The sequence below is a fragment of the Lampetra fluviatilis genome, chromosome 2 (assembly GCF_964198595.1).
Source record: "Lampetra fluviatilis chromosome 2, kcLamFluv1.1, whole genome shotgun sequence".
NCBI classification, from domain to species: Eukaryota; Metazoa; Chordata; class Hyperoartia; order Petromyzontiformes; family Petromyzontidae; genus Lampetra; species Lampetra fluviatilis.
Genome location: NC_136276.1, coordinates 33,137,807 through 33,279,876, shown reverse-complemented (window position 1 = coordinate 33,279,876; position 142,070 = coordinate 33,137,807). Strand labels below are relative to the sequence as shown.

General features: G+C 49.3%; 7 protein-coding genes across 8 annotated transcripts in view; 3 read left to right on the top strand and 4 right to left on the bottom strand.

Annotated features, from left to right (window-relative positions):
* LOC144947026 (epiplakin-like) overlaps positions 1-23,489 on the bottom strand; it is a 23,863-nt gene extending 374 nt beyond the window's left edge. The window contains exons 1-6 of the mRNA XM_078876169.1: positions 23,470-23,489; positions 22,774-22,864; positions 21,498-21,664; positions 18,169-18,284; positions 15,644-15,717; positions 1-13,892 (exon numbers count right to left, since the gene is read on the bottom strand). The exon at positions 1-13,892 is cut by the window's left edge and continues 374 nt beyond it. Of these exons, the coding sequence (XP_078732295.1) occupies positions 252-13,892; positions 15,644-15,717; positions 18,169-18,284; positions 21,498-21,664; positions 22,774-22,864; positions 23,470-23,489 (14,109 nt within the window). The 3' untranslated portion in view covers positions 1-251. The remainder of the gene's footprint in view (positions 13,893-15,643; positions 15,718-18,168; positions 18,285-21,497; positions 21,665-22,773; positions 22,865-23,469) is intronic.
* Positions 23,490-25,959: 2,470 nt separating this feature from the next.
* Positions 25,960-57,299, bottom strand: LOC144947022 (spectrin beta chain, erythrocytic-like). Its single transcript, XM_078876156.1, has 5 exons — positions 57,221-57,299; positions 31,334-31,395; positions 28,169-28,258; positions 27,369-27,446; positions 25,960-26,094 (listed from the first exon to the last, which is right to left on the bottom strand). Exons 1-5 carry the CDS (start codon positions 57,294-57,296, stop codon positions 25,960-25,962), a joined length of 441 nt encoding a protein of 146 aa, XP_078732282.1. The 5' UTR covers positions 57,297-57,299.
* A 3,022-nt stretch (positions 57,300-60,321) lies between these two features.
* On the bottom strand, positions 60,322-66,902 carry LOC144938520 (uncharacterized). Its single transcript, XM_078866413.1, has 4 exons — positions 66,453-66,902; positions 64,267-64,333; positions 63,569-63,658; positions 60,322-61,822 (listed from the first exon to the last, which is right to left on the bottom strand). The coding sequence occupies exons 1-4, from the start codon at positions 66,801-66,803 to the stop codon at positions 61,647-61,649; spliced, it is 684 nt and encodes a 227-aa protein (XP_078722539.1). The 5' UTR covers positions 66,804-66,902; the 3' UTR covers positions 60,322-61,646.
* A 23,150-nt stretch (positions 66,903-90,052) lies between these two features.
* On the top strand, positions 90,053-96,079 carry C2H8orf76 (chromosome 2 C8orf76 homolog). Its single transcript, XM_078874613.1, has 6 exons — positions 90,053-90,233; positions 90,383-90,487; positions 92,150-92,293; positions 93,771-94,342; positions 94,792-94,924; positions 95,265-96,079. The coding sequence occupies exons 1-6, from the start codon at positions 90,129-90,131 to the stop codon at positions 95,460-95,462; spliced, it is 1,257 nt and encodes a 418-aa protein (XP_078730739.1). The 5' UTR covers positions 90,053-90,128; the 3' UTR covers positions 95,463-96,079.
* A 121-nt stretch (positions 96,080-96,200) lies between these two features.
* On the bottom strand, positions 96,201-103,231 carry LDAH (lipid droplet associated hydrolase). Its single transcript, XM_078874624.1, has 7 exons — positions 103,132-103,231; positions 100,673-100,866; positions 99,759-99,875; positions 99,090-99,271; positions 98,418-98,670; positions 98,135-98,217; positions 96,201-97,247 (listed from the first exon to the last, which is right to left on the bottom strand). Exons 1-7 carry the CDS (start codon positions 103,188-103,190, stop codon positions 97,062-97,064), a joined length of 1,074 nt encoding a protein of 357 aa, XP_078730750.1. The 5' UTR covers positions 103,191-103,231; the 3' UTR covers positions 96,201-97,061.
* Positions 103,232-105,151: 1,920 nt separating this feature from the next.
* LOC144945931 (extracellular signal-regulated kinase 2-like) lies at positions 105,152-121,175 on the top strand. Of its 2 annotated transcripts, none has more exons than XM_078874601.1 (14): positions 105,152-105,939; positions 108,098-108,196; positions 108,331-108,360; positions 108,464-108,554; positions 108,754-108,884; positions 109,266-109,429; positions 110,258-110,397; positions 110,504-110,558; positions 110,794-110,928; positions 112,968-113,073; positions 114,315-114,894; positions 115,673-115,806; positions 116,384-116,548; positions 119,575-121,175. In XM_078874601.1, exons 1-14 carry the CDS (start codon positions 105,874-105,876, stop codon positions 119,755-119,757), a joined length of 2,079 nt encoding a protein of 692 aa, XP_078730727.1. In that variant the 5' UTR covers positions 105,152-105,873; the 3' UTR covers positions 119,758-121,175. The 2 variants fall into 2 exon arrangements, with proteins under 2 accessions (XP_078730727.1, XP_078730718.1); XM_078874592.1 differs by having other exon boundaries at positions 119,569-121,175.
* A 16,326-nt stretch (positions 121,176-137,501) lies between these two features.
* On the top strand, positions 137,502-141,328 carry LOC144938514 (endothelin-1-like). Its single transcript, XM_078866401.1, has 4 exons — positions 137,502-137,813; positions 138,764-138,950; positions 139,368-139,541; positions 139,999-141,328. The coding sequence occupies exons 1-4, from the start codon at positions 137,750-137,752 to the stop codon at positions 140,120-140,122; spliced, it is 549 nt and encodes a 182-aa protein (XP_078722527.1). The 5' UTR covers positions 137,502-137,749; the 3' UTR covers positions 140,123-141,328.
* The last annotated feature ends 742 nt before the right edge of the window (positions 141,329-142,070 follow it).

Below are 142,070 nucleotides of genomic sequence, written 5' to 3'. Positions count from 1 at the left end.
CACAGGGCAATACCAGCCTCAAGTTCTAAATGCTTTAATTCTTCTACTTAACGTTTTATACATACAGAATGTGTACCATGAGTGGACCAAATAATTTGTCTTCGTAGAGTGCAAATGCAAAATTTGACAGAAAGTGTCCTCCTATTCACTGATTGTGTGTCATACCCCCTGAATGCGATCACGACTTTGTTGTTTGCATATTTGTATTGGTTTTGTTTTCTCAGTCCCCCATGGGCCACTTTGACCAAATCCTACTGAGCATTTAACGCAGCGGAGAGTTTGTCCGCGAATTCGAAGATGGAAATCGCGCCAGAGTTGTACTTCTCCACCAACGCGCCCTTGATTTTATCCTCGGCCAGTGCTTTCGAAACGTCATAGCATTTCCCCGATTTCTTGTCGACCAACGTAGAGTAGGTGGTGCCATCTGGAAGCGTCACCTTCCTCTCCTCCCATGCACATTCGTCTGCTGAAAGCTTGAGATACTGCTCTTTGCCCAAGAGGCCTTTTTCATATGCCTCGTAGACACTCATCTCCTTGCCGACGTCAGGATCAATAATGATTTTGCGTTTCTGTACGACCGTGGACGTTTGCTTGCTCTGTCTCAGCACAAAGAGGTAAAGCCCCGTGTCGGGGTCTGTGATGCAGCGTTTCATTAAGTCCAGGTAAGTGACCTTCTCTCCAGTGTTTGGATCAAAGAAGCCCTTGGTGAATTCTTTTCCTTCAACCAAGGTTTTGTTCATCTCCTCGTCAAACAGCCCTCGGCTGTAGGCAACATTCGTTGGGAGGCGATGGCTTGCCTGCGGATCGATGATGCCACCTGTGGCGATCTGAGCCTCAAGCAGATGAATTCCGTGGTCTTTTGACACAACGCCTTTCTTCATGGCTTGGAACAGTGACAGGACGCCCCCCGAGTGGGGGTCCTTGTAACCGGTAACAGCACACTCCGCTGCGAGAAGCTGATCACGCGATTCCTTTTGGACAACACCTTTTTCGACAGCCTCGTGGACCGTGAGCTTTTCATTGCTTACAGGGTTCATAATGAACCCAGTCGCCGCCTGTGCTTCCAGTAAGGCCATGCCGCTCTCCGGCTTGAGCATTCTTCTCTGGATGGCGTTACTGACTGACACCTTCTCTTTGGTTTTCTCCAGGTAAAGCCCTGCAATGCTGCTAGTGCCTTCAAGGTACCTCTTTACCAGCCGGGTAACTTCTTGGATAGACGTTCGTCCATCGGCCAACTGATTTGCAACTTCGTCGTCTAATACCTGTGACTCGACAAGTTGTGCGACGCTAACTTGACGGCGGAAACCTCGGCACCAAAGGTTCTTCTTTGCCTCGGTCCGTTCCTTGGCTTCAATAATCTTAGTCACAATAGCAACCACATCCGCAAGTGATATTTTACCAGATTTGTAATCATCAATGAGTTTCTCTCTCGTTTCTGCGTCTATAAAATCACTGTCAAATATGTCTTTCAGAGAAACATTTTTACCGGCAAATCTTCCAAAAGTCATGTTTATTTTTTCATTATAAAGTATATCTAGGACCTGAGATTCTATGATGATGAATCTTTCCTCATTAGAACTTACGGAAGACTCCACCAAAAATGGATCATTCTCCGAGGAAGAGCCACCAGCATATTTTTCCACAGTTTCTGTCTTCTGGATGATCATTTCTTTCGATGTTTTCGAATCTTTGGGGTTAACACCATTAAACTCTTTAATAGGAAGCAAGCATAGACCTGTGTCAGGGTCGGTGATGCAGCGCCGCTTAAGATCTAAATATGTGAGGTTCTCCTGAGTGTTTGGATCAAAGAAACCTTTAGTGTCATCATTGGGGTCGGACAATATTTGGTTCATCTCCTCATCAAACAGTCCTCGGCTGTAGGCCACTTCCACTGGAAGACGATGGCTGGCCTCTGGGTCGATGATGCCGCCTGTGGCGATTTGAGCTTCCAGTAGGCGAATGCCGTGGTCTTTCAAGATGAGGCCCTTCTTCATAGCTTGGAAGAGTGAGATTGTTTCTTTAGAGTATGGATCTGTGTACCCAGTGACAGCTCGCTCTGCTGAAAGGAGTTTGTCTTTGTAATCCCATCCCACTACTTTGTGTTCCACGGCCTCATCCACTGACAGCTTCAGGTTGTTGATGGGATCAACAATGAATCCTGTAGCTGCCTGCGCTTCCAGCAAAACCAAACTGGTTCCTGGCCTCAAAAATCCTTTCTTCAAGGCATTGTATATGGACATTTTTTCCTTTGCTGCTTCAATGTAAACTCCGGCAATAGCAGTCGATCCCCCAAGGTAGTTTTGTATCGAACGCCTAACTTCTTCCTCTGATTTTAGGCCTTGCATCAACTGCTGTACCGTTTGACTGTCCAAGAGTTTTGATTTGACCAGTTCTTCTACAGACACTGGCTTTCGCAGCCCCTTAAATGAAATGCTTCTACTCTTTTCACTTTGCTTCTGTCGTTCAATTATTTCAGTAATTATGATCATTAGTTTCTCAAATGAAATTTTTCCAGATCTGAAGTCGTCTAGTAGTTGCTTTTTCGTGGCTTCATCAATGAGATCTGTTTCAAATAACTCTTTTAGTGACAGCTTCTTTCCAGAGAACTTCCCAAAGGATATTTCAAAGTATGAATTTTTAAGTTTGTTCCAAATTTCAACTTCTGTAAGTGTGGTCGTAGTGGTCGTTGTAATTGTTGTAGAAATGCTTCTACTCTTTTCACTTTGCTTTTGTCGCTCAATAATTTCAGTAATTATGATCATTAGTTTCTCAAATGAAATTTTGCCAGATCTAAAGTCGTCTAGTAGTTGCTTTTTCGTGGCTTCATCAATGAGATCTGTTTCAAATATCTCTTTTAGTGACATCTTCTTTCCAGAGAACTTCCCAAAGGATATTTCAATATATGAATTTTGAAGTTTGTTCCAAATTTCTACTTCTGTAAGTGTGGTCGTAGTGGTCGTTGTAATTGTTGTAGTTTGGGACGATGTTCCAATCTGAGCACTCTGAACAGTCTTTGATTCAACTATTTTTGGAACATCACCTGAACTGATGTTCCCAAACTTGGTTCGTTTTTCCTTCAGAGATAGCAAGCATAGACCTGTGTCAGGGTCAATGATGCAGCGCTGCTTGAGATCTAAATATGTGAGGTTCTCTTCAGTGTTTGGATCAAAAAAGCCCTTGGTGTCATCACTGGGGTCGGCCAATATTTGGTTCATTTCCTCATCAAAAAGTCCTCTGCTGTAGGCCACTTCCACTGGAAGACGGTGGCTGGCTTGCGGATCGATGATGCCCCCTGTGGCGATTTGAGCTTCCAGGAGGCGGATGCCGTGGTCTTTCAAGATGAGGCCCTTCTTCATAGCCTGGAAGAGTGAGAGTGTTTCTTTAGAGTACGGATCAGTGTACCCAGTGACAGCTCGCTCTGCTGAAAGGAGTTTGTCTTTGTAATCCCATCCCACTACTTTCTGTTCTACCGCTTCATCCACTGACAGTTTCAAGTTGTTGATGGGATCAACAATGAACCCTGTAGCTGCCTGTGCTTCTAGCAAAACCAAGCTGGTTCCTGGCCTCAAATAACCCTTCTTCAAGGCATTGTATATGGACATTTTTTCTTTGGTTGCTTCAATGTATAGGCCAGCAATAGCAGTTGATCCTTCTAGATAGTTTAGGATAGAACTTCCCACTTCATCCTGAGTTTTCTCACCATCATCCAGTTGTTGGACGGTTTTCATGTCCACAATTTTTGACTTGAACAGCTCATCCAATGTCACCTGTTTTCGTAGTCCTTTAAATTTCATGTTTTTCATTTTTTCACTCATTCTATCTGTCTCAATTATTTCAATTATCATGATGAGCAAAATCTCCTGAGAAATCTTTCCAGTTTTATAATCATTTATTAATTTCTCTTTCCTTTCTTTGTCAACCAGATCAGTCTCAAATATTTCCAGTAAAGACATTTTTCTGTTGGCAAATTTTCCACTCTTGATCGTAACCGTTGACTTTGTGAACGTGTCCAACATTTCACTTTCCTGGACAATACGTGGGACCCCACTTGATACCACTTCAGATTTCTCCATCTTAAGATTTACACCATTATTGGATTTATTTTTTCCTTGACTGTCAGTCTGCACGTTCTCACTGGTGACAATGAGTGTCTTTGTTTTTGAGTTCTTGTCTATAATTGGCAGCAAACACAGTCCAGTCTCTGGTTCGGTGATGCAGCGATTCTTGAGGTCTAAATACGTGAGGTTCTCCTGAGTGTTTGGATCAAAGAAACCTTTAGTGTCATCATTGGGGTCGGACAATATTTCGTTCATCTCCTCATCAAACAGTCCTCGGCTGTAGGCCACTTCCACTGGAAGACGATGGCTGGCCTGCGGGTCAATGATGCCACCTGTGGCGATTTGAGCTTCCAGGAGCCGGATGCCATGGTCTTTCAAGATGAGTTCCTTCTTCATGGCCTGGAACAGTGAGAGTGTTTCTTTAGAGTATGGATCTGTGTACCCAGTGACAGCTCGCTCTGCTGAAAGGAGTTTGTCTTTGTAATCCCATCCCACTACTTTCTGTTCCACTGCCTCATCCACTGACAGCTTCAGGTTGTTGATGGGATCAACAATGAATCCTGTAGCTGCCTGCGCTTCCAGCAAAATCAAACTGGTTCCTGGCCTCAAAAATCCCTTCTTCAAGGCATTGTATATGGACATTTTTTCCTTTGCTGCTTCAATGTAGATTCCGGCAATAGCAGTCGATCCGCCAAGGTAGTTTTGTATCGAACGCCTAACTTCTTCCTCTGATTTTAGGCCTTGCATCAACTGCTCTACGGTTTTACTGTCCAAGAGTTTTGATTTGACCAGTTCTTCTACAGACACTGGCTTTCGCAGCCCCTTAAATGAAATGCTTCTACTCTTTTCACTTTGCTTCTGTCGTTCAATTATTTCCGTAATTATGAACATTAGTTTCTCAAATGAAATTTTTCCAGATCTGAAGTCGTCTAGTAGTTGCTTTTTCGTGGCTTCATCAATGAGATCTGTTTCAAATAACTCTTTTAGTGACATCTTCTTTCCAGAGAACTTCCCAAAGGATATTTCAATGTATGAATTTTTAAGTTTGTTCCAAATTTCTGCTTCTGTAAGTGTGGTCGTAATGGTCGTTGTAATTGTTGTAGAAATGCTTCTACTCTTTTCACTTTGCTTCTGTCGCTCAATTATTTCAGTAATTATGATCATTAGTTTCTCAAATGAAATTTTTCCAGATCTAAAGTCGTCTAGTAGTTGCTTTTTCGTGGCTTCATCAATGAGATCTGTTTCAAATATCTCTTTTAGTGACATCTTCTTTCCAGAGAACTTCCCAAAGGATATTTCAATATATGAATTTTGAAGTTTGTTCCAAATTTCTACTTCTGTAAGTGTGGTCGTGGTGGTCGTTGTAATTGTTGTAGTTTGGGACGATGTTCCAATCTGAGCACTCTGAACAGTCTTTGATTCAACTATTTTTGGAACATCACCTGAACTGATGTTCCCAAACTTGGTTCGTTTTTCCTTCAGAGATAGCAAGCATAGACCTGTGTCAGGGTCAATGATGCAGCGCTGCTTGAGATCTAAATATGTGAGGTTCTCTTCAGTGTTTGGATCAAAAAAGCCCTTGGTGTCATCACTGGGGTCGGCCAATATTTGGTTCATTTCCTCATCAAAAAGTCCTCTGCTGTAGGCCACTTCCACTGGAAGACGGTGGCTGGCTTGCGGATCGATGATGCCCCCTGTGGCGATTTGAGCTTCCAGGAGGCGGATGCCGTGGTCTTTCAAGATGAGGCCCTTCTTCATAGCCTGGAAGAGTGAGAGTGTTTCTTTAGAGTACGGATCAGTGTACCCAGTGACAGCTCGCTCTGCTGAAAGGAGTTTGTCTTTGTAATCCCATCCCACTACTTTCTGTTCTACCGCTTCATCCACTGACAGTTTCAAGTTGTTGATGGGATCAACAATGAACCCTGTAGCTGCCTGTGCTTCTAGCAAAACCAAGCTGGTTCCTGGCCTCAAATAACCCTTCTTCAAGGCATTGTATATGGACATTTTTTCTTTGGTTGCTTCAATGTATAGGCCAGCAATAGCAGTTGATCCTTCTAGATAGTTTAGGATAGAACTTCCCACTTCATCCTGAGTTTTCTCACCATCATCCAGTTGTTGAACGGTTTTCATGTCCACAATTTTTGACTTGAACAGCTCATCCAATGTCACCTGCTTTCGTAGTCCTTTAAATTTCATGTTTTTCATTTTTTCACTCATTCTATCTGTCTCAATTATTTCAATTATCATGATGAGCAAAATCTCCTGAGAAATCTTTCCAGTTTTATAATCATTTATTAATTTCTCTTTCCTTTCTTTGTCAACCAGATCAGTCTCAAATATTTCCAGTAAAGACATTTTTCTGTTGGCAAATTTTCCACTCTTGATCGTAACCGTTGACTTTGTGAACGTGTCCAACATTTCACTTTCCTGGACAATACGTGGGACCCCACTTGATACCAATTCAGATTTCTCCATCTTAAGATCTACACCATTATTGGATTTATTTTTTCCTTGACTGTCAGTCTGCACGTTCTCACTGGTGACAATGAGTGTCTTTGTTTTTGAGTTCTTGTCTATAATTGGCAGCAAACACAGTCCAGTCTCTGGTTCGGTGATGCAGCGATTCTTGAGGTCTAAATACGTGAGGTTCTCCTGAGTGTTTGGATCAAAGAAACCTTTAGTGTCATCATTGGGGTCGGACAATATTTCGTTCATCTCCTCATCAAACAGTCCTCGGCTGTAGGCCACTTCCACTGGAAGACGATGGCTGGCCTGCGGGTCAATGATGCCACCTGTGGCGATTTGAGCTTCCAGGAGCCGGATGCCATGGTCTTTCAAGATGAGTTCCTTCTTCATGGCCTGGAACAGTGAGAGTGTTTCTTTAGAGTATGGATCTGTGTACCCAGTGACAGCTCGCTCTGCTGAAAGGAGTTTGTCTTTGTAATCCCATCCCACTACTTTCTGTTCCACTGCCTCATCCACTGACAGCTTCAGGTTGTTGATGGGATCAACAATGAATCCTGTAGCTGCCTGCGCTTCCAGCAAAATCAAACTGGTTCCTGGCCTCAAAAATCCCTTCTTCAAGGCATTGTATATGGACATTTTTTCCTTTGCTGCTTCAATGTAGATTCCGGCAATAGCAGTCGATCCGCCAAGGTAGTTTTGTATCGAACGCCTAACTTCTTCCTCTGATTTTAGGCCTTGCATCAACTGCTCTACGGTTTTACTGTCCAAGAGTTTTGATTTGACCAGTTCTTCTACAGACACTGGCTTTCGCAGCCCCTTAAATGAAATGCTTCTACTCTTTTCACTTTGCTTCTGTCGTTCAATTATTTCAGTAATTATGATCATTAGTTTCTCAAATGAAATTTTTCCAGATCTGAAGTCGTCTAGTAGTTGCTTTTTCGTGGCTTCATCAATGAGATCTGTTTCAAATAACTCTTTTAGTGACAGCTTCTTTCCAGAGAACTTCCCAAAGGATATTTCAATGTATGAATTTTTAAGTTTGTTCCAAATTTCTACTTCAGTAAGTGTGGTCGTGGTGGTCGTTGTAATTGTTGTAGAAATGCTTCCACTCTTTTCACTTTGCTTCTGTCGCTCAATTATTTCAGTAATTATGATCATTAGTTTCTCAAATGAAATTTTTCCAGATCTAAAGTCGTCTAGTAGTTGCTTTTTCGTGGCTTCATCAATGAGATCTGTTTCAAATATCTCTTTTAGTGACATCTTCTTTCCAGAGAACTTCCCAAAGGATATTTCAATATATGAATTTTGAAGTTTGTTCCAAATTTCTACTTCTGTAAGTGTGGCCGTAGTGGTCGTTGTAATTGTTGTAGTTTGGGACGATGTTCCAATCTGAGCACTCTGAACAGTCTTTGATTCAACTATTTTTGGAACATCACCTGAACTGATGTTCCCAAACTTGGTTCGTTTTTCCTTCAGAGATAGCAAGCATAGACCTGTGTCAGGGTCAATGATGCAGCGCTGCTTGAGATCTAAATATGTGAGGTTCTCTTCAGTGTTTGGATCAAAAAAGCCCTTGGTGTCATCACTGGGGTCGGCCAATATTTGGTTCATTTCCTCATCAAAAAGTCCTCTGCTGTAGGCCACTTCCACTGGAAGACGGTGGCTGGCTTGCGGATCGATGATGCCCCCTGTGGCGATTTGAGCTTCCAGGAGGCGGATGCCGTGGTCTTTCAAAATGAGGCCCTTCTTCATAGCCTGGAAGAGTGAGAGTGTTTCTTTAGAGTACGGATCAGTGTACCCAGTGACAGCTCGCTCTGCTGAAAGGAGTTTGTCTTTGTAATCCCATCCCACTACTTTCTGTTCTACCGCTTCATCCACTGACAGTTTCAAGTTGTTGATGGGATCAACAATGAACCCTGTAGCTGCCTGTGCTTCTAGCAAAACCAAGCTGGTTCCTGGCCTCAAATAACCCTTCTTCAAGGCATTGTATATGGACATTTTTTCTTTGGTTGCTTCAATGTATAGGCCAGCAATAGCAGTTGATCCTTCTAGATAGTTTAGGATAGAACTTCCCACTTCATCCTGAGTCTTCTCACCATCATCCAGTTGTTGAACGGTTTTCATGTCCACAATTTTTGACTTGAAAAGCTCATCCAATGTCACCTGCTTTCGTAGTCCTTTAAATTTCATGTTTTTCATTTTTTCACTCATTCTATCTGTCTCAATTATTTCAATTATCATGATGAGCAAAATCTCCTGAGAAATCTTTCCAGTTTTATAATCATTTATTAATTTCTCTTTCCTTTCTTTGTCAACCAGATCAGTCTCAAATATTTCCAGTAAAGACATTTTTCTGTTGGCATATTTTCCACTCTTGATCGTAACCGTTGACTTTGTGAACGTGTCTAACATTTCACTTTCCTGGACAATACGTGGGACCCCACTTGATACCAATTCAGATTTCTCCATCTTAAGATCTACACCATTATTGGATTTATTTTTTCCTTGACTGTCAGTCTGCACGTTCTCACTGGTGACAATGAGTGTCTTTGTTTTTGAGTTCTTGTCTATAATTGGCAGCAAACACAGTCCAGTCTCTGGTTCGGTGATGCAGCGATTCTTGAGGTCTAAATACGTGAGGTTCTCCTGAGTGTTTGGATCAAAGAAACCTTTAGTGTCATCATTGGGGTCGGACAATGTTTCGTTCATCTCCTCATCAAACAGTCCTCGGCTGTAGGCCACTTCCACTGGAAGACGATGGCTGGCCTGCGGGTCAATGATGCCACCTGTGGCGATTTGAGCTTCCAGGAGCCGGATGCCATGGTCTTTCAAGATGAGTTCCTTCTTCATGGCCTGGAACAGTGAGAGTGTTTCTTTAGAGTATGGATCTGTGTACCCAGTGACAGCTCGCTCTGCTGAAAGGAGTTTGTCTTTGTAATCCCATCCCACTACTTTCTGTTCCACTGCCTCATCCACTGACAGCTTCAGGTTGTTGATGGGATCAACAATGAATCCTGTAGCTGCCTGCGCTTCCAGCAAAATCAAACTGGTTCCTGGCCTCAAAAATCCCTTCTTCAAGGCATTGTATATGGACATTTTTTCCTTTGCTGCTTCAATGTAGATTCCGGCAATAGCAGTCGATCCGCCAAGGTAGTTTTGTATCGAAAGCCTAACTTCTTCCTCTGATTTTAGGCCTTGCATCAACTGCTCTACGGTTTTACTGTCCAAGAGTTTTGATTTGACCAGTTCTTCTACAGACACTGGCTTTCGCAGCCCCTTAAATGAAATGCTTCTACTCTTTTCACTTTGCTTCTGTCGTTCAATTATTTCCGTAATTATGAACATTAGTTTCTCAAATGAAATTTTTCCAGATCTGAAGTCGTCTAGTAGTTGCTTTTTCGTGGCTTCATCAATGAGATCTGTTTCAAATAACTCTTTTAGTGACAGCTTCTTTCCAGAGAACTTCCCAAAGGATATTTCAATATATGAATTTTGAAGTTTGTTCCAAATTTCTACTTCTGTAAGTGTGGTCGTAGTGGTCGTTGTAATTGTTGTAGAAATGCTTCTACTCATTTCACTTTGCTTCTGTCGCTCAATAATTTCAGTAATTATGATCATTAGTTTCTCAAATGCAATTTTTCCAGATCTAAAGTCGTCTAGTAGTTGCTTTTTCGTGGCTTCATCAATGAGATCTGTTTCAAATATCTCTTTTAGTGACATCTTCTTTCCAGAGAACTTCCCAAAGGATATTTCAATATATGAATTTTGAAGTTTGTTCCAAATTTCTACTTCTGTAAGTGTGGTCGTTGTGGTCGTTGTAATTGTTGTAGTTTGGGACGATGTTCCAATCTGAGCACTCTGAACAGTCTTTGATTCAACTATTTTTGGAACATCACCTGAACTGATGTTCCCAAACTTGGTTCGTTTTTCCTTCAGAGATAGCAAGCATAGACCTGTGTCAGGGTCAATGATGCAGCGCTGCTTGAGATCTAAATATGTGAGGTTCTCTTCAGTGTTTGGATCAAAAAAGCCCTTGGTGTCATCACTGGGGTCGGCCAATATTTGGTTCATTTCCTCATCAAACAGTCCTCTGCTGTAGGCCACTTCCACTGGAAGACGATGGCTGGCTTGCGGATCGATGATGCCCCCTGTGGCGATTTGAGCTTCTAGGAGGCGGATGCCGTGGTCTTTCAAGATGAGGCCCTTCTTCATAGCCTGGAAGAGTGAGAGTGTTTCTTTAGAGTACGGATCAGTGTACCCAGTGACAGCTCGCTCTGCTGAAAGGAGTTTGTCTTTGTAATCCCATCCCACTACTTTCTGTTCTACCGCTTCATCCACTGACAGTTTCAAGTTGTTGATGGGATCAACAATGAACCCTGTAGCTGCCTGTGCTTCTAGTAAAACCAAGCTGGTTCCTGGCCTCAAATAACCCTTCTTCAAGGCATTGTATATGGACATTTTTTCTTTGGTTGCTTCAATGTATAGGCCAGCAATAGCAGTTGATCCTTCTAGATAGTTTAGGATAGAACTTCCCACTTCATCCTGAGTTTTCTCACCATCATCCAGTTGTTGGACGGTTTTCATGTCCACAATTTTTGACTTGAACAGCTCATCCAATGTCACCTGCTTTCGTAGTCCTTTAAATTTCATGTTTTTCATTTTTTCACTCATTCTATCTGTCTCAATTATTTCAATTATCATGATGAGCAAAATCTCCTGAGAAATCTTTCCAGTTTTATAATCATTTATTAATTTCTCTTTCCTTTCTTTATCAACCAGATCAGTCTCAAATATTTCCAGTAAAGACATTTTTCTGTTGGCAAATTTTCCACTCTTGATCGTAACCGTTGACTTTGTGAACGTGTCCAACATTTCACTTTCCTGGACAATACGTGGGACCCCACTTGAAACCACCTCAGATTTCTCCATCTTAAGATCTACACCATTATTGGATTTATTTTTTCCTTGACTATCAGTCTGCACGTTTTCACTGGTGACAATGAGTGTCTTTGTTTTTGAGTTCTTGTCTTTAATTGGCAGCAAACACAGTCCAGTCTCTGGTTCGGTGATGCAGCGATTCTTGAGGTCTAAATACGTGAGGTTCTCCTGAGTGTTTGGATCAAAGAAACCTTTAGTGTCATCATTGGGGTCGGACAATATTTGGTTCATCTCCTCATCAAACAGTCCTCGGCTGTAGGCCACTTCCACTGGAAGACGATGGCTGGCCTGCGGGTCAATGATGCCACCTGTGGCGATTTGAGCTTCCAGGAGCCGGATCCCATGGTCTTTTAAGATGAGTTCCTTTTTCATGGCTTGGAAGAGTGAGATTGTTTCTTTAGAGTACGGATCAGTGTACCCAGTGACAGCTCGCTCTGCTGAAAGGAGTTTGTCTTTGTAATCCCATCCCACTACATTCTGTTCCACTGCCTCATCCACTGACAGTTTAAAGTTGTTGATGGGATCAACAATGAACCCTGTAGCTGCCTGCGCTTCGAGCAAAACCAAGCTGGTTCCTGGCCTCAAATAACCCTTCTTCAAGGCATTGTATATGGACATTTTTTCTTTGGTTGCTTCAATGTACACTCCAGCAATAGCCGTCGATCCGCCAAGATAGGTTTGTATTGACCGCCTAACTTCTTCCTCTGATTTTAAGCCTTGCATCAACTGGTCTACCGTTTTACTGTCCAAGAGTTTTGATTTGACTAGTTCTTCTAGAGACACTGGCTTCCGCAGCCCCTTAAATGAAATGTTTCTACCCTTTTCACTTTGCTTCTGTCGCTCAATTATTTCAGTAATTATGATCATTAGTTTCTCAAATGAAATTTTGCCAGATCTGAAGTCGTCTAGTAGTTGCTTTTTCGTGGCTTCATCAATGAGATCTGTTTCAAATATCTCTTTTAGTGACAGCTTCTTTCCAGAGAACTTCCCAAAGGATATTTCAATATATGAATTTTGAAGTTTGTTCCAAATTTCTGCTTCTGTAAGTGTGGTCGTAGTGGTCGTTGTAATTGTTGTAGAAATGCTTCTACTCTTTTCACTTTGCTTCTGTCGCTCAATTATTTCAGTAATTGTGATCATTAGTTTCTCAAATGAAATTTTGCCAGATCTGAAGTTGTCTAGTAGTTGCCTTTTCGTGACTTCATCAATGAGATCTGTTTCAAATAACTCTTTAATTGACAACCTCTTTCCAGAAAACTTCCCAAAGGTTATGTCAATATATGCATTTTGAAGTTTTTTCCAAACTTCCTCTTCTGTTAACGTGATTGTAGTTATTTTTATCGTTGTGGTATGGGAAGAAGTTTCGATCTGGGCACTTTGAACAATGTTTGATTGGATTAGTTTCAGACCATCACCTGAACTGACAATCCCAAACTTGTTACCTTTTTCCTTCAAAGGTAGCAAGCATAAACCTGTGTCAGGGTCAGTGATGCAACGTTGCATCAATTCTAAATAAGTGAGGTTCTCTTCAGTGTTTGGATCAAAAAAGCCCTTGGTGTCGTCACTGGGGTCAGCCAATATTTGGTTCATCTCCTCATCAAACAGTCCTCGGCTGTAGGCCACTTCCACTGGAAGACGATGGCTGGCCTGTGGGTCGATGATTCCACCTGTGGCGATTTGAGCTTCCAAGAGGCGGATTCCATGGCTCTTAAGTATTAGATCTTTATCCATCGCTTGGAACAGGGAAATAGTTTTCTTAGTAACCGGGTCCGTGTATCCTGTCACCGCACGCTCTGCAGACAAAAGCTTATCCTTAAAATCGTACCCTACGAGCCCCTTGTCCACGGCATCCTCCACAGACATCTTGAGGTCATTCACTGGGTCTATCAAGAAGCCAGTGGCAGCTTGTGCCTCCAAGAGTTCCAGAGTGGTCCCTGGGCGTAACATTCTTTTCACCATGGCTTTGTAAAGTGGAATCTTTTCTTGGGTTTTTTCGATGTACAGCCCAGCAATGCTCTTAGAACTTCCTAAGTAGCGGTCGATGGTTTTGGTGATTTCAGAAACGGATTTTGAGCCTTCAACAACCTCGTTCGCTGTTTTGTCGTCCACAATGTGCGAGTCGACAAGAAGCTTGAGAGACACCTCTCGCCTAAGGCCTCTGAACTTGACATTTTCTCTCTGCTTCATCTGCACGTTCGTCAAGACGGCTTGAGACATCTTATCGAGTGTCAGCTTTCCCAGCCGGAATTCCTCAATGAGTTTGCGTCTGTCGTCTTCACTGAAATATTCCGAGTGGAGCAGATCCCACAGGGACTTGGGTTCCGCTTTGGAACCCACGTTCTGTTTTGTGTTCTTTAAAATAACTTCAATTTCTGACAAGCTGAGTCCTTTGGTACTTGCACTTTTTGCAGCCTCTTCCTCTTTGATTTTCTGCAAATACATCACAAAACACATTATTAACCTGTTTGCTTGCCATACTAAGTACCTCGTTCAGCTGACTCCACTGTCTCGCTCTCGGTGTGAAAACACCTTTTGGAGATGACCCAATACTAATTAACCCTGGTGAACTATTATTTACTACTATTTTATTTACCAGATGAAGCCCACTGAGTTGGCGACATATTTTAGCTTAATGGAGTGGCTTATCACGTAGAAATTTATGGCAACCAAATGATCTAAACGCACGTTTCTAAATGTGGAGGGAAAAACCGGGGACCGAACCCACGACCTTCTGTATACCAGGTGAGGGAGATAACATCTCGCCACCGCGGCACATTCTGACTTTCAAGGAGTGGAAGTTACAAAAGTTACATGTTTTTTAACAGGACCCTGCGGGGTGGGCTGGTAGGAACGAATAACCAAAGAATATAAACATAATGTATTATTACACTTGTTAAGCCAGGAAAGCCCCACTGAGTCAAAAGGTTTTTGTAGGGTCCTGCCAAGTGTTTGCAGTAGGGGTCGATGTTGATACACGGACGGACGGACGGACGGACGATATAATCTATTGGTGGTCTGGTCCACTTCGTTCCTACCAGTATTATCCATGTGCTGTATACAGGGTTATCCATTTATACATTCCCCACTTATTGTTTCATGATCCTCTTACTCTCTTCCCAACAGGTGATTGAATAGTGTGAAAGCAACAGCTCTATATGTTACAGGGGAACAGAGCAGTTATATGACGGCATGGATGAAGATTCACAGATCGGTGGTTTACACAAGTCTCACAAATAAAAAATAGCAATAACTTTGACGTACGTGTAATGAAATGATGTAAGCAAACCGGGCTGATGAGGTTAGACAAAGTGGATCGGGAAAGTATCAAAGGATCGAATAAGTGGACGTCATGCAGAGGATTTGAATACAATTTTAGTTTTTGTAAACTATTAACTATTTTTATTTTAACAAGTCAAGCCCACTGAGCTATACAGCTCTTTTTCAGAAGTGACTTGGCCGCAAATCATAGCTCAACAAAGTGGGTTTATCATCGTGTGGATATTTATAGCAGCCAAATACTCTAAACCAGTGGTTCTTAACTTGTACTGTAGCCTAGACCCCTTTGGTTCTCAATTGTAAAAAAAATAAACGTATAATGTTAATAAATACGTAGGTTTTAGGAAACAAAGCTGTGGCACTTATGTGCCCATGATTCATTTGTGTTTTCGATTATTTACCTTCTCAAAAATTCTGGTTTGTCTCGCACTCCCAGAAAGGGCATCTCGCACCCTCAGGGGATTCGTGCACCCAATTTAAGAACCACTGTTCTAAACGCATATTGATTCTAAATGTGGAGGGGAAAAACTGGAAGACCCGGATAAAAATCCACTTGACCACAGAGAAAGACACGCAAACTACGAATATGCAGGCGTCAAGAGTTGGGATCAAACCTACGACCTCCTGTGTACCAGGCGAGGTAGTGAACATCTCCTAGCCACTGTGATGATGATGAGAGAGAGAGACGCAGACTCCAAATATACAGCAGGCGTCAGGGTCGGGATCGAACCCACGACCTCCTGTATACCAGGCGAGGTAGTTAACATCTCACCACCGCGTTGCCCCGCATCACCAGTATTTTAGTGGGTCATCTATATTAATGGATTACCCCATATTTCCCACTGCAGCTATCTGTTATGAGATACACTTTATAAATCACAGCCAGAGGGTGACAGGTTGCATACCTTCTGGAAGCCTGTGTAGAGCAAGGAGACGTAAGTCATAATTGACTTCGAATCCGGCGTTGGGACATCGACATCTAAAACATGCAAGATAGCTCTGAATTAGAACTGAAAATTAATTTAAAAAAACACCAGTCACTTATACGATGCAGAATAATTTACGTCATACGAAAAGAGACAACATCTTGTCGGCTGTATAAACGTCACGGGTTTTCTTTGTTATTCATTACCATCTATCTTACTCATTATCACATCACCGTCAGTTGTAATGTTTCACCCATGGTCCACTCTGGAACACCTGGAGGCCTTCCTAAGTTGTCAGAGACAATCGATCCATCTCCTGCACATGAATCGATGTGATTGCTCCATTTCCATGGTGGTCATCCTCTCGGGAACATTTCCTCCTTTGGCTACCGCTCCGTCAGCAGTCCTGTCATTGGCCATCATCCCTTCGAGCGATGGGTCCTGCCCAAGCGCACTTACTACTTTTCTTCGCTGTCAATATGTCTTTAAATTGCATTTATGTGCTCCTCTTTTTTACTCGAAGTCTATTCCCACCGTAGATCTTTTGTTTCTTTGCACGCTGTTCAGATTTTGATCTACGGTGTTGGTCAGAGTCCATGTTTCTGATCCCATGTCACAGCAGGTAACATTCACGAATTCATAGTTTTCTACTTGAGGCATATGAGTATATATATATGTTGCTGGCGAATTTTTCCAAAATTCTTTCGCCAGCCTCGTGACTTCATACATTTTGAAGCGGTCAGCAAATTTCAGTATGTAGACATATTCTGTTGTGTTCGGTTGTGTTCCTTCAAAGAGTTCCTCTTTTCAACAAACCTGTTGCTCGTGAATTATTACTAATTTCTCTCGTTTTCCTGCAGATGATTTTCATCGGTTGTTAAAACTAACTGTTACTGTAAATAGTGAGTTGATTAATCCTCCACACGTTCAATGACACCACAATGAGATAGATTAAAGTGCATTCGATGACGGAGCAGTCAAATGTGAGATGATTCATCTTCTTTCCATTTACCTTCATATTTTTCTTTCTCCAATCTAATTTTCATAAAATAGATATTGTATAGTTGGTATGCATAGCAATTGCATCTTTTGTATCGTGATACTGTGAACACGTACTGTGTTTTATACTTGAGTTAAATTAAGGGCAATGCCTTTATTCCATTGTGCGTTTAACCTTAAGCACTGATACTGTCCACGCCACATGCTAAGTTGATGCACACTACCTGCCTGGGAGGGAGATGGTAGCCTTCATGCGGTCCATCTGTTAAGAGTGACCTATTGTCTACCTAACTAATACCATCACCGTGGCCACGGGATCTAGGTATCATCATCATCATCATCGATCTTCAGTTACGTGTAAAAGACCTGCCTGGCATGGACATGTGTGAGCATGTGTGTGAACATGCATTGCCAGTAGCGTAGCATGGTTCATGTGGGCGCAGATCTACGTCCCTGCCAGATGTCTTTAGACCCAGAACTACTTTGTAGACCTCCTTGGCCAGTACCAAAATATAATAATAGGGGTTTTCCCCTTTTTTTTATGGCAACAAAACTGCATATATTATCAGAGTGTGTGTTTTGTTTGCATTTTGACCACAAGTATTGTGGTTAATGCACACATGATTCCTTGTAAAAAGGTTTCAGTTTTGTTGCCATAAAAAAGGGGAAAACCCCTATTATTATACTTTGTAGTTCCCCGCTTCCGATGCATGACTTTTGATTGGCGTTCCTTCAGCTGTCTGGCTGCATCGTAATGGAACGATCTACGCGTAAACATCAGAGGAGCAGATACTTTTCATAAATATATATGAAACACCTCTTTCGGGCATCTGTAATTTGGTACAAATACACGAGGAAAGCTGGGTATCCGCTTCTAATGTGTGTTTCTTAAATTGTATTACCCCGGTTTTCATGATGAAGCATCGATAGTATTTGGTGATGCTCCATTGGCAGCGGAGCACAAAGCACAATGAACAAAACAATAATTCAACACATTCGTCAATAACACAGCGGCCGAACCAGGAACCCTGTATAATTGGCGATGTTTCGGGCAATGTCCCTTCCTCATAGCAAGCAGGACCATTGCCTGAAAACTCAATGTGTTGAGTATTCTAGTTTGTTAATGATATACATAAAGACATATATGTATAGGTGTTTTTATGGAATATTGCCTGCGATACATTGCTCTGTTACTTTGAAACGAAATGTCTTACGTTTTGTATATTCTACATATTGGGCATTCATGTCAATCGAATTTCATCTAAAGCATGCCGATGCACCTTTATTGATGTGCAGTGCGCTGTATGAATAAAGATCGATTGCTTGACCGGTGGCTAAGTAATTAAATAGGGACCCCTCCTGTCTGATTCGCCACCCTCCCCATGGCCCGGCTCGTGGGGCCCCTCCAGCTCGCGCTCCCCGGCGCAGTCGCACCGCCTGCGCGACTCGAGAGAGAACCACACTGGTACCGCCGCCGCCGCCGTGTTTAGATGCCATGCGCTTACCTTCCACGTCGAGGATTCTGGGTACGCCCAAGTGCTGCTCTGCCTGGGAGAAGGCGAACTCCAGCCTCTCGTGAACGTTCCTCCGAGACAGCTGATCGAGGTCCACGGCCTTTGGCCTGAGAACGAAACACGAAGGTCGAATGCCGCGTTTCCACGGCCACTGGGTGCTGAGCCGAGCCACGGCCAGGCCATTGTTAGGCATGGCCCCGCACGGAACCCGTTTCCTGGACCCAACGCTTCAAGAGCCACGTGGGCCCCCAAGTCCTTGGTCCCATCAGCCCCTCCAAGAACAAAAAAAGATGATCCCAATCTCTTTGTCAACCTACTGCTGGAGTCCTTCCGATGCTGTTTTGGCCATGGCGGGGATGTTGACAATAACTTCCCACATTAAACAGTCAGTTTCACTCACTAGTTTCCGCTCATCTTCTTGGTTCTTTCGGTAAAGTCACGTAGAAGGGAAGTAATAAAATAATAAAAATAAAACATAATAAAACAGAGACTCTGTCGCCTCGACGGACCTGGTTTTCACCTGAGGACGGCTGCTTGCGTTGTGGCCGAAACGTCGTGAGAATAATTTTATTATGTTTTATTTTTATTATTTTATTACTTCCCTTCTACGTGACTTTACCGAAAGAACCAAGAAGATGAATCCCTGCAGTCATGAAAGCTTTAAATCAAAATTTAGTTTCCGCTCCTCACTCAAAACTCACTTATTTTCCCTAGCTCCTCCCACGACCCCTTTAATCTCCCCCTCATAACCACCCCCGTTACTGTTCCCTCTTCATATTCTCATTATACAGCTCTCACTCATTCTCAATTCATTCAATCCGTTTATCACTGAGTTCACGCATCGTCACAGATTCACAGATTCGCCCCCATTGCTTCCACTCATCTATTTCATTCACCTCATCTCCGCTGTGGCATTTATATGCGCCGTCGTTAATTATTTGTAAAGCGCCTTAGTTAAGACGCTAAATAAATTACTTTAAGGTAATATAATACTGGTTAGTGTGCGTTGACAAAGGGTGAGCCCAGGACCGGATGCAGATATCACACGCCACCGAAATTAGCCATGGCTAAGAATCAAACTCAGGTTACTGGGTTCACAGTAGGTTAGTTAAAGGGGTGTGCTAGGCCAAGTACTCCAATCTAAAACATTTTTTTTACACTTTTTTGGTAAAAAAAACATAACACGGAAGTTGACCTAAGTAGGAGACGCCAATGATCATGAATCTCTCTCTTCCATGTTGACCCCGTGATGTCACCACTGGTTTTTCAGGGCGACCCAGGTAAGCAGTTCCTTTAAGGAAGTGAACCATCATGTGGCCGAGTTTGGACTGGCTTGGCCAGGTTAGGCTACTGTGGGATGCCAGGCTGAGCACATTGGCCCGGTTCATGAACTGAGCCGGTCTGCTTCGCATTGAGTGTGAGAACGTAGCAAATGTGGCTTCCACACCAAACTGATCATGGGTTTGAACTCATTGTCGGTTTACAGTCACTGGCGTAAAAATGCCACAATTCATTGCCTGAGTCAACTTAACAATTGTGTAATTTAATTATAAACGAGGCAATTTATCACTATCGGACAGCCACTGTTGCTTTCTACAATGGAGAATTCGTTTTATTGACCCCCCCCCACATTGCTATAATGGGCTGAGTTGACTCAAGCCCAGACTTTGATCACGCATTGTTCATATTTAAGGCCATGTGCTCCAACCTTTGCGTATATTTTCGATAGAAAGGCCAAGCAATGTGTAATTTTCCATTCAATGGAGCAATTTCATGAATTACTGTACTCTATAAAAAAAAGTTAACCCATTACCTCCACAGGAATTATGCTCGCGACGTTTAAGAAACTAATGTTTTAATTTGTCATAATGCCGTCATCTTTTGAAGCATCATCAGCATGACCTCATCAGCATGATCGTCGCGAACATCGGAGTAAAGTCCATTGCTGAATCCCCTGTAATCCGTTATCACATCGGTCGCTGTGCCAAGCAAAAATCACAGCAGACATCATCACGAGGCTGGGCGCTGCAATTCCCCCCAACAACCACAGCCTCGCGGCAATCTTCAGAAAAAATTACGAGTTTGTTTCCCAGTCATGGCCGAGTTCAGTGCCGAGTGATATCCGGACCAGTTCCTGCCCCACTCCCCCTCCACGCAGTCCTTCCATAACCGGCACTCCACCACGGCAACAGAGGCCAGTGCAGCATAATCTATATATATATTTTTTAAAATAACAATATTTTATTTATTTGACAAAGTAAGGGCCACTGGGCTATACAGCTCTTTTTTAGAAGTGACCTGGCCACAAATGTCACGTGGAAATTTATAGCAGCCAAATACTCAAAACGCGTGACATCGATTCCAAATATGGAGGGAAAAACCGGAGGATCCGGGAAAAATGCAGGTGGCCACGGGGAAAACATACAAACTGCAAATATACAGCAGGCGTCAGGGTCGGGTTCGAACCCATGACCTCCTGTATACCAGGCGAGGTAGTTAACATCTCGCCACCATGGCCCCAAGAAAAATTATTGGAGCAGACATCTATTAAGACTGGCACATCAGTGCTGACGTTCACACACCACACTGCGGTTTACATTTAAGGTTGAGTCAACCTAGGGGATGCCAAGAATCGGTTCGGATATTCGCCACTTACGTTAGCCGTGGTCGGGTATTTAACTCAGTTTTCCTCGTTCGTAGCGCAATGCACGAACCACTGCTAGCACGAGACAACCCCGACCACAAACACGCCACTTCACGATCGCTACAACAAACAAACGACATTACCAATGCACCACCAGGACGACAAATACCACTGCCACAAACACGAGAAATTCACTGTCACTAGAATCTGCGTGTGTGGCATGCATGCCCTGCGTGTGCAACGTGCATGCTCTAGGGACGCAACGTTCATGCCCTGTGGGCATAGCGTGCATGCCCCGAGAGCACAGTGTGTATGCCCCGGGGGCATAGCGTGCGTGCCCCGAGGGCATAGCGTGCATGTGCTGGGGGTATAGCGTACATGCCCCGAGGGCATAGCATGCATGTGCTGTGGGCATAGCGTGCATGCCCCGGGTGCACAGTGTGTATGCCCTGGGGGCATAGCGTGCATGCCCCGAGGGCATAGCGTGCATGTGCTGTGGGTGTAGCGTGCATGCCCCGAGGGCATAGCGTGCATGTGCTGTAGGCATAGCGTGCATGCCCCGGGTGCACAGTGTGTATGCCCTGGGGGTATAGCGTGCATGCCCCGAGGGCATAGCATGCATGCCCCGGGGGCGCAGCGCGTGTGTGCCCTGTGTGTTGCCCGCGCGGTCACTCACAGGTGCGAGCGCAGGAGGGCGCAGAACACGCGTCCGTCGCGCCACGAGCTCGTGAAGTCGTTGCACACGAGCCCCGGGGTGCCCGCGATGGCGCCGCGCACCCACAGCAGCAGTTTGTCTTCGGCACGGAGCGCCGTGTGCTCCTCGCCCACACTCACGTCCGGCACCTGCGTGGCGCCGCACACAAAGATGCCCCGACCAGTGCCGGATTAGCCTAGCAGCAAAAGTAGCTACATATGTTGTAGTAGCTACGGGCCCCGCACTGTCAAGGGCACCGCGCTAAATGCTTTCAAGCTATCAATTCCGGTTCAGTGATTCTGCACTTGCTCTATTACTAGAGTACTATACTGCCTTCAACTTTTATGAACGACTGGGCGTTTAAGGTTAGCGATTTGTCGTATTATCTGGCTTCATGGTAAATGAAAAAATACAATTACTTTACAATTAATATTTACGTGTTTTTATTTTATTTAGAGCCCCTTTATAGCATATGCTACAGGCCCCGCACTAGCTTGATCTGGCACTGCCCCCGACCCCCGTCTTAATGGACTGTTGGGGCAGATGGTTGTCAGCGAGTAGCAAACTTGTGAAGGCCCGCGCGACACATGCGAGCGGGTGGGTGGTCATTAATAAGATCGGGCGCCTACACCTCCCCAGTGGCGACGTTGACGCACCACACCGGTCGTCATTTGAGGCTGCGTCGACCTCGTGGAGGCGCAGGACCGGTTCAGATGTTCATCACCGGCACTGGCCGTGAGCGGTAATCTAACTCGAATCGGTGGGTTCATAGGGCAGCGCGCTCACCGCTACACTACCGCTCCCCAATGCGCACGCACAAACAAACGCTCACCAACCCAGCCTCACCCATTCCTGCTCATCTCAAACCCGCCACCCACCAGCCCTCAACCGCTCGCACAGTCTCACCGCTCGTCTCAAACTCACCGACAAAGCCTCACAGGCTCAGCCCGGGACAGGGCTAGCCACTACTCATCTCAAAACCTTACCGCCGGCTCTCCCCAGCCCCACGCCGCTCAACTCAGCCTCACCGCTCTCACAGCCTCAACGTCGACGAGTGACAGCGACACCAAGCCCAACCTTTGATCGACACGAACTCTTTCACCAACACCCCCCCCCCACACCCCCAAATAACCCGTGTTGGCTCGGTGCCGTTCACTCATTAACCTCGTTTGTTAGCTTTTACACAGATTCCCTTTATTGCCGCCACAATCTACAGCCAAAGAAAACCGCTTCGTCGATTGCGTCGCCGACTGAGCACACTGCCGGCCGCCGCCGCCGCCGCTTCCGTGGCCCGGTGGGACCGGCCGGCGAAGCCCCCTCGGACGGACCAGGCGTCAACGTGCGTTTGTCTCAAGGGCACCGAGGCGTCAGCGATTGCGTCTCAATAGACGCCGACAAGGGGCGAGCGCAGCCACGCGAGCGATCTCGCAGGCTCGCCACCACCGCCACCACCACCACCACGCGGGCCCTTGCTGTGTGAGCGCGTGTGCCACATGTGGGAAGCTAAGCAGGATTTTTTTTTGGGAGCCTGGATAGTGCCTGGATAGGGCTTGGGTGGGTGGCCGCCATATACACAAACGGGTTGTCCCCGGCCGCTGTGGGGCTGGCTACGTGGTGGGCAGCAGAGGACGATTGCGGCGACATCAACTGTGGCACCGTACCGTACTTACACGCTCCGCTGTCTTCACCAACTGTGGCTCAGCAGGCTGGTGAAGGGCAGTCGAATAATATACCCTGTCCGGGATGAGGGGAGGCCCTCATCCAGCAGTGGATTGGTAAAGGTATGTGAGCTCGCTCAGGCATCTCAAATTGACGTTAATTCCCGGACAAGATCGGGCGACGTTCGGCTGTCACTGAGAGCCCTTTTAATACTTTCCCAAATGAGAAAAGGGAGAGGTTGGGGCATGAGTGCCAGGGAGATTAAAGATGAGCTAAGTGAGAGTGAAATGCTTACCTCCACACGGAGGTGGTCATGGAGCACTGCAGACGCTGTGTCTGTGTGTGTGGATGTAAATGCGATGTGTGGATGTAAATGCCATCCAGCCTTCATGGCCGTGGTGGTGAAATGTTATCTCCCTTGCCTAGTACGCAGGAGGCCGTGGGTTTGTTTCCGACCCTGACGCCTGTATATATAGAGTTTGCATATTCTCCCCGTGGTCGTGTGGATTTTTCTCCGGGACCCCTGGATTTTCTTACATGCGTTTCGATTATTTGGCTGCTATAAACTTCCACGTGATAAGCCACTTCGTTGAGCTATCATTTGCAGCGAGATCGCTTCTAAAAGAGCTGTTTAGCTCAGTGGACCTTGCCTGGTAAAAAAAATAGTTTCGTTTTTATTTTACTCGCTAACAGCACTTCTCTCCCAAACGTCTGTCAAAGCTACACGGGGACATCTCCGTCTGTTGAAAATGATATGTTTGGCCAGAAGCCAATAAACCCCAGACATGTCTAACTGTTTTCTTTTTACCCCACAAAATTGAAAGGGGGAAGAATAAAGATGCCATTCTCTTTAGGTTTGTTTGCCGACATCTGCTTGCCACACCCAGGCCCAGCTTCAACACCGCATCAATGCTATGACAGCCGCGGCACAAATGGACAAAATTACCTGGCTGGGGATGGGTGGAAAGAAATAAAAACCCCGAAGAGATTTTTTTTTTTTACAAAACCGCAAAAAACTGGCCACCCTGGGATGGGCTTCCACGCCTCCTTTGCTGCGACATTTCACTGGGTTGACAGAATGAACCTTCCCACACTGACGCACTCTCTCCCCGCCTTCACCATCACAGGTTCCTTCAAGAGTGTGTTCTGTGTGTGTGTGTAAGATCTACCCGAGTTCGATTGCCGCTCACGGCCAGCACAGCTGAGATTTTTCTTCTGGGCCTCTCCTAGGTCGACTCAGACTAAATTGAGAGTACACGGTGCGGTCTGTAAACGTCACCACTAGGGAGATGAAGGCGGCCAGGCGTGGTGCTGGACACCCAGCCGCCCCCCGTGTGTCGTGCCGGGCTGCATCGGTGCTCGTGAACAGCACTTGCCCCAAGAGTCTGTTAAGGCTATAGGGGTGGAGGGATCTTTGCCTCTGTCCTATAATAACATACATAGCGACGGGGTGGAACCGTGGCGCGGTGGTTAGCTCACGGCGCTGTGAAGCCGGCGATCCGAGTTTGCTTCCCAGTTATGGCCGAGTTCAGTGTCAGTTCCTGCCCCACTCCCCCTCCAAGCAGTCCTTCCATAACCGGCCCTCCACCACGGCAACAGAGGCCAGTGCAGCAGAATCTAAATATATATTTAAAATAACAATATTTTTTTTATTTGACAAAGTAAGGCCCACTGGGCTTTCCAGCTCTTTTTCAGAAGTGACCTGGCCACAAATGATAGCTCAACAAAGTGGCTTGTCACGTGGAAATTTATAGAAGCCAAATACTCGACGCGCACATTTATTTTAAACGTGGAGGGGAAAACTAGGAGACCCCGAGAAATACCCACGTGACCACGGGGAGAGAGACATGCAAACTCCAAATATACAAGCGTCAAGGTCGGGTTCGAACTCATGCTCTCCTGTATACCAGGCGAGGGAGATAACATCTTCCCACTGTGGCACCCCTATTGTTGTACTGCACAGTACAGTACTCCTATGCTCCCACACCTTCACCAACCTGTAGGTAAACAACTGCCAAGACTACCACGGTGTGGGGAGGCCTTCATCCAGCAGTGGATTGAACCGAGGGTCTGTATGTGATGCTTTATTTATTTGCATGTAATCGATCACGACGGAGTGGCTGACTTTCTAGACTGGGTTGGAGAGATTAAATTTGGCACAAATACAGTATAGCTGAAGGATCTAGTCAAAGCTGGTTAAACATGAAAACCACATTTTTATTTAAAAATAAAGTTTCGCCCCACCAACATTACAGACGTGAACGAGTGTTTGCTGCCTTCAGGCAAGCGCTGATCGCCCCCATAGTGTCACAGCCCTCTCCGGCTACCGATTACGAAGCAAAAGGTTTGCACCTGGTTCATGCATGAAGTCACACAGCTTGAGTTGCTGTGTGCAGCAGTGCAAGGTGCAGTAGCAGCGAGCGGCAGGCCCCTTGCACTCCGTTACTGAATTACTGGCGCCCATGCAATGGGTAAATACGCTCGCGTATACTGCCGAGGTCGGGTGTACGCGTTCGCGTATTGCCTGGAAAGGGCGCTATATACATTCTAAATAGGATAGGATCGACTGCCTGGAGGCGCGTGTGGATTCCCTTGAGCCGTGTGTTGCCTACTTAGAGTCGTGTGTGGACTGCCTTGGGCCAGGACCGGTGGACTGTCTGCGTCGTGTGCCGTTTCAGTCATTGGAACTCGGGTGATGCAACGCTCATTTGGCCATTGGCCGAATAAATGTGCCAACGTTGGGCCCGTGGTTGGTAACTGTTGGACCAAAGTTAGCCCCAACGTTTTACTTCGGATTACAGGTGAGGGCAATGCAGCCGGAGCTCACCTGGAAGTGACCAATGATGGTCCAGATGAGGCCCAGGATGAGCTTGGGGTTTCCGTCCACGATGTCATCACTGCGGATGTTCACCAGCTTCACCTGCGGAGCAGCCACGAGCATCATTTACCAGGTGCCACACTCTGCTGATGAAGACTCCGAGAAGTGGAAGCCAGTCCAGGGGTTTGCCTGTTGCTACAAACGCCACTGGGAGGACATTGTTCCAGGCCGATGGATTTGAACGGCACTTGGTTTTTTGTTGTTGACAAGAAAGCTCTGTATCATGGGACCTCCTTTGCCAGTACCAAAATATACTAATAGGGTTTTTCCCCTTTTTTTCTGGCAACAAAACTGACACCTTTTTGCAAGGAATCATGTTTACATTAACCACAATACTTGCAGTCAAATGCAAACAAAAAACAATACTCTGATAATTTATGCATTGTCCTTGAAACTGATTGGTCCACACCAGAGACAGCTTTCGTGCGCCTTTTGGCGTCATCTGGTCGAACACCATATGAGACTAGGCTCTAAAGAAAACCCTCTCTGGTGTGGACCAATCAGTTTCAAGGACAATGCATAAATGATCAGAGTATTGTTTTTTGTTTGCATTTTGACTGCAAGTATTGTGGTTAATGTAAACATGATTCCTTGCAAAAGGTGTCAGTTTTGTTGCCAAAAAAAAGGGGGAAAAACCCTATTAGAGAAGGATCTGTGTTTATTGTAGTTGTTTACGATTATGGAGGTATGTATGTTGAACTTCTTTCCCACTGTACATAGCCAACCGTGCTAATCTGAGGTGCGGGATTAATACTTTATTCAGCACTTCATTTCAGCCGGGTCGGATCTGTCCAAATCGGCAACGCGGAAATTATTTCCGCTCCCAGCACACCAAAGCCAGTTTATAGTTTGCTTGTGATCGATTGATTGACACAATTAGCCTTAAGCTGTTTTACAAGATGGACCACGCAGAGGGCCTTAGTGAAAAAAGGGAAGTTACACCGGCGAAAAAACCACAATGTTGCAGACACCGAGTAACGAACTCGATCGAGGGAAAACAACAACATCCCTCAAGTCACGCACCACTCAAGCAACACTTGACAGCAGGGCCAACACGGAAATATATAACAGCAACTCGCGTGGGCGGCTCGCTAACCACGCGCGCAAGAAAAAGGACATCTTAAAATCAAGGAAGGAATTTGAAAAGGCCAGGCAAGTTATGGTTGTGGCTACGAGGCACGTGTCTGCTTCAGTCTTCCAGCGACACAGAATATATTAACCCTGGATTTGTTATTATTATGATGATTCTATGTTTCAAGCGTCAAGGTACCTGTAGCGTGCGTTTGTGTGGAGTTCGGAGCGGGCGGCGCACTCACGTTTTGATTGCGCAGGAATTCCAGAGCGAACTGCACATTCTGGCGCTTGTGGAAAGCCATGCTGCCCTTCTCTCGCGGCTGCACACGCACGCGGAGAGGGGGTCACGCGTTAGCGGCGGCGTCACACTAACAGTGGGGGTCACGCACGTGGAGAGGGGGTCACGCGTTAGCGGTGGGGTCACACTAACATTGGGGGTCACGCACGCGGAGAGGGGGTCACGCGTTAGCGGCGGCGTCACACTAACAGTGGGGGTCACGCACGTGGAGAGGGGGTCACGCGTTAGCGGTGGGGTCACACATACATTGGGGGTCACGCACGTGGAGAGGGGGTCACGCGTTAGCGGTGGGGTCACACATACATTGGGGGTCACGCACGCGGAGAGGGGGTCACGCGTTAGCGGCGGCGTCACACTAACAGTGGGGGTCACGCACGTGGAGAGGGGGTCACGTGTTAGCGGTGGGGTCGCACTAACATTGGGGGTCACGCATGCGGAGAGGGGGTCACTCGTTAGCGGTGGGGTCACTCTAACATTGGGGGTCAAGCACGCGGACAGGGGGTCACTCGTTAGGCCGAGTCGCGCTAACAGTGGGGCTCACTGATCGGTGGGGTCGCAAATTAGTTCACGGCTCGGCGGCCACCCGAATAGACACGCGGCCACGACCCAGTGTGCACGACGCCATGTGAGTTAGCTGCCGTGCCATGCATGCACGTTGGTTCTATCACACCGTACGCAGCCAGCCGTGCTAATCGGAGGTGCGGGTGTGCTGGCTTTGTGTGCATTGTGCATTCGTGCGGTCACCAGCTTCTCTCCGGAGAGGACCTCCAGCAGGGAGATGAGGTTGTGTCCATCTCGCAGGTCCTCAAAGAGGTCGGAGATTTTAGCGTTCACCTGCAGGGGGAGAGAAAGAAGGAACTTTCGTACGGAATAACAACAACAAAAATGATAATAATTTAAACTCGTAATGCGCCGCCTCTGCACAGCATCAGCTCGCTCTCGGAGAGAGAGAGAGCGACTCGTGTTATGTACGTATGCTGAACTTCTTTCGCACCGTATGTAGCCAACTAATCGGAGGTATGGAGGAAGGACAACAAACTAAACACACACAAAAGTAGTTTTGAAGAATTGACTCAGTGGTGCGAGGAGGAACCACGAACAAACGGGAAAGGCGATCCTCTATATGTAAAGGTGTTTGCAAATGAACGAGTGTTTATGTGTGGGAAGAAACTGGGCTGCCCAGAGAAAACCCACACATGTGAGGGAGGGGGGGTGGTGGGGGCAGGCACCACTCTATCCCACAAAGCTTGGAACAGGTGGAGCTTAATCCACCACACTTGCTGGACCGCCTTCGGGCAAGCCAGAGTATGGAGTGCCCGACGTTTACGATCCGCGAGGGAGGGAAGCATGTGCCCAAATGACCCGGGAGGTACACGGACTCGTCAGAGATTGTGGAAGCTAGGCAGGGTTTAGCCTAGACGGTGCGGGCATGGGTTAAGGCCCGTGCCAGGCATGCCGGCACGTTGCAGGCGGTTTACGCGGTTGAGCCACGACACGACGTGGTTAAGCAGTCAGCAGAAGGCAGTGCAGCAAATTGTATTGTTGTTGTGGTGTACTTCTAAGCTCCCACCTGACCATCATGGATGAAGTATGGTCAAAACAGCCAACCCCCCCCCGCCCCACGACACGGTGCGAGGAAAGCATGATAATGCGAGCGACACATCTGCTATTCACATCGAGTTCAGCAGGAGGGGGCTCCAAACACCCCACCCATACATCTTGGCAGTGGGGGAAAAGCAATATACACCCACCCCCACCCCATATAGCCTTCATGGCTACTCCACATTTGATCCATTGACTACGCCACATAGGTCCACTGGTCTCTCTAATAATGTGCAGTGAAGAAGGGTTGTTGCCCGAAACGTCACCTATTAATTCTTGTTTTCGTGTTAAGGTCACAGTGTTATTAATGATGTGTTACTTTTATTAATGTCATGCATGCCTGCGTACCACTGCCAACGCAGCAGCAGCAGCAACAAGTATCACCAACCATCTGTCATTGCTCGGCGTGTGGATTGAGCGCCGTGGTTTGCAAGGGATGGATGTGTTGGGATGTTCGCAAGGGGTGGATGTGTTGGGATGTTTGCAAGGGATGGATGTGTTGGGATGTTCGCAAGGGATGGATGTGTTGGGATGTTCGCAAGGGGTGGATGTGTTGGGATGTTTGCAAGGGATGGATGTGTTGGGATGTTTGCAAGGGATGGATGTGTTGGGATTTTCGCAAGGGATGGATGTGTTGGGATGTTCGCAAGGGATGGATGTGTTGGGATGTTCGCAAGGGATGGATGTGTTAGGATGTTCGCAAGGGATGGATGTGTTGGGATGTTCGCAAGGGATGGATGTGTTGGGATGTTCGCAAGGGATGGATGTGTTGGGATGTTCGCAAGGGATGGATGTGTTGGGATGTTCGCAAGGGATGCATGTGTTGGGATGTTCGCAAGGGATGGATGTGTTGGGATGTTCGCAAGGGATGGATGTGTTGGGATGTTCGCAAGGGATGGATGTGTTGGGATGTTCGCAAGGGATGGATGTGTTCATGGGGGAGACGGGCATCTTTGCGCGTTCTGCTTCGTACGTTTTTGGGGGGGTTGGGGGGGGTGTGAGCCGTCTCGACCGTGCGTCGCGTCGTCTGCCGCCGTCACGTCTGTCTGGGAGTTGGGTTAAGGGTGTGGGGGGAGTGAAGTCTCTGGCTCGTCGTAATCACGGCAGACGCGACCCTGCCCATGTCAGCCGAACGCGCGCCACGCCCAATGTCAATCCGCCCTTGGCATCTTTGCCCACGTTGCACCGCCACCACCGCCAAGACAAAGATCCCCCGTGTAGCCTTAACAGACGGTGGGGTCAAGTGCTGTTAGCGAGTAGCACCTATGAAGGCCGGCACGGCACACGAGGGGGTGGGTGGCCAGAACCACGCCCGACCGCCTTTGTCTCCCTAGTGGCGATGTTTACACACCGCACCGGGTACTCATTTGAGGCTGAGTCGAACTAGGGAGAGGCTCAGGACCGAGTCCTGGTCAGTCGGCGTGGTTGGGTTGCGTCTGGTTGTCATTTTTTTCATGGATGCGGTTCCATTATTCGAGTCACAGTTTTTTTTTGTATTTGCAACAACGGAATGATTAAACCACGCCAGGTGGATCGTCAGGCAGCTCAGAGAGGCTCGCTCCTGGATCTGTCGGTTGCGAGTTCACATCCTGCTTGGGTGGGTTATCACACCAACCCACAACTTTCACATTACAATAGAATCAGGTAAAATGTTCCATGAAAAAAATATAGCAAGATGAGCAACGATAATCGTCGTACGACAACGATATGCAATTTGTACTTCGAGTATTTACGTTTAGTGATTTGCTTACTCCAATCGTGTTGTTTGTATTGTTTGTTGTTGCAACTTTCTGACCCACCCCTTACTGGACATGTGTGAAAAAGAGCTTCATAGCTCATCGGATTTCTCCGGGATAAAAAAAATATTCTGATATATAGATGTTGATAGAGCTAAACGGATGATTCTATCATCGTATATCGTAGTATCGGCGTATTGCGGCCACTACATAGAGTGCGTGGCGGTGGTGGTGGTGATGATGGTGGTGGTGATGGATGGGGAGTGGGGAGCGGTCGTGTAGTGGTTGCGCTACGAAACCCGGAGACCCGAATTCGACTCTCGCTCACGGCCAACATCGGTGACGATTATCTGAACCGGCCATAGGCCTCCCCTAGGTCGACTCAGCCTCAAATGAGTACCTGGTGCGGCGGTGTGTAAACAACGCCACTAGGGAGACAAAGGCGGTCGGGCGTGGTATTGACCATCCTCATCGTGTGCCTTTCCGGCCTTCATAGGTGCTCGCTAACAGCACTTGCCCCCAACAGTGTGCTAAGGTGATGGGGTGGGGGAGCCGTTGCGGCGGGGAGTACCTTCTGCAGGTGATTGTTCACCCACTTGGTGAAGGTCTTCTTCTGGACGCGCTCGCGCTCATCTGCAAACAGACAACAAGAACAACAACAACAAAATAAATACAAAGGCGCGGGTTGACGCAGGGGAAATGCTTGCGCGTGTGTTTGCTCGGTTGTCTGAACTTGTCAAGGCGATACGGGGCGCGGGGTGCGAGCGGTCTCTGTCTGTGCGCGTGTCGGGGGTGCGGCAGCGTTGCGGTTAGCACGCTGCGCTGCAAACCCGGCCGGCCGAGTCCGACTCACGGTGACGATAAACACATTGTCCTGCGGAGGGAGCTGGTAGGAACGTTGGGTTGCTCGGTCAATGGCCAGGGTCAACGGCGGCGTGGTGTATTCCGCAAATATGCCCGACTGTGAGGGCGGGCACAAGCCGGCGTGAGTAGGTTAAACGTTGAGTTTTATAAGGGCACCGCGGGGTGACCAGCCCCTCCCCACCCAGCCCCACCCCTCCCACCCCCCACCCAGCCCCACCCTCTCCACCCAGCCCCACCCTCCCTACGCAGCCCATCCCCACCCTCCCCTCCCCACCCAGCCCCTCCCTCCCCACCCAGCCCCTCCCTGCACGACGGACGGACACAATAATCCCCTGTGGGCTGGTGGAACCAGTGTGTTCCTACCAGTATTATCTGAACCTACGTCGACTCAGCCTGACATGAGTACAGCCTGACGTGCGGTGTGTGTGTGTATAAAGCATCAGCACCGGGGAGACAAAGGCGGCCGGGCGTGATGCTGTGTCACCGGCTTTCATAAGTGCTCGCTAACATCACAGTCTGCTAAAAGGCTACGTGTGGGATCCTTGTCTTTGTACAAACCCCTCCATGTGTTTTCTTAACCAACGATGAAGGGGAAGGTTGATGACACAACGCAGATGTTTCTGTGAGCGCTCACACACACCACCCACCGCCAAGCTCACCCACCCCCACGCTCACCCACCCCCACGCTCACCCACCACAACCCTCACCCACCACCACGCTCACCCACGCTCACCCACCCGCCCCCACGCTCACATTTCCATTCTCGCTGCTCGGGGCATTTGTTGAGGCGCGAAAGTCGGAAGTGTCAAAGGAGGTAATAGTTGGCAGCATCACGCCCGGCCGCCTTTGTATCTCCAGTGCGGAGAGTGGTTTGTTTTTGTTTAACACCGCACCAGGTACTCATTTAAGGTTGAGTCGACCTCGGGTCACCGGTTTCGTAGCGCGGTGCGCCAATAAGCCACCGCTCCCAAACGAACACACCCACACACCCACACACACTCACGTACTGTATTGACATTCACACTGACATGCACAGACAAAGATCCCCCGTATAGCCTTAACAGACTGGAGGGCCAAGTGCTGTGAGCGAGCACCTATGAAGGCCAGCACTGCACACGAGGGGGTGGGTGGCCAACACCACGCCCGGTCGCCTTTGCCTCTCCAGCGGCGATGTTTATATACCGCACCAGATACTCATTTGAGGCTGAGTCGGCCTAGGGGAGGCCCAGGACCGGTTCAGATATAATCGTCACCGGTGTTGGCCGTGAGCGGGAATCGAACTCGGGTCGCCGGGTTCGTAGCGCAGCGTAGCGCTAACCACTACACTATCGCTTACCACTGTATACGCATCTTGCCACGGTGGCGAGATGTTAACTACCTCGCCTGGTATACATGAGGTTCGGGGGTTCGCTGCCGATCTTGACGCCTGCTCTATATTTGGAGTTTGCGCGTCTGTCTCTCCGTGGTCGCGTGTATTTTTCTCCGGGTCCTCCGGTTTTCCCCTCCACATTTAGAATCATGCGTTTAGAGTGTTTTGGCTGCTGTACATCTCCATATGATGCGCCGCTTCCTGGAGGCATTATCTGTGGCCAGGTCGTTTCTGACAAAGAGCTATGATAGCTCAGTGGGCTTTACCCGATTAAAAAATAGAATAGTTTAGTTTAACTTGTGACCCCCATTTCATTCTCTAAAACTTAATATTTTAAGTTGAGAGTATTTCGCTGCTACTCGAAGTTTCCACACGATGATAAGCCACTTTGTTGAGCTATCATTTGTGGCCAGGTCTCTTCTGAAAATGAACTTCAATCGCTCAGTAGGCTTCACCTGGTAAAATAAAATAACATTTGTTTATAGTTTCGTTTATAGCATCGGCGTCTTGCGGTGCGATTGTCACCGTGTGGAGTTTTCTTGTCGGTATTGTGTTTGTGTACCAATGCCAGCGGCAGCAAGCAAGCAGCAACCGCGCATCACCGGATTATAATTCGTTCCGAATGGGTAACGTGACCCCATGCAATGATGCCGACAGGACAATCTGGATTGGATTGGGGGGGGGGGAACAAATGTAACGCAATTGAAGAAAGTACTGCAAGACAACCAATTTGCACGTAGTCACAGCCGGTAAACGTGGGCGAATCGATGATTTGCCCGTTGATTGATTGATTGGTGTCGTTAGTTGAATTCATCAATGTACAAGGTGCTTCAAAAAAACGTTAACGCTTCTGAGAATTTGCAACAATGCCGATAGTCCTATCTAAGTGTTAAAAACATGTTGAAGCACCCTGTCTTTCGATCCGCCTGCATGTACACACCTGCTGTATATCCACTGCTGGATGAGAGCCTCCCCCCACCAACTCCTCCGCCCTGCGGGTCGTGACTTTTGACCACCGCGTTGGTGAAGGCGAGCAGCATAGAACGTGGCAGCATAGAAGTGTAATAAACGACTTCCACGACACGTTGACACTTGCGTCCTTTCTTTATTAGTTATGACTGCACGGCTCCACACTCTCTTTATATGTCACCCTCTCTCTCTCGCCGCATGCACGAGCTCTCTGCTCCGTCGTTCCCACGCGGCTTCCCTCGTCTCTCGCTTCCCCGCGCACCGCTGGTCGACGGCTTCGCTCGCAGCTGCCACGTGGTCGGTGGCTGACGAGATGGCGGAGATGCAGTCCGGACCCAGGCGTCCACACCAAACCCCAAGTCCTCCTCCTGCCTCTCCTTATATCCTCCTTGGCGGAGCGAAGCCCCGCCTCTAACCACGCCCCCTTCAGAACCTTCTCGATGGTTCCCGCATGAACTTTGGCCCATGTCGAACCCGTAACCCTGATTGGCTATGACCGATGCGGCAATGCTTATGCAGCCCTCCGTATGTCGGTGTGCTCTCTCATTACAGAAGTACTCTGTGTGATGGTCGCAACGCAGTCCCGAAGCAGCCCCGTTGTATGTGTAATGCGGGCGTAAGCGACCTTCCGGATGTGACGTCACGGGGGGTGGAGTCATGTGACGTGGGGGGAAGGTTCGGGGCTTTAAGCGGGTAAACCGGAAGGGGAAGTCAGTCGGGGTGTGAGCGGAAAAGAGTGAGGCCACGGGGGCGAGTGTGGAGAGGGGGGGCGCCGACGGCCATCGGGAGCCAACCCCGAAGATAAGAGGAAGCTGCGGAGTGGTGTGCAGCTGCAGAGGAGACAGCCAGGAGGGCTGGGTGTTAGAGGCAGCGGTGTGGCTGCCAGGAGGAGCTGCAGAGAGAGAGAGAGAGAGGGGGCTGCTTGTTAGAGGCAGCGGTGTGGCTGCCAGGAGGAGCTGCGGAGAGAGAGAGAGAGAGCAAGAAGCCGTCAGAGCTGCGGAGGGAGAAGAGCAGCAGCGAGTACAGCCAAGGGGGGGCTGTGGGAGAGAAACAGCAGCGGAGCTGCTGTTGTGGATCGGGCCGACATTGGAGTCAGCACCGTGGAGAAGCTACAGAGTAAAGACAGCCGTGTGGGTGTACAGCACGAACCGAATAATAAAGGACACTGAGCCAGACATCGGGGTCCAGTCGTTTATTACACTGGTGTCGGAAGTGCAACGGCATGTCGAAACAAGTGAGGAAGAAAGTTAATCCGGCGCCTGCATCGGCTTCTTCGTCTGACGACGACGAACTCCCTCCAACCACGGATCCTGTTGGGGTGGTGGAGGAGAGCCCGGCTGAGGCGACCACGGGAACGGGAGTGGAGGATGTTGGCGCGGTGGCGGGTCCGTCGACATCATCAGACGCGGATCAACGATGGCAAGCGATGGCGGTACAACTGGAGGCACTTAAGGACGTCCTGGCGCATCTATGCCATCTCGTCGCGCCAGGGACGATGGATGATGCAAGTGGTGCTCCGCGGGCCGCCACGTTGCCTGTCCTGCCGCCGCCATTGCCCACGCGGCAAGAGGCCGCCATTTTGCGCGCTCCGTGGCGCCAAACCGCCATCTTGGCCACGCCGCGGGCCGACGCCATTTTGAATTTGCCATCACAACCACCACCATTGGAAGACGGCGGGAAGAGGAGTCGGAGTCGCCACCTTACAACGGTTAAAGAATTTTCCGTCGGTGGGGACTGGAGCGCGTTCGCCTGCCGCTTCTTGGCGGCGGTACGCACAGCAAGATGGACCGATGCGGAGGCTTTGGAGGTGTTGCCGACTCTCCTGGACGACGAATCTGTCCGATTCTTCCGTTCCATAACGACCGATAAGAAGGCAACTTTATGTGGTGTTTTTCAAGAAATGGCCGATGCTTATGAGCCACCAGATGATGCGCATCGGCGATTCGCTCAACGACAACGAGCACCAGAGGAGTCGCCCGTGGCGTTCAGGGGTGCGGTGCTGGAGCTGGCCATGGCAGCTTATCCTGAGACGCCACAGGACCTGCTCGAGCCTCTCATATTAGGGAAAATGTTGGAGCTGTCTCGGGATCTAGGGATCCCCATGCCTGTGTGTGGGCATGAGAAGCTAACTTCCCGGACGGCTGCTAAGTGTCTCGATGCGCAATTCAACCTCCGTCGCTGGAAACAAGTGACGGCGTGGACGGGGGGGCCCGTCAAAGAAGGGGATGCGCTGGGGTGGATCCCTGCGCAGGCCGTCTATGTTCCGGATGACCGGGGCCCTCAACAACTGACGGCTGCCTCCGCTCCATGGACGGGACGCGGCGGGCCGAGACCGCGCGCGGTGCTACCAGAACGGGGCCGTCAGGAGGCGAGGCCTGCGCTTCGGCGCAACGAGGCCGAATGTTTCCGCTGCGGGCGTAGGGGCCACTACGCCAGAGACTGCTGGGCCCGCTTCCCGGCTCCGCCGCAGCAGGAGGCCTCGGCACCGGTCAAGTCGGCTAAAGATCCTCCGAAACGGGCATGTCGGCACGCACCAGACACTCGGCAAGGCTTTCCACCTCACCCACCACCTGTGTTGCGCGATCCTATTGTTGTTGTTAAAGAAAGGCCATCGACGGGGCCTTGTCATTCAGTTACGCAGTGGCGCAAATTGGCACGGAGAGTTGTCGCGGCCGCCACGGGTTCGTCCACTGTACCGGGGTCCATACAAGGTGTGGACGTGCGCATTTTGGTCGACTCGGGGGCGTCTGCGACTATTATATCGGATGTCATTTTCCATCTGTTGGGCATTCCGTCGGGGGCTGTGCGTCCGGTTTATGGGTCGTGCGTCGCTGCGAACGGGGGTAGCATGGGCATCGTGGGTCAGGTGGATGCTAAGATATCTATTGGGGATGTGTCGGCCTCGGGTGTTGTGTTGATATCGAGATCTTTGGCGGTTCCTTGTTTGTTAGGCACCGATTTTTTGGCTAAGATGCCCATTTTGATCAAAATCAATGAGAATTGTATTGAACTGCCGGGGGGCCGTCAAATCTCGTTTCTGCCGTCGCCCTGGGGGCGACCTGCTTCGGCCGTACAAGTGCAGGCGCTGTCCGTCGCATCTGTGGACATCCCACCTGGTACACAGATGCTTATACCCTTGCGGTATCGGAAGCCCCTGCCTGATCGGCTAGGAGCAGTAGGGGTCTTGTTGTCACCGTCCGCCACGATAACAACCGGGTTGGCGTTAGTGGGGGCACAGACCATCGTCCGGCCGGATCAATTACCGTTTTTACAGGTGCTTAATGCGGGGGGAGAAAACGTCCGTGTCCCGGCCGGTACGGTTGTGGCACATGCCACTACGGCGTTTGCGACCCATGATTGTCCACATAGCCGGGGAGTTGTTGCTGGGGTTTCCGAGCCAAGGAGTTCGGATGATCGTTGGGTTGCTCATTTATGTGACGAAAATTCTTCCCTGTCCATGGAGCAACGTGGTGCGCTGCGTAAATTGTTGTTGACGTATTCCGATGTGTTCAGCTCCGATGATTTGGATTTGGGCCGCACTTCCTTGCTTTACCATCACATTGAGACGGGCGATGCTGCCCCTATTCGATTAAATTCGCATCGGATGAGTCCTGCGGAGCGAGAACACGTACGGGGGGCAGTGGAAGACATGTTGGCTGCGGACATTATATCGCCATCTAACAGCCCATGGGGCGCTCCAGTCGTCTTGGTTAAGAAGAAGGATGGCAAATTGCGATTTTGTGTTGATTTCCGCAAATTGAATAAGATATCGGTGGCAGATGCGTACCCCCTGCCGCGTATGGATGACTCCCTCGACGCATTGTCGGGGGCTAAGTTCTTTTCCACACTGGACCTCTCTTCGGGATTTTGGCAGCTTCCCCTTGACGAGTCCTCACGGGAGAAAACCGCATTCCGTACGCCGCAGGGGTTATTTCAATTCAACTGTCTCCCGATGGGATTGAATGCGGCCCCTGCTACATTTCAAAGATTGATGGAGCTCGTTTTGACGGGGTTGCAGTGGGAGACATGTCTTATATATTTGGACGATATCATTGTCTTCAGCCGCACATTCGATGAACATTTGACGCGGCTGGAGACAGTGTTCACGAGGATGCGTTTTGCCAAATTGAAATTCAAACCAAAGAAATGTCACCTACTGCAACGGTCCGTCCGCTATTTGGGGCACATTGTGAGCGCTGAGGGAGTGTCCACGGATCCGGAAAAGACGGCGTGCGTCCGGGATTGGCCGACTCCGGCCACCGTGGGGGATGTTCGGCGGTTTTTGGGATTTGCCTCGTATTACCGAAGATTCGTGCCGGGTTTTGCGACGATTGCGAGGCCTTTGCATCTCCTTACGGGTAAAGGACGGAAGTTTGTTTGGGGACAGCCGGAGGAGGCGGCCTTTCGGAGTCTGCGTGATCTATTGGCCACGGCCCCAACATTGGATTATCCCGATTTCGATCACCCATTCATTCTTGATACGGACGCGAGTGACACAGGTATTGGGGCGGTGTTATCACAGTCTAAAGGGGGTGTAGAGCGTGTCGTGGCGTATGGTAGCCGAGTCTTGTCTCCTGCGGAAACCCGCTACTGTGTCACTCGCAGAGAACTATTGGCGGTTGTTTTTTTCCTACGCCAATTTCGACCATACCTCTACGGTCGTTCTTTTATTGTGCGTACGGATCATGCGGCCTTGCAATATGCCCTTAAAATTGACCAGCCATCCGGACAGTTGGCACGTTGGTTGGACACGCTACAGGAATTTTCCTTCCAAATTCAACATCGGAAGGGAGTGCGCCATGCGAACGCTGACGCACTTTCCAGATTACCGCGGCGCGCCCCTTGTAAATGTGAGTCGGGGACGCATAGGTGTTCGCCGATTCCAAACCCCCCTCAGCCGCTCACGTTGGCCGTCGAGAAGTCGGACACTCCGATGGAACCGGGACCGGCTGACGGGGTTTTGAATCTGCCGCGGTCTGTCTGGATCCGGGAACAGATGATGGATGAGTCATTGGTGTCCTTGCGGAAGCGGTCTGCTAAGGACAATGGGAGTCCGAGTACGGCTGTGGGGCCGCAAACCACTCTCCGAGATGGTCTGCTTATGTGGCGGGAGGGGTTCCAGGAACGTTGGCGCCTGGTGGTACCAACGTCCTTGCGGTTCGAGTTGATTAGAACCCTCCATTGTGACACTCTCTTACATTTAGGGGTGCAGAAGACCTTGTTGACGTTGCAACGTCATTATTTTTGGCACGGCATGGCAACAGATGTCGTAGGGCACGTGCGCGCGTGCCCTGCGTGTGCACAACGTAAGCCGCCGAAACATCCTTACGTGCCGCCTCTCCAGTCGATTCAGGTGTCTCGAGTCAATGAATTGGTGGCACTGGACATATTGGGACCTTTTCCACCATCGGCGAGGGGTAATAAATATTTGCTGGTAGGGGTTGAGTACCTCTCCCGTTGGCCGATGGCCTGGCCGTTGCCCGATCAGTCGGCCGCGGCCATTACCGACGCCTTTTTGTTTGGATATATTATGGATAAGGGGGCGCCTGAGAGACTCCTCACGGACCAGGGCAGGAATTTCTCTTCTAAATTATTGGCGGAAGTGTGCGCGGGCCTTGGGACTAAGAAAGTACGGACATCCCCATACCATCCGCAGACGGATGGTATGGTTGAACGGCTGAACAGGACATTGTCTGCCATGCTTTGCCATACCGTGAGTGAACAACAATCAGATTGGGATCTGCACATCCCCGGGGTGCTTTCGGCGTACAGGATGACGCCTCATGCGGCTACAGGATATTCGCCGTTTTACCTTATGTATGGTCGGGAAAACGTGCCGCCGGTGGATGTGCAATTGGGAACTGGGGTGAAGGGACCTCGGAAACCACTTCCTGAATACATTCAGGACACGGTTCGCCGAGTCACGGAGGCGCGGGAGAATGCCCGCGTGGCTACGGCCAAAGCCCAGGCCCGGAACGAGCGATATGCGCGACGGTCTGAGGGGGAGTGCCCTTGGAAGGTTGGGGACCTAGCCTGGCTTCATTGTCCACAGGTACGTCCGGGGACCTCGCCGAAATTGCACAAACCCTGGCATGGTCCCGTACGCCTCATTGCGGTTCCCAACCCACAGACAGCACGCGTCCAGATTGGGTCTCGTCGCTGGGTTGTGCATACGTCGCGCTTGAAACCATATGTTGCTCCCTTACATGATGCGTCATCCCCCAATGTTGCCTTGCCGGGGTCTGTTGCTGCTGACTCTCCCCTGCCTGCGTCCATTGATTTTGCTAGAGCGCCTGTCGTACCTGTTCCAGACAGGCCGGCCGTGACATTGCGGGGGACGAGGGGCCCTGCTCGGAGGACGCCTGCCAGGTCTGCGGGACCTTCGAGCCCTGCAGCCCTTCCGACCCAGCTGCGGGCACGGTCACAGGACAAGCCCAAGACTAACTCTTTAGAGACACGGGACGGCGGTGGACTTCCAGCTGCGACAGGGGGATTACCCCCTGTCGTTCCTCGACTTTCATCGCGTTCCCGTTCTGCGAGTGGGCCGCCGACCGTCCGGGACGGGCCGGCGACCCGCACACGTTCCAAATCGCTTACGTTTCGTTGAGTGTTGTTGTCTTGTTATTTTCTTCTTACAATTGTATTTATTGCATGCTTTTTGTACGTTCGTTGATGTTAATTGCGTTGTTGTTGTTGTTCTTGCTGTTACATTGTATGCTTAGTGTCCTTTAGGGGGGGAAGCTCGGTTCGCCGCATTACGATTTGCTATTGGTCAGCCGAGGTCGGCTGGGATTTTTCTACGGGGGAGGGTGGTGTAATGCGGGCGTAAGCGACCTTCCGGATGTGACGTCACGGGGGGTGGAGTCATGTGACGTGGGGGGAAGGTTCGGGGCTTTAAGCGGGTAAACCGGAAGGGGAAGTCAGTCGGGGTGTGAGCGGAAAAGAGTGAGGCCACGGGGGCGAGTGTGGAGAGGGGGGGCGCCGACGGCCATCGGGAGCCAACCCCGAAGATAAGAGGAAGCTGCGGAGTGGTGTGCAGCTGCAGAGGAGACAGCCAGGAGGGCTGGGTGTTAGAGGCAGCGGTGTGGCTGCCAGGAGGAGCTGCAGAGAGAGAGAGAGGGGGCTGCTTGTTAGAGGCAGCGGTGTGGCTGCCAGGAGGAGCTGCGGAGAGAGAGAGAGAGAGCAAGAAGCCGTCAGAGCTGCGGAGGGAGAAGAGCAGCAGCGAGTACAGCCAAGGGGGGGCTTTGGGAGAGAAACAGCAGCGGAGCTGCTGTTGTGGATCGGGCCGACATTGGAGTCAGCACCGTGGAGAAGCTACAGAGTAAAGACAGCCGTGTGGGTGTACAGCACGAACCGAATAATAAAGGACACTGAGCCAGACATCGGGGTCCAGTCGTTTATTACATATGCAATGATCGTGGTGGGGGTCACCCAACCCAAAGGACAACTGATACTCAAAGGTTTTTTCGGCAAAGTCACGTAGGTAAAAAATTATAATAATAAAATAATAGTAAATGAAAATAACTAAATTAAATCACGACGTTTCGGAGGCAACTCAAGTCTCCGTCTTCAGGTGGGACCGTCACAGCCAAATTTACTGTATCAAGTGAAGGGGAATCCAAGAGACAAGATCCTTAATTCTAGATTTGAAGCTTTCATGACTGCAAAGATTCATATTCTTAGGTTTTTTCGGTTAAGTCACGTAAGTAAAACATCAAAATAAAAATAAAATAAAAAATCACGACGTTTCCGAGGCAACACAAGTCTCCGTCATCAGGTGGGACCGTCACAGCCGAATTAGCTGCATCAAGTGAAGCAATGATTCAAGATGTAATCCCTTATAAGCAAGTTGAAGGGAGGTGGAGAGGGGGGGAGAGCTTATCAGACTGTGGTAGCCAATGAATGGAAACGTATCGGGAGGGAGGAGGAGCGGTGATCAAAGACTGCACGTAGTGCTCAACACAATGAATGAACACGTGTCCTCCTCCCTCCCGACACGTGTCCATTCGTTGTGTTGAGCACTACGTGCAGTCTTTGATCACCGCTCCTCCTCCCTCCCGATACGTTTCCATTCATTGGCTACCACAGTCTGATAAGCTCTCCCCCCCTCTCCACCTCCCTTCAACTTGCTTATAAGGGATTACATCTTGAATCATTGCTTCACTTGATGCAGCTAATTCGGCTGTGACGGTCCCACCTGATGACGGAGACTTGTGTTGCCTCCAAAACGTCGTGATTTTTTATTTTATTTTTATTTTGATGTTTTACTTACGTGACTTAACCGAAAAAACCTAAGAATAGACAAGATCCTATATACTGGTTAAGGGGAGGGGGGAGGAGCTTATCTAAATGTGGCAGTCAGGGACTGGGAGGGGGTGGGCGGGGCTAGAGGGGAAGGTGGGCGGGGCTAGAAGGGAATGTGGGCGGGGCTAGATGGGGAGGTGGGCGGGGCTAGAGGGGAAGGTTGGCGAGGCTAGAAGGAAAGGTGGGCGGGGCTAGAAGGGGAAGGTGGGCGGGGCTAGAGGGAAAGGTACAGCTGTTCAGCACCTCCGCAAGAATTACAGCCGGTGTTGGCTTCCAAAACCAAAAAAAAATAGCAGCATTGTTAAACGCTGGGGATGTCAACAACTCGGTAAAATAGACTAGTACCTGTCAAATAAGATGGTACAAATATGCGCAGTTAAATATTTGTTACATGGTTAATAACATCTTTCCAATGATTGCTCAATTTGTACCCATCATCAGTCACGAAAACTTCAAATCTAGAATTTACTGACACTCAAACCCGCTGAGCTTGCTCGGTCTCACGAGATCCAGCGAATTCCCGTCGATTTGGTCACAAGCAGACGCCGCATAACTTTGTGCGATTATCATCGTTGTCGATCAAGAGCTGCTCACTCAAAGGTCTCCCAGTACGCTGATAACAACAAAAACACACACGTTCTTCAATAACAGTGGCCTTAAAAGGAAATGTCTACATGGTTGCCTAAAATCCATGCCACGTCGGATTATATTTATTTTAACAAATCACATAGGGCTATTTTCTTTAGTTTAACAAATGTTAAAAGTGACTGCCATTAACATTAAAACGCATGATGGCTTTTCTGAGGGATGAAAATACAATATATCTGTCAGGGTAAACCACATTATTAACGTCTTCAGCAACTGATCGATGCACACTGCCAAATTTAACACACATGCCAAACTAATAGAACTCGTTCGTCTTAAGTAACATTTTCTTAACATAGTTTTAATTTCATCTGAAAAGGAAGAGTAAAAATAGATGTTAATGATAATAGATAGATGATTAACTTAAGCAAAAATAAAATAAAATCCAGTGTTAAATGAAATAACCCTGTGTCCTGACTTTTCGACCACCCTTTACAATAGGCGACGTTTCAAGCAATGGCCCTTCTTCACAGCAGACAGATTGTGTCTCGTTTTTGGCTAACGGCGCTTTTTCATCGCATCCTGAGTGATGAAGAAGGACCATTGCCTGAAACGTCGCCTATTTTATATTTATATTTTCCCCTTTTAAGGCCACGCAGTGTTCTTGACGAATGTGTTTGAGTAGTAACTACTCTTTGGTTCTTTCGGAAAAGTCACGGAGAAAATGTTTTAATTAAATAAAAATAGAATACGACGTTTTGATTGCAACACAACCAACCATCATCAGGTACAAATGAATGAAAAAACAAACACAGTAAACTTGGAAATATAATGCAATACAACACAGAGTCGGCCAACACAACAGTCAATACCCCACCTGGTTGATTACGTTCTTCCAAAGATTGCTAAATTTGAGAGAGAGAGACAAAACATAGACACGAAGACACACACAGACAGACACACAAGCAGAGAGAGACTCACACAGAGCCACACAGAGAGAGACACACACATAGGCACACAAGCTTTGAATATAGTTTGTTTGAGTAGTTTTTTTGTTAATTGTGCACCACTGCCAATGTAGCAGAAGCAGCAGCAGCATCGCCGAATCGCGGACGCCACAGTGGCTGGGAGATGTTATTTCCCTTGCCAGGTATACAGGAGGTCGTGAGTTCGATCCCGACACTGACACCTTTATATTTGGAGTTTGCATGCTCTCCTCGAGGTCGCTTGTATTCTCTCCGGGTCCTCTGGTTTCCATTTTTACATTTATAAGAAACACGCGTTTCGATTGTTTGGCTGCTACAAATGTCCACGTGATAAGCCACTTCGTTGTGCTATCAATACCTCAGTGGGATTTACCTGGTAAATAAAATCGTTTAAATTTTGATGTAAAGCTTTCGTGACTGCAGGGATTCATCTTCTTGGTTCTTTCGGTAAAGTCACGTAGAAGGGAAATAATAAAAAATATACAAATACAGTAAAACATAATAAAATGCAATTCTCACGACGTTCCGGCCACAATGCAAGCAGCCGTCCTCAGGTGAAGAACAGCGCTGTCAGAAAGACAGCGTCCGACGCTGTCTTCACCTGAGGACGGCTGCTTGCGTTGTGGCCAACACGTCGTGAGAATTGCATTTTATTATGTTATATTTTTATTATTTCCCTTCTACGTGACTTTACCGAAAGAACCAAGAAGATAAAATCGTTTAGTTTTTAGTTTACTCGCTAACAGCACTTGCCACCAAACGTCTGTTAAGGCAATACGGGGGGGATATTTCTTGCCAATGGTATGTGTGGCCAGTAGCCAAACACGTGCGCTTAGAGGATTTGGCTGCGATAAATGTCTACGTGATGAGAAGCCACTTGGCTGAGCTATCGTTTGTGGCCAGGTCGCTTCTTAAAAAGAGCGACATAGCTCAGTGGGCCTTACCTCGTAAAATAAAACTTAGCGGTTAGTCAGTTTAACACGTAGGCTTTCGCGAACAATATCATCCATAAGAGGTTTTTTTTTAGGTTAGATCGCGTAAATCTTTAAATGTGTCATTAAACCCGCCACCACCCGACACAGCCAACTAGTAAGGGTTGTCATGTAAACAGAACGTGGCCAATTCGTCACGAGTACAGCACGCCGGTGTGTTGGAGAGCCAAGCCACAATATTTACAATCCGAGTATCAGACGACAGCCAGATTTTAACGACACATTAATTAAAAAAAAAACCTCTATTATGAAAAATAAAATGTCAATGGTTTTAATTCGTCTCTTCCATTTGACTTAAGGGAAGTTCGCTGGGCTGCACGGTCCGTGCTGGTTTTTAAAATCATTTATATTAAGTTCGCTTGCTTGCTTAGGACCGTGCAAATCTTTCGGTCGTTTTTTAACCCACTTCCCGTGATCCAATCGAGCTGACATTTTGCACACAGACTCGTTGTGCGTGACAATGCATTTTCGTGAAAAAATGTTTCCAAAATGTTACACTGTTTAGGGAAAATAATTTAAATATTTAATTACCAATTGTTTAATGCTGCCAGACAATCATCTGACCCATAGGTGGCAGCCATCTCAAGCCAGAGGACGAGAGGACTCTAGCCGCCCCGATGCCACGCATATGAAGGATTTATAGTGAAAAACTTTGTTTTTACGGGTTTACTTGTTTCTCTTCCAGTTCACGCATCCGCATTCTCAGAATCCGCATCTGATTTGGTGTTTGGACACAAAAGGATTCTGAATCTGACTGACGTGTTTTTCTATCCCCCCCCCCATCGCGGAGGAGTTTTCAGAACCAAGGTTGCATTCCTGGCATTCTTGTCACTAGCCTCCCCCTCGTCGCGCATGAGCAAACCAGAATGCCCCCTTGATTGTCTCTGTTTGCAGCCAGATTGTACCGATACGACTGCCCAGTGGCCTCGCTATCGAGCACGCAGGCGGTACAACTGCACTGGAGCACCCCACGCGCTGAAGGGGGCCATGATGAGATGGAGTGGTGGGGGGGAGGGACAGCCTTCCCCCCCACCACCCCCCAAATCATTCCTCGCACCAGGAGCTATACCAGCCATGCAACTCAGCTCACTTGGTTAAGTGTCTGCATGCAGTGTGTGCACTATTTATGCAATGGGTATGTATAATGTACGTCTGTATGCTACGTATGTGATGTAAGTACATCTTGTGTGTGTGTATATATGGTGTGTCTGTGTATAGACTATAGGGTATCGATGTGGAGTGTGTATGATGTGTTAATATTACGTGTCAATTGCAGTTGCGTAGCTGTGGAGTGTGCAGGCGATGCAACTGCAAAACTTGCTCTGGTGGCTAGACCCTAAAGAAGGCAGTCTGTGGTGGAGACCAAGCAGGTTCAAAGACAATGTATACATTACCAGGGCATCTTCTTGGTTCTTTCGGTATAGTCACGTAGAAGGGAAATAATAAAAAATAAAACATAATAAAATACAATTCTCACGACGTTTCGACGCTGTCTTTCCGACAGCCCTGTTCTTCACCTGAGGACGGCTGCTTGCGTTGTGGCCGAAACGTCGTGAGAATTGTATTTTATGATGTTTTATTTTTATTCTTTTATTATTTCCCTTCTACGTGACTTTACCGAAAGAACCAAGAAGATGAATCTCTGCAGTCACGAAAGCTTTAAATCGAAATTTACCAGGGCATCTTTTTTGTTGTTTGGATGTTCAGCACAAGTAAGTGTGGTTGATGCAGACATGATTCCTCGCGAAACGGTTCCTGTTTGGTGTTTGAACATCTCAACACTTTGATTTAAAGCTTTAGGGACTGCAGCAATCCATACTCGTTGGTTCTTTCGGTAAAGTCTACTTCAGCAATTTTTTCTTGCTGTGGTTGTCGCACCTGATGACGATTGTTTGTGTTGCCATCGAAACGTCGTGATCTATTATTTCTCTACCTACGTGACTTTACCGAAAGTACCGAATATTATCTCAACACCTGTTTTATTGCCAGAAAGGGTAAACAACATTCTTATACTTTGATACTGGCAAACAAAGGTCCCATATAAAACTGATACTTTTTTTTATTTTACCAGGTAAGGTCCACTGAACTATATAGCTAATTTTCAAAAGCGACCTGACCACAAATGATAGCTCAACGAAGTGGTTTATCATCATGTGGAAATGTACAGCAGCCAAATACTCTAAACGCGTGTTTCTAAATGTGGAGGTAAACACCATAGGACCCTGAGAAATATCCACGCGACCACGAAGAGAGACACGCAAACTCCAAATATGCAGCAGGCATCAGGGTCGGGATCGAACCCACGACCTCCCGTATACCAGGCGAGGTAGTTAACATCTCCTAGCCACCGTGATGATGATGATGATGAGAGAGAGAGAGAAAGACACGCAAACTCCAAATATGCAGCAGGCGGCAGGGTCGGGATCGAACCCACGACCTCTCGTATACCAGGCGAGGTAGTTAACATCTCCTAGCCACCGTGATGATGATGATGAGAGAGAGAGAGAAAGACACGCAAACTCCAAATATGCAGCAGGCGTCAGGGCCAGGATCGAACCCACGACCTCCCGTATACCAGGCGAGGTAGTTAACATCTCCTAGCCACCGTGATGATCATGTGAGAGAGAAAGACACGAAAACTCCAAATAATCAGCAGGCGTCAAGGTCAGGATCGAACCCACGACCTCCCGTATAACAGGCGAGATAAATTTCGATTTAAAGCTTTCGTGACTGCAGCTTCTTGGTTCTTTCGTTTTATGTTTTATTTTATTATTTTATTATTTCCCTTCTACGTCACTTTACCGAAAGAACTAAGAAGATGAATCCATGCGAGATAGTTAACATCTCACCACCGTCCGGTCACCAATTACTGTCCAATAAAAAAAATAAACCCATCACATCAAATGTGGCATTTAATTTTACTTGCAGCTCGGTAACGTTTCAAGTCTCGTTTGGTTGACCTGGGTTGAACGGGGCATTATTTGGAGCGAGTATGCAATACGTGGCCCCTAGTGTGGACAAAGATGCCTTAATTCTAGATTTGAAGCTTTCGTGACTGCAAGGATTCATATTCTTAGGTTTTTTCGGTAAAGTCACGTAGGTAAAAATTTTAAATTAATAAAATAAAAATAAAAATCACGACGTTTCGGAGGCAACACAAGCTTCCGTCTTCAGGTGGAACCGTCACAGCACGATTGCTGTATCAAGTAAGAGAAATTCCAAGAAAACCGTCCTTGTATATATACTGGTTGAGGGTGGGAGGAGCCAAGGCAGGCACCTGGATATTATTATTATTGCGAAGTTGGTGGGTCGTGATTTTTATTTTATTTTTTATTTTGCTTTTATTAATTTAAATGTTTTACCTACGTGACTTTAACGAAAAAACCTAAGAATATGACAAAGAGGACATCAGAAGCGATTTCACAAGTCGTTCCGTGACGTCATCTTCTTCCACGGACCTTCTGATACTGGGCGATGCGCCGCGAGCGACGGAGCTGCGACGAGCGCGCCGCATGTCGTCAACTCGCGACGTGACACCGACAGAACACTTCGAATGTAATTGGAAAGAAAGAAAAACCTCCGAAGGGTTGTGAGCAGCGACAATGTAGTGCATGCGACGCGATTTCTAGACAGCAAAAGGGCAAAATCGTGACCCAGGGTGTGGTCCTCCCATCATGCCGTGCGTGTGATGACATGACATTGCCACGTGTATGAGGCACACACTCATTGTTATCGACCAGCCACTCAGAGACGAAATCAGCAAGAAGCTGGACTGTCGAACTAATCAAGGAGCTCAACGCATTCGTCAATAACACCGCAGCCTTAATAGGAAACAAAATCAAATCTATAGGAGGCAACGTGTTGATCAACAGCTGTTCTTCACAACGTGCTATGAAGTCGGGCCACTGCTTGTTCGCCCACTGCCAAAGCAAAAGCAGCATCACCAATCCCATGCGTTTGATTAATCAAGCAACGATTATTCCACCGAGTGTCGGTTCGAACACCCGACGAATCGGATATCGCGAAAATACTTGGGAAAAAATCATGTCTGATCTCCGTTCCCACGGGTGCCGCTGGACGGGAGGTGATGGAAGAGGCCTGTAAGGGGCCCCAATGCATTTTGAAGGGGGTTATCGACCACAATAGGGGAGTCAAGTAAATTTCGATTTAAAGCTTTCGTGACTGCAGGGATTCATCTTCTTGGTTCTTTCGGTAAAGTCACGTAGAAGGGAAATAATAAAATAATTAAAATAAAACATGATAAAATACAATTCTCACGACGTTTCGGCCACAACGCAAGCAGCCGTCCTCAGGTGAAGAACAGGTCTGTCGGAAAGACAGCGTCTGAATGTTTAATTATTATTTTATTATTTCCCTTCTACGTGACTTTACCGAAAGAATCAAGAAGATGAGTCAATTATAATTTGTAGGAAATTATCGTCCCAGCTCTCGGTCACATGATGTTCGGCAACAGCTCGCCCGCTCTCAGTATTGCTGCTCTCAGAGATATTGATAACTGTAAAAAAAGAAAAATTTCTTTGGATCTTTTGGTAATGTCACGTATGTAGGTTTTTTTGTTATTTTATTTCAACCTATCTACGTGACTTTACCGAAAGACCCAACGAATATGAATTCCTTCAGTCACGACAGCTTGCAGTCAAGATTTATATATGTACATCAATTGTTCTCATTGTTGCAGCAAAGGAACTCGCGCTGCCAGACGCAAATGCAGCCCAATGCTCCGAGGCTAAACGCATCAGTGCGCTGACGTTTCTTGTTAACTTTTATTTTAAATACGTTTTAAAAGCCATGTAAAATACCTTTGAATGTTGTATATCCGCAGCATGGTTAGGTGGAGATAAAGTCAAATCTAAAAGGGTAGATTTGGCCCAAGGCAGACACACCCCGCCTCCTGCCCCGGGTAGGAATGCACGTGTGTGTGGGAGTTGTGTGTGAGGGGAGCGGTGGTGAGCGCACTGCGCTACGAACCTGGCCACCCGAGTTCCATTCCCGATCACGACCAACACCGGTGATGATTATTTTAACCGGTCCTGGGCCACCCCTATGTCGACTCAGCCTCAAACGAGTACCTCGTGCGATTTGCAAATATTGCCACTGGGGAGACAAAGGCGGCTGGGCGTGGTGCTGGCCACCCATCCCCTCGTGCGGCGTTCCGGCCTTCATAGCTGCTCGCTAACAGCACTTGCCCCAACAGTCTGTACAAGGCTATCTAGAGGATCTTTGTCTTTGAGAGTCGGTACGCGCTGCGCTAGGAACCTGGCGACCAGAATTCGATTCCCGATCACGACCTACAACAGTGGTGAATATTTGAATCGGTCCTGCCCACCACCCCCCTCCCCCCCTGAGGTCGGTGTGTAAACATCAGCGCTGGGGATACAAAGGCGACAAGGACGTGGCGCTGGCCACACATCACCCCGTCGTGTGCCGTGCCGACCTAAATAGACGCTCACTTAATTGCACGTCCCAGCAGTCTGTTTACGCCCTCACGGGGAATCCGTGGGAACACCGTGAGCGTGAGGGGCAGTGGGGACGCGCCCAGAGATTAGGATCAGATAATTTCAGACATTCTCGTAGAATTACGTAACACCCACCCCTACCTCCCACACCTAATCCACGAACGTACATCTAACCCACCACCCACACGCCATCCACTCCTCACCCGCACCTAGCCCACCACCCATCACCCAAACTCAGCGCTCACGTCTCACCCACCACTCACCCACTACTCAACCACACAAAAACGAATTCCTCGAAAAACACAGTAGTGGCCTTGAAAGAAAGAAACTCAAGGGGTTTCGTTTCAGACAATTGCTCTTCTACATTTGATAGGAATAGAGAGGCCAGCAGAGAGAAAGAGTTGGAGATTACGCATTAACACCATGGGACCTTTAAAAAAATATCTTATCTGACGACCAGTTTTTAAATAAGCGTATTAAAGCTAGTTACCCAATAAGACTCGCTTGGTCAAATCACTACGCGGACGACCCCAAACCCGCCCGCCCCCCAATAATCGTGAATTATAACAGTGGCTGCGAATAACCCACGTGTTAAGTTATTTCTGTGTGAATGAAAGTCGTCATTGGTCAACGACAAACTCTGCTCAAGTAACAACAAAGAAAGCAGAAGGCACTTGGTGATTGCACCCATGATGATTACGCAGCATCTAAAGAGCATTTAAAACATACGTGCGCAATCTTGGGAAACGGCCGTCATAATTATCGTGATCATCCGTCATCATCCATCATCATCCGTAGTCGTCGTTGCGCCTTGAGCGTGGGCGCTTGTCACTGCTGTCTTTAAGCTAATGGCCACGAACACGAGATCAGAGGTGGCGCAAGATAGCGATGGGGACGGCGATTTAAACTGACAGATTGCCTTTTGCACACAACCCAGGGTAACAGCCCTCCGGCGGTGTGAACGGTGGTTATAGCGTGGTGGTTTGCGCGACGCGACTTTGACTTCCGCCAAAGGCTGACATCGGCGCCGAGTTATATCTGTGCTCTTATCCGGATCGGCACGACGCACGGACGACGCGGATACCCGACGCGATAAGGTGATGCCCAAGTGGTGAATCAGAAAGTCTCTGCACCCTCCCGTGCGCGCCCTCTGGCCACGATCGCCAAACCAAGGAGCGTAGAACGTCGCACTGCCAAAAAAAAGTTGCACGCGAAGACGGCGAGCGAGTAGTTCCTGTGTCTGCAATTCAGCAACAAATCAAGCAGGCAATACGTGCCTCCTTCCCGTAGGTGTCCCTTCAAGTAAAGAGTAAAACAAATTATTTTCTACAGATCCTGGAGGCCACACGGCTGTCTGGGGCATCGCGGTGACGATATGCAACCCGCTTCGCCTGGTACAGAGGAGATTCGTGGGTTCGACCCCGACCTGACGACGTCTGTATAAGTTGGAGTTTGCATGTTCTTGCCCGTGCTCGCGTGGAATTTTTTTCTCTCCAGGTCCTCCGATTGTTTCCCTCCACATTTAAAATCAATGTGCGTGTCGAATATTTGGCTGCTATAAATGTCCACGTGATAAGCCACTTCGTCCAGCTATCATGTGTGGCCAGGTCGCTTCTGGAAACGAGTTGCGTAGCTCAGTGGGCCTTACCTGGTAAAATAAATAAAAAAAACTAGTTTCGTATTTTATTAGTTTACTCTGGGAGTGTACATTATAGGCGACGTTGCTTGTGAAATCACTGACACGTGGCTAATGGAATACGTGCAAAATACTTTTACTTGGAGGGACAGATAAGGGAAGGAGGTTAATTATTGTCTAATTCTAGATTTGAAGCTTTCGTGACTGCAAGGATTCATATTCTTAGGTTTTTTCGGTAAAGTCACGTAGGTAAAACATTAAAATTAATAAAAGTAAAATAAAATAAAAATCACGACGTTTCGGAGGCAACACAAGCTTCCGTCTTCAGGTGGAACCGTCACAGCCACGACAGCTGTATCAAGTAAATGAGAGATTACAAGAGCTACCACTCACCTTACCATATTAATAAAAAGTGTGCCGTACTTGGCCCTTCCCCCTCTCCAACCATTATATATACGGAGTGGTAGCTCTTGTAATCTCTCATTTACTTGATACAGCTGTCGTGGCTGTGACGGTTCCACCTGAAGACGGAAGCTTGTGTTGCCTCCGAAACGTCGTGATTTTTATTTTATTTTACTTTCATTAATTTTTATGTTTTACCTACGTGACTTTACCGAAAAAACCTAAGAATAATTATTGTCTACTTTTGTATTTCGTTGTTTATCTTCTCGACAACGACGTTAGTGGTTAGTCTGTGCACAGTTAATGGGAGGTCGAGAATGGGGACAGTGGCAGAGAGGTGAACTTTCTCAGAATCAGAACCTTTATTTACACTGGAGGAATCCGATGTGCTATTGAGCTCTTTTTCACATACGCCCAGTAGCGTAGTCTAATTTCCATATAATTTAAATATGTGATAGCATTACTGCTGTCAACTTGTAACCGGTATACAAACAGCCCACATCAAAGCAACGCATCACTTGTACCTGAAGAACATTAGTCCAGTCGTTCCGTGACTTGAATGTCATTACACACATTTATGTCACCGGCCCCGGTGGGAGGAGCAGGATGGGAGGGGGGGTAAAGAGGGTGGTGAGGAGGGGTAGGTTCTAGATTTGAAGCTTTCGTGACTGCAAGGATTCATATTCTTAGGTTTTTTCGGTAAAGTCACGTAGGTAAAAAATTAAAATTAATAAAAGTAAAATAAAATAATAAAAATCACGACGTTTCGATTGCAACACAAGCAATCATCATCATTACCTACGTGACTTTACCGAAAAAACCTAAGAATAGGAGGGGTAGGGTTTGAGGAGGCGAGGGTGAGGGGGAGCGAAGGCGGGGGGGGGGGTTGACAGTGCTGTCATCATAATCTTCATATCTGAAATATGTCATCACGTAACCTTCCCGTCAAGAATGTACTGATGGTGATGACAATGATGTCAGACTGGCACGAGGCTGCTGCCTGGGGTTCCTAATAAGGCGCTGTGGTGGTGAGGGGGCACTGGGAGTTGGTGGGGGGCACTGGGAGTTGGTGGGGGGCACTGAGAGGTTGGTGGGGGGGGGGCTGCAGATCGCAACACAGACACTGGCACAAAAGGCCAGTAGCAGCAGTTCGACAGGCAACTGCAGATCTGTCTCGCCCGGTATAGTTTACTGCTCACTGCCGCAAAGTCTGCCTGGTACAATGCACGCTACAGACGTGAGCAACACAGCTCAGACACAACGCGCTGAAAGGGGCTGGGAGTTTCTGAAATGCGGACGAACCGGACTATGGGCAACTCCGCCTCTGCAGCAGAGCTCCACGGTGAGGCTCCACAGTACGACTCGATAGCAGAGCTCCACGGTGGAGCGCCACAGTACGACTCGATAGCAGAGCTCCAAGGTGGAGCTCCACAGTACGACTCGATAGCAGAGCTCCAAGGTGGAGCTCCACAGTACAACTCGATAGCAGAGCTCCATGGTGGAGCTCCAGAGTACAACTCGATAGCAGAGCCCCACGGTGGAGCTCCACAGTACCACTCGATAGCAGAGCTCTAAGGTGGAGCTCCACAGTATGACTCGATAGCAGAGCTCTACGTTGGAGCTCCACAGTACAACTCGATAGCCCCACGGCGGAGCTCCACAGTACCACTCGATAGCACAGCCCCACGGGTGAGCTCCACGGTGGAGCTCCACAGCACGCCTCGATAGCGGAGCTCCACAGCGGAGCTCCACAGCAGAGCTCCACAGCAGAGCTCCACAGCAGAGCTCCACAGCAGAGCTCCATAGCTCGTCCGGCCTCTGCCTGTGAAGTCCCTTTCGATCACCGCGAACGCAGAACAACCTCGCCCGCGGTGATCGAGCGGGTCTCCAGAGTTGACCCCTTGGCCCCTGACCTCAACGCTCAACCACAAAAGCCCCAAGTTCGACCCCAGGCCGCCACGTCTGGCGTCACCCCATTGAGGCCGTACAGCATCCCAGCTTCTCACGCGGTCTCTACGAGTGGAGAGACTATGGGCGGAGCGGTGGAGGGCTGCCATGGGGGGGGGGGGGGGGCATGACGCATGTCCCTGTCGAAGTCAGTTGTAATGATGATGAAAACGCAGCACGTTGTGAGCGCATCATTGATAAATGAGAGGGACAACAAATGAAAAAATCACCCTCCCCTCGTTAAATAAATCACTGACGTGACACGCCCCCCCCACTCCCTGTTCTCTGTGAGCAGTGGGAATAGTCAAGTAGTGAGAATTCTAGATTTGAAGCTTTTGTGACTGCAAGGATTCATACTCTTAGGTTTTTTAGGTAAAGTCACGTAGGTAAAAAAAATGAAAATTAAATAAAATCACGACGTTTCGGGCGCAACACAAGCGTCCTTCTTCAGGTGGGGACAACGTAGCGAAAGCACAACCGCTTAAGTGTGTCACAGCCAACTCCGAGAAACACTTAAGCGGTTTTGCTTTCGCTACGTTGTCTCCACCTGAAGGACGCTTGTGTTGCGCCCGAAACGTCGTGATTTAATTTAGTTTTCATTTATTTGATTTATTTTTTACCTACGTGACTTTACCGAAAAACCCAAAAAGTAAGTAGTGAGAATGATCAAGTAGTGAGAAGAGTCAAGCAGTGAGAAGAGTCAAGCACACCTCACATCCCTCACCTACACCTCACATCCCTCCCCCAGCACAGTCGGTGAAGGCGAGAGAGCTGCAGGCGAGTCTAGGCTGCAAGCAGTGGCGGTATGAATGTGTCATTCTTCACGTTCCTATTCTGTGCTGACCTCATTCTACCCCCCCCCCTCCCCGTACGAGCCGCGACCTCTCGACCTCGCCCCAGGGCAGTGCATTGATGTGTTGGTGACAGACGGAGATGTCACAGCGGTAGTAACAAGAGGCATGGAGATATCCTAGGCATGGCACGTGGAGCATGCGATAACAGATGGCGGGTGGCCGTGGGTGTGTCCACGTCTTCTCGGCGGTTGGTTTAACTGGTCACGAACACCGCACAGACACACAATGGTGTCCCGTGTAGTCTTGGCAGACTGTCGGAACAAGTGTTGTGAGCGAGCAGCTTTTGAAAGCCGGCACGGGACACGAGGTGGTGTTGTTTTGGCGAACACCACGCTCGGCCTCCCCAGTGCCGATAATTACGCACCACACTAGGTACTCATTTAAGTCTGAGTCAACCTACGGGATTCCCAGGACCGGTTCAAATATTCCCCACTGTTTTAATGATCGTGAACGGGAATCGAACTCGGATCGGCTGGTTCGTAGGGCAGTGCGCTGGCCACTACAACTGCCCCACGCACGCACCACCACACTCACACTACCACTCACACCACCACAACAACCGCAATTCGTCACTAAGTGGCGGTGACGTCACCACGACGCTTGTGCCAGGCCATGTGCACCTTGAGGCCACGTGAAGTGTCGAACGCCCGCTGACAGGAGGTCACGGGGCAGCCCCACGTGCCACGGGTCGACTGACTGAGATGACCGAGATGACTGGCTGATGAACCATCTGTGCCCCCTACTGTGACAACTTGCTGTGCTTTAGCCACCCAGCGTTCCGCTCGTTGTTGTGAGTGTCGCTCCTCCGCCCTCCGTTGTTGTTGGAGGGCGACTGCCTCCAACTGCCCAGTAGCGTCCTTCACGAGCCTCCTCCACAGAGGCCGATCTTGACGCCGCTGGTACCAGTCATCGGCGAGTTCACTCAGCTCCACATCCTCCTGTACAACGTCACTCCATCTTCTTAGGTTTTTTTTTCGGTAAAGTCACGTAGGTAAAACATCAAAATTAATAAAAATAAAATAAAAACAAAAACAAAAATCACGACGTTTCGGAGGCTGCAGCTAATTAGCTGCAGCTAATTCGGCTGTGACGGTCCCACCTGATGACGGAGACTTGTGTTGCCTCCGAAACGTCGTGATTTTTGTTTTTGTTTTATTTTCATTAATTTTGATGTTTTACCTACGTGACTTTACCGAAAAAAAAAAAACCTAAGAATATGATTCCTTGCAGTCACGAAAGCTTCAAATCTAGAGTCACTCCATCTCTTTTCTAGCCCGTGCCGCGCCCGTCTAGCCCCCTCGATCCGGCGGAACAAAAGCTGTTTAGGCATGCGGTGGCTGGACATGCGGGCTACATGGCCCAGCCAACGCAGCCTTGCCTGCCGGAGGTGCTCACCGATGGGACTTTGTCCAGATCTTTCCAGGATTTGTGAGCTCCTCACACAATCCAGCCTGGTTAAACCCAGGATTTATCGTAGGCAGGCCAGCCTAAATGTTTCTAACCGATGTCCCATGACATCACCACACTCACACCACCACCACACTCAGACCACAACACTGACACCACCACCACCACCACACTCAGACCACAACACTCACAACACAATACTCACACCACAACACTCACCACCACCTGGCCAACAGCAACGGTAGATGTTGGCGCTAGCTCGGTGTCAGGTGTCAGGTGTGTGTTCCTGCAGGTGAATGGCCGCCAGGTGAGAACCCAGAGAGCCTTGCTTTGAGTTGCGACAGAGTTCGGGTTACAGGTGTACGGGCAGCCAGGTGTGCGCACATGCAGGTGTGTGTGTGTGATGGACAGGTGAGAGCGGGCAGATCGTTGCTAAGCCAGGTGTATAGCCATACAGGTGTAGAGCCAGACAGGTGTGTTCCTTGTGTCGGTGCTAACAGGACTTGCCACAAGTCTGTTAAAGTATTGTGATGTGTAGAGAGGAGTGCAGACACACTGCGTAATCACAGCCAGATGATCAGCCAGGTGTGCAGGCACACACATGCACACCCAGCCAGGGGTAGCAACTAGACAGGTGTGACCCCAGGTGTGCCGGGGCGGCCGTACCTTGCTTGGAGAGGATCTTCCCGTCTATGATGCTGGGCTTCGCCTCCTCAGCCTGGGCCTCGGGCACGGCGCTCATGACGCCGGGAGTAAGGAGCGGTGATCCCACACGCACGCACGCTGAACACGCGTGTTTGTGTGCGTTCGACTGTGCTCCCGTGTGCGCCCTTTATACGAGCGAGGGAGGGGGGCGAGTGGTGGGTGAGAGAGGGAGCGAGAGGAGACCGCGGGGGGGGGGGGGGCAAACCGACCTCAGCGTCAGAGCCAAACTATGCGCGGGGCGCGGAGGTGATGCGGGGTGTGGGTGCGGGCAGTGCTGGGAGGAGACGCCCGGATTAGTAGACCAGCCCCCACCGCCCCCAACTTTCTATGACTCCCCCCCCCCACTTCAAGGGGGACACTATCACGGAAGGGGCGCGGTGTGGTCATAGAAGGAGCCTCAGTTTGGAAGGGGTTGAGGGGCGTAGTTCATGGAATCTGGGTCCATAAAACTACAATCACTGCACGGGTGACAGTGGCAGTGTTTGTTTAACGTCCAGAGAGCCGCTGAGAGGCGTGCGCACTTCCACTCCTGACCGCTGGGTCTCCACCGAGTGGGAGAGCTGGCCCCGTGGGGTGGCGAAGATGGAAGACGTGAAAGGAGTAGCGAGAGGAATGATGTCTGGCTGAACGTTGTGGCGGAGAAGGGGATGGCGTGAGGTTAAGCGGTTGGACGATTTGGTGGTGGTTGGAAGAGATGGCGCCCGAGTGACGTGACTGGGCGGGTTGGTGGCGATGGACGGAGTAGCTGTCACCGCTGGCAGGAGGAGAGGGTGAAGGGAGAGTGACGGGGGTTGAGACGAGGCAGGTAGGGAATGTTGCGGCGGCGAGGGGAGGGTGTGAGGAGTGGGGATGGACGATAAGGAGGCGAGGAGAGTGTGGTGGTGGTGGGAGGTGCAATGGGTGCAGCTGAGAGAGATGGCGTGAATGATGGAGATGGTATGAATGGTATTTCTATGGCTGCAAGTGCTGACATCAATATTATGGCTGGTGAATAAAATGTGTGGGTGGAACATGATGGTGTGGCAGGTATTGTGAGGTCTGGCTGGAAAATATGGGTGGCGGCTGGAATTGGCGAGGCTGTCGGAGATGGTGTGCTTGGCATCAGGGTGGTTGAGACATGGTGTAAAGTAGTATTGGTGTGGTGGAGAGATGGTTTGAGTGGTATTGGTGTTGCTTGGAGAAGGGTGGCCGAAATAAATGGTGCGGCTGGTATGGATGTGCCTGAGAGAAATGGTGCGGTTGGGTTTGGTGAGATGTGGTGAGTGGTGATGGAGTGGTTGAGAGGTGGTGTAAATGGTATTGGTGTGGCCAGGAGAGACCCAATACTTTCATATTATAATTAACGTGTTACTCACTCCACTTATCACGACGCGTCAATCCCCCACACAATTGCATTGGCTCGTCGCCTAAACGTATTAGGATAGTTTCCACATTTCATTGCGACGTAAATCGGCGAATTCTCGTTTCGAAATTAAATCCGGCACAATCCTACGAATTACTCACGGCCACGAAACTTCGAAAACCCCTAGCAATCTTTGCTCGTGGCCGTCACTTATCCGATTGCTGCACCCAAGGTCTAGAACTCCCTTGCCCTACACATGCGCTGTAGACTTTCACTCCACCTCTTTAGGATGAAGCTCAAGACCGTTTTTCTCTTCAGATCAACATTTGCCAAAACACTGCGAGAGTAATGAATTGCATCTTTACAGCCTATAAATATGAAATATGGCCCGAAATGCACCGCATCTCCTTAATCGGCATCTCCCGAAGCCAAAGCAGGCTTCGAGCCTTAATAGTTGCTCCGATGGGCGAGCACCACGCACGACCACGTGCGTTGGAGGCTGTAGAGGCACGACGTGTGGGGGGGGGGGGGGGGGCACCAATATGGCGGTTGCGGCAAAATCAATGTGCGCCGTACTTCCACGCTCCCACGTCCGTGCCGGGCTGCCATCACGGATGCGCACTGCCTGGGAGGCTCCACATCCAGCGTCTCCGATTGACAGGCTGGAGGACCTTGCCACCCACCCTCCCTCTGTCCTCTTTAGTCAAGGTACGCCCCGAACAAGCGATTCGATGTCTTCTTCTATCCCCTTTTAGCCTTTCTACAAATCTTTCGGATGCAGCTGTTACACTTCCATTGGTGGCGATGCTGCTGCTGCATTGGCAGCGTAGGCGCAAATAACACGAAACATGTCAGGCGACGTTGAGTTTCATGGTAAACGGGCTATTTCCGCCTTTTAAGAGGGTGTCATTGACGAAATGTGTCAGTTGATGTATTACGATTAATGGCGGCACCTTAAATGAACCGACATTATGGAAATTAAAAACAGTGAAAACAATTTCCGTCGATAAACGTCGGACGGGTCGCGAGCTCCTGCCGCGTCATGCTGCAACTATGAGTAGGCTGCAGGCGCTGGGCGCGGAGTCACCACCCACCTCGAAAACCACAGTTCAATAATTACTAAATACTCTAAATCGGCCAAAGCTGTCCCCGTGTCTCCCCACGAATCCCCGAGTCTCCACCCTTGTCTCTCCCAAGTCCCTGTCTCCACCCCCGTGTCTCTCCAAGTCCCCGTGTCTCCCCACTCGTGTCTCTCCCAAGTCCCCGTGTCTCCACCCCCATTTCTCCCGAGTCCCCGTGTCTCCACCCCCGTGTCTCTCCACGAGTCCCCGTGTCTCCACCCCCGTGTCTCTCCACGAGTCCCCGTGTCTCCACCCCCGTGTCTCTCCACGAGTCCCCGTGTCTCAGCCGTTGGGCTTGTGCTTGTCGCACTCCTGTCCTTAAGCCGGTAAAAGCAGATCGGGTGGGGGGGCACCACCCCCTCCGTCCCCGCTTCATCACCATCACGACCAAACCGGTCTCCACTAAACTCTACGAAACCCACCAATGGCACGGGGTGTCACCCTCCAGTCGTGCGAGACTTGAAACTCTTTCACGACCACCAGGCCAGACGGATTTGAAGACGCTTCATGACCGGCATCCCTGAAATTTCAGATGCCTCTCCCATTCCAGGTAGTGCACAAGGGACAGGGGGACACAACCTCAGTGATGGAAACTTTATTTTGTGTTCCCTTAACCAGAAAAAAGTTAAATAACAAAGAAACGCATTAAGGTAACAACAATCAAACGTTTGGGGCAAATTGCCAACCGCCAAGTGGAAAAATTCTAAACAAAAGGGGCAGAACAAACCTCCCCCCCAAGAAACACAAAAATCCAAACGCACACCCCGAGCCGAGTCTCGGCTCGTCTGTGCCCGCCCCACAGATCGTTGTTCTGGGTCCAACGGGGGTCACGATCTCATCCTCGCAGTCGCAAAAGGGCAACTATCGTTGGTCATCAAGCATCCCTCTGCGGTGTCCGACCTTGCAAAAGGCAACCCAACCGTGACAAGGGGCATACCGTTCCATTATTTTTCAAACATTTTGGAAACCTACAGCAGGACATTATTTTGAATCGATTTGAGAGGCGGGAGAGGAACGTGTGGGCTAAGAAATAATACGCAGGTTAACAACATCATCTAAGCTCGAAAGGAGAAGTGGGCTTGTTAAGTAATGTGGGCCTGGATAGGAAACGCCACCTTAAGCACAGTGGTCGAGAATAATAATGGAGTAGCATTCCAAGAATGGAAAGCATCCATAAGGACATCCCGCTTGAGAGATGGAGTGATGAAATAATTGAATGTGCAGTCGCCCAGGCAATTGTCACATTACGGGATGAGAGGTGGTGGCGGTTCAGGGAGGCCTTCATCCGGCAAGAGTAACCACTACCGATGATGACCACAAGACAACAAGTTCTCTGGCCTGTGGGGGCTAGGTGAAGAGTGGTGTGGCTGGGATCACCAGGTTTAGTGGCGCAGGGTTGGTGACGAGAGCATCATGAGGACAGGTCAGCCAAGTGGCCACTACACAGGATCGCGAGAGATGAGCGAGCGGGGAAACGCACAGGGCCATGGGCTACGATGAAGCATCCTCTCTTGGCCAGTATCCTGCCGCTTTTCAATTAACACAAAAAAACCTTCCATCGGCTCGGTGTTGAAGTGTCCAGGCATTTGCTGGACGCTCACAGGTGGGTGGGTCGCGGGCGGTTGGGTCTGTGCAGACGGACCACCACACACACACACACCCTGCTCAATGGTGCCATCCCCATTTGCACCACTGCCGTGTCCCTTAGTGTGCTAAATAGCCATTTAGGCAACGTGCCCTATGAGACCCTCATCACCAACCCCGATCCTGGCCACACCACGCCTCGACCACATTCCAGACGACTGGCTGTGTCTTGTTGGTTTACCAAAATGTTTGAAGATTCACCAGGGAGATTGAGTATCTACGCACTGTTGTGCGTTGTGTGTCCCAGAAACAAAACCATTTTTGTTTTTAAAGCGATTATTTACGGTCGCGAAGGCTCCTCCTCGTCATCACTGTCCGAGTGGACCACGATGGTCGGCATGCCCATCATCGTCACGACGTCTCCGTGGCAACGAGGTGGCGACACCTCTTCCGTTCCGTCGCCAACAGCTCCGCAAGCCAGGGGAGCAGCGAGCACAGACTGCAAGCACAGAGATCCTGCCACAATCGAGCAGGGAGGCGGGGGGGGTGGAAAAGAGGAGCAAAAGCTGAAGGAGACGCCAGCAAAGAGTTGCTCAATTATTTTGACAGCTGCGGCAGACTTCATAGGGCAAAGTCGATATCAGAGGATATTTGATGATTTTAGCCCTCGCGATGGAAGCGACGAATTGTTACTGTAGAGGAATCGGTTATTTTGCGAGCAGTGGGTGAATGTGCGCATCTAGTGGCTGCAGGGTTCATGCATGCCGATGATGCACAATATATACACGAGTAAAAGAAAATAAATTCTTGCACGCACGAGTTGATACGGGTACCGGGAGCGCAGGGATGAATACATTTCATTAAATAGTGAATCGACGCTAATCCTGCTAATATCGGTTACTGTTCTTATCTTTCGCTCCCTTTCCTTCCTCTTGCCATTTTATTATCTCCTAGATTTTAACCAAGCCTCTTCCCTATTGCTGTGACGCTTAAGTTTGTGCCGATCACCTGGACGTTGCGTTCCCAGTGGTTCAGTGCTCTCTTGTACCCACTGTTGACAATACAAACAGAATCGTAACAAGTGATGCTTTAATTACACTGCTAGTTTTCATGCACCAGGCCCTGCTCAAAGGGGAGGTGGCTGCAAAACACCAACCGGAGGAACCCTTTCGCCAGTGTTAGGGTATTACATAAAATTGGTAAAGCTATTTTATTTAGTTTTTAATATCTGCAAAACACCATTAGCAATCCATTCCGCTGCCATTCAATTTTAGAACGCGATTCGTAACTGCTGCGTCTGGTAATATTTGCCATTTTCCCATTATGTTTCTACGACCGGCTTAATGCACGTACAATGTTATCACTCTCATTCTCTACGAGCCGTGTCCTTTTTCAAAGCCGCCCACGATCGTGGCCTCCCTCCCATTTAGCGCCGTCCATGGCATTACCCAAAAATGTTGCATCAGATACTCCCACAATTGCATCTAACTGTTCAAATTGCTTACGTAACATCATTCATAATACAGGTGTCTTGGTTTATGGATATTGGTCGTGAAAGCCTACGTGTAACACAATTCGCTGTCTTCTCTGGCTTGTGTACATATACATGAGCGTGTACGAAAACAAAAGCAGCGCACGGTACTTGAATCAACGACTGCCAGGACTGCAGCCTTGGCTCTGCATTCAGTATTGCCTCTGCACGTCCACCCTTCCCTACTAGAATAGACGAGAGCGCACCTTTATGTTATTCTAATGGCGTGCACGCTTGCACAGGCCCGCGAGTCTCCATCTGCAGTACTATAACTGCCTTAAAAGTCCATGAGGCCAGACCAGATATTTCCCGCTTGTCCCTACCACCTGAAGTGGCATAACTTGAGTGGTTCCATTTTCCTAATGTGGCCGAATAACAGTGACATTTATGATCACCGTTTTGACCACCAGTAGGGTTATCAAATAATTATTTTGCCGTAGAAATAAATGGGCCGCTGTTGCCTTAGGTACTGATCTGCCCCATGGACTGCTTCCTTCTCTATTCCTCTGCAAGGTATGGGGAAGTAGGGTGCCACTCACATACCTATCAACCCCTTATCAGTGCCTACCTTATTACAGACCAATTCAGACCTTATTGGTCACCCGGTGCCCTTATAAATCTTAACGTTCATCCTACAAAGTCCCATCACAAGGGAGAAACACAAACAAAGACACACAACTATATATTGAGTGGCACCCCCGAGTATGAAGCCATCGCTTCCATATGCACACCTGTCGGGATGATGGTGCCCACCTCCTCCTCCCCTTCTTCAGTGAACGCGACGCTCTCAGGGACAAGAGCGGCAACGATCTCAGCCTCATCTTTAGAAAAAAAAACAACAAAGAGATCAATCGCGACAAACACACACACACGCAAGGACAGGGTCCACAAGCCCAATGATTTACAAGACCGACACGCGGTGTTTACAAGCTAACAAATGACAGCCCACGTACTTAGAACACCTAACTACCGTTTACCCTCTGACCTCAAACCGCTGGCCCTCAGGGCTCGGGTAGAGAAACGCATGGTCACGAAGAAGCATCAGCAGCACCAGCGGTCAATAGATTTCTTTGGGGTCAGAGCACGCAAGTAAAATGTGTAGTGACTACCAATTCGGGCAACTACCTTGCTGGTGCTGGTTGTGACCACCAGCGATGTTGTTGCGTCTGTGTGTTTGTCTTTACCAATGTGGGGAGTGGTAATGTAACGGTGAACGCACTGCCCTATGTACGAGTTCAATTCCTGCTAGTCTGGAAAAAGCGCCACCAAGCAGTGAATGGCGGCTGTTTGTTGTTGTTGTCACTGACTTTTAAAAAGCACGAGGCGGTGACTGGGCGAGCCCGGACATTCCACGCCCTTTGAATCAATTCAAGATAATCATTTTCAGAAGAAAAAAACAAAACTCTTATCGATTAACAAAGCTACTTGCCTCCGAGCAAACTCAATCGAGCTTCACCTTCCTCCGAGACGCCGGCGGCGCCTTGCCCATCGGATACCTGCCAACAGAGAGAGCACACAGCAGCTCAACGCACAACGCAACAACCCGTGGTACCCACTCTCCACCGCTGCTCCCCCCCCCCCACGCCAACTCCCGACACACAGGCTACGAACGATGCCGCGTTTGCTTTTGACAGAATGGAAAAGATAACGGAAAACAGTGGCTCCGACAAGGCAGCAGCAATGTCAAAACGTGAGTGCACACACAGTCACACAACCGAGACTCCCCATGCCGCAGGTGGGGACAGCTCTGGAGCATTATCCAAGCGGGGGCGAAGGGGCGTGGCGGGGGAGGGTCGTGCGGCAGCAGTTACCACCCGTTGAGAACTAGGAAATTGGTATTTAGCGTTTTGTTGCAGATCGATTGTTTTTTTTAGGATAAAAAAACTCACGAATGATAACTATATAAATGCACCAATTAGCTGATCAGGAAAAGAGGTCATGAATGCAACGGAGTGATTAATGCTGTGTTATCAATGTGGGAGGCTGGGCACCATGTTATAAAGGGAAGACACGCCACAAACACAACAGTGACGAGCACACTAACACCACGAACACCATGCTAACAGCATCATCTCCATCATGATCCATGTGTAGATAGCGCGTAGGTGTCAACTGCACATTTCGTCCACTTTCATACTCTTTGGGGTTTTTTCGGTAAAGTCACGTAGATGTAACAAAAACTAAATTAAATCAGGACGTTTCGGAGGCAACACAAGCTTCCGTCATCAGGTGGAACAGCCACAGAAAATTACAGTAATTTTGTTGTGGCTGTTCCACCTGTTGGAAGCTTGTGTTGCCTCCGAAACGTCGTGATTTAATTTAGTTATTTTCATTTTATTATTTTTATTTTTCATCTACGTGACCTTTACCGAAATAACCAAAGAGTATGGATCCTTGCAGTCACGAAAACTTCAAATCTAGAATGAATCGTCCACTTTCCTCAAGTGGTGCACATCTTTTTAGCACCAATCTCTTAATGTCGAGAAGCCATTCTTTGTGACGAATTGGACACGTTCTGTTTACATGACAACCCTTACTAGTTGGCTGTGTCGGGTGGTGGCGGGTTAAACAACACATTTATATATTTACGCGAACTAACCCAAAAAAACCTATGAATGCTACTTTCCTTCTCATCACTGCCTGCATCATCAGGTCTTCTTTCATCTGAAACCTTTTTTTTACTTCTACGTTGGCTGTGTCGGGTGGTGGCGGGTTAAACGACACATTTATATATTTACGCGAACTAACCCAAAAAAACCTATGAATGCTACTTTCCTTCTCATCACTGCCTGCATCATCAGGTCTTCTTTCATCTGAAACCTTTTTTTTACTTCTACGTTGGCTGTGTCGGGTGGTGGCGGGTTAAACGACACATTTATATATTTACGCGAACTAACCCAAAAAAACCTATGAATGCTACTTTCCTTCTCATCACTGCCTGCATCATCAGGTCTTCTTTCATCTGAAACCTTTTTTTTACTTCTACGTTGGCTGTGTCGGGTGGTGGCGGGTTAAACGACACATTTATATATTTACGCGAACTAACCCAAAAAAACCTATGAATGCTACTTTCCTTCTCATCACTGCCTGCATCATCAGGTCTTCTTTCATCTGAAACCTTTTTTTACTTCTACGTTGGTTGTGTCGGGTGGTGGCGGGTTAAACGACACATTTATATATTTACGCGAACTAACCCAAAAAAACCTATGAATGCCAATTTCCTTCTCATTACTGCCTGCATCATCAGGTCTTCTTTCATCTGAAACCTTTTTTTTACTTCTACGTTGGTCATGCAGTATACGTCTGTCGCTATACATTTCGAATGCCAATGTCTTATCGCTGTCAGTCTTTTTCAACGTGCAAATCTCGCAGGCATACAACGCAGTACTGAACGAGCATGTTCTTAAGATGTTCAGTTTGGTCTTGTAGCTGATTTGCTTGCTTCTCCAGATGTTATTGAATCCTGCCATTACTCCTTTTGTCTGTGATCCTCGCTCTTACGTCTTACGTGCTTACAGCATCGCTCCCATATTACCAACCCCTACAACATCATCACACTTGCATCAACACGCTCACATTCCCACCAACAAGGCCGAGCGCGAAGGCAACCCTCACCTCCGCGGCAATTTCCACACCGGCGGCAGTGGCGGCCGCAGCAATCGTGGTGTGGAGGCTTGTCGCGCCGGCCGTTTCGCCATTCGCTACGTCTCCAGACGGATCCCTGGGGAGATTCGGCTCAGCCGTTTTCCAAAGCCGCCCCTCTCTCCGCCCGGTTGGCGCGACCTCTTCGGTGAATCCGGAGTCGAGGGGCGACAGGACGGAGGAGTCCACCTCGGCCGGGAAGTAGAGCTCATTGTCATCGCCAGAGTCGTCGGGCAAACCGGCCAGAAACTCGGAGCTCTCGTGCCACTGCTCCACATCAGAGTCTTCCAGTGACAAAACACCGATATCCAGGTAGCTCTCCATAAGGTAGTCGGACGACAACAATGAACAATTGGATGCCAACAAGCGCCTTTCGAAGTATTCGCAGCTCTCTAGATCTTCGTAAAGGCAGTCTCCTTTCTCCATGTCAGGCCAAGGCGCCCCTTCACTCCTTCGCAAGACCTCATGCAACGCTTCGTGCTCGGCTTGGAATTCATTGTTGTCGGGAGGAGTGGGTGGAGGGCTAGAATTTTTAGACGGCCTTTCCCGCACTTCCTCTTCCACGGGAGCAGCTGCTCTGTCCGTTTGTGCCACGAGAACAAACTGAGCGGCGGCACCGCTCCCTACCGTGCCTGGTCGCTGGATCCAATGCTCTTCATCAAAATCGCTCAAATCTGCATCAGACATATCTTCAAATCTTAGTGTGTCTGGATCGTTCCAAGGCAAGGTGGTCTTCTCTTCCTCAGCCTTATTTTTCTCCACAGTCCAAGAATTGTCTGCTTCTTTACGATGACATTCAGCGCCGGAGAGGGAAATTACTTTGACATTTTCATCGAGCGGTTTGTTAGGGAACGAGGACGGAGGCAAGGCCAAGCAGCGCTGTTTTGATCCGAGCAAATTCACGCTCAGCGGCACCGTGTTCTCCAGGAAGGTGACGCCCCTGCCATCGTCCATATTCACCAGCCTCAGCCGAAGCGTGCATTTACCGTGCACCACGTCGGCATTCAAACCTCCCCGGGCGACAGTGTTCGCCGGGCTGCGAGGGTCATACGCGGCGCCGACTCGCTCCCTGCGAAACTCGAGCAATCGGCAGGGCGAGGCCCTCAGCGGCAGTGCGGGAGCAGCGCCGCTCAGGCAGCGCAGTTGTGCAGTCAGCGTGACGGACTCCACGCGGTTGTCTGCCAAGTCTCGGGCGAACGTGCCGGCAAACTTGCCGAATCCTCTCAGTGCCACGTCCCGGCCCATGCGGCGCTCGCTGTCGCCCAGGGCCAGGGAGCCGGAGGCGGGCAGGAGGGCTACGGCGCTGTCGTGCGGCAGCATCGAGGCTTCTGCATGCCCAGCGATGTCTACGCTCGTTCCATCCGCAGTGGCGCAGTCTTGCTCTCCCACAGACGCCAACACGAGGTGTCTGGGCAGCTCCTCCTCTCGTCCTTTACACGGCACCAGCAAATGTGGCTCGCCGCCTTCTCCTCCTGTCCAGGCGGAGTTTTGGTTGTTGTCATCGCTCGCTGCGGTCATTTCCGCTTCCTCGTATTCACACTCTTCGCCTCCAACCACCTCCTCATCCGCAACAACAGCGCAGTCATCCAGCTCCTCAGTTTCATGCGACGGGTCCTGGGTTTCCTGTTAAGTCAACAATGAAAAAAATTAATATATTTTAATTGTCATTACAATGTATTTATCTGGAAAAAAAATTGCAAGCTTTATAATACGTAGGAGAAATAACTTTGATTACATTTTTGTACACGTACAGTGCTGTTTTCAAGCAACTGCTGGATGAGGGCCTACAATGAACACCCTAGAGTTGCTTACTGAGACGACTCTTCTCGGCGAGTAGTCGAGGGTTTACCAACCAACTCCGTTAAATGGATTTGTACGCACGCGGGTATCCCGACACATCAATGATGTAAATGAAAAAAAGCTCGGGACCAAAAATAGCCGAGCGATTTTTTAGCTTTTACCAGAACAAATGCACTGGTCTAAAATCCAACCATCCACAATTGGGTTTTTTTTTTATCCGTCCAGTATTTTTGTATTCCTGACAAAAGATAAAAATCACACGTGTATTTCTATGCAGCAGAGACAACTGAACGGCTGGATATGCGAACGGCGGACGTGAGAACGCAAGAGGTTGGCATTCGCCACACCTATCCCAGTACGCACCATGTCCAGTAGAGGCCACCATTGGCAGCAAAGCTTAGCGAACACATTTGTCCCGTTTCATGCACAATACTTGACATTTATTCTCATATTAATTCCGTGGACGTTTCAAATCAGGTAAAAAAAACATTTGGTATTCCCCGTCAAACGTATTCAAGCCTTTGTTTATCATGAAAAGCTACCACGGTGTGTTTCCTTGCCGTCATGCTTATTTGTGATCTAGAGATAAACTGCTCTAAAAAGGATAAGAATTTGCCAGCCAGAGCAGTATTGATAAGCCATTTTTGGGACCAATGGTCTTTAAGGACCAACAAGCACCACTCCAAGCACCTGCGCAAGTTGGTCGAGCGGAGGATCCACACGTCCTGGCTCCACCGCCGCGGGTGGTCGCCCGCCCGTTTCCACCACCGGCTCACCGCCGCCAATCCACTGGCCGCTGCCTCCGTCTTCACAAGCTGCCACCGCTGCCACCCACTGCACATCTGCCCCATGACAATGCCCCTTACCACCACCCTGGCACCCCTCGCTGGTGCCCGCCAGGCCGAACGAGCAGCAGCAGCTGTCATGTGGAGGCAGCGCGATCGGATCCTTGCCTAGTCGGAGCACAAGGGGTACATGCACCTCCTCCTCGGCGTCGGAGTCTTCGTGTGTCACTACTGCTACCGTTGCATCGTACTCCCCTTCCAGCACGACGGCCTCCACTCGGCTTCTGAACGTGCAGGGCGTCCCAGGCACCAGCTCTTCGAGGCCGAGTGGTGGAATGACCTCCTCCTCGTCGCCCAGCAGCTCCTCTCCAGTTCCTGCTGCGGGAGAGGTGAACTCTCCGAGTTCCAAATTGTACGACAGACAGTGCACGTTCAATGTCTCATCGGCAGCCAGCGGTGGCGCAGCAGGATAATCCTTGATGGTAGAAATCACTGGCTCAGGGTTCCCGTCACGCGGTTCGACGTCAGTGTGGACCTCTTCAGCTGAACTTTTTAAACGGGCCTTTTCGAAAAGCGGTACTTTTTCTTTGTCAGAGACTTCATCTTTGGGAGGGGCTTCTTTCGTTTCTCCTTGCCCAGATTCTGCATGGTCCAGATCTACCACCGGCCCTTGCTCCTGCCGCTGCAATGGATCCTGAGCGAACGCTCCCCTTAAATATTTCTCGCTGAACGGGTCACCATGCTCATCGTAGAGCTCGACCTCATAGAAGGCAGAATGCGTGCAGCAGTCGGCCACAGTGGTGACAACGGCAACGACTTTCAGCATTCGAGACTCCTCCAGGCATGCGCCCACAAATGCGTCGGTGACCTCATCTGCCACAATGCACCCCGTCGATCCACGCAGGAAGCATGGGAAAGCAAATGGCGGTGCAACGGCGACGTTGGGCGGGACTCCACGAAGGCACGATACGTCCAACTCCTCCTCGTTGCCGTAGTCGATGAACATCACCTTGGCACGGCCCGCGGCCACGTCCAGCACGCGTGCGCGGTACAGTACGTTGTCCTCGCTATAGCGTGCCAGGTAGAGGCCCCCGACCTCCACCATGGCCAGAGACACCTCTCGCTCATCTCCCGTCGTTTCAATAACCGACATCAGCGATGTCAGCTGCTCGTCCGCCAACACCTTCAGCTGGCACCAAAAGTTGTCCAGGCCCCTGGCGAGGGACACGTACACCTCGTACTGCTGCCCGAGCTCCAGCTTGCCGTCCATCTCCACCCCATGATTGTCCTCATGTGTGGAGTTAGTCGTCGCACGGTCCGGTTCGGCAGTTGTTTCCGAGGCCTGCTGCTTCCGCTCCTGCTGCTGCTCCTGTTGCTGCTCTTGCCGTTCCTGCGTGGATTCACCACTCGTGCCGATCGTCAAGGTGTCAGCCATTCCCTTGGCCACACGTCCTGGCTCCACCGCCGCGGGTGGTCGCCCGCCCGTTTCCACCACCGGCTCACCGCCACCAATCCACTGGCCGCTGCCTCCGTCTTCACAAGCTGCCGTCGCTGCCACCCACTGCACATCTGTCCCTTGACAATGCCCCTTACCACCACCCTGGCACCCCTCGCTGGTGCCCGCCAGGCCGAACGAGCGGCAGCAGCTGTCATGTGGAGGCAGCGCGATCGGATCCTTGCCTAGTCGGAGCACGAGGGGTACATGCACCTCCTCCTCGGCGTCGGAGTCTTCGTGTCTCACTACTGCTACCGTTGCATCGTACTCCCCTTCCAGCACGACGGCCTCCACTCGGCTTCTGAACATGCAGGGCGTCCCAGGCACCAGCTCTTCGAGGCGGAGTGGTGGAATGACCTCCTCGTCGCCCAGCAGCTCCTCTCCAGTTCCTGCTGCTGGAGAGGAGACCTCTCCGAGTTCCAAATTGTACGACAGACAGTGCACGCTCAACGTCTCACCGGCAGCTAGCGGTGGCGCAGCAGGATAATCCTTGATGGTAGAAATCACTGGCTCAGGGTTCCCACCGTCATGCGGTTCGACGTCAGCGTGGACCTCTTCAGCTGAACTTTTTAAACGGGCCTTTTTTAAAAGCAGTACTTTTTCTTTGTCAGAAACTTCATCTTTGGGAGGGGCTTCTTTCGTTTCTCCTTGCCCAGATTCTGCATGGTTCAGATCTACCACCGGCCCTTGCTCCTGCCGCTGCAATGGATCCTGAGCGAATGTTCCCCTTAAATATTTCTCGCTGAATGGGTCACCATGCTCATCGTAGAGCTCGACCTCATAGAAGGCAGAATGCGTGCAGCAGTCGGCCACAGTGGTGACAACGGCAACGACTTTCAGCATTCGAGACTCCTCCAAGCATGCGCCCACAAATGCGTCGGTGACCTCATCTGCCACAATGCACCCCGTCGATCCACGCAGGAAGCATGGGAACGCAAATGGCGGTGCAACGGCGACGTTGGGCGGGACTCCACGAAGGCACGATACGTCCAACTCCTCCTCGTTGCCGTAGTCGATGAACATCACCTTGGCACGGCCCGCGGCCACGTCCAGCACGCGTGCGCGGTACAGTACGTTGTCCTCGCTATAGCGTGCCAGGTAGAGGCCCCCGACCTCCACCATGGCCAGAGACACCTCTCGCTCATCCCCCGTCGTTTCGATAACCGACATCAGCGATGTCAGCTGCTCGTCCGCCAACACCTTCAGCTGGCACCAAAAGTTGTCCAGGCCCCTGGCGAGGGACACGTACACCTCGTACTGCTGCCCGAGCTCCAGCTTGCCGTCCATCTCCACCCCATGATTGTCCTCATGTGTGGAGTTAGTCGTCGCATGGTCCGGTTCGGCAGTTGTTTCCGAGGCCTGCTGGTTCCGCTCCTGCCGCTGCTCCTGTTGCTGCTCTTGCCGTTCCTGCATGGATTCACCACTCGTGGCGATCGTCAGGGTGTCAGCCATTCCCTTGGCCACAAGGGCGTCTGCTATACTCGTTCCGCTTTCCGCAGTCAGGTTCACTTCCCACAAGGCATCATCGCCGCCGTGGGCTCGCGCCAGAAACTTGCAGCGCAGCTCTAAGTCGTGGACGGTTTCAGTGAAAAGTTCGGCCGCCTCCTTTGTCCACTTATTACTGTGAACGCTAACGCATGGCCGCACTCCGGCAAGGCTACACGCGATGCTTCGTCGGGGGTGACGCAAAAATTCCGTACGCAGCTCGGACATGCTGTCGGAGCCAACCCTGTCCGTGTTGCCGTAGTCAATGAACTCAACCAGGGCCAGTGGGTCGTCGGGTTCAAAGCCCCTGACTACGGCGCGGTACCAGCTCTCGTCGTCGCTGTACTTGGCGCAGATGAGGTCCCCTAGCTTCAGGTCGCTTGGGCGCAAGCTGCCGCCGCTCACGCTGCCGTCATTCAGCTCTTCGGCAAGACCGTAAATTGTCTGCTCGTCGGACGCAAGCTGGACATAGAAACGAGATGGGGTGACCACGTGCAACACAAACACATTCAAGGTGGCGCCCGCTTGTCCGTCGCCCACAGGAGAAGCGGCAAGATCCTCCAACTTCGGAATAATTTTAGCCTTCGCCTCTTGCTCCTTCTCCCGAGTGGCATATCCTTCCTCGTCGATTACAGTGCTGTGGCAGATCGGCGAGCACGACTGGGTCCTCTCCTCCAAAGTGGTGTCGCCCAACACGCTGGTGACACTGCTTTCCAGGTACTTCGGCGTCACATTATCAGGTGTCACGTTGTGCGCTGCCGCATTATGCGGTGTCACGTTCTCACGTGTCAAGCTGCAGGTTCCGTCAGCCTGAGAGCTGCCTTCGGAGTGAACGGACCTTCCGTTTCTGTCCCGAGTGGTTGCTTTGTCTCGCCACTGACGCGACGAGTTCTCGCTCTCTCCGATTTGCCTCCAGAAGGAATAAGAGGGCTCCTCGTGCATCGCCTTCCTGTATCCCGCTGTGTTCATCGCATCTGGGCTTCTCTCTCTGACGACTTGATCCATCCTCAGAGAATCGCTGCCAAAAACTCGCCTCGGCAAGGCCTCCGGCTGTTCCCGCTTTGATGAGGGCGATTCTGCGTGCTTGCCATTCCCTTTCCTTAGATATACGGCGCTTTGCTCGGGCTCCCTGTCTGCCGGCTTGGTTGGCTTGTGCCTACCCTGGGCCGGCGCAGGACCCAGGACGGGTACGAGCCTCTCGGGGGGCTCGTGTGACGGTGCACTCGTCACCGGCGGACGGTGGCTCTGCTCCCTGGCTCTGTACGTCACCGCGTCTCTGCGGGCGCTGCCTGTTTGAGCTATGACCTCGGGCAGCTGGTGCAGCCCGCGAGAAGGGGGGAGAGAAGGGTTCAGCATCTGGTTGATAGTCGTGTTGAGGCGTTGCGAGCCGTGGAACAGCTCCAGCCCGAGTTGGCCGAAATCCTCCCGGCAGAGCACCACGGCTTTCATTTCCGACGAGTACACCATATCACGGAAGAAGGACAACACCGAATGGGGGAAGCCCTGCAAAAGAAGAGAGGCGTCCACAATTAACGAGCAAGGTGTCCCGGGGTCAGGCTATGGGGTTGAGTGGGTTCATCTCAAGGTTTTGCCACCACACTCTTCTGCGGGAAAGGCTAGTAGGTAGTCGAAGTGAGGAATCTCAACATGGTCCTCATGTCTGGGTGGAGACCATGATAGGCAGATACGAGCACTACCAAGTGAGATTCCATTACTTTGACTCGCAAAGAGAACAACATTTTCTTTGGACACGCAGCCTAACCTGGAATGCCACAACTTTGAAAGGGGTCTAACGCAGCCATGGCAGTTGCCCAATTGGCTCGGGGAGCTGACACCAGCATCAGAGAACTGAATCACCACTGCGGAGAACCCAAGTATAAATCTTGACACATGTGTTAGCCACAAACCCACGGTGCTGGATTACGGGCGTGTGCCATCACCTCCTGATTATGATTGAATGTGGTTTTCCGATACATCAGAAAATGTGCAATTTGTATTGCCACGTGACAAACAAATCTATAGCGAGGCAGCGCACCACTGGTGCGTAAGAGATCTCGAGTGTTATGTGGTCACCTTTCAGAGACTTGTCTATTAACCCACTTCTTCCCACGAATTAATGGAAATGTATTAATCTCCTAACTTGAAACTTGCACGCATCATCCATATCAACACGTTATACGTCCGTCCCAGTTATTCGTATTATGGTTATTCATATGAAGCTTTCGTTTGCAATGTTTTTCAAGGTGTCCCCTCAAGCCAAGACACGCCTACCCAGTCCACTTCCTTTCATGAACTCTGAAATATGGGGTCTACAATTTGCATATTTTCACCGATCTGTGCATTTTCCTTTCAGTTTTTATCGCAAATTGAAAACATGCCTCTTTCCGCATTTGGTTTGCATGCACCTTTTAGCTTCAATTTCATTCTTTGCCATCGCGAATGTATCTGACCCGCGCCATAACGGGTAATATCGTTTGCAGGAATACAGCGGAAATCTTTGTTCTCAACAGGTGACTGACTGAATATTGCAAAAGCGACTGCTCCACATCTCGCAGAGGAACAGATGACACGTGGGGGGGGGGATTTTTTGTGTCAAAAAATATTAAGTACCAAAAGAAGATAACAGAAGCTCCCCATAATTACGTTACGTAATAACTTTACATTTAGAAGTTAGAGTGCGCAGCAGATGGTTGATGGAGAGTGCATTTAGAGAGAGCAGTGTCGCACCCGGTATGGTGTTGTGAACACTGAGGGTTGAGCGCCCCCTAGGCGTAGTGCGTCGTCACCTACACTGACAATAAACTGTTCTCTTTTTTCCATTTTTAAACAAAACCGTTGAAGTGACAACTCATTTGAAATCCAATTACGTTCCCAAATTGACTGGCGACGTTACAGAGAAATTACTTAAATAGGGGGAAGATAGAGGACTTACTGTATTGGGGGGGGAGGGGGTGGGAAGGGGGTGGGGAGGGGGGGTGGCAGACAAAGCCCCCCATCAATAACACCGATCACTGCCACTGGGCCAGCAACGCTACCTCCTTGGGTGCAGAGACGTCCACCAGGAAGCACTGAATCGCCTGACATGGCAGCTCCGCTAAGTAATAGGCGTCAGGGAGCAGGGGCAGCAGCTTGGACTTCTCCACCACCTGTTAGCACAAAAAACGAGCAGCAGCAGCAGCAGCGCAGTCTGAAAGACGTTCGATAAAGGTTGTTATAGGTGCGGCCTTTGAATTTCTTGCTCTCGCCGCTGACAGACCAAGAGCCTCCGTGAGAAGGGGCTTACGATGGCATTTGGCCTACTCTTCCACGCTGATGACTTGGATGAGCTGGGATTATCCACACATCATCGCCACTCCACGCAACCTGCCAGTCGACTGTGTGCCCATATTGTACTACTGCCAGGTGGAAAGTGGCCACGAAGGGGTGATTTAGGAAACTTTCACTGTCGTTTTAACTGCTGCCACCAGCATGTGAAATTGAACCTGCGAACTCTGCATTGCAATTCCTATGTGTCAACCATCGCACAGCATCAGCATCTCACCCAACGAGAACAGAAAGATGCAACCCAAAACCAAACAGGCCTCATCTCTAGGAGCAACAGTAGGCAACCATGTAACGATGCATCCATCCGTCAGTTAAAATCGATTCGATTTCTAAGCCGAGAAAACATGCACTGAAATGTTGATTCATACATGGGCTACGTTCGTGGGCAGAGCAGTGGGCAGTGCAGCAAAATATATTGTTCCGCTGTACTTCTATGGCTGTACTTCTATGACCATCATCTCAGGTTGCCTGTCTTCACAACGCCGCACTGACCAGCGTATTTAAGTATCACTAAGTAACTCCCATGACCTGCATGGCATAGCCAGCGGTGGGGGCTGTGCGTGTAGATCGTTTGCAATCTGTTCACATAAACCAGTTGCCCATGGGCCACTGGCGGCCCCTGCTGTGCACATACCTGTCAACTCATACGGTTTACCCGTATTCTTCTGCAGGGAAATTGAGTTTTCAGGACCATACGGCGTACAGCCGTTTCAATACGGGCAAACAAATATAGTTAAGTCTATTTGTTTGTGTTTCTCCCTTGTGATGGGACTTTGTAGGATGAACGGTTCAGATTTATAAGGGACCTGGGTGACCAATAAAATCTGAATTGGTCTGTAATAAGGACAGGTTATGTGTGCGGCCCCCGACACAAACAAGTGTGGCGCTCTGTTGCGGACTCTTTAAAATAATCTAATTTGGATAATTTTTCAGACGACTTACATTACGGTATTATTTATCGAGCCTTCGTGGTAACAAAGGTCACGTCAACCGATTTCTGTGCGACGCCGCTCTTGGCAGGATCAGTGTGGAAGTGACATAAAATAAGCAATGTAATTTCGATTTAAAGCTTTCGTGACTGCAGGGATTCATCACCTTGGTTCTTTCGGTAAAGTCACGTAGAAGGGAAGTAATAAAATAATAAAAATAAAACATAATAAAATAATTCTCACGACGTTTCGGCCACAACGCAAGCAGCCGTCCTCAGGTGAAGACCAGGTCTGTCGGGGAGCATTCAGACGGTGTCTCCCCGACAGACCTGGTCTTCACCTGAGGACGGCTGCTTGCGTTGTGGCCGAAACGTCGTGAGAATTATTTTATGTTTTATTTTTATTATTTTATTACTTCCCTTCTACGTGACTTACCGAAAGAACCAAGAAGAACAATGTAATTTCCTGCAGCGTCGTCATTGGGAACGCATCCAAACAGCAAGAAACAGTTCCCAGCTCACACCGGGTATGCAAAAGAGTGAAGCGTCGCAGCTTGCTCACCTCGTTGTTCCCGTAATCGATAAATGACACGTTGACTTCATTGGGGTTAGGGCCCTGTGTGGCCAGCGCCCGGTGCCACTGCCCGTCGCCGGCGTACTGAGCAAAGCACAATCGCCTTTTCATATCAAACCTGCACAGGTGGAAAGGTTACACAGCAGCCCAGATTAATTCATTAATTCATCACGCAGTCGGCGAAGGACCGTTGCGCCAAATGTATGAACCGACGACAAAAGCACTCGTCACGTCGCGTTATCGCGCGAGTAATCAGGTACACGCTGCGTTAGCAGGAACCAGCTGGGATGTATAGAGCGTCCAAATGGAACCGCATCTTAAGACGCTGTAGTAAGCGGTACGATGTGGGCAAGCTTAGAGAAAGATGTTTTATTATTTTAAGATCGAAAGCAACAATTGTAATAGGCAGGGGGGGGAAAGGTCTTGAGCCTGGATTTGAACGAGGGCAGGGAGTCGACAGCATGGACGGCTGGGAGGAGATCCAGACTATGGAAGGCAGTGGAGGCGAAAGAGCAACTTCCCAAAAAATTTATATTCAACCCAATTCCACCTCAGAACACTTGCATGTTCTCCCCGTGGTCGCATGGATTTTTTCTCCAGGATCTCCGGTTTTTCCCTCCACATTTAGAAACGTGCGTATTTGGCTGCTAGAAATTTCCACATGAGCCACTTTGTTGAACTATCATTTGTGGCCAGGTCGCTTCTGAAAAAGAATAGCTCAGTGGGCTTCATCTAATAAAATAAAAGTTTAATTTTAGTGTATTTATTTTTTATTATTTACTTACCTTTCGTATAATTTGCACTCCCATCGTGTTTTTTTATTGTTTGGTGTTGTAACTTTCTGACCTGCCACCCTACAAGACATATGTGAAAAAGAGCTTCATAGTTCAGATTTTTCCAGGATAAAGATTCTGATTTTGTCAGACATCGTGATGCATGCCTCTGAGCTGGCGCTTTGGAGGCAGATGACCTTGAAATGTGTTCAACTCCCCAAGAACCCATCTGTGCGGAGCTTTGAGCGTTAAAAACCCCTAACGTGTGGTGGTTGTTCCAGGCACTCTACAGTTACTTCCCAGAAGGAAAAAATACCTGGAGAGGGGCCAAGGTCAGGAATAGGCAATGCCCCCTGGCGATGTTACATCGTGGTAAAAAATTCAGCGCAAGGTACCATCTCGTGATTTTGCAAAGCTCCGCACGAAACACAACCAGCATACGCCAAGTCATGCGCCACCTACGTCTGCCTGCTGTAGGCGTGGCTGCAGTGCTTGCCGAGCTTGACCATGAAGAGTTTGAGGGCGTCGACGTTGCGCGTCAACTGGCACCAGAACCTGCTCGGGCCCTCCGCGTGCGTCATGATCACGCCCTCCTCGGCGCCGATCTTGATGCCGTGCGTCGTGTAGGGGAAGGACAGCGGGCAGTCGGACTCGGCCAGATGTCCGGGCGGATCCAACAGCTTGGCCAGGCCCTTGCTGATAAGCTGCGCACTCACGCTCTGGAACGGCGTGTGCAGGTCCACGAGGTTGAAGAAGTCCCTCTTGTTGCGCTCAACGAGCATAATGATGGTGCAGTTGAGACCGCAAGCGAGGGCCTCCTTCGTGAAGCTCTTGAACATCTCCGTGGCCTGGTCCCTCTGCTCCTCGTGGGCCTCCAGGCAATTGTAGAGGCTGCATTTGAAGGCCTGCATCTTGAGCTTCAGGAACTGTGGGTCAATCGGATAGAGGTCCCTGGTGCTGACCTGCACCTCCCTGCCATCATCCAGGATTAAGACCGAGGCCATGCTGCGAGAGCCCTTGACCACCTCGTAGATACAAACTCTGTACCACTGGTCTTCAGGAGCGTAATGGGCGACGCACACACCGGCCTCCAAGTGCGGCAATGGCGCTTTCCAGTTACGGTAGTGCTCGTTCATCTTGCGGTTCAGTAAGGCGACATCCCTTTCAGCCGACGTCAGCCGACACCAGAACTCCCAGGGCGACTTAATGGAGGTAACGATGACATTCGTCATCTCCCCCACAACAAACATCAGGGGTTCCACTACCGTGATGGACCCCCCCACGGCCGGTCTCGGGACTGGTGCCACCTCCTGTGGTTGCGGTACAACGCTGTCATGGTCGTTAGCACCATCAGAGGACGGCCCAGCAGGAGACGATGCCGCCACCATCGAATCGGAGACGCCAGCACTATTCACCTTGAGCAATTCAGCGTGGCTAGACAAGGCCACTGCTAGCCCACCTCTGATCAACTCTTTAGCTATGCTGGAAGACTCCGATTTCCCAATACTGTAGAGGTCCACCTCGTAGCCATCTGCGGACTTGCTCCTTGGAATCATCGCCACATGCTTGTTGAAGACCTGCGAGTTGAAGAACCAGGTTGCCATGCGGCTCCAGCGGTCTGTGGACGTGCGGTCGCCGCCCTGATGTCGCACCTCTGGCGGCGCCACGCCAGCCAAGCGGCACCGCACCACGCAAGCGGGAAGCTCCTGCGCGGGAGAGACACGGAAAAATATAAAAATGCGTTTGTCCTCGGAGGTATTTTAATTATCGGTGACATTTCGAGCCGCACAGCGAGCCGACGTCGAACTTTGCGTGGCGGGTGACTTTGTGAAATTACATCGCACGCAATAGCATCAGAGGGGAGGACAAGGCGCACACATGGCATGTGACATCACGAATTTGGGTTCGAGAGAGCTGATCTGCTTACCTCCAATTTTTACCGTCAAGTATTGGGCGATTCTTCAATTAATTTGGTAAGTTTTTAATTGTCCAATTCCTAATAGCAGCACAACTCTCCTGTAATATTTAATTTTGGATCATCTTTATTGCTACTGTCATGGCCCCTTGTTGCAGACACAGACAGAGCTAATGCAATAATTGCTTTTCAACCTTAGTGAGCACACGTTAACAAGGGTTTTCGTCGTGGGTATTTTCCCACCCCAAGAGATGAAAAAAAACATTGGTCAGGAACAGTGGCATTTTTTTTTAGTTGCAAGACGCAGCACAAGTCAAACATCTGGAGTTTTAAGCACGGCCTTAGAGACTTGTGAGGAGACGTTGGCAGTTTAATCTATGTCGCTAATACACACGCCCTTCAATAAGAAACATGGCAACACTATATTACATAAATAAACTTTTGTCAAGTTAATGAATTTCAGTTATTTATTTCGTACAGTTGAGTAAGGGGGTGTTCAGAACAGAAGGAACCAAGGAATTATATAATCACCTTCGACCTAGATCAAACTATTTCACACGCTTGAAAATAACTCAAACATTCATGAGTGTTGTCGCAGAGTATAACTAACAAAATAAATAAGTAGACAATGTCTCCTTCACCTATCCATCTCGCCACTTTCAGCAGCATTGAATCTCAGGAGGCTGTGCGGTGAATGGGTTATGTAAGAATTTTTTTTTTACGTGGAAATATGGATATATGAAGGCAACATTGTCAGCTTACCTATTTTGCTAATGATATTCTCTTATGTGCCCAGCCACCTACGTTTGATTCACTGCCACGGCTATCATCAGTGCAAAAATAATTTGAACCCTCCCCCCACCTCTTCACCAAACCACACTGCAAAGTGCGGTGAAGTATTGTCCAACAACCCCCATAACAGACACGGCATGGATAATCCTTTCTCTCAACAGTGGCTTGACGAAGGGGCTGAAGGCCTAACAGATTTTTTGGAGCCAACTTGACACCCTTCAAAAACTCTAGCTCTGCGGCAATAAAATCTGGCCAACTGGAGTTGACTCGAGAATTGGCTGTGCCGTGGAAACTCGGGGTTGATTTTTAAGATGGGGCCACATGGCCGCGACCATCCTCGCTCTCGTCGAAACGCACCAGGAAATGAGGCGGCAGAGCTCGGATGTCTTTCGGTTCAACGAATTGCGAGATGCCGTAGTCGACGCATTGAACTTGCACTTTTCTTGCGGAGATCACGTCCGTCACCGTGGCCCGGTAGAACATGTTGTTGGGGCACCTGACGGAACAAAGCCAGCGGCAGTGAAAATGTACAACCGTCAACAAAGTCAAATGTAAAAGATTAATGAGTGTCTCCATGCATCTTTGCTGCCCTCTCGTGACTGACAATCACATGACAAGGGCACCAATGGTGTTAGGTAATTATCAAACAGCGAAGCAGTGAGAAATGGTGAGAGGTTGGTCATGTACATCCCACAGCAGTGCTGGTATAAAAAGAGGGTGGATGCATGTTTGGGCATATTGGTGCTTAATTTGCACCACACAGAGGCAGTGGTAGAGGGTGGGAAGTGTTTGTATGATTGTGTTGGTAGTTACATTGCACAGCACGCCATGCCGACAGCTGTCTTGTCCAGCAAGCCCTCGTGTGGTCCTGCCAGGCTGAAATGCTTCTGCATCTGCACCATGAGTTTTTCAAACTCCTCATTCTTGCTCGTCAAGCGCACCCAGAACTCGTCGGGGCTCACGATGTTCTCCGCGTACACGTGTGTAAAGTTTTGCAGGTGAAGCTTAAGCGCTGTAAAGACGGGACGACCCGCACCCACGCCCGCAAGAGCCATCGGTGGCGGTGCCATCACGGACGGCGGCACGCCGCTACCATGGCCGATGGCGGTGGCTGCTGTGTCTGGCAGAGTGGCCACCGTCGCTACCCTGTCTGGCAAAGTGGCTTCCATGGCTGGCCGAGTGGCTGCCATTTCAGAAAACTTTTGGAACGCAGACTGGCCATTCTGATCCAAAAGCACCACGTAGTACAGCTTTTCTATTCTGTTGTAGGACACCACCTGCGCCGTGAAGACACTGTTCAACAGGATCGACTTCAGCAGCAGAACCTCCTCGGTGGACCAGATGCGGCTGCCCTCCTGCAGGGTGGCATGCGCGCCCACCATGGCGCACCTGAATGCCTGCACAGGGAGGTCGAAAAACTCGGACAACAGAGGCTGCAGGTGTTTTGACGGCATGCAGGCACGAGTGCCAAAGTCCACGAAGTGCACCAGCGCCTCAGAGGGCGAGCTGTTGTGGATAACCAGCCCGCGGTACCACTGCCCGATCCTCGTGTTCAGCACGGCGCAGGGGCTATTTGGCGGCAGTGGATATTGGACACCGCGAGCATCCGCCTCCAGGTAGCGCAAGGCCATGAGCTGAATGAGGCGCTGCAGATCGAGCCTAAAGCTCTGCAGCTGGCAAAAGAAGCTGTCGGGGCTGATTACATGCGTAACCAGTACGGCCTGCAGAGTGCCCACTGGCATGCGGGCGCTGTAAAACGCGGACATCTCATGGCGACCTTCAGCTGATCGTGTTTTTGGTCCTGCAGGTGGAATGATGGGAGGCGGTTCAGCGTTGAAATGGTGCTTCAGGTTGCCAAGAATTGCGGGGGAGACCGTCGGCAGTTTGGGCAGCTGTGCCGTTTCAGGCTTCGCATCATCCATGATTTTTAATTTGACAATCAACTGGAACACGTCCGAGTCGACGGGGCGTGCACAGCGCATCTGGCACAACTGCATGACCATGAGTTCCAGGTTGATAACGATGGTGTGGTCGTCCAGAAAACCCTCCACACAACCGTGCATCTTCGTGTCGCGCTGCGATTCCACATAGTCGAGCACCATCTTGGACCAGCAATTGCTCATCGGCAGCACGTTGGCTAGGGCATAGCACTGCATCATGGGAGGGATCTGGAAAAATTCGGGCCGCCCCTCACGCATGAATCCGGCCTGCACAACCTCTCTTAAGCCCAGGTCGATAAAGAAGACGAGGTAGTTGTGAACGATGCCCTGCTGCGACTGTTGTGACTCGGCGTGGGCCAACACTTTGGCGCGATGCCAGGTAGCCTCTTTGCTGTACCAGGCGATGCATGACTCCCCCACAGCGAGCGGCGTTGACAAGCCTACTGGCTCCCAGCTCGGTGGCATCATAACGGCTTTGCGAATGGTGTAGAAGTTAGCGTCAATGTCCGCCCGGGTAAGGCGGGCCCAGAAGCGCAGCAGCAGTGGGTTGTCGGGGGATTGTGGCTCTGCATGGCTGAGCAGCACGTCCAGCTTGTAGCCGCACTTCAGCGGGCACGGATACCGGCTCATGGCTCCGGGGGAGGCGATGGCAGCCCACGATGAAAGTCAATCACGGAGTGGGCCTAGAATCACAAGACACACAAGCAAAGGATGACCACGGTTAAAGTAAGGTCTGTGGTGACCTACACTTACAGCAGACGCACAAGAGGATTGCCAATTTGAAAACTCGTAAAGAATCGCCAAGCCAAAGCAATTGGATAAATTATAACAATTTCCAGAATCAATTAGTTTTTTGCCTTAACACCAAGGATTAAATCTTTAAAGCATGAGCTGTACATCTGTCTGTAGAGCAGGTAATGTTAATGCTTGTGAAGATTATTAAATATTAATCAAATGTTTGTAAAATAAGGTCTCAAAAGAGTACGCTACACACACGGGGCGGAAAGCGAGGAGTCAAATCACTCCTCGCCATCACGCGAACATGTATTTGACGGCGTGCAAACTGTGTCACCCATGCAAGAAACGAGTCCAAACAAATATCGTGTTCTACCTAACCTGGATGCTACCGATGATTCGTGGATAATTTACTCTACAGTACTGTACTTGTTAAACATTAATGTACATCATTGGAACCTCCTTTGCCAGTAGCAAAATATGATAATTGTTTTTAACCCTTTTATCTGGCAACAAAACTGACACCTTTTTTACAAGGAGTCATGTTTGCATTGACCACAATGCCTGCGGTCGAGGTTCCAATGGTGTAAATGCTTACCCCGAGCTCTCATACTCTGATGGTGCATTGTCTTTGAGTTGTGTGCCTTTTGGCGTCATCTGGTCCAACACCACGTGAGACTAGGCTCTAAGAAAAGCTGTCTCGGGTGTGGACCAATCAATTTCAAGGACAGTGCATACATTTTCTTGGTTCTTTCGGTGAAGTCACGTAGAAGGGAAATAATAAAATAATAAAAATAAAACATAATAAAATACAATTCTCACGACGTTTCGACCACAACGCAAGCAGCCGTCCTCAGGTGAAGAACAGGTCTGGCGGAAAGACAGCGTCTGAATGAACACCACCAAGCTTGGCAGCGTATATTTAAGCTGGGTTAGAGGAGGAAGGGCGCCTTGACAAAGGAATTTGCATATCAACAGAGGAATTTAGCATATTTATGGCAAATGCAGATATGGGATTAGTCACTACTTGTGGAATGCGTAGGAGGTGGGGGGGGTTTCAAAGTCATATTATGCCCGTGCATTATGTAGGATTAGCAGCAACAAAGGGAGGAAGTAGGGTTAGCAGTAATAAAGTGAAGGAATTTTAATAGTAAGGAGCTGCAGCAGCTAAACCACCATGTAAAAAACTAAAATATAAACTACATCAATATCAATATACAAAATATACTCTCCAATAAGCTGAGCTACTAACACAGTAGTTTTGAATGGCTCCTCAACAGGATCCTTCTTGATGGTTGGAGTGATGGCTTTGCGGATTGTGTAGTCGGAGTAACCATTAGCCTTAAGAGCTTGGCGTACATGCTTGAGTACACTGGCAATGTGTTCCTGGTCGGAGATGCATTGTAAAAGATGTGGTTCCAGACATACAGTACCCTGGCGTCTACAAACTAAGTTGCCTCTGTGGTAGCAGTTACATTGGAGAAACCAAACGACATGTCGCGGACCGCATCCGTGAACATGAAGCAGACCTGAAACACGGTAGGACAAACACCTCAGCCATCGCAGATCACTGTTACAATTCAGTGGGCTCACATGACATTGACTTCTCCAAGACAGAGGTTCTCTACAAGCCATCTGGCTACCATGAGAGATTCGTTCATGAGGCGATCCACATATACAAACACGGAGACAATTTCAACCGAGAAGATGGATTCTGGCTCAGCAATCATTGGAAGGACGTAATAAACCATTTCAGATCTTAACTGATTGTGTTCACGTTTACAGTGACTTTCGGACCGCAGTCCACTCACTGGCATTGACTATTTATCTTTTGTATTCTCCGCAAGGAATGGAGTCTTTGCTCTGCTGCAAGTCTCCTTTCACCACTCTCCCATTGACATATTTCGTTGCTTCCTCTTAGTACCTTTCACGCGACGGTAATATTACAATGTATAGACTAAAGTATAGGGTGGTGTATAGTAATGCAAAATATAATTTAATGTTGGGTTTGTCTATGGCAGTATATATAGTACGGGGTAGATCCGTGTGACGTAAGAAAAAAGTTTAGCTGGAGGCATATTATATTTTTTGCGACATAGAATTGTAATGTATGACTTACTGTTAGTAGCTCAGCTTATTGGAGAGTATATTTAGTATATTGATATTGATGTAGTTTATATTTTAGTTTTCTACATGGTGGTTTAGCTGCTGCAGCTCCTTACTATTAAAATTCCTTCCCTTTATTACTGCTAACCCTACTTCCTCCCTTTGTTGCTGCTAATCCTACATAATGCACGGGCATAATGACTTTGAGTCCCCCCCCCACCTGCTACGCATTCCACAAGTAGTGACTAATCCCATATCTGCATTTTCCATAAATATGCTACATTTCTGTTGATATGCAAATTCCTTTGTCAAGGCGCCCTTCCTCCTCTAACCCAGCTTAAATATACGCTGCCAAGCTTGGTGGTGTTCATTCAGACGCTGTTTTTCCGACAGACCTGTTCTTCACCTGAGGACGGCTGCTTGCGATGTGGCCGAAACGTCGTGAGAATTGTATTTTAGAAATTTTTATTTTATTATTTACCTTCTACGTGACTTTACCGAAAGAACCAAGAAGATGAATCCCTGCAGTCACGAAAGCTTTGAATCGAAATTTAGTGCATAAATTATCAGAGTTGTGTTTTTTGTTTGCATTCCGACCGCAGGCAGTGGTCAATGCAAACATGACTCCTTGTAAAAACCGTGTCAGTTTTGTTGCCAGATAAAAGGGTAAGAAAAAAACTATTATCATTTATGTACATGTTATATACACTCGCATAGGCGAACCCCAACTTACGCGAATTCGTGCTTACGTGGGGATACACGGAACCTAACTCCCGCTTACTCCGAGACCCGACTGCATAAAGTTGTTTTGCTATTTGGGACTTGCCTAAAATAAAGTTGCATAGATCATCGCCATGTGCGATATGAACAAGGGCCATTTCCCAAAACGTCGCCGATTTATATCGATATATTTCTTTTAAGCTGTTGTTTATTAGTGTTTAGTTTTGTTCATTGTCCACCACTGCCAATGCAGCATTAACAAATACTATTCCATATTTTTTTCTCTTTGCTACCATTTTTTCCATTGTACTGTTTCGCCATTATTCCATTTGTAGGCTGTTTTCACCATTTACCTACACATATTCGCATTAATCTTAACACTTTCTCAAACGCAAGCTTGTATACATGTCTTGAGCTGGACTGATTTTAATTAATAAATCAGTGCATTCTGAGAAGTGTAATAATGACTAACCCTAGGCAGTACAACACATGCAGCACATGGAGGGGATGTATGCGTGCACTTAATAAAATGTCTGTGGGCAGCCTACACCCGCATGCAGAGTAGACAAATGAAACTCTTTAAAACACAAACTCAAGTATATTCTTGGTTCTTTCCGTAAAGTCACGTAGAAGGAAAATAAGAAAAATATAAAACAATAAAAAATTCTCACAACGTTTCGACTGCAACACAAGCAATCATCAGGTGTGAAATCCGCAGCAAGAAAATTGGAAAAAAGAAAACACTCAAGTGTTACTATTTTTGGTTATTTTACTAAGTAAGGCCCACCGCGCTAAATAGCTTTTATTGCAGAAGCGACCCGACCACAAATGAGACTATACGTGTTCTTGAGGGCCCAAGTGTTATTGACGGGAGGGGGGGGGGGTTGTCTCGTATTATAACAGACCGTGCAATGAAAGTGGGCAGCCAAATAAAAAGCCAAGAACGAGTTCCGTGAAATTACATACAAAAAAGGTGACATACATCCAATAAAACAACTTCGTAAGACGGTGATGAAATACAAATTTGAGAATATAAATCGTGTAATGCCATGTTGCTTTTCATTCTCAACTTCGCCTCAAAAAATTAACCCGTAAAAACAAAGTTTTTCACTATAAATCCTTTATATGCGTGGCGGCTAGAGTCCTCTCGTCCTCTGGCTTGAGATGGCTGCCACCTATGGGTCAGATGATTGCCTGCCACCATTAAGCAATTGGTAATTAAATATAAAAAATTTTCCTAAAAAGTGTAAAATTTTGGAAAAAAATGTCACGAAAAGAAATTGGCACGCACAACGAGTCTGTGTGCAAAATGTCAGCTCGATTGGATCACGAGAAGTGGGTTAAAAAAGGACCGAAAGATTTGCACGGTCGTAAGCGCGCAAGCAAACTTAATATAAAGGATTAAAAAAAAAGCGTACAGACGTATACTGCCTTCTTAAAGGCCTCGTTAGACACACCTAAAACGATGCCTTGCTTTCCAACATTGACAATGCCTGTGGTTGCCTCTTACAACAAAGCCACAACTTATTTAATTAACACCACGCCGGAGGAGTGTGGAGATAAATACGTGGCGCGAGCCAGTCGACACCACGCACAACGTACCCCACCCCCTCCTATCTTAAGCCACCGGTGGAGTTTTGCAGTCCTCCAACACGAGGGATAAGGACGACAACACGGACTTTCTCACGAAGTCCGCTCGTCGTGACTACAGCAGACCATGGACATGGTTTGGCGGGTTTGGCGTTTAGCTGCCGAACAGATGGGCCATACGGCAAGCGGAGATTCAGAGGCACACAGATTCAAAGACCTTCAGATACGTGGATATTGCACGTTAAAGAAAGGCCTAGCAATCTAAACTTTAGCGGAGAACTAGCAAACCTACGCGAACTCTCTCTCTCCTGAAGCCCTCTCGTCACGAACAGCAGACCTCCTCGCCATTGGCGTTTAACTCCGTAACATTGCCAAACAACAAGAACAGCCCCCATGCGAGCCGCCTATAACACCTGTTATGCAAGGTGGTAACACTCCACCCCAGGCTCAAACCTCCTTAGCTTCCTAACTTCAACAAGATCGGGCGCATTCCGAGCGTCGATTTTAACAAAAAATGCAATAGTCCACTTGATGGCTGCCATCCGAGGTGGCCCTAACATTATCAGTAAAAATTTTCCCTTTTGTGGCCTAAAACAAGTGAATAATGTACCATTTTAATTTAGTTGAGCGAGCCGTAGTCAATTCAATGGAAATTAGCCGTCTGAATTTATTAAAAATCGGTGATAACTTAAACGTTTTGCTACCTTAATAGGTGGCTATGAATATTTCTGTTCCAAGGCGATAGACACTTAAAATGGTGTCCAGGCCTTGCCCACTAAGCCACGGCCATCGCCAAAAACGGCACTCACCTCAGTTGCAACTACGTTTTACTTGGATCGAGCGAAGTTGCAAGAATTAAGAGACGATCGATAGGTTACGATCACGACATCATAGTTACGAAAACACACACGGTTACAGTAAAACACGATTCCAACCGCAGACGCGTGCAGGGCCACAAGCGAAACACGTGGCCTCCGTCGTGATGATCGTATAGAACTCGAGGCGGACGAGTCGAGCGGAGTTGGAGATGAAATAACATTCGATAGTGTCCGCAATCGCTGCTAATTGGACCCCCCCCCCCCTCCGTTAATTAGCGACTTTCGCTCTACTATTGTCCCCGCGCGCCAAATTTTCGATGCAAAAATCGGTCACCTCAAAATGCGCGTCGAATTTCTCTCATCCGGGACAGTTGGGGCCCCCCACCACAACCCGCCAGTGACGTCACTTATGTATATAATTTATACAACAAAATGACGTCACGCTATAAAATCCGACAACATTAAATGACGTCAACGAACGTTGGGACGAACGTCGCTGAGTTCCTGGGCGAACCGGGGGTTTAATGTCCGCCATGCTGGTGGGCAGAGCTGAAGGCGTGGGGGGAGGAAATCAATGTTGGCCTGATTCGACAAGCGGACTCTTAATTGCAGAATGATGATACTTTTTGAATTGCATAATACTGGTAGGAACCTCCTGGTTACACCAGCCCACAGGGGATTATTGTGTCCGTCCGTCGTGCAGGGAGGGGCTGGGTGGGGAGGGGCTGGGAGGGTCGGGAGGGGCTGGGTGGTGTGGTGCTGGGTGGGGAGGGGCTGGTCACCCCGTGGTGCCCTTATAAAACTCAACGTTTAACCTACTCACGCCGGCTTGTGCCCGCCCTCACAGTCGGCCATATTTGCGGAATACACTACGCCGCCGTTGACCCTGGCCATTGACCCAGCAACCCAACGTTCCTACCAGCTCCCTCCGCAGGACAATGTGTTATAACGACGCAAATGCCCCGATCCACAAATACGAGACATCGCCGACATCCACTCCGCTACTGCTCCTGACGCTGTTGTTCTGCCCTGACCACCTTGAATGTGAGATTGTAGTTGTTGCTCTTGCATGCTACATCGGCAGCCAAACGAAGGAATAATAAGTAATATTTAAAAATACTTTTTTTAAACACGCTTTAATGAAATGTACCGTAAGAGTAATGGAAGAACTCCACGACTCCAGGAAGTGGCCCCGAAGCTTGAATAACGTAAGGGGCCGTGGTCAATTACAGCTAACGTCAGTTCAGCGTGGACAATTAGACCCAAGCCGAAACATAACATATAAAAAACCAAGAAGATGAATCCCTGCAGTCACGAAAGCTTTAAATCGAAAAATAAAAAATATTGTTTAAAAATAGACATTTTTAATGATAGAATATTGTCTTGTCATCAGTATGACATAAGTATACCAAGTTTGCAGTCGATACGACATTGGGAAGTGGGTTAAAATGTAGTTACAATATTTGAGGATACGACAACAACAGTGAGCTAAGAAGAAGCGTGTAAAAGAATGTTTTAAAATAGATGTTTTTTTTATGATAGAATATAGTAGTCATCACTATGACATAAGTATACCAAGTTTGCAGTCGATAGCACATTGGGAAGTGGGTAAAAATGTAGTTACAATATTTGAGGATACAACAACAGAGTAAAACAAGTGTGTAATAATAAAAATAACAATTGGCAGCACGTGCTCCGCGATCCGCGTTTCCGCACTCGACTCATCAGCCTCGCAAGAGGGGTATTGGATGGGGGTGTGGTGGGGGTATGGGGGTGGGGGGGGTATGGGGGCTCAAAGGGAGCCAGGCATGGCTAGCAGATTCCGAGTGTCCGAGCGCGCACGTGGACGAGACGGAGGCGATTGGCTTGATGGAGGAGTTCGCCTTCTCCGACTCGCTGTTCGCGGCGGAGAGGCCACGCACGAGGAACGGGCCCGACGTTTCGGGATACAGCGCCAAGCTGTGCGAGGCCCAGGTAAGGGCGAGCGGACAAGGCCTGACGCTCGCAGCGGCCTTGTTATTTGGAGGGGATCGTGTCTTGTGGAACAGCAGCACACAGAGGACACCGGGACCCTGCTGCCCCTCTGCTGCCCATGACCGCATGCGTTTGTCCGTCCGCTGCAGTGGTTCGAGTCGCGGGACGTGGACGCGCGGTGTCGGGATGACTCGGAGCGCCTCACCCTGCACAAGTTCCGCGGCGACGCGGCCTACCGGGCTCGGGACTACGCCGTGGGTTGCTGCTGCTGTTCCATTCCATGCTCCCCATGCCGCCTCTGCTCCTGCTTGCCCTCCGCGAGCCATGGCTTTCCCCCCCCCACACCCCCCCCCACACCCCCCCCCCACACCCCCCCCCACACCCCCCCCCCCCCCCACTGCTTCTACACATCCTTTCCTCCTGTTCTCCCAGTCCCATCTGTTTGTGCTGCTTCACTGTTCCCCCTTTCCACCCCCTGCTCCTCCGGCCCTCTCTTCTTTCAACTGCCCCCATACCCCCCCCCCATTCCTGCCCCAGTGTTCATTCTTATTCCCCCATTCCCCCCCCCCATTCCTGTCCCAGTGTTCATTCGTATCCCCCCATCCCCCCCCCATCCCTGCCCCAGTGTTCATTCTTATTCCCCCATACCCCCCCCCCCATTCCTGCCCCAGTGTTCATTCTTATTCCCCCATTCCCCCCCCCCATTCCTGTCCCAGTGTTCATTCGTATCCCCCCATCCCCCCCCCATCCCTGCCCCAGTGTTCATTCTTACCCCCCCCCCATCCCTGCCCCAGTGTTCATTCTTATTCCCCCATAGCCCCCCCCCATTCCTGCCCCAGTGTTCATTCTTATTCCCCCATAGCCCCCCCCCCCATTCCTGCCCCAGTGTTCATTCTTATTCCCCCATAGCCCCCCCCATCCCTGCCCCAGTGTTCATTCTTATTCCCCCATAGCCCCCCCCATCCCTGCCCCAGTGTTCATTCTTATTCCCCCATAGCCCCCCCCCCCATTCCTGCCCCAGTGTTCATTCTTATTCCCCCATAGCCCCCCCCCCCATTCCTGCCCCAGTGTTCATTCTTATTCCCCCATAGCCCCCCCCCCCCCATTCCTGCCCCAGTGTTCATTCTTATTCCCCCATTCCCCCCCCATTCCTGCCCCAGTGTTCGTCCTTATTCCCCCATAGTCCCCCCCCCCCCATTCCTGCCCCAGTGTTCGTCTTTATTCCCCCATTCCCCCCCCATTCCTGCCCCAGTGTTCATTCTTATTCCCCCATAGCCCCCCCCCCCATTCCTGCCCCAGTGTTCATTCTTATTCCCCCATTCCCCCCCCATTCCTGCCCCAGTGTTCATTCTTATTCCCCCATAGCCCCCCCCCCATTCCTGCCCCAGTGTTCATTCTTATTCCCCCATAGTCCCCCCCCCCCCCATTCCTGCCCCCCAGTGTTCATTCTTATTCCATCCGAGTCTCGCTACCACCGCTCCGCGTGTTCCCATCGCTGTCCATGATCAATGAAGTTCAGCCTCTTAACGCAATGAGCGTCTCTGGTTGAGGTCTTGTCACGTTTGCCGAGTGGATGGCGGTGGCGATTGTGTGGATGATGATGGTGTTAGAGGTGGTGCTCCAAATTGTGGCTATGGTGGTGGTGGTGGTATGTGTCGTCCCAGTTAACATGCAAGGGTTGAGCCAACCGTCAACCAACGTTGCATGATTACTGGAGTGATACTGGTCGTAGTAGTATTGTATGGTGGTGAGTGTATGTGGTGGTGATAGTTTGTAGTGGTGATGGTGTGTGGTGGTGGGGTGTGTTGGTGATTGTATGTGGTGGTGGTGGTTTGTGGTGGTAATAGTATGTGGTGGTGTATGGTGGTAATAGTATGTGATGGTGGTGTATGGTGTGTGTTGGTGTCGTGACGCAGGCCGCCCTGGGCTGGTACGATGCCTGCCTGTCGCTGGTGCCGCTCAGTAACACGGCGGTGCGGCGAGATGCGCTGGAGGCGCGGAGTCGCTGCCTCTCTCACGCGGGCCGCACAGATGAGGCCCTGAAGACGGCACACACCCTGGTACAACGCGGCGTGATCACACACGCCACGCTGCCCAGATTCAGAACGTCGAAGCCAGTCCAGCATTGGCCAGCTTAAACAAATGCTGCCAGAAAAAAAAAAACACATTTGTCCACAAGCCTTCTTCTGATATATGTATTTAGAAATTAGAAGTATTTGTTGTTTAATAGAACACCACATATGCCAGGGTGTCTCTGTGCACATTTTTGCAAGGGCACCCCTAGTTAGCTGCTGTTCCTGTGTCCCTGACCTGCCAACGGGCAGTTAGTCTGCCAGGAGGGAATGATGATTGCTGCTGTGTGTAATCCCAAATGAGCAATTCGGCATTATACGTAGCAGTAATATAATACACATTAAGGATGCATGAAGAAAGATATAACTTGCTTACTAGGAGTCAAGGCAAGGAGAGACCTGGAGGCACTCTGCTTACAGGTGTGCTGCTTTTTTGCGATAAACTCGGGAAGAAGCGCAACCTGTGGCTCTCTACGAAATTTAACGCATGTCACAAAACACATTCCTGCGGAGGGAGCTGGTAGGAACGTTGGGTTGCTCGGTCAATGGCCAGGGTCAACGGTGGCGTGGTGTATTCCGCAAATATGCCCGACTGTGAGGGCGGGCACAAGCCGGCGTGAGTAGGTTAAACGTTGAGTTTTATAAGGTCATCGCGGGGTGACCAGCCCCTCCCCACCCAGCCCCACCCCTCCCACGCCCCACCTACCCTCCCCCCGGGCCCTCCCCACCCTCCCCACCCAGCCCCCCCTCCCAGCCCCTCCCTCCCCTCCCCACCCTCCCCTCCCCACCCTCCCCACCCAGCCCCTCCCTGCACGACGGACGGACACAATAATCCCCTGTGGGCTGGTGTAACCAGGAGGTTCCTACCAGTATTAAGCATTCGTGCATTCTATGCTCGTCCCACACAAGAGGGGTGATGGCATGGCAGAGCCACAATGATTGCCGCTTGTTGTACAGTGAAGCTGTTTGAGCCCAACGGCTGCCCTGGTTAATACCACAACATATGCACCACCTGCTTCACAGTGTACATTACAGACCTCGTGGTGTTATTAGAAAAAGTTGGCAATGTACGTCAGTGTCACAGTCCAAATTTGATCAATTACACTACTTGCCAGTTACCTAATTGGGTATAGCCACGTAGCTACTGCAGACGATAACTGAAACTGCACCTTTAAGATAGCATTGCACTATAAGAAGCGTACGCACACCACGTGTACCACAGTTCTTCATTGCAAGGCTCGCGGGCCACTGGCAGCCCCTGGTGGCCTTTAGTGCCGCCCCTGACGTCTGACCCCCGACAATACACAAATGTGAAAACACCCCATCATGCTGTCAAACCCCAATAATTTCAAATGTGGCTGCCCTCACACGGATGTCTTATCAGTGAAAGTGCCCCCCTCTGAAAATGAGTGAGCAACACTGGCATGGAATGATAGGATACGATTAACCCGTGGCCGTGCAACAGGGCACCATCGCGACGAACACGGACCACGACTGTGTGGTGCACGCGCTGGTGGCGGCGATCCAGCGGCAGGCCGGCCACCTGCAGGGCGAGCTGTCGGCCCTGACGCGACTCACGAGCCTGCGCCCGCTGGACGCCTGGCACTGGCGGCGGCTGGCGGCGATTTACCAGGAGCTGTCGCGATGCGCCCGGGGCGGCGAACAATGCAACGGGGAGGAGTCGCACAACGGCAGTGACAGCCACAGCAACGGAGGCGGCAGCTGTGGCAGTGGAAGCTCACACAACTGTGACACCCACAGGCCGTGTGACAACAGTGACCCCTCAACTGCATGCGGATTTCAAAGTTGCATTCATAGCGATTCCCACGATGCCAGCACCTGTGCTCTGCCTGTTGGGGACGAAGCTGCGAAGCGAATGAGCGAAAACAACAAATGTGCAACAGACGTATGTGCAAAAGCTGCAGCAGCGGCAGCAGGAGATGCTGAATCGATGGAACTGATGAGCGGATCGCGAGCGGTGACAGCTGAACCAGAAAGATGGAGGCTTTATGCTTGTGCGTGTCGCGTGAGAGCAAGGTAAGGAGGAGAGGTATTGCATCGTGAATGCCGATTCACAAGCTTTGGATGCTCGCCAATAGTGGTGTATTTTTGCATAGTGCTTACTAATAATAGCTGAATGGTATGTTATAATCAGATGCCGTATGTGTGGAGAGATGCGTTCTTGGGATTACACGGAAAGAGGAACACGTGGATTAGAGAACACACACAAGGTAGAGACTTTTCTAAAGTCAAGGTTACGTAAGTCGGCCCTGGGTAAGGACGTGTACCGGCTAGATGGAGCGATTACATCTGCACATTTTCAGGTGTGAGGTTGTTAGATCGCAGGACCTTGAGACCTGACAATGACTTGGGGAGTCTTTCATTCAGCAGTGGATATATCATGGTTTATGATGGTTAATTCTTGGCCAACAACACAGCATCGCAATGTTGTGCCGTCAAATGTCACTCCCAATCCAATGCAACAGGTTGCTTCTGCAGCTCTCCAGTCCATCCCAGTCGGCTTTCATCCTGGACAGGAACTTAGAGGCTCAAGCGAACATCACTTCAGACTTGGAGAAAAGCGGCATTGGGGAAACGACTCTGATGTGCATGGCAGAGGTAAGACGTTACAAATTGCAGCTTAAATACATTTGCTTTGAGGTTACTTATTGCCGAATATCTGATGTCATACAAGATATAAGATAGTGTTTTATAGCTTTCCAATGTGTTTTTAAGTTGTACCGCATGTTGTTCAGCATGATGTCCAACTTTTTACTCTGTGCTGGGAGCTTCATCAAAAAATTTGAGCTGCTCGGGTTGATTGCCGATTAAACATAGAAACGTCAGACATGCCAAACGGCAAGATGTAAGAGCATGCAAATGAACGATAAGATTGGTAAGTTTTTGTTGGTAGGCGAGTGAAACTAAACTTTCCTTTTGCTCGGTTGTCCTGATTAAGGTGTTGGGGGAAGACCTGGTGACATTGGGGACGACGGGAGACGAATCACAGGGGACCGATGAGGCTCGTACTCACGACGACACTCCTAGTCACGACACTCCTCATTCCATTGGTCAGTTTGAGAAGAGGTGGTTTGGGAGGCTGTACGGTGTAGCCCACGGTGACCCCGTGGCCACACTGAGGGCATCTGGCGACTAATTTTGCTAGCTTTCCCAGCACGTGACATCATTTCACAAGCCTGCAAATGATCGCTATGGATGCATTCCTGAACACAGTACTCAAAACTCAGCATTTGACTTGATAATTGAAATGAAATACCAGGTCTTGAGTCCCACCACAGGCCAGCTGTCCATTTATTTAATAAGATGGTTGTAAAACATTTTGATACTTTGCCTGTAATGGGGGCGATGACATTTGCTGGGTCCTATGGACTTGTTTCATAATTTGTGAATAATACTGAATGGTTCTTAATACAATTTTAACAATGTTCGTTGCCACCAAGTAGGCTTTTGCAGTTGTGTTGTATGGCTGTTTTTTTTTCGGGTTTGTACCATGTATTGTTTGACACGAGGTATACGATGATTTTCTCCCGTGTACTGGGAGCTTCTTTGGGAACTAAATTCTTAAGGAAAATAGATGAGACAGCTCCGGTAATTTGTACATTTAAGCAATGCACAGCCTATTCGTTTGAAATATCATACTGCAAAATACAAATGAGATCACAGAAAAGTTGCGACAATCATTTTAATTAAAATCTTAAAACATTCATAGTAATTTAAACATTTTTAAAATACTAAATATTTGCATTGAACAATATGGTATAAATATTGGAACATTTTGGTTGAAAAGTGCTTTTGTTAATTGCAAACAGCAGGTATGCAAGGACTTGGGAGGGTAGCCACAATGTCATTTTCCATGGTACAATATTAATTTTCATGATGCGACAATTATCCCGATATAATTTTCCCATAGCTTTGTAAAAACTTTTCACTTTTATCTTAAGGTTTTTGTGCTTTGGTGTACGTCCATTACGAATAAAGATTACTCGAAAGATCCTCGAGCAGTTCACTTGACATGCCTGCAACAGATCTTACAATTATTGCGACTTTACAATACATAATTCACACACTGTCAGTGCACAAATTAAGTGCAAAAATTATGCCATGCTATCAATTACTTCAGGAAACATTTAACAAATCGTTAATTTCATAGCTAATTATTTACAACTCCGAGTTGTTTGTCATACCAGATGGCTGAACCACCTGGTATGACTGAGTACCACTAGGGAAGATCCACATTGGTTATTCACCCATGTCATAGGAATGTCGAATTTCCACTACTGGCTCAAGCTGTAAACTGGAGATGAGCACTGCCTCAATTCTCATGAGCAAATTCTCATTTCAACTTTTAACATTTTATAAATATTGTCACAAGAAAAATAAAATAATAATCATATTTAGCAAAACGGACAACATGATTCTCATGGGTGTTATATGGCACCATATATCATAGCATTGACATTCCGGCAACCCCTTGTACATATGGACATTAATGTGCATAAATGGTGGAATGCATTACCATGCTACTTATGTGCACTTTGACAGTGGAAACTCATAGCATGTCAATCTAAAGGAACTTTTGATTTCCAGCATGCTTGCAACAAGCTTGTTTTAGGAGTGACATTGCCATCTTTCCATCTGATGAGTTTCTCATCTCCAGAAAAAAAGTGTTAGAATTGCTTTAGCAAGGCATCTGCCACCTCCCCCAGGCTCTCCCCACCTCCGTGTAAACTTGGGCTCACACGAGGACCTCCTTGATCCAGGAGTGCACGAACTGGGCCACCTCCAGGCTTGAGTCCAGCACAAACGCGTGCCGAATGCCCTTCTCGCAAAGCCGAACATCGCCCGCTGGGAAGTCCCGCTTCATGTCGTGGTAGTATTCCACAGGACACCAGTGGTCTGACATTCCGTAGTAAAATATAAGCTGTTGATGGTAACACGCCACACAATGTAAAGTTTTTAATGTTTTAACAGCACCACATTTGCAAAGTTTAATCGTGTTGGGAGGAGCGGTGGCGCAGTGTGCTATGATCCCAGCAAACTGAGTTCTGGCCATAGCTAACATCAGTGTCAAGATATAACTGAACCGAACCTGAGGACCCCACTTAAACTTGCGCTGTACAACGTAGTGCAGTATGATCACAACCCCTATGAAAGATATTGGCACGGGGAAGCCGTCATCCAGCCGTGGATTAAACGTAATGCAATTTGTAGCGCGCACTATTTTTCAGACAAATGACAGTTACTGAGGCACAGAGCCAAGGTCTGTCATTCAAAAGCCAGGTTAAGGATATTGGGCCTTGAAGTGTATTACAAGTAGGTGCAGATTAAATGCTGCTGTGAATGTGAAGTGGGATGGCATTTCATTATTTTGAAGATACTCAGTGGACTAACTCCTGCCTGCCTCTACTTGCGTAACTCTCCAGCATGCACTCTCCACTAAAACAACCAAGGCTTTCGGTCAAAGCCCTCAAGCAACATTCATTCAGTGGGAGGTCGTTCATTCTCCTCTGTTGCCCACATTTTCTGGGAATCCCTTCACTCAGCCATATATGCTATTGACGCCCTGTGACCTTGTTCAATTTCAGCTCCAAAATCTTCCTTTTTACCTCGGCCTATGACCAACTGCCTCTCAATAGAATTGAATAAATATGCCAACCGTTTCTCATCTTGAGTTAGCACAGTTGGCTACGAAAGAAGTTCAACATACATACATACATTGAGGTGCAGTCACATTTACACTAGATACATACACATTGTATTGTAATTGTCTCACCCACGTGATGTGATTTCCCTATATTGTAGAGTTACCTTGTCAAGATGCTCCTGAATGGTAACATTGTCCCTTTCCGTAACCTGGTACATCTCCTGGCTGGCCATGTACATGCTGTTTGCTGAAAATAGGAAATGTACAAATGTTAAAATACCACAAAATTGACTTACAATAATCTACTATAATGTAATAAATACATTCTGTATGCATGAGGGTATGTATTTATAAAAAAAAGGTTATCTGTAAAACCATTGTACATTCGTACTCTTACAAACAAATGTTCCGACACAAGCCACGTTAAAACTATAACAAAGCTCCCACCCGCGCAGTGAACGCTGAACAGGTTCAGGGATGCAGAGACGGCGTTGGGGTCAGTTTTGGGGCCGAGGCCACTGGCCCAGAGGGCCACACTAGCCAGGAGGGTCTTTGCTCGCAGTGGGAGCAGGAAGGAGAGGCAGATGATCGGGGGGTACGCGAGGTACCGCAGTCGGCAAAGGATCGGGGTCATCACTCGACCACTGGGAGACTGGGCCATCCTCTCAATCGTTGGGAAGAGCAGCACAGATTTGATCACCTGCAAGAGAATTCGGAGGGAACAAATAATACATGTATATTGGGCACATTCTCAGAGGTGAGAGATTGATGTAGGAAGTTCTGGAAGGTTGTATCATGTGAGCTGCAATGGGATTTGGTAAATTCAGGATGATTCAGCCATAGGCAGTTAATGTGTTGTGTATATCCAGCATAACCCATTGAAATAAACCCCAGAAAAATAATAGTGAGATGAAGAAAAAATGCAAAGGGTCTACATCTCCTACCAATATCAATACACTTGTTAAATATTTTAACTCCCAAGATATGGAGCCAACGCTTCCAGAGCATTTGATCAACGTTTGAGAATAAAGTAGGTGTGTAGGTTATTATTAATCAGTGGGTTGTCTTATAAAAAGATCACCCTGTATTCTCGATAAGACATTTCTTATAACAGCATGCCTTGAGCTGTGGGTCCCTTTTCAAAATCTCCAGGATGATGTGGCAACCGATGGAGTGGCCAATGAGAACCAGCCTCACTGCAGGCCCCACATGCTCTCGCAGGAAGGCCCTCTTGTGCTCGACTTGCCCATCCAAGCCAAACACGTCCGGGTGCTCGTCCGCATTTTGATGAGCTTCCAGGTCTGAAACGGTGATCATGAGTAGAGTTTGATGCATGAGCACATAGGGGGAAATGTAACAACCAACATCACATTTTTATAAAAAGGCCACTTTTTACAAGAGTTCCAAAACGGAGAACCGCTTGATCAGCTGTAAACACATAAAATCTATCTGGTCAAACACAATACATATATATAAATTGTTAACTTGACATAAAAAACAGGCATATGAAATGTTCAAATGACACATCATGACTTGAAATTGGTGAAGCGGTCTAGGAGGAGTTATCCAGTGTCATAATGATGCTATAATGATGCACTTTATTTTAACTTTAAAACATAATTTCTCATGACCAAAGCTTTAAACTTGGTTGAAGCAGCAAAGGACATAGATCCTAAGTACATACCGATAAGCAAGGAGCCATTTGTGTATTTGGGTTACATCTTTAGCATCTTGGGCAGCTTCAAGTATGCAACTGAGAAGTAATTTCATGCGAATTCGAGTGCTCACCAGGAGGAGGAACGCAGTGCCCTGCGTGACTAATACCCCACACCGAGTATTGGCCTTTAAACGCTTGGTAGAGTCCTGCCATGAAGGTTCTGTAGTAATCCATAACACCTGGGTTTCCTGGAGCACACAAACCCATCAATGTACACAAAGCCATCCATGTGCACAAACCGATCCATGTAAACACACACATCCGTGAACACTAACATTGTTTATCCCTTTATAACATTATGCATACCCTTTTCTAAACAGAAAAATTTAATTATGTGATGATCATTATGATGAAAGACTTTATTTTACCAGGTTAGAACCCATTGAAAGTTTTGAGAGTGGCCAAGGTGAACAAGTGACAACTAATGCAGTGCAATTCTGGCTTAATATACAAATCTAAAACATAACAAGAGGAAAAAATACAAGTTAAGTGAATGCATCAAAGCATATAAAAACAGCTAATGTACAGAAATAACAAAATATTATCATAAAACAGATTCAAAGCATCAATATTATGGGAGGCTACTTTTAGAAGAGGCGGAGATGCTATTTGTAGAAAGAATGCCAAGATGCAGATTATTTTGGTTTGTCAAGCTTTTGTCTAAAAGCTTGACAAACCAATGCACGCATATTTCACCAATCGGCTGCATTGTTCGATCAAGAACTCGGGAGGCACGAGCCAGAGCTCAAAGACTCTCGTACGTGAATGGGGCTATCTCAAATTTTCCTACCAAGCTCAAGTGTTCATGACTGGGGCGGGACACCTACGACCCGCGGGCCAAATACAACTCGCCGCTTCATTTCATACGACCCCTGTGAATTTCAGTTCCTGACGAAGCATCCAGCACGTCGAGCGAAACGTCGGATATCTTGTCGAACAACACGCGGTGACAACCAGAAAACACATTGCCCATCCTGAGTCTGACCTGGAATGAGCATGAAGAGGATCTGGGGGGGTCCCTGCCCATCGTATCCTGGGCCCCGCATGTGCGTCCGTCCGTACTTGAGGACGTGCGTAGGGGCCCCCAGGCAGTGAACGAACTCCGCGTGAGGGGTCACGGGGGGACCCTCGGGGTCGGTAGCCTTCATCTCGGCGTGGGGCATCGCGAAGAGATGTCCGCTGACCCATGTGAGCAAATACATGCAAAATACATATAAACCGTAAAGATACAGTCCTGCAATTGCTTGCTTACGCGGCCGCCTGGCAGATAGAGAAACACATTAATTAGAGAATATACCCTAACAAAAAAATATCGACTGTCAAGATAATGGCTATGATGAGTGGTACTAATTGTAATCAAGAAAGGCTGAGTGTGACCCCGAAATGAATACCTACTATAATCACCCAGGAATGTCTGTCCCTAACGCTAGTGACGTCACATCGACCAGCCCCCCTAATTAATATTAATGAGCAGGTGACATCCTCCAAATGGACACCCCTCATTAATAATCATGAGCGGTTGACGTCACTCAATATGGAGTACCCCCCCCCTCTAATAATCATGAGCAGGTGACGTCACTCCACATGGAGCACCCTCCCCCCTCATTAATAATCATAATGTGACGGCCTCGAGCTGGACCCCCCCCACCCACAATAATTAGCGTCTGACGTCACTCCACATGGGGGGCCGAGGCGCCTCCTCCCCCCTCCTCGGCGTCAACTTACAACCCTCACTACAAAGGCAGAACCCTCACGCACCCTGTTGAGACATCAAAGTAAAAAGGACGTCATGACGAACAAGGGATTATAACCTTTAAATGAAATAGATCTGTGTCACCGCGCCCTTACAAACTGCACACGCATTAATGCAATGAATATCACGTCGCGGTCTGCTTTTTGCTTGCAAGTTTCAGATTTACTGCAATACACCGTCCTTGGACGGGCAAAAGGCTAGTTCTGAATATGCACTGTAACCACATGATTTACTGCACTGTAAATTTAAAAGACCATAAATACAGCCCCTGGTCAATCCACTGCTAGACGAAGGCCTCTACACATCGTGACCATACTTAATCACGGTGGCACTGTATGTTTTCTCATGCAAATTTTAAATAAAAGCGAAATGCAAAATGAAATCTGTTTACACACATAGCCAGGCTATGGCCAAATCAACATGGAATGAGCCCAATCTCGTCAGACCTCGGAAGCAGGATGGACGACCACGATGCATAACACAGGCATCGTAGCCTGCTGCTGCTGTCAGTAGCAGAGTTATTCCGTCTGTAGCAGCACAGTGTCAATACAACAATACGATTGTTGGACTGTAACGTCTATGCTACCGGCCTTCACCAGCCGCGGTGAAGCATGGGTCAAATAAACACAGACGACCCTCATCCAGCAGTGGATTCGAAGCGGTGCATTTGCTCGCCGTGAATTTACAAACGCTGGAGGACTTCTCCACACATCTGGCTGTCGCCTGATGAAGCTAGTTGTAATTACTGGCGAAACGTCGTGCTCAGGCTGTAAATGTTGTGGCTTTGCTCTCCAACACACCGGTTGTGCTGTACTAGTGACGAATTGACACGTTCTGTTTACTTGACAACCCTTACTGGTTAGCTGTCGGGTGGTGGCGGGTTTAACGACACATATTTGTGCGATCTAACCTAAAAATCAAAACCTGTATTATGGATTACAAAATGCTGTTGCCTTTGGGCCGATTATGATTCTAGATTTGAAGCTTTCGTGACTGCAAGGATTCATACTCTTAGGTTTTTTCGGTAAAGTCACGTAGGTAAAAAAACATGAATACTAATATAAATAAAATAATAATAAATGAAAATAAATAAATTAAATTACGACGTTTCGGAGGCAACACAAGTCTCCGTCTTCATTTAGATGTGCAATTATTATTTTGTTTGCAATTATTATTTAATTTCTATTTACTTATTATTTTCATTTCTATTTATTTTTATTGTCATTATTTTTTACCTACGTGACTTTACCGAAAAAACCTAAGAGCCGATGATGATGTTGGAACACCGATGCCCAGCCCACCCCCAAACCCTCGATCCGATGCATCTGGGTTAAAGTTAACCCAGTTGTGTCTGCTCATTACGAATGTCGATCACTCCCCCCTGCAATTAACGTGCCCTCAACATTTACTTAAACTTGAGTAGCATTTCGAGCAAAACATCCGATGCGTCTTTTGGTCGTAGTTTATTGGCGATTTCCAGAGGTGCCGGGACGCGGCCCTTGTATCGGGGCCTACCCGTCAAGGCCTCCGGCTAAAAATCCAGGCGAGACCGGTGGAGACGAACGGGCTACGGACTACGGGGTAGGCGGGCAGCGACGAGTGGTGGGGCTCTAGACGAGAGAGATGAACTATCACTCAAATGAAACCACGAGAAGAAGATGATGATGAACAACAACAAGTGAGATTCTCACCTCGTTTCGTCTCGCTGGGGGTGAGAGAGCTGTTTGGTGTTGGGAGACCCGGCCACCATTCGGCTTCAAAGTGCTCGGCGATAGGCAAACAACCCCGGGGTCACGGGGCAGTTTCATTCATTAATTTATCAATTTATTCACCAAAGTTATGAATTCATCGAGTCATTAATTTCGTTATTTTTTTAAATTTAGTGATATGTTTACGTGCAGCGATGTTTTGAGTTGTTAATTAAGTCGTTTGTTAGACCGTATAGTCTTTTTTTAAGCAGTGTTATTGATGAATGTCTTAAAGTTTATTCATGCGCATACTGATTCATTCCATCGTATTCCAATTTTGATTCATTCATTGAATCAATTACTTTCGTTGAGTCACCTATTCATTCATTGGTCGTCTAATAAATGGTAATAATATATTGAATCGTTGAGTTATATATAATCGTCATCTATTGATTCATTCGTTATCCATATAAATAATTAGACGCATTCTTTGATTCCGAGTTGTCTATTTGACTTAACGTGTTCATTCAAATCCTTGTCTAATTCATTCATCTTAAATTTGGAGCTTTCGTGACTGCAGGAATTACGCTTTGGTTCTTTCGGTAAAGTCACGTATAAAGATAAAAACATGTTTTAAATAAAATATTTAATTTATTATTTTATCTTTATACGTGACTTTACCGAAAGAACCAAAGAGTAATTCATTCATTCAACACAGAAACCTTAAAATTGATTAGGATTATGAATAAGGATTGGGTTAAGAGTTATGCATATCATTGGGACAGCGTTAGGTAAGGCCCCCCCCTAGGCACATGGCGTCACAAAAAGTCAGACCCCCCCTCAAATATGACGTCACAAAGCTCTGCCCCCCCTCTCCCAAAAAAATAAACATGCTTCAAATCGCTTTAAACTATTGTCATTGTAGTGCGTATTTAATGTGGCGCTGCACTCTGATGATGTAGGAGAAACATTTATTAAAAGTATATTTAATTAAATAGAACGTGTTGTCTATATTTATTTAAAGTTGCGCATTTTGATGTAACGTCACATTTCTCACCCCCCCCCCCGTCGTCACATATCGTCACAAATGTCTGACCCCCCCCCTAGGTGCGTGACATTTATGGATGGCCCCTAAGACGTTATGGCCAAATAAGACTTTCCAATAATACTTTTGGCGTGACCACGTGCGAGTTGACACTCGGGCTATGAAATCGCTCGCAACTACTGGAAAAGGCAACAAAGATGCAAAAACAAATCGAAAATCCTCTCTGCTTGTACCCGATTAGTGCTGCATCAAACCAAATTGCAGGATAAATTCATCCGACGTGCTGTCGCAGTTTTCCCCACTTCCAGCCGTAAGCATGCAGCGGTGGTCGGGGGTGGAGAGCGAGGCTTTGGTTAGGCGGGGGCCATGGTAAGAAAACAACAATAGGTTTAGTTTCATTCGTATATGTTTAAGTGATTTGTTTACCCTTCCAACACTTTGCACTCCTATCGTGTGTTTTTATTGTGTATTTGTTGTTGGAACGTTGGTGAACAACCCCCTACAGGATATCTGTTGAAATAAAGCGCTTTATAGCTCATCGGATTCCTCCAGTTTTAATACATTTTATTCTGATTCTGGCGACAGGGCGTGGCTATCACTTCAATGGGCGGGGCTACCAACGCCGTGGGCGGGGCTACCAATGGAATGGGCGGGGCTACCAATGGAGTGGGCGGGGCTATCAATGGTGTAGGCGGGGCTACCAACGCCGTGGGCGGAGCTACCAATGGAGTGGGCGGGGCTATCAACGGAGTAGGCGGGGCTACCAATTAAGTGGGCGGGGCTACCAACGCCGTGGGCGGAGCTACCAATGGAGTGGGCGGGGCTGTCAAGGTAGTGGGCGGGGCAACTAATGACGCAGGCAGGCGGGGCTATAGTTTGAACCCCCCCCACCCCTTCCTCAACAACCGCCCCGAGCGCTCCCATTGGCTTAGGCCGTCTCCCAGGGCGACGCGGTGTAAACACACGCCGCCCCGCCCCCCCCACAATGCCGCGCGCCGCCCTTGCGTCTGCCTCGCTCTCCTCGTCGGCTTCAACACAAAAAAACAAGCAAATGGACTTTCTTAATTGGGCGATGAATTAAAAACAAAAGTCAGTCGCGTCGCTCCGATTTCCCAGTTGACTACTGCTAACCGCGGCGAACGCAAGGCAGGGGAGGAGGAGGGGGGGGGCTGAAGTCGGTGAGGCGAAGTTGGCCTGGGAAGGCGAGTTAGCCTGCGTTTCCGTGTCGACTGCTGACACCCACCACCACCCTCCTTGCGTTAGCCACATTAGCCACGGGTAATTACGCGAGCCGCATTACTCACTCGAGCTGCATTGCGTTCATTAGCTGCATTGCCGTCATCTACGCGAACGGTGTCGGTTACATTACAGCAATTGCATTCGCTTGCATCGAAAGCATCACGTACAGCATCGCCTACGTTAAAGTAGCTAGGTTGATGTAGCTACATCAACGTTACCTTCGCTACTTAAAGGTAACGCCACCGATAGCACAGCTGTATAGAGTAACGCGTAACCTGACGGGATACCTGACGAAAGTAACGAGTGCTGTAACATGTAATCTGACGGGTAAATGCGAACAGTAATCTCAACAGGTAATCCGACGGTCGTGGTGCCTGTAAGGGCGCCTTGTGCTCGTCTCTAAGGGGGTGGTGGTAAGTGCTGTTAGTCGCATCGCTTGACAACGGCATCTCGATACAACCATGAACACCGACATCGACTCGCACATCCTTGTGAAGTACGACATCAAGAAGCGGCTCGGCAAAGGGGTGAGTACGGGGGTTGGGGTTGGGGTTGGCAGACACAAGGGGTTTGGGGACCCAAGGAGCCAGCAGTAGCTGCCTTCTTTGGCGTGGTCGGTGGGGCAGTTGATTAGCGACGTTTCTGCGTTCACGTGGGGGGCGTCGGTGAGTGACATGGGTGGAAAAAAACCCGATTTTTCCAGCGGCAGGCATCGGGTGTTTTCTTTAATACAATTAACCCCGATTTCGTGGAATTAAAACCTGGTTTAATGAATACGAAACTCTGATCCACAAGGCTTAGGCTGCTTCCTCGTCGGTGCTGCTATCGTACTCTGGGCCATCGGGCACGGGGTAGTCGTAGAATGCGGGCAGGTTGGTCTTGATGAACACGAGCTTCTCCACAATCGTGGGCGCCAGTGAGTTCCTTAGCTTGGAATGGACGAAGCCCATCGTTGAGAAGTTGGCGAAGTGCGGTTCTGCAATTAGAACCAATTAAACCGGATTTCTCCCAATCTCAGATGATCGGGTTTAATATAAAAATACAATTAAACCCGGTTGTAAAAAACCCGACTGTGCCACCCTTGGTGAGTGAGCGAGCCAGTTGGACGACTCCAGGTGAAGCCACATTGTGACTATTGTGAAACGTTGCCAGTGAATGGTCGAAGCGAGCAGTGGTGTTTTGCTCTGCGGTCATCGTGTTTGAGATTCGTGACCCGCACACGGTACTTGTGGCCTATTCGTAATTTGTCCAGTTGTGTAGGAGGCAGACGCATCTGCCATGGCTTTGACTAGACCAAGATCGAGGCCCAAAAGTGGCAGCCAGGGACTAGGGAGGGGGGAGGATCACAGGATGGTGTCCAGTGGAACCAGAGGCTAGGACCGGGGCCAAGAGTGGAGACCGTGGACTTGCGAGTGATGATCTGGGACTAAGAATTGGACCCGAGATCAGTGCTGGAGATGTCCTATCTCAAAGACAGACTGAGAAAGGATCAGGGACTGGGAGAAATATACCAGGAACTAGAACCATTTTATGTTCACTCAAGCACATTGTTTATAATTGATACCCAACCACGCCAGTGGTGGTCCAACAATTTGAGATGTCCATTTCGAAGAATTTAATGTGGGTATAAATTTGTGTACCCACAAAGATGCGTTTTATTTGAGTACAATGGCAACCAATTCGGACTATATTTTTGTTCTAGTGTGTCCACTTTTGTTCATAAAGGGAGAAATGCTCATACGGTGGCGTTGAACGTATTTTAATTAATTTACTTTTTCATACTAGTGGGATTGGTAATGGTGCATTCTCTTTCGTTTACTCGTAAAGTCACAAGAGTCATTCCGCAAGACAGTTTCTGAAGCCACAATACTGTATATATATGACTAGCTTATTTGCCCGTCCTAGAACGGAAGCTGTAATGTTTACGAATAAATTTAGCAGAGTAGAATTGTATCTTGCGTAAATTTAATGGCAGTGATTCTTGCACAAAACTACGTCATAAAAACACCTCATTTCATTTCACTGTAGCACTGTATATAACTGACCTTCAATTTGTTCAAATTCACAGCTCTGATATTCTCTTCTGCTTTCGGTCGTGGGATTGAAATTAATTGGAAATCGATACAATATCTGGAAAATCACCGATAAATTAATATTTTACCATAATGTAGAAGCATAAATTAGACTTACCTTTTGTTTTAAGTGCTGAATAAATAAAGACACCAAATCCACTTTGTTGCTGCGTATAATTATTTATTAGATTCACTTTCAATAAAGACACGTCAAACTTGAAACGAATAAAAAAAAATTCTGCGCGAGTGTAAAAATCCACCCGCTCATGAATATTAATGACGGGGGGTGCGGCATGTGGAGTGACGTCACGCGCGTTACACACAAACAGACATTCTTGGCTCATTATCGTAGTAATTAACTTCATAATTATACCTCATGCATTTTTGGGATGATGTTGACGTTTTTTTTACCGAGGTTGACTCATTTAGTTATAAGGTACCCCACCCAAAACAGTTGGGAGGATTCTCACGCGTGGCAGAAGTTTGCCTTCTTTGAATGACGATAATTAGCGCCAACTTGAGGACTAATGATAGTTTATATGTATGTTGAACTTCTTTCGCACCGTACATAGCCAACTGTGGTAATCGGAGGTGCGTTTGGTGATGTATGCAGGCCTATGGGATCGTGTGGAAAGGGGTGGATCGGAAGAATGGCGACGTGGTCGCAATAAAAAAAATATTTGATGCCTTCAGAAACCAAACAGACGCCCAGGTATGTGCCAAAAAAAATAGCAAAACCCATTCTCGACATGATATCAAGCTGTGATTCAATGGAAAAAAGCCCTCAACAGATGACGTTTGTGATAACCAATGTTTAAATTGTTTTGTATCTTTTTCTTATAACAGAGGACATTCAGAGAAATCATTTTCCTCCAGGTATGTTAACAGCGTACCATTTTCATTTCAGACATTTTGCAAAACATCTACTTTGTCTGGATTTTTAGGCCCAATTATAAAATATTTCTGTTAATTTCGACAGGAATTTGGCGATCACCCCAACATCATTAACCTGCGCAATGTGCTTCGTGCTGATAATGACAAAGACATCTACCTGGTGTTTGACTTTATGGGTGAGTGGTCAAATTTACAACGCACACATTTTAAGTAAAAATGTAATCATCTTCTTGACTACTACGTAGGTTTTCAAAGTTGTCCTACATAGTTCTGACATTCCGAACAACACGCTGTACAGCCCAAAAACGTATCAGAGAGCTAACCTGGTGAACGGTTGCAATGTGCAACGTCTAACACCCACTCTGTGTGGCACAGACACGGACCTCCACGCGGTGATTCGAAAGGGGAACATTCTGAAGGACGTGCATAAAGCCTACATCACGTACCAGCTGCTCAAGGCCACCAAGTACATCCACTCGGGCAACGTCATCCATCGCGACCAGAAGGCAGGCCCTCTCTTGCCACTTGTCGGGGCTCCGCTAGCCGACAGGAATAACAAGCGTGGTTAGGACCAGTAGAGTGATTCTTGATTTAAAATGATAATGCATACAATAATAGTTTACAGCTGCTTGTCAAGCCACACTGTGTTGGGAATTGAGGTTTGTTTCACCTGGTCAGTTAGCCATTCTGCTCAAAGATTTGCCCCCCCCCCCCCAAACATTCATTATACAACGTAATTTACCACGATCTTAAACAACTCAGCGACTCGTTAAGACTTTGCCACATGATAGGCATTCCCAGATTAAGTTCATTAGCTGCAGCCTCTCCATTGCGCTATGGCGGGAGACTGACTATTAAAAACGCGTGCGCTTGGTGTGTGCGCGCAGCCGTCGAACGTATTGCTGGACGGCGAGTGCTTTGTGAAGCTCTGCGACTTTGGGCTGGCGCGCTCGCTGAAGCAGATCCGCGACGAGCCAGGTGACCCGGCGCTCACCGAGTATGTGGCCACCCGCTGGTACCGCGCTCCCGAGATCCTGCTTGCGTCGCCCAGGCGAGTTGGTGCTGCTACTCCCCGTTAATCGAAGTTGTCTTGTGGTTGTTGTTGTTTGACTTGCATCCCACTGGGATTTTTGCACAGCGTTGGTGTACGGTGTTTTTTCTGCAATATTTTGCTGTCTTTTCTTGGATTTTATGTTTGCACTTAGTCACATATTCACTTTAAGATGTTTTCTTGTTCATGTTTTTTTGTTGTTGTTGCGGTTGCACCCGATTCAAGAGCCGAATGGCTCACAGGGCTATACCTAATAATTGAACTTGCATTAATATCAGGCGAGGGTAAAACCGGAATCACATGTAGTTGCGGATATACATGGATATCCGGTTGAGTGATGGGTCAGGAGTGTGATTTTCTTCTAAATTTGCTGTGTACCCCTGTACCTGCATGTGTTGCGTTGAGCGGAGAGGTGGTGCAGCACTTGACGAACCCAGTGACATGTGTTCGATTTCCGGCCACACCAGCCACCTGGGTTGCTGTAGCAGCCTTAATACGTGCTGACTAACAGCACTTTTCCTTTTAGCTTCTTAAAGGCTATATGGGGGATCTTTCTCTTCGTGGTGGTCCACTGGTTTGTGCACTGCTCTAGGAACCCATCAACCTGGCCTCATTCCCCATACAATTATAATATCAATGTCAAGAAATATCTGAACAAGTCGTGTACCTCTGCTCTATTAACTCTACTTGAAATGAGTACTTGGTGTGGTGCGTTAACGTTAGCACCAAAGAGATGAAGGCATTGATTGTGTCGGTCTTCGACACTAGCGAACAGAATTTGTGCCAAACGGTCTTCCACTAGGCTGACCGGGGTATCTTTGTGTGCAGGTACACCAAAGGAGTGGACATGTGGAGTGTCGGCTGCATTGTTGGTGAAATGCTGCTGGGGAAAGCCATCTTCCCAGGCACCTCCACCCTCAACCAGATCGAAAGAATCATGAGCGTCATCCCACAGCCAAGCAAGGAGGGTGAGGGCACGCGCACCGTCTGCTGCAGACAGAGCAAACTGCTACACACACACACATAAAGGGTCATCATTTAATATTTAAACAACATGTTGATCATGTGTTGCAGATGTTCTGGCCATCAAATCAGAATACGGTGGGTCTGTGCTGGAAAAGATGGGGAGGTAAGGTTTTATTTTGCTAACTGCATAGGTCGTAAAGTTATTGCCTTTTCACATTTAAAAAATAAACCTGTTTGTGCCAAGATAGTTTTGGCATTTCATTGAAGTTTCTGCTCACTTGTCCCGCCGGGTGCACACGATCGACACCCTCCAATTTACGTGTACGGACCCGAAAAGGGCAGAAGTGAAATGTTGCACGAGCGGCATTCCTTGACTCGTGTGTGCGCGGTGCGAGCAGGCAGCGGCAGTCGCTGGAGTCTCTGCTCCCGAACGCGCCCCCCAACGCTCTCGACCTGCTCAAGCGCCTGTTGGTCTTCAACCCCGAGAAGCGCCTCACGGCCGAGGAGGCTCTGGGCCACCCCTACGTAGCCCAGTGAGTCCCCTGTTCGTTGGAGGCCAAATAAGGTTTTGGGTTCGTGTGATTTACCCTACAATTTTGGATGCAATTGTCCTGCAATTGCTTGCCCATGCCACTGTTGGAGGAAAGGCCTCCGCTTGAGGCAGCTCTGTAGAGACCCTGTGGGGGGTATTTGGCCTACTCTTCCACACTGGCCTGATATCTTGGAAGAGGTGGGAGTACCCATGTACATTACCCCACCATACGTCACCCGCTTATTGACTAATTGTGGTGCTGTCACCATTTATACTGCTGGGTGGACCGAACTGGGGGGGATTTGAGAAATTTGCTCCATTGTTTCAACCACTTTGCCAGTTGATTGAGCTGGCGACCTCTGGAATGTAACTATGAATTACCCATGACAGTGAAATGGAATGCGTGTAATTCAAAATTAATTCTTGCTTACGATGCCCAGGAGACAGACCAGAGCGCTGGGTGTAACAATTTGCCCACCTCATGATTCAATGAATTGTCACGATTCACGGTTGCAATTTAATTATATTATTTGTTTCACGCTGTCGCGAATGTAGAGGCCTCTAGTGGCCAATGGGTTAATGTGAACCCATTATAATACATACGAATAAAACATTTTGATCCTTATATACGTGATTTGATGAACGCAAAGCGGGGTAGGTGAGGTGGGAGGAGATATGGTGGAATGAGATATGAGGACACTGTATGTGACTTGAGAAAAAAGATCTGAGTAACCGAGCCCATGCAATTATGAGGCTTGGGCTCAGAAAGACCAAAATTGTGAATTTCATAATCATTACATATTGATGATGGCAGCATTGCACCAATACTGTTCATCAACACATTCTCGCGCGCAGATCTGGGGCTCGCCCTTCAACCAGAGCTGGCCAAAAGCAGGAGATACTTGTTTGTCTGGTTTTCGTATGTATTTTTCATTACAAGATTTAAACAATCATAACCCCTGTTAAACATGAAAGGGGTTCGAAAAAAAAAACAGTAATCGTCATACTCATATTGGTTGAGAAAAAAAAGGTTTGCTGGCTTCCTTGGGTGCAAGTGTGCATGTGTGATAACGTCATCTACATCCCACAGCAATGACGATGAGCGAGCTCTATAGGCCACCCTTAAATTAATGACGTTCATTTCGCCCCAGGTGACGGCGTTAGTTGTGTTCAATTTGACACAAAAACACATAGCGGGGGCTGGCCACCACAAAAAGGCGACCGTCTCCCACCAAAGTCAAGTCCTGATCCCCTTCTAGGATCACGCCATCACTATCCTAGAATTTTACCCAGATCCAGAAGAACGCTGGCGAACAGTGGCACAACGCAGACGTCCGGAATAAATGCCTAGATTTGAGACGGAAAGAACGCACCTCCTGACTTTGATATTCCTACAAGACACTAGCTTCCCATCATCTGCATTAGAACATCAACAAGCCGATGTGCACATCTTTACAAAGGAAACATTGAAGGTAAGCCACAGTGTGATTGTGGCCATGCAATCCAAACGATAGTAAAACCGCTGTAGCCTGTGCTCCTTAAAGTTCAAGTTCATTTATTAGGTATAGCCCTGTGAGCCATTTGGCTCTTGAATCGGGTGCAACCGCAACAAAAAAAAACAAAAACATGAACAAGAAAACATCTTAAAGTGAATATGTGACTAAGTGCAAACAGAAAATTCAAGTAAAGACAGCAAATTATTGCAGAAAAAGCACCGTACACCAACGCTGTGTGCAAAAATCCCAGTGGGATGCAAGTCAAACAACAACAACTACAAGACAACTTAGATTAAGGCCATCAGTCTAACTCCGTACTACAACAAACAAACATGGCCAAACCAAAAAACAGAGGCGGAAGAGCAAAACTACACGAACGCTGGACTGCAGCCCTCTTGTAGTGTCTTACAGAGCTCGACATTAGCACCTAGCCCGTGAACGGAATAGCCCAACCTTGAGAACAACACCACGTTTACATGTTCGTCTTAACGGGGTTGTTTCCATAGTCCTGCCGTAATCCATATTGTGTTGGCTGCTACCACAGGTTCCACAACCCGCAAACGGAGCTAGCGGTAGACTATGACGTGGTGCCACCCGTGGACGACGACACGCGGCTCTCCGTGGCCGAGTATCGCAACAAACTTTACGAGGTGGGGAGCGGTCGCGAGGTGGCCGGTGGCTGCTGGTGAAACGGTGCAAGGGCAGTTGACTGACCGTCCTCGTGGCTTGATGAAATTGTCTTTATTCAGGGTAATGAATTCATTAAAAAATATATATCAATTGTGGTGCACACTGTTGCATCTGGCTACAGGAGTAATGTGAATAATGATGATTTCGATTTAAAGCTTTCGTGACTGCAGGGATTCATCTTCTTGGTTCTTTCGGTAAAGTCACGTAGAAGGGAAATAATAAAATAATAAATAATAAAAATAAAACATAATAAAATACAATTCTCACGACGTGTCGGAAAGACGCTGACCTGTTCTTCACCTGAGGACGGCTGCTTGCGTTGTGGCCGAAACGTCGTGAGAATTGTGTTTTATTATGTTTTATTTTTATTATTTCCCTTCTACGTGACTTTACCGAAAGAACCAAGAAGATAATGATTATTTGTTTTTTCATATAGTGCCCTCCTATACACGCCAGGCCGTCCCAGAGCGCTTGACATGACAACTCAACACATTTGAAAGGGCACCCGCAATGGCAGCTGTCCCTTTGGGCACAGGTTGACTCAGCACCTGAGTCAACTTGCAATCGGGAATTTGTCTGATAATAGCGGGCGACGATTCCTGCGATGTATAATCCCAATAGAGCAATTCAAATTGAGATTAAAATTTCCTAGAACGATCTGCATACAAGGTATACCAAAATATAATGATCGATTCTCACACACAATTCTATGAAATTGTCATGTGCCTAAGAATAGATTTAAATGATGAGATGACAGTGTCAAATGCCTACTGATGAAGACAGTGATAGAAAGAGAGGAGTTGTTCATGCCTATCATTAAAGCAATGTTTCCAGGTTGGAGATTACATTACCATTAGTGCGAAACTATGCATTGTATTCATATAAGCAGTCATGTTGTGATTACAGCACACTGCATGACCAACCTTTCAACCACAGAGTTCGATTCACAGCCATATCTGAACCGATCCTGTACCTCGTGTGTTTTTATAAACATCAGCGTTGTGGTGACAATGGCGACACGGCACATTGCTGGCCATATCAACCCCCTATTGTGCTGTGCCGACTTTGATAGGTGCTTGCTAACAGCACTTGCCTCGCTAGTCTATATAACTAAGGGGCGTGTGGGCGGGGTTCTTTGTCTTCATGTTCATATGCTGCCAGACCACACGTCAATTCCTCAACACGTTTGCTCTGTTCCTAGTTGATCCTGGAGAGGAAGATGGATGTGCGTAAACATCGCAAGGAGAGTGGCCGGAACGCACATGGCAAGCCGCAGCGTTCCTTCGACAGCGAGTCGGGGGAGCGGGACCTAGCGCAGCGTTCCCAGCCCGCGGCCGGTAAACCTTCTACTCCCTCCCAGCATGCCGCGCACAGGCATCCGACCAACCCCACCGAGGCGTCGGAACCTCAAACCAACGCCCAACAGGAGGAGCTCCAACCTGCAGCTTCCCAGCGTGCGCTGGGGCAACCCGCAGCTTCGCAGGATGCACAGAAGCAGCAACACGTTACTTTCCACGATGCGCAGAAGCCACCGGTAGCTTCCCAGGACGCACAGAAGCAGCAACACGCTGCTTTCCACGATGCGCAGAAGCAACCGGCAGCTTCCCAGGATGACCAGAAGCAACCGGCAGCTTCCCAGGATGCACAGAAGCAGCATGCGGCCGTGGGTCACCAGGTGTCGTCACGCGGTGCCCCTGGGCTGGGGGTCTCTGGCGGTGTCCCTCTGGCAAGCCCCAAGGGGAAGGCATCAGTGAACCCCATCACTCATGGCACGGATCAGGGTGAGGCCGCCACCACGTCTGGACTTCCGTCTGCTCCGTTTCGGTCTCAGATATTAATGATACGTGAAGACACTGTGTCGCGTTGAATGGGCCAGAGGTATGCGTTGTTGTGTTTTATGTGTACACAGGATGATCCATTTCTAGATACCACACCAATTTTTAATGACCCTCTTACCATCTTCTAAACAGGTGACAGAATACCGGGAAGCAGTGGCTCTATTAGAGGAGAGAGTTCAAATGTGCAACAATTGTATTGAAATTGGTCAGGGACATTTGTTTTTTACATCACAATTCTTGAGCACAAACCCAAAAGGCCAGAAATCCAAGCTGCCAGCAACAAACAGCACTATTAAATGTGTAATAGATAAGTGTTAGTAGGTTTATTAAATTGAACAAGATTATAGAGAATTTGGCAAAATAGACGATGTTAGAAAGGGAATTTAAGCAGTGCATTGGAAGAAAAAGAAAAAATTGTAATTTGATCTGCAGTGTTGTGAATGAACAGTGTGGATGAGCCTTCAACATTGGTGGGAGAATCAATGAGTGAAGTTCACGGGAACAGTAACCATGGTAGCAGTGATAGAAGAATGATATGGAGGTGACTGATCACCAGTGAGCGGGGGTGGCTTTGAAACAAATGTTGTTTTCTCTCAAAATTTTCCCTATTATTTTCATGCGGTATCTGTACATCGATACTATGGGTGTACGTATAAACACAATTTCTTCGCCTGCATCTCACATGTTTAAGAAACCGTCTTTTCTCCTTTTTTGTTTTTAGACGTGGAACACAACGCAGCTCACAAGGTTCCCCAGAACGCCCATCCCATTGGCGAAGAACACGGCAAAGCGGGCCGACCGGCCAATCAGGGACCGGCGGTTCGGCAAACTACAAACCCACAGTCGGCAAATTATGTGAGCGCATCCCAGACACCCGTAACTGCAGCGCTATCAGCAGCAGCAGAACGCATAACCAACATTATAGCCACACGCGCGATTAATTAGCCTTTTAACCGAGTCACCCGGTATGCGCCTAAGCTTGTGAGACCTTGACAGATGAGCAGAATTTGAGCCTGCATGGGTGACCGTGATTGCATGACCAGGTGTTATAGGCTCCAGACCGTCATGCATGACCAGGTGTTATAGGCTTCAGACAGTGGGACTGTGTGGTGGACAGCAGAAGGCAGTCTGGCAAAATCAGTTGCACTGTACTTCTATGCTCCCGCATCTATGCTTCCTGCATTTACCATCCTGCACTGACCAGCGTGAAGCGTAGTCAAATAACTCCCACGACCCCGCACGGCATGGGGAGTAAATGACTCCTAATCTCCTATCATTGAATACTTTTATACAACGTACTGTGATCTTTGCGGGCACCTTTCTTCGCGCTTCTGTAGTGCCCAAGAGCTTTCTCGGCGTTTTTCGCGCGTCCGGCACCTCTCTCACAGAGCGGCGGGGCCGGCGGTCCCGTTCCCGTGCGCGTTCTACGCAGGTAGCGCCGCTGGCCGCGAAGGAGGAACGAGGGGCCAAGTCGGCGCCCGCGTGCCGTGAGAAGAGCCTGGCGCAGCAGCACCGTGCCAACGCCGGGAACCGCATGCTGATGCGCGAGGAGGCGCGCGAGCTGGACCTAGGAATGTCGGTCAGCGGCGCGCCCCTCGTGAGTCTCTTCCCTCACGTGAGGCCGGCCGACCCGCGTGCATAAGTGCGTGCTCGTGTCTCAGTCTCAATCTGCCCCACGTGGAGACGACACTTTAGCCACCCTCATCGCCACTCGCGAGTAAATGTTCATCGTATGACGAACCGATACGTTCATTTATCTCCCCGATGCGTTTTCCGGTCGTACCCCGTGTTGTTCAGCATTTCACATGCTAAAAGCTTCATGAACTTAACATTAAACCCGAAAAAAACACAGCTCTACAGCACAAGTTGCTAAAATCCAGGCAGCATTGTAGTTTTCAATTCTCAAAGCTGAAATTTAGCAAAATTAAATAAACTATATTTAACGTGATGGGATTTTTGTGCAGTCACTTGTGATTGGGTTGAAAACCATCAACTGACTTGAGAAGCCAGTTTTTTGACAGGCGGCTGCCCGAATTCAAAATTCAAACCCAGGATTTCAATGTTGTCCACTAAGTGTGCTATCTGGCCACCTCTGATTAATATTGATTCTTAACATCGCAATACTTATGTAATGTGTGTCTGACGAGGCACACACTGGGATAGGAGTTACCACACTTTATTCACTTAACAGTAACAGCTACAACAAGGCTATTCTACACCTCAACGAGAGAGAGGGAGGATTCTTCGTGCCCGGAGCCTCAACACTCTCGGCTCCCGCTTCCACCAGTGTGACCATCCACCATCCGAGCTCCACACTCACTGTCCCACACTGTCCCAAGGCCCCGCCTCTTCCCTTTCTCTGCCACGTCACTTCCCCTGACTCTCCCGATGGCACCCGAGCCAACGTGACAGGCCCCTCGAGTCCCCATCGGCAGGCAAGTGCAGGTAAGGGAGCGCGTCTCCTCGCAATAGTCACACCCCAGGGACGTCATTTACGGCCCTACACTTGCATTGAATCGCGTGTAGAGAGAGTGCATCATCCCATATCGGAGAAGAGATCACAGAAAAGATATCACTTCCATTTAAGTGACCTCTTATCCACACTAGGGGGTATTTATACTCTTCCACACAACCATAGAAATATTCATCGCATGGCAGTCAAACCAATATTTACATTTTCCGAATAGGTATTTGGCCAACTCAAGTGAGAAACCAGATGTAATCACAAAAATGTTGGTGCAGTGATTGGCAACCGGTCTGGGATCATGAACTCGCTTATACTCGAGAACCCGCTTTTAACCGGGGGCAGCTTACTCGATTCAAACTGGGGACCTGCGCTTGTAGAATTGCTGGCCGGGTGGAGACGCTGGCCAGGACCACCGCGTGTGGTTTGGGCAAGCGGCCCCGTGTTCTTCTGACACACGCACGTGGAAAGGAGTGCCGGCGCACGTTAGAGGGCAGGCGCGGTGCGCCGTGTGCCACGTCATAAAAATGTAGTCACCGTCACATTCTCCACCCCTCAACCCTGCGCCAACCGCCCCCACCCCTCCCCATCGCAACCGCCCCTGGCCTGCACGGTTTCGCGAGTGTTTTGGTCACATGCTTATTTTTAACACCGGGTGAAACAAGAACGATGCAATAATGCATGACGCGTGGCCCACACCCACCGACAATTATGCGGTGGCATCTTTCCTATGCGGCACGGTAACGCAACTCTGTTACGCAGGCACGCTCAAGGGCATCCCATGCCTTTGTTCTGTGTAGAAGGTGTATAGGTAAAGATGCGGCCCTGAAATGTCATGCTAACGCCATTGCAGGCGGAAGGCCCTTTCCGCCATGAAAAGGGAGGTCAAGGGAGCCTCATCTAGAGGGTATTTGGCCTAATCTACCGCACTGGCTGGTCATCTTGAAAGAAGCCGGGGTTTCCACACTTTACCGATCGAATGTGATTGTGGCAATTTTTTTTGCTGGGTGGACAGAGTCGTTTGGGGGTTGGGGGGGCCGCGGTAGGTTAAGAAACTTGGACCATTGTTTTCACTTCTGCAGTGCGCGAACACCACGGCGGCTCCCTTTCTACATGCGGGGAATTTTAATGCTCGTGCCGTTTCGTAACATTTAACATTTCAGTCTGGTTGTACGTACATGTCACAGCTGCCTTGTCAACCCACTGCTGGGTGGTGGCCGCCCCACAACGCATGTGGGCTGACGGGGGTTTTTATTTTTACTCTTCTTCACCACGCTGGTCAATGCCAGCTTGGTAAAGGTGGGGAGCGTAGAAGTACAGTAAGAATGTATTTTTTGCTGCAGTACCATCTCCTGCTCGCCGCCACGTAGTCCCCGCAGCAGCCTATAGCAACTGGATTGAGCGTTGTGGCGGCGGTTGCTGGAATCCGTGCAATAAACCGATTGGGAGATATTTCATAATCGAATTTCCGAGCACACCCTCACCCTCTCCACACTGACGCATGTTGATCATCTGATAAAGCCTGCTTCTGGGTGCATCCAAAGGACGGAGGCAAGGTGGTGTAGCCCGCTGCGATGCCGCTGGGGTTGCCACCCGTCTCGGTTTTTCCGGGATCGTCCTCGGTTTCAGGTAGATGCCATCCTGGGAAATCTTCAAGTCTTCCCGGGGCAGAAAAGTCTCGGTATTTTATCAGTTGTGCGATACACCAGTTATATGCACATCTATTTAAGGAAGCCTGGTCAGGTGACGCAGTCTTAAATTAAACTTATTTATCTAATTTACAAATTTTGTTGTCAGATTCGTTCTTCATTTTGAGCTGTAGCGATGATAATTGTCGCACTAAACGCTTGTGCACATGACAATTCATTTGTTTGGCTGTCGAGTGGTTGAGGCTTCAGAAGACAGATTTTGTCAGATCACTCTGTGGCCTTACCCACAAATGACTTGTACTGCATGTAGTTCTCCCTCCTTCCTCCATTGCAAGAATCCTCTTCTGATGATACGTCCTGCTTTTCCACACCTCCAGGTGGTAGCAATCCTACACGCTGCATGTCCAAACCCACTTTCAGACGTTTTGCTGTGATTATCGTTATCTCCCGTGTGCCCACCTGCCGGCTCTCATTCCGACTTTTCTCCCCGACTGCTCGTGGCAGAACCAGCGTGGACAGTCAGCGAGCCGGGACACTCGTGCCGCGGGAACGAGGTTCAGCCGGAAGGTGTTCGAAGGAGCCAAGAACGTGGGCGCAGCGGGGGACCCCAAGGCGGCCATGGGAAGCTACTCGCAGTCGTACGGCACCATCAACCAGAGCAGCCTGCAAAGCCTCAAGAACCTCAAAATATGATGGGGGGCGGTGGGGGGGCGTGGGGGGATTGTTACCACCAAGACGCAGCGGTAGCACAGTGGGTCCCCCCCAACTTTTGGAAAACAAAAAGTGTGGCCTCTATAAGGTGGCCAGTGGTCCTGATTTTCCCCAGGAATCGTCATCTTTTTGCGAGGTAACTGCTGTCCTGTGGAAATTAACAGGTTTTGTCAGCTGTGTAATAATACGCCACTCAAGACAATGCATTTACTCGTTCTCCTATCTGGGATATTTGTTCTTCTTCCTCACATGATGTTGTCCTAGTGTTTTTTTGTACCTCAGGAGGTAGCAAATCCTAGCGAAGAGTGGTCTGTGAAGGGGGAGCGAGAGAGGGCTTGTGCGGTCCATCGCAGTGCAGACTGCAACGTGCATCTACACACCCAGGGATCTCCTCCCCTGCGAGAAGGCTCGCAGCAATAGGTGTGTGTGCGTGTCAATGAAAGGGACATTTTTAACTATCTATATTATATATGCAAACTTTGTACTTTGTGGATTGGTTTACTGTGGTGCCTTATGTTATGCTCGAATCGTAAACGGCCTTTTTGTAAATATCTATCGCGTCAATGTTTGCGCAGCAACGTGCATGTAACCACACGTGTGAACGGCGGGGAGGTGGTGATCACTAAAGCATTAATGAGGGAAAGCGGTGAACATTTATCACTCCTCGGAGCACCAATGCGGCCTCACTAGGATGTGGCAGCTCGCAATCGTGACGGACCGCTTTCCCGGCAGTATAGCCACGGCGTTGTAACATGACCACGCGCGCTTGCCCCGTGCTTTCGTGCCTTATTCATTCAGCGCAGTGCTTGGCAACGCCGCTATTATTACCACCACCACGGCTGTCATAGTCACCGCTGTCGCCGTCGTAACCGTATCCACCCAAGCTGGTGTTTATTGCAATGCCATTTATTTTTTAAACTCTGCAACAGGTTCCGCTACAAATGTAAAGTTTTCTCGACGTGCGTCACATTTATAACGTGTAAATTGGCCCCGTTACATAACCACTGTAACTCGTGCACAATCAAAACATTTCTCTCGTTCCTTTTGAAAACGCACAGAGAGGGAGCGAGAGAGAGAATCTCACTACAGCTGCACTTTGCAACCTAATTATTTAATGGGTGTATGTATACTTGGTAAAACGAAAGTTTATGTTTTTAAAGGGTGATCATAACAAAGGGCTTTCCTAAATTCCCGCGAGCAAGTGTCACGTCTTTTGTAAATAAGCCGTGGCGCTCTTTTTCATTTTAGAGAGTTTGTGCGTTTTTTATTTGAGTGTGAAGTATTTGCCATTATTATTAATGAGATGCTGACGTTATGGATGCAAAATTATTTGGGTAAAGATGTGTTTTTCTTGTTGTCCGTTGTTTACAACCCTTTTTGTTCTGCAATAAAAAGCTCACCAGAGTACCTCCGTTAAAGTCACCCTCTGTGCTTCGCTCGAGTGTGCTGTAGTGGGCAGTGCTGTGCAGCTGCTGTGTTTGCAGACTCGGGGTTCGTACGCGTTCACGTTTCATCCGGCGGATGCGGTCGCAGCGACATAGTGTGCACGTGTGTATGTGCGTATGTTAAACTTATTTTGCACCTTAGATCTTTCGGTAAAGTCACGTAGAAGGGAAATAATAAAATAATAAAACAATAAAATACAATTCTCACGACGTTTCAGCCACAACGTAAGCAGTCGTCCTCAGGTGAAGAACAGGTCTGAGGACGGCTGCTTGCGTTGTGGCCGAAACGTCGTGAGAATTGTATTTTAGTATGTTTTATTTTTATTATTTTATTATTTCCCTTCTACGTGACTTTACCAAAAGAACCAAGAAGATGAATCCCTGCAGTCACGAAAGCTTTAAATCGAAATTTATTTTGCACCGTTCGTCGCCAACCATGCTAACCGGAGGTACGGGGAAAGGACAACAAACTAAACAAAAAAAATAAGTTTTAAAGAAGTTACTTTTTAATACACATTTTAAAAAGTGCATAGCTTCAGTGGCTTCCTAATATTGGAAGAACCAGTGTTCCAGACGTCCGCAGCAGCGCATGAGAAAGCAAGCGACGCGGTGACGTCTTTGCGTAATGTTTTGCAATCCGGAGGTTCGCGCGTTCAAATCGATCACCTGGTGCTGGAGTTGAAAATTAAGTTTCTTAAATCCCCCCACCCCCCTACCTCTTGTACAGCCAGCGGTGTAACTGGGCAATACCACATTTAGTCGATCGGCAGATCACGTGTCGTGGGGTACCGTGTTGGTCCCCCGTGACCTCTTCCAGAACGCCTCGTCAGCGTGGAAGGTTCGGCCAAATGCGTTCTGAGAGGGGTGGTCTTTCTGCTCCATCTCGTTGGAGGCCTCTTTTCGCCAGCAGTAACGCGGGCGAGTAATTGCAAGGCTGCGCATTTATGTTTAATTGTACTTTGCGCGTGAACACCCCCCCCTCTCCCCTTGCTTGGCACACCGCTGCGCCATCAGTGGTAGGCAGCTGTCGTGTCAACAATTATCTACCACCTTGGTACACATTGCAACTTGAAACTTTTTGTCATCACGCTTTGTGACCGCAATATGATCAGCGTGTCTCAATCCTCGCGGCACCCCCACGGGTATTCCTCAGATTGCGTGCTACAAAGCCCCGCACATCTCATTGGACGTGACCGTCCCTCCCTACAGTCAGCCAAACTTGTTCCTAACACAGTTGTATGATTAGTGGAAAAACCACGTAATGTTTTCTGGGAAAACAGAAATGCAATAAAGACAATTACAGTTTTCAAATTACATCAACCACCACACTGCGGGTCAAAACATTTATCCCTCTGCCTCTTCTCTTGCGCTGCACAACTTTGAAATGTTCCATCGCCCCCTTTCCCAAAATTCGTTGAAACTTTTGCTCAATTCCAATGAGCGTAAACACTTTTATCAATGACAACCTTCAACTTGGACCTTTGGGTGTGTGCTCAGCGACCGTGATTGAAACAACAATCTACCCCCACCTTCCCCACTTTTGGATTATCTTGAAGTTCTTCACCCTGGAATGCGACCCCCGACAGCCGTCCGAGATGCACCTTGCATCTTGGCCAAACATCCTGGCAAATATTTAAATGGCTCTGATTAGCGAATGGAATTTACTGCGCGGATGACTGGCGCGCTAACCGAATTCACGTTCAAAATTCGCGGACGTTCGCATCCTGCCCAACGACTCACTTGTAGGGAACATCGTGATAAACGGTCCGGGCCCGGGCCTGTATCAGCATCGCGGTCCCGCTTTGCTGACGAAGGGCGCGCGCTGATAACGCCAATTAGCACAGCGCGTACCGCTGCGCGGTCGTGCGGCATTCCGCGCGACATAATTCGCTGTCACTCATCGCCTCGCAATCTCACGGCTGCGGCAGCCGCCGTAGGGGGTGAACGAGCGGAGGGGGTGGGGGGGTGCCCGGGCTGCCGACGGAGTCACGGGGAACCCCGGGCGGCGCGTTCCTTCTACGACATGCCCGACTCGTAACGTCAGTGTCGCGTTGCGTGCCGACCTGCCCACCTACCTCATCCCCCACGCGAGTGACACCCAGGGCGTGACTTACATTTCTCGCGAAATATATTTAGATTTATTTTTTTGGCGTGTGTGTTCCCAGGGGGGGGGGGGGTCCGCTGGCCAGACGCGGCGTGGTCGGCACGTGCCCAGCAAACCCACGAGCACGCGGCTGATGTCGCCTTCGTGCGGGGATTTGTTTCAGACGGAGTTGTCTGGTGGGGTGAGTTCCGGAAAAATAATCTCCACCCACCACCCCCTCTGGGAAGGGGGTGATTAAGTGCTTAACCGAACTCTTAACTGCACTTCAACTCCCTTAACTGATCTTAACCGACAGTCCGCTGATTACACTCCACGGATGTGTGTTGAACTTCTTTCGCGCCGTACGTCGCCAACCGTGCTAATCGGAGGTGCGTAGAAAGGACAGCATACTCAACACAACGAGCAGTTCTAAAGAAATGAGTTTTCAATCTCGAGGATGTAAAAGAGCATAGCTCCAGTGGCTTCCTAATATCGGAAGGCAGAGCGTTCCAGACGGACGCAGACGCGCAAAACACAAACACGAGCTGCAGGGCCAGGGCTCTATCCACTCAATGGTGCTGTTGGTATTCACATTGATCATCGTGGGTCGGGAAGTCTCACTTCTGTAGTTCCCTGTCGTGTAGCCCCTCAATTCCCTTACTTATAAGGATGGTATACCACTACACGAGGACATTTGCTGTTCGCATAGAGGCCATGATTTCACGGGCAGAGCCTGCACAATTTTCCCGGGGCAATTTAATCGCGCTATGAAGACGAATCGTTATCCTCGGCCGAGCCTTGCAAGTGTCGCCGAGTACCGATCTCCGAGCCATCGAAGGCACCGTCCTCTCAAGATGCGTTTCGTCTTTGTTGTGGCCTTGTTGCACTCATAATGTAGTCGCTACACCACTGGTAGTGTAGTCACTACACCACTGGCGTAACGGGGGCTTAATGGTCGTCACTGGCGACAGTGACCTCTCTCCCTCGCCATTTCCACTGGGCCCTGCGGGGTGGCGTTGAAGAGCCCCGTCCCCGTCCTCGAGCGACGCGGTCAAACCACTGCAGCTTCCCAGCAAACATGCCAACGTTCTCTCAACGTTGTCTCAACGTTGGCGTGTGGTTAGAACCTTTGACCCAACGTTGCACGTTTACTGGCCACCTCCTCGTTGCTACTGCACAGCAGTGGCTCGTGTACCCCCATCTCTTGTTGGCGCAAAGCAATTGATCGTCAATAATAAATGGACGGGTATATCGAATTCACGTGCAAACCGGTCAAGCTGTTGATGTTTCACACACACACGCATGACGCTGCTGCTGCTGTTGTTTGTTTGTTCGTGATGTTTGGTATCTCCAACCGTACAACGATAAGTCGTTTTTTTTAACCCTCTTTATCTAATCAATGTGTACCGTTGCACTGTCATCCAGGTCTGGATGGGAAAAAAGAGAGATTCGGTCTCAACGAAGTCTTACTTGGGTTGTAAAATAAATTATATATCGATACTGTATAGGAGGGAGCGGTGGTGCAGTGGTGAGCACACTGCGAATCCAGTTATCAGACTTCGGTTCCCGGCCACCCACCCACTGTCCTCTCACTACCCCGCACGAACCATCGTGGTGAAGTATGGTCAAACAACCCCCAGGACTGTCACAGCGTGGAAGAGGCATTCAACATTGGACTGACAACGGCCTGCAATTTATTGTTCTTCGAAAAGTGTGTCTCTATCTATTAAGGCGCACACATCCGACACTCTTATGAAGGTGCCCAGTCAGTAATGAGGTAGCAATGCCCACACTTTAGCCCACCACACACAGCCTGTACGCAGTGCCGGATGAGGCTAGTGCGGGGCCTGCAGCATATGTTATAAAGATTCCCTAAATGAAAAAAACCCTATAAATATAAAAAACAGATACATTTTTTACTTTAATAGTAAAGTAATTGTATTTTTTATTTGCTATACAGCCAGATAATACGACAAATCGCTAACCTTAAACACCCAGTCGTTCATAAAAGTTGAAGGCAGTCTAGTACTATAGCAATAGAGCAAGTGCAGAATCACTGAGTCGAAATTGAAAGCTTGAAAACATTTAGCGCGGGGCCCTTTAAAGTGTGGGGCCCGTAGCTACTACATATGTAGTAGCGACTACATGTGTAGTAGCTACTTTTGCTACTAGGATCATCCGGCACTGCCTGTACGTATTTTGTATGTTGAACTGCCAACTGTGTTAATCGGAGGTGCCTGCTGGGCGATTAACCCAGGGTTCGGCAACCAAAGTAACAAGAAGGGCCATTTTTTTGGTTCGAATTGGCGACACGCAACTCGATATTTCAATGCACTGCGCGTGGTGAACACGAGACGGGCCCGTCCTTAATAAATCACGTGCCACGAAGCGGTCCCGAGAGAGCCGCGGCTTGTCGACCCCTGGGGCTGACCCCACTTACAAAGCTGGGTGGTTACAGAGGCAGACGTTGGCGATGAAGTCAACTGCCGCATCGGGAAATCGAATCGAAACCGAAACCGGCGACCCCTCGAGCGTGCGCGTCCTAGCGGTGCTCAGCCCATTGTACGCCTGCTCGTGACAGCTCCCCCCCCCCCCCCCCACGAGGTGCAGCCAATTCACACGGAGGAGCGGCGGTACGAATTCACGATGTGTGGGTGTGTTGTCTCTCTCTCTGCTTGTGTGTCTGTCTGCGTGTCTCCGTGTCTACCTGATGACGAGTTGCTTGTGTTGCAATCGAAACGTCGTACACTATTATTTCTCTATTTAAGGCCTCGACACAGAGGCATTGGGTCTCTGTGTGTAGTTTATTTTCTCTCCACGTGACTTTGCCGAAAGAACCAAAGGGTAATTCCTGCAGTCACGAAAGCTTCAAATCAAGTTTGAGTTCACGATGTATCGTCTCGCACCCGGTCAAACGGTATCATCGCGGGGGGTGGCCGATCGCGTCGCAATCCTGCGCCGCCCCCCCCCCCCCACGTAAGAATGCTGACGAGCCTATTCCTGCCCGTCGATGGGGCTGGGCTCGCACTTTAGACTGCGGGCGACGCGGAATGTCACGGAACACGGGGCATCTCGCGCGCGCGCCCTGCCCGCAGGAGAAGGTGGCCGACCCATTGCGTGACCCACCGTGACCTCGTGTGCGTGTGTGGTGGGGAGTTTTTTTGTTTTATTATAAGCCCACCCCGTCGAATTTTCACCGACACTGTGGAGCTGTTCGTGTTTAGAGGTGGGCGATGGGCCATGCCGAGGCTTCACTTTCCCGTGAGCTGAGAGAATCAACTCTCACTCGTGGCTTAGGTTTAACCCAGGGATTCGTCTGTGCTGGAGGATTCAGCAGAATTGGTTGCAGCGGCGATGCTCCAGAGCTCAAGTCAATGAGTTAAAATCCCAGCCAGGGTTGAATAATCATCCCCATTATCACTATCATGGTCGTCATCCCCACCATTATCCCCATCACCTTTCAATGGTCCTTAAAATTTGCAGCACTTGGCCATCCTACACCATAAATCGGGAGAAAAAAACGAGTTAAAATCCCAGCCAGGGTTGAATAATCATCCCCATCATCACTATCATGGTCGTCATCCCCACCATCATCCCCATCACATTTGCATGGTCCTTAAAATTAGCAGCACTTGGCCATCCTACACCATAAATCGGGAGAAAAAAACGAGTTAAAATCCCAGCCAGGGTTGAATAATCATCCCCATCATCACTATCATGGTCGTCATCCCCACCATCATCCCCATCACCTTTGCATGGTCCTTAAAATTAGCAGCACTTGGCCATCCTACACCATAAATCGGGAGAAAAAAAGAGTTAAAATCCCAGCCAGGGTTGAATAATCATCCCCATTATCACTATCATGGTCGTCATCCCCACCATCATCCCCATCACCTTTCCATGGTCCTTAAAATTATCAGCACTTGGCCATCCTACACCATAAATCGGGAGAAAAAACGAGTTAAAATCCCAGCCAGGGTTGAATAATCATCCCCATCATCACTATCATGGTCGTCATCCCCACCATCATCCCCATCACCTTTCCATGGTCCTTAAAATTAGCAGCACTTGGCCATCCTACACCATAAATCGGGAGAAAAAAACGAGTTAAAATTCCAGCCAGGGTTGAATAATCATCCCCATCATCACTATCATGGTCGTCATCCCCACCATCATCCCCATCACCTTTCCATGGTCCTTAAAATTAGCAGCACTTGGCCATCCTACACCATAAATCGGGAGAAAAAAAGAGTTAAAATCCCAGCCAGGGTTGAATAATCATCCCCATTATCACTATCATGGTCGTCATCCCCACCATCATCCCCATCACCTTTCCATGGTCCTTAAAATTAGCAGCACTTGGCCATCCTACACCATAAATCGGGAGAAAAAAAACCGCTCCTCACGCAGGGCGCGTACATCTCTCGCTTGAGAAAAAAAAGAAATTGGGATCCACTGACCTCGTCTGGGTTTTTTTTATAATTTATTTTCGCGACACGGGCGGTGTGGGACTGCGGGACATTCCACGGCTGACTTTGAGAGCGACGTGAGCGCTCGGCCCGTGAACGCAGAGGTGTAGCAGTGTGTCAGCCCTGACAGGTACACTCTCTGCCTCCAGGTGGGTGCGTGTGTGTGTGCGACGGCTTTTTTTCCCCCTGACTTACGGATCGAGAAACTCCCCAGCTGCGGCAACAGCACGCAGCAAGCAGCAGCAGCAGCTGTTGAAGCAACAGCATCCGAGTCGTGGCGGCTGCTGCTCAAAGTGAAGGATGGTTTCGTTTTATTTGTTTGTGTTTGGGTGATTTGTTTACCTTTCTCGTACTTTGCACTCCTGTCGTGTCTTTGTGCTGTTTGTTGTTGTAACGTTCTTACCCGCCCCCAATGGATATCTGTGAAAACGAGCTTCATAGTTCATCGGATTCCTTCAGCATAAATAAATATTCCGATTCTGATAACTCGTCAAAAGATTAAAATTTGGGGAAATTAAAAAAGAACCCTGTTATGAATCCATCCACCTGAGCTTGATTCCTGGCTGTGGATAACATCAGTGGCGAGTTATAGCTGCACCGGTCCAGTAAGCCAATCCACGGAGAGGTATGCTCTGACATCCCCATTGTTGTACTGAACTTCTATGCTCCCACATATATGCCGGACGCCTTCATCTCCACACTCTGACCAGCAGGATGAGGTGCCGTCAAACCGTCCCTTTGACAGTCACTCCGTAAAGAGGCCTTCATCCACCAGTGGATTGGCAAGAGGCAATGCGTTGTTATTAATATCACTTATTCTCTATTACCCACCATCCATTCTTCGCTTGTTGTCCTCCCCGCTCGTACTAACGCCTTCACCGTCCCCCAACTCCCCATGGTAACCCATCATCAATCCACTCATCTCATTTCAATCGTCGTTTGTTCCACGCATCGTTACCATCACCACCACCTCGTTTTACAAATATCCCATCCACTCGCCAAATCATACTTGCACCGTAGTGAGTTCACTGCACAGCGCCTCGGTTAAGGCGCTATATAAATGCATGATGAAATAAGATCTCTTAATATCCAATGCAGCATAATTACCGGATGGATTTACAGAGTTTATAAACTCCCCGTTACATAGTGTTTTTTTGTGTGGTAATCTCACGGTGCTTGAGATTATTGCGGGCTGATCCACCCTTTGCCGGCTTCGTCTGCCCGGGCCTACCGTGAGCCGCTCACGAAGTGACGGTGGAGACATCCACCCCCCCCCCCCCCCCCCCAATGAATCTCCACAAAAGTTCTCTGCCATTAGCCAGCGTCACTACCTCGCTCAGCCCCAAACCTCCACTTCTCTTGTCGAGCGGCTACCGCTGCCTCTCCCACCTCGTCTTGTTACTGCCTTCCCCTGCTCCCGTGTCCGCCCCCCACCCCCCCCCCCCCACCTTCGAACGTTCGTGTCGCACATCGCCGAGGAAGGGGATTCTGTCCGGGTTCACCCGTTTCGTGTGGCAATGCGGAATTTCCACCCCGTGCTAATTCGAGTGAGAAAGCCCAAGTCTGACTTTTGACCTTTTTATTGTTCTATCAGAGTATATATTTCTTCTTAAAGTTTTGCTGGCTGGCTGGGACGTGTGCGCGTTGCTAGTGTACGCGGATTAAACCGACGTACGTCGCACGAAATGCTTTTGCAACTTTGGCGGTTTTGCTAATTGCACCCGGTGTGAAAAAAACACAATTTTCTACGGCAGCCGGCGACGCCGGCGACACGCATCGCGGGCCTCCTGAACGTGCGAGAACTCGCGGCTCGACAGCTCAGCACGCGTCAAATGCCAAGCACGCGCGGGTGCTCGAGCACAAAGACAAAGGATCCCCGTATAGCCTTAACGAGCCGTAGGGGCAAGTGCTGTTAGCGAGCACCCAATGAAGGGCGGAACGGCACACGATGGGGTGGGTGGCCAGCGGCAGCACGCCCGACCGCCTTTGTGGCGATGTTTACACACCGCACCGGGAGGCTGAGTCGACCTAGGGGAGGCCCAGGACCGGTTCAGATAATCGTCACTGGTGTTGGGCGTGAGCGGTAATCAAACCCGGGTCATCAGGTTCGTAGCGCAGCGCGCTAACCGCTACACCACCGCTCACTCACGCACACAAACACGCACACACACACGCACACGCTTTCACACACACACTCTCACACATACACACTGACATATGAAATCACCGTCTCCACCCATTGCCGTCACCACCATGCGCAGTGACTTGCGTACAAAAGTAAACAAAACAGAAAACATTTGCGATGCTGCGCTGAAAGTGGTGCACACTCACAAATAAGCAGGACTTCGAACACGGTCGGCAATAACGTTGCCCGAACTAGACAATTATACACAATAGCTGACGTTTCGGATAATGGACCTTCCCCATAGCAGATAAGGACCATTGCAGTAGCCAACCGTGTTTGTTCTAAATAAAACGAGTTTAAAATCTGGCATTAAAATCGCATAGCTCCAATAGCTTCCTAATATCGGAAGGGAAGAGCGTTCCAGACGGCCGCAGAAGCGCGCCTGAAAGCGCAGCGACGCGGTGACCACCGCCTTTGCTCGATGGCTGAGCCAAAAGCCGCCGCCGCTGCTGCTGCCGCAAGGTTGACCGGAGTTTGCGTGATGGTTTGTGCCATCCTTGTTACCACGACCCTTGGTGGCGTGACTTCAGTGGATCATATTTCTAACTGTGGCCAATCGAAGTGAATTATGTGCCAACTACTTGAAATGAGTGGGCTCATCAAGTCCTTCACTCGTATCGACCATATGAATGCATCGTGACGACTAAAGGTGTTGCTACCTGAGGTGGCATCGATTTCTAATCTGGATCACAATGTGCGTGAACACGTGTCGCCTGACGATCGTGAACACGTGACGTCTCGTCGTGAACACGTGTCGCCTCATCGTGAACACGTGACGTCTCGTCGTGAACACGTGTCACCTCATCGTGAACACGTGACGTCTCGTCGTGAACACGTGTCACCTCATCGTGAACACGTGACGTCTCGTCGTGATCACGTGTCACCTCATCGTGAGCACGTGACGTCTCGTCGTGATCACGTGTCACCTCATCGTGAGCACGTGACGTCTCGTCGTGAACACGTATTAGTTCACGCGTGAACACGTGCACACACGTGTTGCTTCGCACATGAGCACGCGTTGGATCGCGCATGAACACGCATTATCAAGTGCATGAACAAGTGTAGGATTGCACATGAACACGGATGAGCTCTTGCATGAACACGCCTCGTCTCTTGAGTGTATATATCGTGCAGATGACACGTGAACACGTGTTGGTCCATACGTGCCTCCAGCTCATAGATGCCAGCCTGTGCGTGCAGGCAGAGTGATAGTGTGTCTCTCTGGCTGATACGAGCTGCAGTCATTGCGATTACAGTGGCCGGGAGGCTCCTCCCGCCGAGCAGATAGCGTGATCATTCAGTATGTATGTGTATGTAGAGCTGGAGCTATCCAGGGATGAGCTCCGGAAACACCCACCTCTCCCCTACCCCCGCAAATAAAAATATTGCTTGATAAGTTATGGCCCTGTGTATACGACTTTAGCAATTCGCTGCTGGATGGGTTCGGATCGTGTGCGGGATTATTTGACCATACTCCACCACGCTGTTCAGTGCGAGTTGGTGGTCCTGGGGAGCATTGATGTGGCAGCATAGAGGTGCAGTACAACAATGGATTTGGCTGCACCGTCAATCTGCTTCTAGCCCCGAAGCCACACATAACAACGTTGTTTATGCATGGTCCGAGAGCTATCCAGCCTGGAACCGGCTTAGCTTCCGGGGTATGGCGAGGTTTTCTCACGTAGCTATACAAACCCCCACGCAATGTAACCGATATTGGCCAACCATTGATATAAAACTGCTTTTGTGTGTGTTAGTTTGTTGTCCTCCCCTCACACCTCCCATTAGCACGGTTAGCTACGTACGGTGCCAAAGAAGTTCAACATGCATCGATGCCAATGCAAAATAAATAAAATCTCCTTCGAATGACTCAATTGGGATTACACAAATGACAACATTGGCACCACCCCCTCCCTGCTGCAAAAAAACGTGGCAGGATCCCATTGAAAAAGAGTCTTTAATTGGCCAATAACACCTTCATATCTAGAGGATGGCAGAGCTTGGGGAATTGTTGGCGCTGGCTCAACGGATGGCTGCTGTGGTTTCTCCTCCCCACGCCTCTGGATCGTCATCTCGCTCTCTCTCTCGCGCTCTCTCTTCGATGTACGGTGCAGTGCCTCTGGATCGTCATCTCACTCTGTCTCTCTCGCTCTCTCTCGCTCTCGTCCGTGACTGGAGCACGCTCCTATGCCGGGGACGCGCACGGCGTGTTCTTTGAACGGTGGGGGGGCCGGTCAGGCCCTCTGCACCAACACAAACGGTGCACTGACTTTCACATTTTGACCGGTCGACTTTAAGCGGGCGATGTGCGTGACGACGCGGTGCTTGAGTTGCTCGTGGCGGTGTGGCGCACGTGTCGCGGTTTTGCCATGGCGACGTTGCTGTCCTCGATGTTGGTGATCCCGTATCAGAAGCGGCTCCAGAGCTATTGCTGCTGGTAGCAATAAAATTGGTTTAAAAATAGTTGTTTTTACGTATTTACATAGCATAGCAATTACGTTTTTTTTATACCAAAATATGGGGGGGGGGGGCATTTTGAGCATATTTGTTATATTGGGGGGGGGGGTGTGTCCCCCCCCCCCCAATATATATTATAATTACGGCCTTGCACTACATAACATCACAGCGAGCGAGATTCAGAGCCGTTTGTGGGTGATTTGATCAACGGGGGGGTCATGCGCAGCGAGCTGCTGCAGGTGGCGACTGTGAGCCGCTTAACTGCGCATCACCGTCAGTGGGGGTAGCAGCCGGGTCGTGGGGACATCGCACGACGCACCAAACTAAACCTATCAGCTTTAAACAAAAACATATTTCACCAAGGAGTAAGGCCCACTGTTGCTATACAGCTCTTGTTTCACAGAAGCGACCCGGCCCACAATTTGATGGCTCAACGAAGTGTCGGCTCATCGTCGTCGTCGTGTGGAAATGTTTAGCGGCCAAATTCTCTTTGAACGCGTGATGTTGATCCTAAAGGGCGGAGTGAAAAAGCGGAAGACCCGGAGAAAAATCCACGCGACCACGGGGAGAGAGAGAGACGCGCAAACTCCAAATATACAGCTGGCGTCAGGGTCGGGATCCAACACACAACCTCCTGCATACCAGGCGAGAGAGTGAACATCCTCGCCACCGTGGCACACCAACTCACAGATACAACCAGCCGCCACCACGGGCTACGAGGCTGCACAAGCTCGAATTCACGTCTCTGGCCTCGCTATACGCTGTGCAGAAGGGTCATTTCCCCGAAACCTCGCCGATTCTACATGTTAGGTTAACACGTAGGCTTTCGCGACCAATACTATCCATAATGCAGGCTTTTCTTGGGTTAAATCGCGTAAATATGTTAATGTGTCGTTAAACTCGACACAGCAAATTCGTAAGGTTTGTCACGTAAACAGAACGTGCCAATTCGTCACTAGTACAGCAACACCGGTGTGTTGGAGAGCAAAGCCACAACATTTACAATCTGAGTACGACGTTTCGCCAGTGATTACAACCAGCTTCATCAGGCGACAGCCAGATGAAACTAGATGTAACCCAACCGGCAATGGATACCCATTGTCATTTATATTAAATTCATTAATCTCCCCCCACCACTTCGCCCAAGAAGAGCTCACAAATAACGTCATCACATCTACCCCTCTATTTAAGGAACGAAACAGGAGCATTTCTCCACAAATCTGGCTGGCGCCTGATTAAGCTAGTTGTAATCACTGGCGAAACGTCGTACTCGGATTGTACATTTTGTGTATTTGCTCTCCAACACACCGGTGATGCTGTACTCGTGACGAATTGGCACGTTCTGTTGACGTAACAAACCTTACTGATCGGCTGTGTCGCGTGGTGGCGGGTTTCACGACACATTTATATATTTACTCCCACCCCCCCCCCCCCCCCACAAAAAAAACCTGTAGTATTCAATAAGTTGTTTTCCTTTTAAGGCCACGCAGTGTTATTGACGAGATGTGTACCAGGGTAGACGCATCGGATGGCGTGCGTAACGGTCAATGGCTCTTTAAGATTCGTGTCGGTTTGTGATTGCTATGGGTGTAACCCCTCTCCAGACCACTAGTGGCCGCTACACTCATCGCAGTGCATTCAAACGAGTATACAATCGTCGTTTCATCGAATTGTGAGGTTGTTCCGAGTGAAGTCACACAAATACAAAGATCCCCCGTAGAGCCGACACAGACTGCTGGGGCAAGTGCTGGTAGCGATCACCCATGAACGGCACACGAAGGGGTGGGTGGGCCAGCACACCGCCCGGGTTCTTCTTCGTCTTCCTCGTGGCGCTGTTTACACATCGCACCAGGTACTAATTTCAGGCTGAGTCGACCTAGGAGATGCCCAGGACCGGTTCGAATAATCTCGAATGGTGTTGGCCCGAGAGCGGGGATCGAACTCTGGTGGCCGGGTTCGTAGTGCAGCGCGCTAACCGCTACCACTACCACCGCCACCACCGCCACACGCACCACACGGCACTCGAACAATAACCTTTGGTTCTCTGACAAATAAACAGGCGCACTCGTTTAGGCAGTAATTCACTTCGCTCACCCCACTGCTTCACACATTTAAACGAGTGGCTATAAACACGTGTAACGAGAGTCAATGTTTGTTTCGCACTGCATCAATCTGTCCGCGGGGCAGGCAGAGAGCCCCTTTTTCCTGCAGTGTATGTGTGTAACAAAAAGGCAGCAGACATCCAACTGGCTGCGGCCGTGCTGATGAAGCTCAGAGGTTGTCTAAACCGACCCCAGGGGCTTTGGTGGTTCAGAAGGCCCCGAAAAATTGGCCGATGAACTACGACGTTCAGCTCTCTTTGTTGGCGATGGTTGCGATGGCAGAGCCCTTTTGTTGTCGTCACGTGCTGCAAAAGCACACGCACGCGGACGGCGCTTTGTCTCGATCCACTGCTGGATGAGTGCCCGACCAAGCGCCTTCGCGGGGTCTCGAGGATTGATTTTGAGAGAAGTCCCCGCCGGTTTTCTCCCCGGTAAATTTCCCAGTTTCCTGCCATGTGAAAAAAAAGTCAAGCGCTCTTTAACATTAAATTTTACGTAAAAGTTTGCATTCAATTTTACGAAACATTCCAAGGTGACGCACGAACCTCCTAAAAAAAAGGAAGTCTTGAGCCTTCGGTGAGTCTTCCTCCTGGGTAAATCATTGCCATCAATTGGTTTGGTTTATAATCGACACAACACGTGGGCCCCTCTCGTTCACGTGCGTGTGTGGGGGGCGTCATACGAAGTGCCGATGAGAGAGGAGGGGGGGTATAGGAGGGAGCCTTGTTTTTGTGATGGCACGTGGGTACACACAGAGGTGCCCCGCACCTGAGTTGGCCACCTGGTTCGGCCACCAGCCTGAAGCAAAGTCCGTCGTGGGGCAACGGCGAGACACTGGGAACGGTGCCCCAAAACGACCTCCTGCAGACCCGAGACGTCTGCTTGACCGTGCCACATCATTAGCGGCCATGCCCAATTAAATCACCGACCTTGCCCCCACCACGCAATACGGATTTACGGGATTTGCATTCATACGGCGAAGCTTAAATGCCTCGGCAAACTCAAGGGGCCCTTACATAACCTCTTGCCGTGACCGTTCAGTTGGCCTGTGGGCAGCCTAGCCAAGGGGGGACCCGACCACAAGTGGGCAGCTGTCCCTGTGCGGCGCACACAGACCGTGGCTCCATGGGTATATCCCAGCACGCGGCCACCATGCACCACTTGCGCAGTGAGCATGCCCAACCACGCGATGACTATGTCCCCATCAAGGTGACCCGTCACCTCAGCGACAGGGTGACCACACCTGCACGCGCGCCCGTACGCCTCACGCGCGTGAAACCTGACCCCTCCGGCATGGACGGGGTGGGGACCCCGTCCATTTCGCCAAGAGCCTCTGCGTCGCACGAGAACTCTCCCCGCCTCTCCCACCACAACCACCGCAACCACCCCCCCCCCACCGAAAATTGAACGTGGATCAGTCTGGAGTCCCACCGGCTCCCGCGAGACGGTGGGTGGTGGGGGGGGGGAGAGCCAGATGATGGAGGGCACCCCCCCCCTCACCTCGCCTCATCCTCCACTTCCCCACGCCAAATATCTGCGCGACTGCCCAGGGAGCTCCACATCGGCAAGCCGAGGCGGGGTTGCTACGCGTGATGATGGAACGCGCCCTGTCCGTGCCGTCTCGCCACGTCTCTGACCTCCACCCCCTCCGCGTCGTCTCGCGTCGTCTCGCGTCGCCTCGTTGTTGTCCGCCGAGAGTGAAAATGTCTTTCGTGTCACGTTGGCCAAAAATAGCCGCCGATGGTCTTTTCACGCCAAATTGCCGAGAAAGAATGATTTGACGCGCAAGCCACCCCGACCACTGCAGCTACACTACGTCAGGTTGTGACATCAAACCACTCGCCCCCCCCCTGCCCCCCCCCCCCATGGCTTTGTCTAATTCGAGACGAGCGCCACAAATTGAGTAATTGAGCTCGACACGAGCTGCGCGTCGCCGCTCAAGAGTTCCTTTCTTCATTTCGCATTGAAATCTGTTTCTTTTTTCCTGCCTCAAAAAATCTCTCCCCCCTCCCCAACTGCTCCCGTCTCCACCCACAAAAGCAGGGAGATGGAGGTGGGGGGGGGGGGGGGGTTGGTGGGGGGGGGGTTGGTGGGGGGGGTTAGTGGGGAGGTGGGTGGGGGGGGGTCGGTGGGGGGGTTGGTGGGGGATACGGGGAAATGTTTTTTCCGGATCTCAGCCCCGTACGTCTCCGGCTGAAATCAATCCCTTGGTCGTGGTGGTTTGGCGACATGAACATCGCTTTCCTTTTATGGATCTGCGTTTTTCTTCTTGGGGGAAGGGGGTAGGCAAATGGGGGGGGGGGGGGCAATGGTTTAGTTTCAAATGCACCTCCGATATAGCGCGGTTGGCTACGTACACTGCGTAAGAAGTCCAACGTGCACACATGCATGGGTCAAAAGACGCACACTCGTCATCAGCATCAGGCTCCCTGGACAAAGACTTCCATACGCGACGTTGACCATACTTCACCGCGCCCCGCGCACGTACATGCGTCTTTTAGTCGATCCCACTCTGTAACGCGGCGAAAGCCCACAGTGGGGGACAGCACGGTCGAGCCTTCAACTGCACGTGCGGCTTTGCCATCCCCACGCACTCCGCTTCTTTCAAAGTCTTCTCCCAAGCACCCAGGGGTGTTGGGAGCCGTGCAAAATCTCTGCGTGATCCACCGACATCCCCCCCTCCTCCTCCTCCCCACTTCGCTTTGACCAACACTCGGCGACCGTTCAAAGTAGTGGCCACTGTGGCTAATACGAACGATGCGTGTGTGTGGGGGGGGGGGGCTATACCCAGACGCCCCCCCGCTCCTCCTTAACCCACCCACCCACCCCCACACGATTGGAATGCGCGGGTTTTGCATAATGGCTCAAGTGCGCACGTATGGGAGGAGGAGGCGGCGGTGCGTCCGCGAGCCCGCGAGTTGCATTCCTGCCCGATGTGACACAGCCCCCCGCCGCCTCCAACCCCCTCCGCGCCGAGCCCGTGGCCTCTTATAAAAGCGTCCGTCCTCCCCGGGGCTCGCAGATCCTCGTTACGCACCCGACAGAGCCGGGGCTTCGAGTGCAAAAGCCCAAAACAAAAAAACGCAAAACAACCGCCCAACCCTCCGCCGAACTAAAAACCCAGAGAGTCGCTTTGCAGTGAGCGCCGCTCGTCCTCGACTCGCCTCCTCGCCTCCTCGGGCGCACATCACCAACCGCGTGCTCACGCAACGACGAACGCGCTCCCCCTTCTCGCCATGGATGTCCTGCTCAGTCTGCTGCTCGTCATCTCGCTCGCCCAGGCGCTGCCTGCTGCTCAAGGTGAGCATCGCTTACCCTGCAGACGCACATCGCCACTGATGTTGCTGCTGCTTCGATGGTAGTGGGGGGGGGGGCGGGTTGGGAGATAGGGGGGCACCCCGGCGAATTTGAAGAAAAAATTCGCGAAGCAAAAAAAAAGACAGGCGACGTTTCGGGCAACGGACCTTCTAATTGTAGCGTTGGCGAACGATGTTGTTGAGCTTGTTATTTGCACGTTGGGAACGGCTTCTTTGGGAGCTTTGATCGATCATATTTATTTTGACGCCGAAACTCGCGGTGCTGCCGACGCGCTGCGGGTTTTGCGCGCGTTCACTCCGCTGCTCGTGGGAGATAATTCACGTGGGGGATGCAATTCCCCAACGCTGTAAACAATTGGCTCTTATCTGGCGCAAGCGGCAATAAACGCCATGCAAATCGCACGTTCAACTTCGTCGCCGACTTTTGGACCCCAATCGAAGCCGCGTCCGTGGCGGAAGGAGTTCATTGGGGTTTTTTTGTTGTTTTTGTATGACTCCAGAAGCCGCGCTGATTCTCACTCAACACTCTCACACAGACTCACACACTCAGAGACTCGCACACTCACACACGCACAGACTCACACAGACACGCGCACTCACACACACTCTCACACAGACTCACACAGACACGCGCACTCACACACACACACACTCTCACACAGACACGGGCTCTCACAGACGCGCACACCCACACGCACTCTCACACAGACTCACACAGACACGCACACTCACATACTCTCACGCAGACTCACACAGACACGCGCACTCACATACTCTCACACAGACTCGCGCACCCACACATACACACGCTCAAACAGACTCACACAGACACGCGCACTCACACACGCTCACACATACTCACACACAGACTCGCGCACCCCTTGCAGACTCACTCATCCTCACCCGTGCGGCGCTCTGCTCATGTCCACACAGACGGTGCAATCGGCGCCGAACTGGGGACCCCAGACATCGCAGACCCCGCGATGCCGAGCTCTTCCCGGGTCGCCTCGGTGGCTCCCGTTGTGCATCGCCGGCAGAAGCGCTGCTCCTGTTCCTCCTACATGGACAAGGAGTGCATCTACTTCTGCCACCTGGACATCATCTGGATTAACACCCCCGAGTGAGTCCCACGGAACTCGCCATCCTCGCGTGCCTCTTGCAGCCGATTCCGCGACTCGGAACGAGTGGAGGGGGGGGATCGGGGAGGCAGGGACGATGGGGTGCGTAGAAGGTTAGCGAGGTTGCTTCGAAGATCTGGCTGCATAGAAACGCGCTGCTTCCTCCTTTCCTATCGGCACCCTAAGGTCCTAAACCGGCCCGCAGGTTGTGTATACAGCCGGGAGTTTGTCTACGATAAGGGTTATTGTGATCGCACCGAGGTACCAGCAGCGCTGCGGGTTTCACGGGCGAATGCGCTCACCTGCCAGTGACTGTCGGCTCTCCCCCCCGACTGTCCTTCCTCCTTCCCCTCTTGTGCCTCCGAGGAGAGTTCTAACCCGTCTCGCCTTCTCTCTCCCTTCGCTGGTTGCCCTCGCAGGAAGGTGGTGCCCTACGGTCTGGCCACGTCTCACCGCGCCAAGCGCGGCGCGCCCGCACAGGGCTCGCCGCGCGTTCGGACGCGGGGCAAGCGGTGCGCGTGCGCGGCGCACGGGCGAGACGACAGCAAGTGCGCAACCTTCTGCGCCGGCGACGCGGCTCCGCCAGCTCCCAGGTGAGGAGACGGAGAAGAGCGAGCGAGCGATGAGAGAAAGGGTGGAGGAGGAGGTGGGGGGGGTAGTTGTGTAGCGGTAAGCGCGCTGCGCTACGAACGCGGCGACCCGAGTTCGGTAGTCCGCTCGCGGCCAACACGAGAGACAATTATCTGAACCGGTCCTGGGCCGACTCAGTCTCAAATGAGTACCTGGTGCGATGTGTAAATATCGCCGCTGAGGAGACAAAGGCGGCCGGGCCTGGTGCTGTGCCAGTCTTCATAGGTGCTCGCTAACAGCACTTGCCCCGACAATCTGTTGAAGGCTATACGGGGGATCTTTGTCTTTTGAGGGCGTGAGAGAAACGGGAGAGCGCGCACGCATCACGCACACCACGGAGCCGCGTGTCCCCTACCCGCATCGCAGAGTTTGACCCGCGTGCGCGCCCTTCTCTCTCTCTGTCTGCCTGCACCACCACAGGAGCTCGGAGCCAGCGCGCCTCCACCGCGTCCTTCAACGGCTTCTCGAGGCCACTCGCCGCGGACGCCTGACCGGGCCGGACGGCCCTGCCGCGGACTGCACCACCACCGTGTGTCAGCGATGATGGCCGTGAGGACGCGTGCGGCGGAGAGAAAGAGATCGAGCCGAGAGAGCGAATGCCACGAAACCGCGGCCAAGGAAGAAGCAGCGCGCTTTGTCCGCGGAGCGGAGATATCCCCCCCCTTACTCCCCCTCGAGTCGTTCCCCTCTTTGCGGGACTCGGGGTGGTGGGAGGCAGGGGCAAGGAGCGGCCGAGGAGGAGACGGAGCGCAGAGCGCGACTCTCTCAAGGCCCCGAAGCCACGGCCGAGCCGAAGATTCGACAGGGGAGGAACACTGGAAGCGCGTGGAGGGGGCGCTGAAAGACTGAACGCAACGGGGAGGGAAAGAGCGAGGATTCTGCTGCGAGGAGATTGCAAAAGGGGGAGGGCGAGAGACGAGTGACTGGAGCGATGAGACTGCAGTGGGGAAGCGAGAGCGGGGAAGAGAATGCAACGGAGTTGCTGGAACAGAGAGAAGAGGAACTCTTTACGACGTTGGTGACGCCTCGCCGGCGCTCGGATTATTTCGTCGGTCGCTCTCATCTCAAATTAAAACTTCGAGCGAAACGACGAGGACACGGTGGCCTGCCGTGGCCACATCATCATCACCACCACCACCTCCTCCTCCTCCATCACCACTACTACCATCGCCATCATCACCATCATCTGACGAAGCTCCACCGGCACGCGCCACACACCGTGTGTCCCGATGGGTGGCAGCGATGACGTATATTGATGAATCGATTATTATAAATCGAGTGCTGCGTAGATGTATTGTAACTCACGATTATTCGCGTAAAAAAAAACTCTCTCGAGCACCTATCATCTCAATTAAGATTGTCGTCGGCTGGAATTGTACAGTATTATGCGCGCGCGTGTGTGCGCGTGTGCGCGCGCGTGCGTGCGTGTGCGCGCGTCTGTGTGCCCGTATTTATTTTTTACTGAAGATGCCACTTACGTGAGTTTTGTAAGAAGCAACCGGCGGCTATTGCAGTTGCAGAGTTGAGTAGCACAGAGCACGTGTGTCGGCGTGCGTGTGTCAGCGATGTTATTTATTGTTGTTTTTATTCGGTAACGTATGTCAGTGTAAAAAACAAACATTAACTGATTCGGACCGCTGTTTACTTTTTTTTGTTATAGACAAATCGCATTTGCACACTGCTGTAATTATATATTAATTAAGTTATTGCTATTGTGATGAATGTAATTAAAGTTAATTGGTGACCTTTATCTGCACCTGTGCGTGTGATTCACCTGCGTGAGTGTCGCCACGCCCTGGACTTGATGACGCGTTCTCGTCCCACACCCACTAATTCTTTGGCAATCTAATTTTCACAGAATCATCATCATCACTGCTGGATGAAGAACTCATCACCACGTCATCGCGATCCCTCTTATTTCCCGTAATGCCAAAACCCAATCTCACTCCCTCCGATTAGCACGGTTGGCGACGTACGGTGTGAAAGAAGTCCAACATGCATGCACACTCACGACTTCCACATTTCCGTTTTGCATTGGGTTCCTCACTCGACCCCTATCCGGTCTCTCTGTGTGTCGTGAAGAAGAGCCTTTGCCCGAAACGTCACCAATGAAATACTTTAGTTTATTTTTTCATGACCACAGTATAATTGACGAATGCGTTCCATTTTATTGCTCTTCTCACACTGAGTGTGTGACACGGGCGCCACGGTGGCTAGGAGATGTTAACTACCTCGCCTGGTCTACAGGAGGTCGTGGGTTCGATCGCGACCCTGCCGCCTGCTGTATATTTGGAGTTTGCGTGTCTCTCCCCGTGGTCGCGTGGATTTTTTCCGGGTCCTCCGGTTTTCCCCTCCACGTTTACTAAACAGGCTTTTACAGTCTTTGGCTGTTCTACATTTTCACGTAAAAAGCCACTTCGTTGAGCCATCATTCGTGGCCAGGTCGCTACTGAAAAAATAGAGCTACGTGGCTCAGTGGGCTTTTATCTGGT

What these genes read in the sequence shown, in the direction of transcription:
- C2H8orf76 (XM_078874613.1), top strand. Translation starts at nt 90,129, where the DNA reads ATGGAGGAGTTCGCCTTCTCCGACTCGCTGTTCGCGGCGGAGAGGCCA. An exon ending in CCAAGCTGTGCGAGGCCCAG is followed by an intron (nt 90,234 to 90,382) that starts GTAAGGGCGAGC and finishes CGTCCGCTGCAG; the next exon opens with TGGTTCGAGTCGCGGGACGT. An exon ending in TGAAGACGGCACACACCCTG is followed by an intron (nt 92,294 to 93,770) that starts GTACAACGCGGC and finishes GCCGTGCAACAG; the next exon opens with GGCACCATCGCGACGAACAC.
- LDAH (XM_078874624.1), bottom strand. Translation starts at nt 103,190, where the DNA reads ATGGTGGCCGGGTCTCCCAACACCAAACAGCTCTCTCACCCCCAGCGA. An exon ending in CCTCTTCATGCTCATTCCAG is followed by an intron (nt 99,876 to 100,672) that starts GTCAGACTCAGG and finishes TGTGTGCTCCAG; the next exon opens with GAAACCCAGGTGTTATGGAT. An exon ending in AAAGGGACCCACAGCTCAAG is followed by an intron (nt 98,671 to 99,089) that starts GCATGCTGTTAT and finishes ATTCTCTTGCAG; the next exon opens with GTGATCAAATCTGTGCTGCT.
- LOC144938514 (XM_078866401.1), top strand. Translation starts at nt 137,750, where the DNA reads ATGGATGTCCTGCTCAGTCTGCTGCTCGTCATCTCGCTCGCCCAGGCG. An exon ending in GGCGCTGCCTGCTGCTCAAG is followed by an intron (nt 137,814 to 138,763) that starts GTGAGCATCGCT and finishes ATGTCCACACAG; the next exon opens with ACGGTGCAATCGGCGCCGAA. An exon ending in GCGGCTCCGCCAGCTCCCAG is followed by an intron (nt 139,542 to 139,998) that starts GTGAGGAGACGG and finishes GCACCACCACAG; the next exon opens with GAGCTCGGAGCCAGCGCGCC.
- LOC144947022 (XM_078876156.1), bottom strand. Translation starts at nt 57,296, where the DNA reads ATGAGCGCCGTGCCCGAGGCCCAGGCTGAGGAGGCGAAGCCCAGCATC. An exon ending in GAAGATCCTCTCCAAGCAAG is followed by an intron (nt 31,396 to 57,220) that starts GTACGGCCGCCC and finishes GTCTGTTTGCAG; the next exon opens with ATGAGCGCGAGCGCGTCCAG. An exon ending in AATTCCTGCGCAATCAAAAC is followed by an intron (nt 26,095 to 27,368) that starts GTGAGTGCGCCG and finishes GCTGCTCCGCAG; the next exon opens with GTGAAGCTGGTGAACATCCG.
- LOC144938520 (XM_078866413.1), bottom strand. Translation starts at nt 66,803, where the DNA reads ATGGAGAGCTACCTGGATATCGGTGTTTTGTCACTGGAAGACTCTGAT. An exon ending in GTGTGGAAATTGCCGCGGAG is followed by an intron (nt 64,334 to 66,452) that starts GTGAGGGTTGCC and finishes CTCTGTTGGCAG; the next exon opens with GTATCCGATGGGCAAGGCGC. An exon ending in TCGATTGAGTTTGCTCGGAG is followed by an intron (nt 63,659 to 64,266) that starts GCAAGTAGCTTT and finishes TTTTTTCTAAAG; the next exon opens with ATGAGGCTGAGATCGTTGCC.
- LOC144945931 (XM_078874592.1), top strand. Translation starts at nt 105,874, where the DNA reads ATGAACACCGACATCGACTCGCACATCCTTGTGAAGTACGACATCAAG. An exon ending in CCCACAGCCAAGCAAGGAGG is followed by an intron (nt 110,398 to 110,503) that starts GTGAGGGCACGC and finishes CATGTGTTGCAG; the next exon opens with ATGTTCTGGCCATCAAATCA. An exon ending in ATCGCAACAAACTTTACGAG is followed by an intron (nt 113,074 to 114,314) that starts GTGGGGAGCGGT and finishes CTCTGTTCCTAG; the next exon opens with TTGATCCTGGAGAGGAAGAT.